At 40.4% G+C, this 118955-nt stretch overlaps 1 protein-coding gene across 4 annotated transcripts; it reads right to left on the bottom strand.

Annotated features, from left to right (window-relative positions):
- Positions 1–1247: 1247 nt before the first annotated feature.
- On the bottom strand, positions 1248–106573 carry CDC42SE2 (CDC42 small effector 2). Of its 4 annotated transcripts, XM_081092610.1 has the most exons (7): positions 106384–106573; positions 105335–105466; positions 52666–52832; positions 36380–36693; positions 8268–8369; positions 4872–4982; positions 1248–3762 (listed from the first exon to the last, which is right to left on the bottom strand). In XM_081092610.1, the coding sequence occupies exons 4-6, from the start codon at positions 36431–36433 to the stop codon at positions 4884–4886; spliced, it is 255 nt and encodes an 84-aa protein (XP_080948736.1). In that variant the 5' UTR covers positions 36434–36693; positions 52666–52832; positions 105335–105466; positions 106384–106573; the 3' UTR covers positions 1248–3762; positions 4872–4883. The 4 variants fall into 4 exon arrangements, with proteins under 4 accessions (XP_080948736.1, XP_080948737.1, XP_080948735.1 ...); XM_081092611.1 differs by lacking the exons at positions 105335–105466; positions 106384–106573 and adding an exon at positions 78672–78789 and having other exon boundaries at positions 52749–52832; XM_081092609.1 differs by lacking the exons at positions 105335–105466; positions 106384–106573 and adding an exon at positions 78672–78775.
- Positions 106574–118955: the final 12382 nt, after the last annotated feature.

The raw sequence follows: 118955 nt of genomic DNA, 5'->3' as shown, positions 1-118955 counted from the left end.
TTTCCTTTGAGTCTTTGGCCACTTTTTGAAATACTTTTTTCTAATATTTTTCTCACCAGTTTTTCTATTTTAGAATATTGTGTGGCAATTCTCATAACAGAGTCAGACCTACTGAGCTGGTCTCAGTATCTGACCAACTAACCAGGATGTATGTGGTGAGCATACAGATCTTTGCTCTAGACCCAGGGTTTCTCGGCTGTGGCTGCCATGGCATTTGGGGCTGGATAGATCCTTGTTGTGGGGCTGTCCTGTGCGCCATGGGTACTGAGCAACCTCCCTGGTTTCTACCCCCACCAGGCAGCAGCATCCCTTCAGGTTGTGACGACCAAAAACATTCCAGACACTGCCCAACGCTCCCTGGGGACAAAACTGCTCAAAATGGTATCTGATAGTATGGCTAAGAAAGAAAATTCTTAACTTATTTAAATCCTGCATAAACTGTGAGGACAAAAATGCTTCAGCATGGGAAACTGAATAGGCATTTGACTCCTTTTTTTAAATTTTTTTTTCTATTGACAGAAACATCAATGATGAGAGAAACATCATTGACCAGCTCCCTCCTGAATGGTCCCTACTGGGGATCGAGCCCACAACTTGGGCATGTGCCCTTGACTGGAATTGAACCTGGGACCCTTTAGTCTGCAGACCAACGCTCTATCCACTGAGCCAAACCAGCCAGGGCTTGACTCCTTTGTTAAAAGCCATTTGTGATGTTCCCCGGCAATGAAAATTTGGAGAAAAGAGATATTTCAACAGAAAGTCCTAAGTCCAGCCCTGGCTGGTTTGGCTCAGTGGATAGAGCACCGGCCTGCGGACTGAAGGGTCCCAGGTTCGATTCCAGTCAAGGGCACATGCCTGGGTTGCGGGCTCAATCCCCAGTGGGGGGTGTGCAGGAGGCAGCCGATCAATGATTCTCTCTCATCATTGATGTTTCTATCTCTCCCTCTCCCTCCCTCTCTGAAATCAATAAAAATATATTTTTTAAAAAGTCCTATTTCCAAACATTTACGATCATTTTGATTAGGTGTTTGTTAAATTATAAGGTGAAGTTAAAGAGAATGATAAATTATTTCTGTATGAGGATAGTTTTAACTGAAAATATAAGAATGCTACAAAGGAGCTCTCTAAGTCAGCGGTCACCAACCTTTCGGACCTCATGGACCACTGGTTGGCGATCGCTGTTCTAAGTGAATGCTGGTAAATGATTCCTTGAAAGAAAAATACTACACTGAAAGGAAAATCCAAGCCAGGATTGAAAGAAAACATTTATTGAATCAATACTTTCTTTTTAATATCTACAAGCCAACACTGAACTCACTTTATTCAAGAATGAACACAATGTACAAGAAAAAGTGTGCTTATATTATAAAAATATGTCAATTTTATCTTTTGGGTGCTGAGCAGAAGTCATTTAAACAAAATCAAGGCAAACTTGTTCTCTATAATGAAACTGCTATAATTTAATAACAAAATGAAAGCTAGTATACGCTCAGTATTTCTAAAGGCCCAGGGATAATGCTGCATTGGAAATGCTGAATCCAACCACCAGAGCTAACATTTCCACTCTATGCTTATTGGCACCGTTTCATGCCTAGATCACGAGAAAGCACCTGATTTACAGAATGCAGGTCACTGATAACAGAATCCATGTCGTTAGTTAAACCTTCATTCATTTTCCCTTGCTTAACAGTTATTAGCATGTATTTCAACAAAGTCCTAACAGTCTATCCTATTTAATTAGCTTCAATTTCAAAATGAGATACGTTGCTATGGGGACCAAATGACCTCCAAAATTGACCACCCCACCGATGAATGTGGGGACGCTGCTTCCTCCACACGCTCAAATATCTCCAAGCCTTCCTACAAGATGTGTTCAAAGTTCCTAGCTTAGAATTTCTGGTAATTTTCTTCTTGATTCACTGGCACCTTCCTTAGCATGTGCCCTTGCACACAGTGCGGCCACTGTGATGCCCATGGCCTGCACAGTGCAGCCTGTGGTCCACCATGCAGACATGTTCCAGTGCACATGGAGTATTTTGGTCCTTGGAGAAGCAGAAAAAAATAGTAACTGGAAAAGCAAAGCAAATCATGAGTAAGGGAAGAGGGACCGTGGCTCCCTGTACTATTGTTCCAGGCGTTCTATGACAAGTATAAAAATTGTACTGAAAATTTCTAAAGTCCAGGTAGAAGCAGACTAAATGGCACCAGTGGGGCAATGTCAGGAAAATCCAGTCTGTCTGCAAAAGTGGCACACAGCCATGTCGCTGGCAGGACACAGAGGCTCTGGCATTTTGCAGAACACAATATCCACCATGAATTAGTGAAACCAGATGAATTCTAGTTTAGAAGTTATTGAACAAACTGCAAAATACGTGTTTTTGTTACTAAGCACAAATGCTTTTCCTTGACAGAGCCTCCCTGCTGGAGACTGGCACTGTGAAGGCTGGAAGCCGCAGGAGCACAAGGACTGAGCGTCTGGCGCCCCCTGTGGTGCAAAAGCTGAATTCCAGAGAGTGCGGAGAAATGCGTTCATGTTTTGCCTCACAAACCTAATATTTACTCAGTTACCTTTTCACAAGGAGTTGGGACTAAGGGGAAGGAAAGAGGATAAAAAAAGACGGAAGAGAAGATGATCACTTTCAATTCCCTAATTCCTTAGGGCTAAGTTTTCAATGAACCCCCATTTGCCGCGTGAAATGTTAATCTGACCACTTGTAGTTAGAGCTGAACCAGACACAGGATTTACATTTTAACAAAGACACAAACCACCAACTGGCTAAATGCTATGCCCTTGTGGGGAAGGAGAAGCATTTACAGATTCATCTGAAATACAGTTTGTGGAAGAATAAACATATTTTGCAACCAAAGCAAAGGTTTTCTCACCAATTCCATAAAGTCACCAGACAGGGTGTTTTCAGTGGCAACTTCCACTGCCCCGGACATGTGGCGCGTGGATAGGCCACTGGCTCTGGAGTCTGCAGTTAGGAGAGGCCAGGGGTTCAACACACTCTACTGGACACCATAACATTAGACATGAATTAAAACAAGGACCAACAGAATGAGTGCAGAGAAACGAGTGGCTGCTGCTCAGAGCCCAGTGGAGGCGTCACCACAACACTCGGTGCACAGCCATCTGCTCACTCCAGGTCCTCGCTCCCAAATAAATAGTGAACATTTACAACAGGATGAAGGCCTTACAAATGCAAACTTGCCTTGTACTACAATTCTCTCTAAATAGACCAAAAAGTCATATTTCTAATAAACTACAAGTTACCGATTCTGTGACACGGGTGTGACGTGGCACAGCTAACCTCTGTAACAGCAGCAGCATCGCCAGCCCCGGGCTCCTACACGCAGCAGCTTCACCGAGCATGCAGATACCATTCTGCTGAAGTTTCAAGTGACTAAAAATGATCATTGTGCTTGTGGGTCTCATACCTTCCAAAATATACATAAATGGTGACAAGTTAACAAATAATAGCAGGTCCTTACTAATAAAATCATAAGGCAGGTGGAAAGAGAAATGTTAAAATGGGAAAAATGCAAAACAGTGCTAGCATTCACAGAAAAGATCATGCCAAGGTCAGATCCATGTTGATAAAAAATAAAATTTAAGCCACAATCTAAGAAACTCTGTCCAGGAGTCGAAGGCATGCGGCCAGCTGAAGGAAATGCAGGATTCGTCCGACAGTAGCTTCTTCGGCGGAACAGTACATCTCACTGGAGGGTCACAACAGGATGGACAAGACACCATCACACTTCCTTTTGTAATTGAAAAGAAAAGCAATCACACACAAAAATTAAAGAATAGTAGAAGGAGAAAACACAGAAATTCACAATGACCTACAACACCAAAAGGAACATCCAAATTATTTTTACACTTTTGGGATGCACCCTTTTAAAAAGTTGATAATGAAAGATTTATCAACAGCACAGTTGATAAATTTTAAATATAAAATCACTTCACTACACATGGGTTCTAGGCAGTATCAATGCTCAAAACAATAACTTCACTCTTGTTTAAAGGACCCCTGAGCTTCATCTTGCTACCAGAATCTTCAAGCCTCCCCAACCAGATGTCTTAATGCACTTAAAGTTCTTCACTAGGAAAAGAGGAACCTAAAATTAATATCCAAACGGCAGCAATGCCTATGACCATCATTCAACACACTGAGGACCAGTAGTTTTATTGCTAGCTTTACCCAGTGGCCAGGTAAGTTCCTATTGAACAAGTACAAAACAACGTTTTACATAAATGTTAAAGGCACATTTTAAAATTAAATACCCATTGCATTTGAAGTTATTTTTACATGTTTTTACAAGCTAATATCTTATTAAAGTATGATACTTTGTAAAACACTGTGTAATATGAAGAGAGAATTCTCGTGATCCGTCTGCAATGTGTTAACATTTAGCCAAGTAAAATATTTTTGCCTTTTATTCACATTTTTTTAAAAAAGAGCTGTATTTTTTAAAAAATACAGCTGACCCTTGAACGTAGGGATGGGGGCACTGCCCCCACTCATCCCCCAGCACCGCTGAAAATCTGTGTATAACTTTGACTTCCCCCAAAACTTAAATACTAATAATAGCCTACTATTATAGCCTACAATTATAATTGACCAGAAGCCTTACCAATAAGTTGGCTGACAGTTTGTATATGTATTCTTATATAGTGTATTCTTACAATAAAGTTAGCTAGAGAAAATACATTTACAGTATTTATTGGAAAAAAAAATCCATGTACAAGTGGAACTGTGCAGTTCAAACCCATGTTGTTCAAGGGTCAACTGTATGTATCTCTTAACCCCAACATAATGAAGGCTATGTCGCCAGCTGGGGTCGGCCACATCTGAGCCTGGAGTACTCACGGGAAGGGCGGGCTATCCTGCCTTCGTGTCCACAAGCTGCATCTGCACCCCGGCAGACATGCCACCCCCGTAGCCTCCCTTGGACTGCATTTGGTTCTGAATGGAGCTAACCTACAACAAGACAAACAGGAAACACGTCAGGAACTAAGGAAGCACAACTAAGTGATTCTTGTCTCAACATTTTGGTTACTTTTTTTTAGAAGGGTACTTTTTTATAGTAAAAAAGCTGTAATCGATTTTTAAAGACATAAAATCTATATATATGAAAGCCTAAGAGACCCTTACAACTGGACAACCGGCAGGTAGCTATGACAAGAGCTGCCTCCTGGTGGTCAGTGCACTCCCACAGCCAACCTCCCTCGGTCCCTCCCTCTGACTGGCCGGCCAGATCTAGACTGGGCATGATGGCCTGGATCGCCCTGGACGGTGGCCAGGCCGAGGGACCCCACCGGGCCTCTAGTTTTAGAATAAAAGAATTTTTAAAGACTTAACATTTTTCTGATTATGGATGGGGGCAGATAGTGAGGCTAGTAACTAAAACATTTTTTTGCTGCAACTCCCTCTCCCCCTACCTTCTCTACTTCCCTAATACAAAAAAATCACTTTGTAATTCATAAGGCACTTGGTAACATTCCAAAAGGATAGAAACCAACCCTGGCCCGTGTGGCTCAGTTGGTTGAGCACAAATCCATGTTTTGGGTTCATTCCCCAGTTGGGGTGCATATGGGAGGCAGCCAATTGATGCTTCCCTCTTTCCCTCTCCCTTTCTTTTTAAAATAAAAAAATAATTTTAAGTATACAAATCAGCCCAGCCAGTGTAGCTAGGAAGTCACGGTTCCATTCCCGGTCAGCACACATGCCCAAGTTGTGGGCTCAGTCCCCAGTAGGGGGGGTGCAGAAGGCAGCCTACCAATGATTCGCTCTCATCACTGATGTTTCTCTATTTCTCTCTCTCTTCCTCTCTGAAATCAATAAAAAAAATACATATTTTAAAAGTATACAAATCAGCTTTCATTTCCTCCATCTTAAATATCTTAATTTACACGCATCTCATATATAAGATTATCTCAATTACTTATACTAGAATCTAAAACAAAAATAAAATAGAAATTGGACCAACCCAAGATAAATTGTAGAAGTCCATGTGGTAAAATTTACATATCTGATGCAGTCTTTAAGTCTGATAAACTAAAAGGTCTAAGAATCCAAAGATTTGGACATGAGTCCAGATTTATTTATTCCTATTGTAACTGGTGAACTGTATCTTCTCAGAATATCAGGCTTCTTACCGGTAAAAGTTAACATGATCATCTCTCCTAACTACTTTATTGGGCTACTTCCCGATAGACTGAGATATATAAATACTGGGATATTTTCTTTCTTTGCTGAAAAAAAGGCAGTTATCTGCACATTGTGAAGTACTCTTAGTGTGTCATTATTATTCCAATTTCACATCAATTAGAAGCAGTTTGGAAGCAAAGAATAAGAGAATCCGGCCAGACTGCTAGAAAATGGAGCAACAAGGAGGTGATGACGGAACAGTGAAGAGCCAGTACACCTGCTCAAGTGAGCTTTATATTTTTACATGATCCCATGTAGGTTCTTTTTCCTCCGAAAGTGAATTCTTCAATTTCAAACTGAAGGATGTGGACTGGATAAGTTAGGGTGACTGTGGACATACAGTGTTTTAACACAACAGAGCTACAGTATAAAAAGGGTCACAGAACCCTTTTCTAGCAAGAAGTTAGTATGAAAGGAAGTCTTGGAAGAAGAGTGTGTTTAGGGGAAAAAATAAACTACAAGTCACTGACCGTCCAATAATCAGGTGTGGCTGCTCCACGTACACCAAGCCCAGGTCCCAATTCCAGCGGCTCAGGTTTTGGGATGGACAAATGTGAGAAAACATTTCCTTGGATAACAGCATGTCTGCAGTTTTGCCTTATTTGCACTATTATTGCACAGGAGACTGAATTTTCTCAGGGACTCAGGCTTCTACAAGTTAGAACTATTGCTGACAATTCAGGAAACGGTTTCACAATACCCAACGGCAGTGAGAACGGAGCCGGGTAGGGGGGTGCTGGGTTGCAGTGGAGGCGGCCTATGTCTTTAGAGACGGCAGCAAGCTAGTATAAGCAATGGCTACAAAAGGCTTATTTAGTTCTAAAGAGCTAAAATACTTCATAAAAATTCCACCTCAGTAAGCAGAGAAGGCTGCCCGGGGACTGCAGGGCAGAGCCTCCCTGAGGGCCCGCTGACCCTGCGCCTCAGCTGCAGAGGCGGGCGGGAAGCTCGCACACAGTCCCCAGCTCTGCCTGCGATGGCGAGCGAAAGGGCGGTAGGGACAGGCTCTTCATGGAGACAAAATGCAGACGGGAATCCTAAAGGAAATCCTGAACTGTGCATAAACAAGACTTTAAAAGTAAACACCCCTAACTAAACATTTAATTTGTCTTACATAGAGTTAAAAACCTGAAGTGGGGAAGACATGTGTTGATAAGAAATTAAAATTCATCACATGTAACACGTTTCAAACCAGGCGCTCTATTAACAAGTCATAGGTTCCCATTTGGTATCTTCGCACACGGTGACCTGAAACAAAGCCGCTGAGGACCCCTGGGCAGCAGCTGACACTTCACTGCCCAAGCAGCCGGGTGAGCGCACTTTTCCTACCCACCTGCAACGGACAAGCTGTTTCCTTTCACAGAAGATACAAATCACCCCTTTGCTTACCTAGTAACTGAACCGCCAGACTTGTTTGCTGTATCCAGGATACTCCTCTACCTATTTTAAAACTCTGTTCTCTTGTTAAGCCTTTTGTTAACGCTGTCCAGTGAATGAGTATATACAACAGATCATAATTCTGTTCATAAATGCCGACTGACTTTCCGGGTCTAAACACTTAAAGATCATGTAGACATGTTTACTGTAGGCACCGGGAAAGAGGCCCTCGATAGTGGCTTGCCTCAGAGCAAAAGTGAGGCAGACCCTGATTTAAAAACTCCCTCATCTGGTGGCGCATCTATTATCCTGGACTGTTTTTCTCGCAGATAAAATTAAGGAATAAGAGAGTTCAGCTGATTAAATCGAAAGTCTATTCTGAAATTCACTGAAATCTCTAGAAAAGATAGCCAAAAGATCTTTTATTTTTACTTCTGATTCTTCCTCGCTTGTTGCCAAATCCTTTAAAGTATGTATTCAGTTATGAAGAGTTTAGTACTGGAAACAGAATGAAGTACTTGGCAAATTAGGTGAGGTTGATTTTTATTGGTCACTTTATTGTCTTCTCTGCTGACATTATGTATTCATATTCGATGTCTACAAAGGCATCTAGTGTAACATTAAAAACAGACACCCGTGTCTCAAGGCCTCATCTGCACATTCCACCAATGTACTTACTGAATTCATTCCACTGAACAGGTCTCCTGATCCTACATGAGCTGTGTGTACAAAGTTTGTTGGTTCTCCAATCATACTTCGGTCAATCCGACGACGCCTTTTCTAAAATATGAGAACAAAGAAAATGATCTTATTACCAAAAAACTTATTCTGATGGATATACATACTATTGATGAATGACTGTTTAATAATATAATAAATTTGCCCAGGAGCCCTGGCTGGTGTGGCTCAGTTGGTTGGAGCATCACCTTATACTGGAAAGGTTGTGGCTTCAATTCCTGGTCGAGGTACGTAAGGGAAGCAACTGATCAATGTTTCTCACATCAATGTTTCTCTCTTTCCTTCCCTCCCTGTCCCTTCCTCTCTCTCTAAAATCAATTTAAAAAATGTCCTCGGGTAAGGATTAAAAAAAAAAAATTGCCTAGGACACAAAAATACCTGAATCTTGGAATACCCCAACTACTTCAAATAGGTAAAGCAAAAAAATAGGTTATTATTTTAGAACTTTAAAAAGATGATTTGGTCTAGCTCGGCCATCGCCACATTAATATAATAAACATTTAAGTTTTATTCTATTTTTTAAAAAGTGAGACACCTATAAAATTATCACTAACCACTGTTAGCAAATACATTGCGATTTGAGTACAACATTCTGTATTGTACTCATTCTGAGTACAACTTTTCAGTGATGTTGAAACAGTCCAAGTTTTCCAGCTCGATTCATCTCTTTCAACAGTATCCTCCTGAAATTGCAGTTTGCCTCAAAACTAAGGCAAGTTATGCATGAACTTGTTGGATTGGGTTGCCTTTGAACATATTTTATGTCTGTATCCCCTAAAATGCTGGTAGGATCTGACAAATCCTAAATACGTATCACAACAGACCCAGGTGACAGCTTCTCAGGATTCGCACGTGAGTTTCACAGAACCACAAAAGCAGAAAGTTCACGCCTTAATTTTAGAAGCCAGTATGCACCGTTTACTGTCCTCTCGCTTTTGTTGCTGCAGATCAGATTCCCAAGATGGTGTCTGCTGACTGCACTTTTCCCAAAGCCTTCCTGATGTGCGCGGGCCACCTGGCTCAGCCCGAGGCCCTTCTCAAAGAACAAGACCTACTCCAGCCACTGGGTTCTGACCATCCCGTGCTCTGTGAACACACACCAGCAGCGTTTCCTCCGGAAGGGTGTCTGGAGCTTAGCCCACATCTCCATGTTCAGGGGTTTTTCTAAACGTTGAGTCACTGCAGGAAGATGCTGGGAGAGAAGTCACCCTGTTGCGCTCGGGCCACCACCCATCTCACCCTAAAATGTTTCTTGAAAGAATTAATGAGTGGATATGATTGTGAACTGACACGCCTGTGAAAGAACAGTATTAAAATAGCATTCTCTATTGGGTCACAGGCAAAGTCTCTCCAAATTCAAGAAGATTGAAATCATATCAGGCATCTTCTCAGACCAGAATGGCATAATATTAGAAATAAACTACAATAAAAACAATAAAAAAATGCAAACACTTGAAAGCTGAATAGCATGCTATTAAACAATGATTGGGTGACCGAAGAGATCAAAGAAGAAATTAAAATAACATTCTCAATCCTGAGGATGTTCAAAAGCAGATGACTAAACACTGATTCAAGAGACTACTCTCACACTGAAAGGCAAAGGACAGAAGACTTCAACTTGCACCATAATGATTGCGGTAGGAAATTAATTTATAAACCTGAAGTAGTATTTTTAAACTTGACCTTTACTGAGTTGAGAGAGACCTTTCCTTTAGTGTGTTGGAAGGTTGTTCATGCCCTCTAATCACACCCTGACTTTAAGGTATAAAGTGGGAGCTTCCAGTCCTTCCTTCCCAAAGGCTAGAGCAGGGGTGGGCAAACTTCTTGACTCGAGGGCCACAATGGGTTCTTAAACTGGACCGGAGGGCCGGAACAAAAGCATGGATGGAGTGTTTGTGTGAACTAATATAAATTCAAAGTAAACATCATTACATAAAAGAGTACGGTCTTTTTTTTTTTTTTTTTTAGTTTTATTCATTTCAAACGGGCCGGCCCGCGGGCCGTAGTTTGCCCACGGCTGGGCTAGAGGATCAAATTGGTTTTAAAAGGCTCACCCAGCCAGTGTGGCTCAGTTGGCTGAGAGTCATCCCATATACCAGGAGGTGCCTCGTTTGATTCCTGGTCAGGGCACATGCCCAGGTTTGGGCTCGATCCATAACAGGAGGCAGCCAATTGATGCTCTCTCGTCAATGTGTCTATCTCTCCCTCTTCCTTCCTTCCTCTCTCGGGAATCAGTAAAAACATATTTCTTTTATAAAAGGCTGCTCCATGACAGTTACAGGTGGGCAGCAGGTTGGAGGGGCCAAAAGAAGTTATAACGTTGGTGAAAAAAATTAGATTCAACTCATAGCAGAGATGAAAGAGGTGGACAGAGCCAGGAGGTGTTCAGTGGATAAGATCGACAGCACTTGGCTGTTGCTGGACCTGGGACCGGAAGGAAGGGTAGGGCAGGAGCCGCAGTCTCAGATCTGAAGAGCACGTGCAGCCGGTTAGGTCATCCTGGGAGAGGACCAGGCTCTAAGAAGATGAAAGGCTCAGTCCCAGACACAATGAATTTCAGGGGCCAGTGAGGCACCCGGAGGGCCAGTGGATACATGGAAACAATTCTGCAAAAGGCTAACGTGGAGGGGAGGATCCAAGAGTCACAGCGTGATAAAGCTGCCAGTGAGTGACTGCCTAGGCTGCGCACAGAGGTGCCCATGCAAGGCTGGGCAGAGGAAAATAAGCCATCACAGAAGCCAAAAGAAACGTCCTGAAGCGAGAAGGAAAATCAGGTGCGTCTTCTGGAAAGTGTCACAGGGGAGGAGGAGAAAGCAACCTCAGTGCGTGTGGTGTCAGTGGAGAAATACTTGATTATGCTTAATTTCTGATGAGGTTGATCCAGCAAAAGAGAAGAGATTAAAGGTAAAGAAAACGAAAGAGTGAGCAGCATTGTAAGGTGACAGAGAAGGCTGAAAGGATGGGACCCGGACAGGCTGAGGTATTCGCTAGAACATTCCCAATGAATCAAAAGTCTAGGTATTTTACATAAAGCATTTTAAAATACAAATACTATTTTCCAGGCACATGAGACACTTAGAGAATGGCACACTTTCCTCGGTGTGGTGTGTTAAGAAGACAAGAGACAAGATTTAAATCATGGGCAAAGGAGGGGAATTCCAGAGTCGGCCTACGCAGAGAAAAACAGGAAGTGGCGCGCTCCGCTGTCATCTGTGCTAACTGCTGGCAGGAGCAGCACGCCCAACTTTCCTGGAAACACACTTTATTCTTTATAGGGAACTTTATTAAGAATGTCAACTGTCTAATTCTTGCCATCCTTAAAATGTTAACTCTTATTCTGCATAAGGTCAAGAACTAGAGCGACACAAAAATGAACAGTTGTGTTAGGGTGGAGGGGGTTAGGGAAAATGTCCCTTCCTGTGACATTTCTACATAAGTACTTGCCATCACAGTGAAATCATTACTAAAGATAATGAATTAATAATTTGGAGTAGATGCAAGGAGAGGGATTAAAAAGATAAGTGCCCCTATGTGAACAGACCAACTACAGAAGCACACTTCTGGGACAATGGAAATTAAAAAACTGACTGGATATTAGATGACAATAAGGAACTATTTTTTTGAAATATATTTTTATTGATTTCAGAGAGGGAGGAAAAGGGAGACAGAAACATCAATGATGAGAATCACTGATTGGTTGCCTCCTGCATGTCCCCCGCACCGAGGATCAAGCCCACAACCCAGGCATGTGCCCTTGACCAAAACTGAACCCGGGACCCTTCAGTCTGCAGGCCGACGCTCTATCCACTGAGCCACACCAGTCCTTTAATATAAGGACTATATTAAATTTACTTTGGGGTATGGTAATAATACCATAGTTATCTTCAGCAATAAAAATAAATGCCTACTGATATATATACTACAGCATGAATGAATCTCAAAATAATTACGCTGAATCAAATTGCACAAAGGTACATTTAAAGAAAATGTAAACTAGTATATGTTGACAGAAAGCACATCAGTGGCTGCGTGGGGAAGTGCACAGGAGACAGGAAGAGACGGATTACAAAGATACCTGAAAACTTGGAGGTGGATGGCTATGCCCACTATCTCGATTGTGGTGGTGGCTTCAAGGACACACCTGCCAACTTACCAAACTGTACACTTTAAATATGTGCCATTTATTATATGTCAGTCATGCCTCATTAAAGCTGTTTAAATCTTAGAGACACACACACTGAAATGTGTTTAACGTGTCTATTTTAAATTCCCTAATTGGGGGGGGAGGGCAGTAATGGATGAAACAAGATGGCCCCATCGATTACTGTTGGGCTACACACATTTGGGTGGGAGAGGGGGTGATTCTTATCCCTCTGTGTTTGGGTGTATTTGCTAATTTTCCTAAAAGAAGTTTCTTCACAGACCTGTTAACTCATTTAGTTTCCTGCTCTTACAATTTCATGTCCTAGTTCCATCAGAACTTAATCATTTTCTCCTCATTCTTTCTAATGCCTGACAATTCTAAAATCATTCCCTACCCACTTCCTGTTCTCCTCCCAAAACTATTAGAAGGTATACTTTAAGTTTTAAAAAATATACTGCAGAGCAACCAATAATCATACAGCTAGCTACAATATCAATTTGGTTTATGTATTCATTCAGGCACTCACATTACAAGTTCCTTCTTTGAAAATGAAACAACCCGCCCCATACACATACACACAAAAATGTCTTAAACAATACAGTCCAGTGACAAGGGGTTCAGTGCCTGCAGAGGTCCCACTCCATTTCTCCCTCAGCTCTGCCCTTGCCCTCCTCATGTGAACTTCGGTCTTGGGCTGGTAGCAGCATTGCTGCCGCAAGTATAGGCCTTACACCTTTGTGCAATGAATGACACACAGAGGGATGGCTCTTTATCGAAAACAAGGCAAATTTCCCCTGCGGTCTCCATAGAACTTCCTCTGGCATCCGAGTCCTATGCCCAGTCTTTAACCAGCTCCTCTCACCCACAGGATGTCTTACTTGGGCCAAGCTCTTGAACCCAATCACTGGACAAGGAGAGGAGACTCCCATGGCTGACACAGAGCCTAATCAGGGATCACCATGAGCACAGGGGTCCTCTGCTCAAACCTTGTGGCTCCTATGCAATGGGAAGGGGGCGGGGGTAGCGCAGAATGGATGCTGTGGTTACAATAATCAAGGCAACTATGTTATTTAAAACTTACTAGGCAAATATTTTTAAAACTTGGAATGTAAAATTCAGAGAAAGGATTATTCTGTGGCTATTCTTCTAAAAGCTCCTTCTCTGGTTCCCTATTAATTTATCTGCCTTTTTTTTTTTTTTATCTTGCCCTAGAGGCCTGGTGCACAAAATTTGTACATGGGGGCTGGAGGGTGGGGTGGTGGTGGTGTCCCTCAGCCCAGCCTGCACCCTCTCACAATCCAGGACCCCTTGGGAGACATCCCTCTCACAATCCGGGATTGTTGGCTCCTAAACCGCTTGCCTGCCTGCCTGCCTGCCTGCCTGATCGTCCCTAACCGCTCGCCTACCTGCCTGATCACCCCTAACTGTTTGCCTGCCTGATTGCCTCAAATCCCTCTGTCTGCCGGATCACCCCTAACTGCCTCTGCCTGCCTAATCACCCCTAACTGCTCGCTTGCCTGCCTGATCGCCCCTAACCGCCTCTGCCTCGGCCCCCGCGGCTTCATCCAGAAGGTCGTTCGGCTGTCTGGGCTAATTAGCATATTATGCTTTTATTATTATAGATTCTCCAGCATTTCCTAGGTCCCTTTTCTTCCCTCTTCCATGTGTTCATTTTATCAACTCTATGCTGATGATTAGTAAATCTCTTTCCTGGGTTTAGGCTACATACATATTCAACTGCTTACCATACACCACCATGTGACTAGAAGATACTCAAATTTCCTATGTCCAAAACTGCACGCAGAATCTTACTTCTGTATAACCCTCTACCTCCTCTTCATTTCCTATTTTGGTAAACACTTCTCCCAGTACTTCAAGCCATGTTTGAGGGCTATCCGTCTACCTCCTGCCTCAGACTAGCACATCAAATCAGCATCTGTTGATGCTAACCTTTACCGCCCCATCGTTGCCACAGCCTTTGTCAAGTCCCTATCACCTTGCATCTTGGTCACTGCAGTTGTCTCCTAACTTAACTGCTTTCACCTTTACAACCTTCTGCCTCCTCCCAATATTCTTCACCGTTACCTAAATGTACCTTTCTAAAGTACAAAACTGATCGTATGTCACTCACCCATTTAAAAACACTCAGTGGCTTTCAAAAACTTTGAGGATAAATTCAAAACGCCACACAGCCTATGAAGTCCTGTTAATCACGCCTACCTCACCTTTTACTACTTCCTTCCCTGCACTCTGGGCATTCACCTGCTACTTGCAGTTCCCTAAATATGCTCTCACTTCTCTGCCCTCTGCCTGGAGGATTCTTTCCTGCTCCTTAACCTGACGCAGGCCTTCCTTCTCTACACCCTCTAGTCTGGGCTTAGGTGTTCCTTCTCTGTGCTCCCAGAGCACCTGTAGTCACCTCTACCAAAGTAAAAGTTGCACCTTTCACCAAATTCAAACGGTCCACTGGATGGAAGGTATGCTCCTATACAGACATACAAGATGTGAACCCACCGGGGCCAGCACCATACGTGGCCACAGCAATTCATCAACATACTTTTTTTGAGTAAGTCAACTATGAATGTATAAACATTATATTCACATCGTTTTTAGGGCTTAATTTTTCAAACACTTTTTTGGTAGCAATATAAATAGTCCACTTCCCTCACATTTGTAGACTAATGATCAAGTACAGCTTCTAGAAAAACAGTGATTGCCTAATCACTTACAAGTTAAAACTTCCTCTAAAGTTATTCTCTGGGCAGCTTAGTGTGCAAACACATGCCACTGAAGAGCAAATGAAGGCCAGGAGCGCAGGGTAACGGGATAGTACATCCTGAAGTAGTCCTAGAAACTGATAGAGTGAATGAAGAAAGTGCCTGCCACCTAGGGGAGGGACAAAAAGCTGGAACTTTCAGGCCGCAAGACTTCAGAAGATAATGAACTTTTCCAGGATACCCACTCATACTGTATCTTCCGCTCCGAGAACAGTAACGATCATTCTCCTCTGGCTTCCAGAGCCCTGTGCACTCACTGGGATGCCAGCAGAGTCCTCATGTAAAGGGTTTCTAGAAGGAGCCATTTCTATAAAAGATGAGAGCCACCTTAGATCACCACAGAGCAATCAAAACACCCAACTAGAGTTACAAGCAGTTAATTATCTAAGTCAAACTCCATAAAGACAAGATATTTCCTGCTGGAAATATTTAAAAATAGGTGGGTTGCTGATAACGCATTTAAAACTCAATTCTAAGTGCAGTGCTTTAGAATTTAGTAGGTTAACTAACCTCTCCCCAGGTAGTATAAATTTTGAATCTGGTGACAGATGAGAAGTTTGCAGGAGGCCCCCAAATTTGTTTTTAAAAGAAATAGCTGAGCAAGATATAGTGATCTTTTCAAGGGCAAAATTGCTAAAAGCAAAACAGAAGGAACTAGCTGTTCTCATCTTGGTGAGAAACCTAAAGCAACACAGGGAGTTCTTTTTCTCCTTCTATTTCAAGTTAGCATCTGGTTTAAGTCACGTATTACAAGTATGAAAACTGAAGTACAAAATAAGTTTTAAAAAACTCATCTGAAATAGCTTTTTAAAGAACTAATGATACAGATTTCAACGCTTTTGAGTGTTAAAGGCTCTATGACCTGGGAAATTTCTGCCACCACAGGTCCACCTGGTGTTGTTTCTGTGCATGGCACGTGTATTCATGCTACAACAGCTAGCTTGTAAGGGGCTGGTGAAACACCTTGCAGACTGCACAAGGAAAGCCTCATGGAATACGATGCCCTACATTTATTTTAGTACCGGGAGACCTATACTGGACTCCGACCTGCACTACAAGATGATAAATTTGTGTTGTTTTAAAGCCACTAAGCTTGTGATAATCTGTTTAAGCAGCACCAGAAAACCAATGTACCTAAAAAGATCACACTACGTGCCAAGGTCCCACAATGACTATAACAGGTCTGAGTATTTCTTGTCCACTATTCGTTCCTTCACACCACTGCACTGACAAGTTACTCTAAAATAAACATCTTTGTATATCAAAAAAGGTCATACAATTCCCCCAAAACATTTACTATGTAAAATAAAGAAAAATAAAATTGTTCCTAATTAAGCCAAGCAGTGTTTTATAATTTCCTTTCTTGTACCGTTTTGTGTTGAATTGCTTCTTTTTGTTTGCTTAACTTAATATGAAACATTAATTGCTCCAACAATGTCCGCAAACACGTTGCAGTACAACTGGTTAAATAGCTGATTAGTTCAAAGAGTCTGAATTTTCACTAATGTTCTGGGTCAATTTTTTTAAAAAATATATATATTTTATTGATTTTACAGAGAGGGAGAGAGTTAGTTAGAAACATCAATGAGAGAGAAACACTGATCAGCTGCCTCCTGCACGCCCCGCACTGGGGATGTGCCGACAATCAAGGTACATGCCCTTGACCGGAATCTAACCTGGGACCCTTCAGTCCGCAGACTCTATCCACTGAGCCAAACCAGTCAGGGCTGGGTAAATTTTTTTTTCATTCAACAGAGGCCTTTAACCAAGAAACTCTTGTGTTGTCCCTGTATTGTTACTTTGGTAATTTATTCTCCTCAAATGTCTCTGTTCTCTCCTCTGTGGAATTCTAATTGGGCAGATTTTGAACTCCTGGATCGATCACCTAATTTTTTTTTTTAACTTTTCCCTTGTACTTTCTATATCTCAATTTGTTTCACTTTCTGGAAGATTTCTTTACTTTCCAGCCCTTCTACTGGACTTCTTCATTTCAGCTATTCTATCATTTCTGAACACTGTCCTCCTGATTTGTTCCTTCTCTTTCCTTTACATTCACATTGTTTTTGTTCAATGAGTCCAATATCTTAGTCATCTGAGGAATATTCATGTTGTTCTTAGTTCCTTTCCAGCCCGTTAGCATGTATTTCCTCCACGTTCTTTTACTCAGTTCATTTATTTGAGCTGCCTTGAGACCTGGCGGTAACAGGGAAATGCGCAGTCTCTCTGGCTCCGTCTTGTTCCAGCCTGTGTGGGTCCCATGGCCTTCAGGCTAACAGCGCCTACTTTGTCTGGCATGTAGACATGTTAACCATTAGAGGAATTTCAAAAACAGCCCCTCCCATTTCCCCTTCCCTTGACATAAAAGAAGCCTGAACTCGTCTTAAGATGAATCTGAGGTACCACTAGGCTCCCCTCTTCTCAGCTGGGATCTCATCGGTCAATAAACTTTCCTTACTTCAAACTCTGACATTTGAGTTTTGGACTTTTGAAGCATCTGGCACACAGACTTAGGACTGGTAACATGGTGATCATGAACTGTCCAATGAGGCTTCCATGTGTGCATCCAGCATGCTCAATGGTGGGTTCAATGAAAGGCAATAAGGTGGCAAGCTGACTTTTTCCTCAGGGAGCCCACAACTGCAGATATGACCTGGTCTTCTACGTAGAATCTAGAGAAGGAATTGGCTGAAGGCCAATCTGAGGGAATCGACCCTGGCTGAAAGCACTCTAAGAGTAAGGTGGTTTAAAAATGCTGGCTTGCTTTTTGTCAGTATCCCCTCTTCAGGCAATTAGGTTGTTGATGCATTCAGTAAATGTTCTATCATCCATTTTAAAAAGTATCTCTCATCCAGGGTTATCTCCTCTCTCCATTCTCTTTTCCTTTGTGGGCTTTATCTTTCTTTTTTAAATTAAATCTTTATTGTTCAGATTATTACATTAGTTACTCTCTTTTCCCACCATAACTCGCCTCCACCCAGTTCCCACCCCACCCTCCGCCCTCACTCCCCACCCAGTCCTCATCATAGGAGCATGATTATTGTCCAATCTCTTCCCTCACCCCCACACCCCTTCCCCCTCCCCCCAGAATAGTCAGTCCATTCCCTTTCTATGTCCCTGATTCAATTACAATCACCAGTTCATACTGTTCATCAGATTATTTATTCACTTGATTTTTAGATTCACTTGTTGATGGATGTGTATTTGTTGTTCATAATTTGTATCTTTACCTTTTTCTTCTTCTTCCTCTTCTTAAAGGATACCTTTCAGCATTTCATATAATACTGGTTTGGTGGTGATGAACTCCTTTAGCTTTTCCTTATCTGTGAAGCTCTTTATCTGACCTTCAGTTCTGAATGATAGCTTTGCTGGATAAAGTAATCTTGGTTGTAGGTTCTTGGTATTCATCACTTTGAATATTTCTTGCCACTCCCTTCTGGCCTGCAAAGTTTCTGTTGAGAAATCAGCTGACAGTCGTATGGGTATTCCCTTGTAGGTAACTGAGTTTCTTTCTCTTGCTGCTTTTAGGATTCTCTCTTTGTCTTTTGCTCTTGGCATTTTAATTATGACGTGTCTTGGTGTGGTCCTCTTTGGATTCCTTTTGTTTGGGGTTCTCTGTGCTTCCTGGACTTGGAAGTCTATTTCTTTCACCAGGTAGGGGAAGTTTTCTGTCATTATTTCTTCAAATAGGTTTTCAATATCTTGCTCTCTCTCATCTTCTGGCACCCCTATAATTCGGATGTTGGTATGCTTGAAGCTGTCCCAGAGGCTCCTTATACTATCTTCGTATTTTTGGATTCTTTTTTCATTTTGCTTTTCCGGTTGGGTGTTTTTGCTTCTTCGTATTTCAAATCTTTGACTTGATTCTTGCGCTCCTCTGGTCTGCTGTTGGGAGTCTGTATAATATTCGTTATTTCAGTCAGTGTATGCTTAATTTCTAGTTGGTTCTTTATCACAACATCGAGGGTCTCATTAGATTTCTTGAGGATCTCACCACATTTATCGGCGGTCTCACCAGTCTTTTTGAGGGCCTTATTAAATTTATCGGCGGCTTCTAGACAGTTCCTTAAAGACCTTAAAAGTGTGGTTTTGAACTCTATATCCAACAGTTTGCTTTCCTCCAATTCTGTTGTTTATGTCCTGTTTCTTTGTCTCGGCATTTTTTATGCTTTGCTGTGTTGACAGAGTGCCTTTCTGTGCTAAGTGTCCCAATTACCTGAGGTAGACACGCTTGGTGCACCACTTTGTGGGCTTTGTGCACAGTCTTGTTGTAGTTAAGCCTTGATTGTTGTAGTTATCACTGTGAGGAATTGACCTCCAGGCTAATTGGCTGTGAGAATCAGTTGTGTCTGCAGTGGGAGAACTTCTGTGCTGGAGACACCCCTCTGGGGCAAGACTTGCTTCAATGGGACTTTGGAGCTCACTGAGTCTGCCCCCTGAGTGTGTCTTTTATGGTTCCACGGAGCTGCAAACTGGATGGTCCCGCTCTGACCTCTGGGCTTCCTGGCTCCTGGATCTCTAGGGAGGTGCTAATCTAGCCTTTGCCTGAGGCTATCCAGCAAAAGTCTCCCTGCAGGGCTTGGGCGGGGCTGGTCCCAGGGGATCAACAGGGTGGGGTTAGCAATTATGGCTGCTCTCAGTCTTGCCCTCAGAGGCTCTGCTTCTCAGTGTCCCAGTAATTGCTGCAAGCCCCACGGAGAGAAAGCTGCCCTAGGGTTCTGAGCTATGCCAGACAGTCCCGCTTCTCCCGTATGAGTCTGGGTCCCTAGAGACTCGCCTGGAACTGGAACTCAGAGTCTGAGACTCCCTCCCATTTGAAAACGACAACCGCGCCCTCAGCTGCCAGCCCGCTTCGCATGCACTCCGCACCTTAGTATTTTACTTCAGCACTGCACCTCCTCTGAGTTTCGGTATGTTTTTCTCTTTCCTCCTAGTTGTAGAACTTTTACTCAGCCAGCCTTCCTGTGGTTCTGGATGATGTCCGTTCCGTCTTTTAGTTGTATTTTTGAAGTGGTTGTTCGAGGCAGCAAATTCCGGTGTTTACCTATGCCGCCATCTTGGTTTCCCCTGTCTTGAGCCGTATTTTTTCGGGCTTTATCTTTTTATACATTTTATTGTTTACAAGTTTTACTCTTTTATTTTACATGCAATAAACCTTAATATTTCAAAAAAATGACCTTAAATGTGTTACATGCAATAAACATTAATATATCAAGAAAAACAATTTTAAATGTTACAGCAATAGACACCAATTATTCAAGAAAAATCATCTTATATATAATACTACATACAATAAACATTAATACTTCAAGAATAAAAGAATTTTAAGTATGAAAATATTACTAAAACTGTACTAACAAAGTAAGATATCACAAAAGCTGTAGGAAATATTAAAAATCTGCAAAAAACAGTATTACTTCTATTATATTCTAGTATATATTTTACCCCCTCTGGCTCTATTTCTCCTAATCAGTTTATGTTGTTCATTATACTCCACAAATGAGTAAGATCATATATTTATTTTTCTCCAACTGGGTTCAGTTAGCATGATGCTTTTAAATTTTAAAGTCTATTTTGTCGGATGTGAGTATTGCAACTCCAGCTTTTTTAAAAATATATATATTTTATTGATTTTTTTACAGAGAGGAAGGGAGAGTGATAGAGAGCTAGAAACATCGATCAGCTGCCTCCTGCACACTCCCCACTGGGGATGTGCCTGCAACCAAGGTACATGCCCTTGACTGGACTCAAACCTGGGACCCTTGAGTCCGCAGGCTGATGCTCCATCCACTGAGCCAAACCAGTTAGGGCGCAACTCCAGCTTTTTTTTGTTTTCTATTTGCATGGAAATTTTTTTTCCATCCCTTCACTTTCATCCTGTGTCTTTTGTTTTGAGATAGGTCTCTTGTAACCAGCATATAGTTGGGTCAAGTTTTTGTATCCATTCAGCTACCCTACACCTTTTGATTGGAGCATTTAATCCATTTACATTTAGGGTTATTGAGAGATACTTATTTATAGCCATTTTAATTCGGTATGGCTAGGTTTCTCTCTCTGTTTCTTCTTCTCAGCAATCCCTTACAGCAATCCTTTAAGCATTTCTTGTAATGCTGGCTTGGTGGTGATGAACTTCTTTAGCCTTTTTTTGTCTAGGAAGCTCGTTATTTGACTGTCTATTTTGAATGATAGCCTTGCTGGATATATTAATCTTGGTCTCAGATCCTTGCTTTCCATTACCTTGAGTACTTCATGCCATTCCCTGCCGGGGTCCAACCCCAGCGGGTCCAGGGTTTCCCAAAGGCGTAGACGGAGTCGGCGAAGAAGGAAGGACACGGAGACAGTGTTCAGTTGATCAGCAGCCTAGCCAGGATCTCCAGCCAGGATCTCCAGCCAAGTTCTGGTCTGGATCTCCAGAGAGGTTCTGCTTAGGATCTCCAGCCAGGTTCTGTCCAGGTTCTCCAGCCAGGTTCAGTCACCAGGTTCTAGTCAGGTTCTCTTGCCATGTTCTATAGTCAGGTTCAGTCCAGGATCTTTTGCCATGCATGTTCTCTCGCTAGGTTTTGTCTCTAGGTTCTGTTGCCAGTTTCTGTCCAGGATCTTTTGCCATGTTCTCTCCAGTGAAGTTCTTCTGTCTCTAGGTTCTGTGTAGGTTCTGTCTTCTAAGTTCTGTGCCTCTTGGTTCTGTTTTCTAAGTTCTGTCTCTCGCTGTCTTGTTACATCTGTATTTATACCAGTTGATTCAATCCTATCAATCTCTATTACAAAGGTTAGGGCGTTTCTTATCTCCATTCCAGGGAGTAAAGATTATGTAGCTTAAGCATGATTGTTCATAGTTAAAGTGATTAATTACCCACCTGGCACTTAGTTAAGGGGTTTTATTCCCTCCCTAACTTCAGGGGAAAATCCCTACCTAGGGAAACAACCTTTCTCAGAGAGGAGACCTTGGTTAAAACACATAGTGCCAAGAAGGTGAGCAAACATATTAAGAACAGTATGCCATATATGCCGGGTCCCTTGAAACAGCAAGGATGGACCGGCTCCCGGCAATTCCCTTCTGGACTCGAGAGTTTCTGATGAGAAATCAGGTGTCAGCCTTATGGGAACTCCTTTGTAGGAACCCGTTTTCTTTTCTCTTGCTGCCTTTAAGATTCTCTCTTTGTCTTTATTTTTTGGCATTTTAATTATGATGTGTCTGGTCATGGATCTGTTTGGGTTCTTCTTGTTTGGGGTTCTCTGTGCCTCCTGAACTTGTGTGACTTTTTCCTTTACTAGGTAAGGGAAGTTTTCTACCATTATTTCTCCAAACACCTTCTCTATTCCTTTCTCCCTTTCTGCCTCTTCTGGCACACCTACTATTCTAATATTGTTACGTTTCACATTGTCCCACAGCTCCTTTAAGCTGTTCTCCTGACTTTTGTTTTTTTTTCTTTTTGGTTCTCTAATTGAGTGATGTTTTCAACTCTGTCTTCTAATTCACTGATTCAATCCTCAGCTTCCCCTAATCTATTGTGTATTCCTTCCAATGTGTTTTTTACTTGTGTTATGTCATCCTTTATCTCAGACTGTTCTTTTTTCATAGTTATTATATCTTTTTTCATACTGTTGAGCATTTTTAACATCATTACTCTGAACTCTGTTTCAGATAAATTTCTTATCTCTGCTTCATTTATTTCTTCTTCTGGAGAATTCACTAGTTCTTTCATTTGGGGGTTGTTTCCTTTTTTGGGGGGGTTGTTTGTTTCCTCATTTTGTTTGTCGGTTTGGTTTGTGACTATGTTTTAGATAGATCCTCTATACTTCTCAATCTCTAGTGCAGGACAGTGTTAAAGGCTGTTTCTGACTAATTGGATCAGGCAAAGACTCAAAGCCTCCAGAGACTGGCTCTGCCTACAGACTGACAGGATTCTGACTTGAATTGTCCTTCTCCCCCACTTTATCCCCCCCCCCCCCCATCAAAGACTCAAAGCCTCCAGAGACCACCTCTGTCTACAGCAGTGGCTCTCAACCTTCCTAATGCTGTGACCCTTTAATACCAGCGGTTCTCAACCTGTGGGCGCGACCTCTTTGGCAGTCGAACAACCCTTTCACAGGGTTGTCTGCCTTCTTAGCTCTATCCCCTGAGTCCCCAGTCTTGAGTTCTGCTCCCAGAGCTCCAGTCCACTTCACCCTCCCTCTGCCAGAGCACAAGGTGGGTGGCTCCAAAGGGAATTTTTGTGCATTGACCCTTTAAGTGAGTGCCTGAACTTTCAGCTGCCACTCCCTGGCAGACAGCACTCTACTACTTTTCACAGCCAGATGCTATATGGGTACCCTCCTCAGTTTGGTGCTTTCTGCTGGGAAGCCCAGCTTTGGGATTATATCCCAGAGTTCTCAGTGGCACACTCCACCCTGTCCGCCCTCCCTCCGCCCTCCCCCCTCCCCTACACACACAGCTGAGACATCTCTCCGGGACTTCAGTTGCTGTCTTTGGCTGCCCAGCCAGCTCTTTGGCACCTCCGCCCCTCCTACCAGTCTCTATGCTGTCTCCACCTTCAGTCCTTGGGTATCAGGGTTCTCTCCTGTGAGTTTTCCATTGATTATTCAGGAAGCCTTTCCTTATTTCAGTTGTAATTCCAGCTTGTTTCTGGGAGCATTCTGTGCCTTTTGTTTTTTCATTCAGCGGAGGCCTTTTTTTTTTAAAGCAAATTCTTTTTTTTAATGTTTTGTTAAAATTGATTTTAGATAGAGGAAGAGAAACATTGATCTGTTGCCTCTCATATGAACTCTGACCAGGGACCAAACCCGAAACTTGGGTATGTGCCCTGAATCGGAATCTAACCACCGACCTTTCAGTGTGTGGGATGACATTCATCCACTGAGCCACACCTGCCAGAGCTACATTTTGTTTTTAAATTCCTTTAATGTCATGTAAAGTGGGGTTTTGGAGAGAGAGCTTGTGTGTGTGTGTGTGCTCAGTCCAACATCCTCTCTTATATTAGACAATTGGATCTCTCTTCCTGGTAACTAAAAACAAAACAAAACCACCCCTGTTCATTTCAAATAAAATGTACTTGTAACTAATTGAGATAAAAACAAAATAAAGCCAAAACCTACATTATTTAAAAAAAAAGAGGAAACAATTTATCAACTCAACATCCATAATAGAAGCACTTACTATATGCCAGGTACTAGCTGAGCACTTTACATAAATTATCTTATTTAAAACACTTAATTTATTATCTACTTTAATACACTGAATCCTATGAAACAAAATCATTACTTCTATTTTTCTTATCATTATTCCTATTTGCAAAGCTTTAATTAATCTACTCAAGGTCAAACAGTAAATAAGTACTGGCAATAAAATTCAAACCCATATCTGAATAACTCTAATGCCCATAAAAAACCAGATCTCATGAAGAGGAGAAAAAAGAGGGAAAAACTTATTTAGTTTCTCATAACTACCCTTAACTTTAAATCTCCTAAAAATGAGATGAATTTCCTAGAGCTAAACACTACTGAAATCACATTTCTCTTATGTTTCTTACTAATTTTACCTGTTGTTAGATAGGCAAGAAAATGGCATCTAGTAATTGCTTTTCTTAGAGGAGGTTCTGTTTATTCTATGAGCCAGACTCACAGACAGCTAACACTGTTTCTAGTATCTTAATGAATTGTTAGTATATGCATATACATAATAGAGACATGCAAAAGAAGTATTTGTGTATGTAAAGATACCAGGTAGATACAGCAAGAACAAATAAAATAAAACCAAAATCCAAACCATACAAAACAGAGAAATAGGGAGGGGGGGGTGAATTAAGATGATAGTTATGCATATAATTAAGTTAATGTATATGAAAATATTTGGACCAAGAAGTTCTATAAATGTCAGATAAGCCTGGCCGACATGGCTCTGGCGTGGCTCAGTGGTTGAGAATCGACCTATGAACCAGATCATGGTTTGATTCTGTCAGGGCACATGCCCAGGTCGCAGGCTAAATCCCCAATGGGGGGGACGTGCAGGAGGCAGCTGATCAATTCTCTCTCATCATTGATGTTTCTTATATCTCTCTCCCCCTCTCCCTTCCTCTCTAAAATAAGTAAAAAAAAAATTTTAAGTCAGATTAACAATTAACATTTGGTGGCAAGGAGAGTCTTTTAAAATGTTTAAACTAAAAAAAAACTAAAATAAAATGAAATAAAATGTTAAAACTGCTGGTCCCATCTCATCAAAACTAGTGTTGTATATTGGCATAGTCTTAGAATTCAATTTCATATCCAATAGGTGTATTCCTTTTCATTTGGATAAAATTTACCAAAACATAAAGTAGGGAAAAAAAAACTAGTCTTTAACTAGTTTTGATTCATTAGTCTTAATTTAAGTTACTAGCTAACTTTCTAATATAGTTTCCAAATCTGCATGTGTATGTATATGCATTTGACTACACAGATGTTTGCTTAGATGCCTTTAAGAGCTAAAATTTTATGATTGTATGAAAAATTTGAGTTCACAATGAAAACAGAAAACAAATCACAAATGAAAACAAAATAAATAATGTCCCAACTACTAAAATGGAGAAATATAAGAAACTGCTTTTCAAGGAAATAAAAGTTCAATCTACAAAAATAAATGGAACATAAGCAAACAAAATAGCTTATCTGAAAAAATTAGAAGAATGTTTATTATATACAAAAATGATAAGAAACCAGGAAAATCTTTAGAGTACGTGGTACTTAAGGAGACATAGCTGAGATCAGACTTTGTCTTGCATATGAGAGGGCCACTAATAAAATTGATCTGTAATATTGTTTACCCATTCTACAAGTTTAAGGCAGATAAATAGGAAAACAGAATTTATTTTACCATATATTTACATCACCAATGAAAAGATTCTTAAAAAGTGTTTCTGAAAATGTTCAATATATCATAGACATCATAAAATCAGGCCCAGATAATTAAAATACCACTATACTATCAGTCCCCAGAAATTATTTAAATTCTAATTTCTCTTCAGTAACAGATTATATAAAAATTGCATAATCATTTTATTTTCCTACAACGACTAGTTTATTACCTAAACTTTACCTGCCTAGTATTGATTTTTTAATTCTGATTTCAAAAATAATAGTTTGAGTTCCTTAAGAGTATTACTTTCTTTCCTATTTGTATATACTACACCATGTGAGATAAGAACCCAATCCACACTAACTCTAGATAAATAAAGGCTTACTCCCCTTCATTCTTGCTGTTTCTAAGCTTATAAAACCCAATAGCAAAACAAAGCTTAATGCTATTGGTGTATTAGAGAAGCAACTTTATTTTAGGCATTTTAAGAATTCACAGTCTTATTAAAAGATGCAGACTTTCATATCATTTACAGGAATGACAGAACTTGTCATTGAAGACTGTTTTCTAAACATAACAATCTCCCAGATAGGGTCAGATGACTTGCAAACAATAGACCTTTTAAGAAATGTTTCAACATTCATAGAAATGGCCAGTTGATAGGAGCACACACTGACTACTTAACGTGACCTCCCAGATGAGGAAAACTGTCTTTATAAACATGAGGACAGAGAGTATTTTCTAAAGATCATATAGGGAAAAAATTTCATTGGGGCTTATTGGCCACATATGTGTATTTTTTAGTTACTTGACCACAATGGGTTTTCTTCCAGTTTAAAAAAAAAAAAAAATCCCCCTGGGTTTCTTTTATTTTCCTTTTAGTGGTAATTATTTGTATCACAATTAAAAATCATATTATTTTTGGACTCCAGAGCTCCGTGCTCTAACTTGTTCTGTATTCAATGGTCTGTCATGTGAGATATGCTCTCCCAAGAGGTCCTGGGATGTGAAAGGAAAATACTAGAACTTCTGTTTTTATTTTTCATCTTTCTTTTTTCAATTAAGCTCTACTATATTTATAGCTCTAAATATACTATATTTAGTATATAGGTGACATAAATACCTGGTGGCTACTGACTGCATTTATTTCCTCAGTAGTTCCTAGAAACAGTAAATAGTAGATAAATGCTTAAGCATACTTAAAACTAACTACAAAAATGAAAGCTGTTACAGTATAATGTCCTAACTTAATCTGTTTCAATTTATCTAAGTGTGTGTTTTTTTTGTACTCCGAAAGAAATGACCTCATGCTAGTATATAAATGGAAATGCTGATGAACAAAAGTGTAGCAGAGGTGAATTGGGGAATTTTATTTCAAGAAATCTCTGATTTATTGAGACAACCTAATAGTCCAAGAAGTCAGGTTACTTTTCACTCTCATTGTATTAAAATGCAAGGTCAAACATCAAAGAGATGCCATACTTTTCTCCCAGGCTGATAAAAATCTAAAAGTCTGAAAACACCATGTGTTGATGAGGATATGGAACAATGGTTGGGACACTCAAAGTGCTGGTGTAAATGTAAATTAGTAACAGCAAATTTAAAACAATGTGCTCTCCCACAGTAAAAGTGAATGTCCTTAGACTTTAAAGCCAGTATTTCATCCTAGGTATATACCCTAGAACAACACATATACACAAGGCATAAAAGAGCGTTGCTCATAATATCTAGGACCACACTGTTAACCCAGATTTTCCTTTAACTATTTTTACTGCTGACATTATTATAGATATCCCTATTTTCATCTTCTTTGCCCACCTCCATCCAGCCCTCACAACCCCTTTCCCTCTGGGCATCACCACACTGCTGTCTGTGTCTATGGATTAAGTATGTGTTATTTGGCTAATTTCTTCACCTTCTTCCATCCAGTCCTCCCTGCTTCCAACGCTCCGCTCTGACAACTGTCAGTCTGTTCCATGTATCCATGCCTCTGGTTCTATTTTGTTTGTATTGGAGCAAGGGTGTAATGGGAAAGCACACTAGGAGGCTTCTGATGTGTTGGCAACCCCCGATTCTTAATTTGAGTAATATTTGCTTCATGCTTATTATACCTTACATGTAAAGCAAACTTATAACTTATTAATATTTTTGGTATAATGGTATTGTGGTTATGTTATATAAGAGTCATCTTTCAGGGATAAATATTGACATGTATTTATGGATAAAATTATGTAATTCTTGGGATTTGGCTTCAAAATAATGCAGGAAAGGGAAAAAGGAATGGAATGAGACAAATAATTATCAGATAAAATAAAATGATTGAGCTGAGAAATGAGTACAAGAGATTCATCATAATATCATCTACTTTTGAATTATTATTTTTGCTGATGTCACATTTTAAGTAACTAAAAAGGGCAGCAACCTGGCTTGCTAAGAAATGGCCTGCTTCATCTATAGGTATATAATAATATGATAATATGCCGATTAATGATTCTCTCTTATCATTGATGTTTCTCTCTCTCTCTCTCCCTCCCTCCCTCCCTCTCCCTTCCTCTCTGAAACCAATAAAAATACATATTTTTTAAAAAATCACTTCATCAGAAAGGACTGTGCGGTATACCATTAATACCACCATTTTTCCTTCTCTATATTATGTTCCTGCTTTCTTTTTCCATAGAGCAGTTATCATCACCTGATATCATATACACTTATTTATTTACTACATATTTCTGCCATTGCAGTGAAAGCCATAATGGCAGAGACAATGTCTGTTTTGTTCACTGTTATTTCGTTAGTACCTGGCCCATTATAGAAATAGCAGTATTATTATATGCACTAATAATGGTGACTGTACATGTCTAATTAAAATAACACATTTCAGAGACAAATAGCAATTATCAATACCATATGGCAAAAACATCAAATGGGGAAGGCATGTAACATGAATAGATGAATAGAAGGGGGGGTGTAAATCAATATTCATTGTTTTTTGAGGATACCTTAGAAGTGTATGTCTTTGATTGTGGTGGTCATAACAGGACTGTGTGCATATATTTATGCCCAAACTCACCAGATTGTATACATTAATTATGTGCAGGTTTTTTGTTTTTTTTTAAATATATTTTTATTGATTTCAGAGAGGAAGGGAGAGGGAGAGGGAGTTAGAAACATCAATGATAAGAGAGAATCATTGATTGGCTCCCTCCTGCACGCCCCCTACTGGGGATCGAGCCTGCAACCTGGGCATGTGCCCTTGACTGGAATCGAACCTGGGACCCTTCAGTCCGCAGGCTGACACTCTATCCACTGAGCCAAACCAGCTAGGGCTATTATGTGCAGTTTTTTGTATACCAATTATACCTCAATAAGCTAGGGGGAAAAGAAGCCCACCTGTACTCCAATGCACAACAATAAATAGGTCAAGAATTCACTACAGTCCTGTAAATAGCTTATGAACCTTTCCATTTTTAACACATTAAGCGCCCAGGCTGTTTTGTCTTCTGGACGGAAAGTACAGTGTCAGTCACTGGTGAATGACATGGGGCTTAACATGCTGTAAGGCACCATCCAATTTTAAATTTACAGCCTTCGCTGTATCTAGCAACAGCAACTACAGCATTTATACTACCATCAATTAAAGAGGTCTGGGCCGAAACCGGTTTGGCTCAGTGGATAGAGCGTCGGCCTGCGGACTGAAGGATCCCAGGTTTGATTCCGGTCAAGGGCATGTACCTGGGTTGCGGGCATATCCCCAGTGGGAGATGTGCAGGAGGCAGCTGATCGATGTTTCTCTCTCATCGATGTTTCTAACTCTCTATCTCTCTCCCTTCCTCTCTGTAAAAAATCAATGAAATATATTAAAAAAAAAAAAGAGGTCTGGATTACTACCGCTAAAAAAAAAAATGGGACTGCATTATACTGTCCTAAAATGAAGGAGTCAGAAGAAAAAGTATGATTTGTATGCTACTACACAGAAAAATGAAGTCTATGTTCTTCCCAGTGTTGGGTTATTCCTTTTTCACACATGGAATGTGCAAGAGCAGGGGGTGGTAAGGAATGAGTGGGAGAGATGGCATGCGGCACTTAATTTCAGTAAATACTTTAGAAAACTAAAGTATTTAGAGATGACTAAGCAGCTTTCAAATAAGGCACTCTTGATACTGCCTAATGGAATGGAAAGGATATGTTTTTGTAGACTATAAACATACATATAATTGTCAGTGACGTCATTAAGTGCCAACAAACAAGCTATTCTTCCACTGCAGTAACCACAATGCCCTGTTCAGTTTTGTGTCATATTTCTCAGCAAGTCCAAAAGACTAAGAAATCAGATGCCCATGGAATTCCTGTGGAATATTTCATACAAATATGTATTATTAAACAATAACACAATACTGACATGTTATATGTGTGCAAAAAACTCATGCTGCATATCCTTTGTACAGCAAAAAATGTATTTCCAATGTCTCATATTTATAATTCCAAGGCTGTATGCTCCTGACATTTAAATTTCTAATCTATGTCTTGTTATTTTAGCTATATATGAGTATACCTAGATCACATGCTGGAACAGGATTCACTTTGTTATATGCATTATGAATACCAGCAATAAAGTAATCAATCTTAAAAAAATATGGCAATACAATTTCTGGTTTGTGGTCTGGAATGTAAGAATTTGGAAAGTGTCATTCCCGTCCACACAACAGGAAAAAGTTAACAAAGTGAAAACCAACAATTCTTACAGCCATTCGAGAACTGGGATCACAGAGAGAACCACTGTCCCCAAAATTGGAGAGAGAGGCAGATATAAAAATCACAAGTTACCATGAGGTGAAACCTCCAAGGGTATCCAGGACCAGTGTAGGAAAACCTAACCTGTAACTGATGAGCTGCTGGAGGATTAGCGTAGACAAGTCTGACAGTAAAAAACCCCACGGGTCTAGTCTTAGGGGGACCCCACACTTCTGTGAGTTTTGCCTCCAGGAACTCTACCATGTTCTTCAAGTGCACATCAGAGAAAGGTCTCCCGTGTTTTTCAGCAAAGAGTGAGGAATGGGAGCCATTTTTAAGTAAGCCAGAGCATTCTGTTCTTAACAAAGCCTATCCTGAAGAGAAACTACTTTATCAGAGCCCAATCGACGGGTTTTACTAGAAACTAACCAGCTCTGGGGAAGAGAATTTTCCAACTCTAGCCCACACTAGCCTTCCACATAGGGAAAAAGAAATACCCAACTCCAGTCCCCTCTAGCCTTTTTGTATGAACTAAGTAAAAACCAAAACAAAACTGAGAAGTACTTGTGTTCATCACAGCCCAGCAGACTCACTAAGACTGAAATCTAAGCACAGCGGTACATAAAGTTTCCCCTTCCCCACCACCATCTGTAACATGGCTCCTATATAATAGGGGAATATTTAAGAAGTCTCTAGGGAAACTCAAAACACATACAAGGATACGGAAGGAAATTTTACCCTCACCTACAGCTACAGCAAACAGTATGGCCTAACCCCTATCCAGATATATATAAAACCTCATAATAAAGGCCTATTTACCTCACTTCCTTTTACCCAGAATTATCAAGTCTAATTTCCAACAAAAAATTACAAGGAATATTAAAAACAAAATGGCAACAGGATTCAAGTATTCCATAATCTTTAAAGATGTTAAAAATGTAATCTTTGGAAATATCAGAGGTAAATTGTATACAATAACTTAAACGTGTAGGTAAACATACAATCACTAAAATACACATTCATTTTATGTTTAAGTACATTACAACCGATCCCTTTAAAGCAGTGATTCTCAACCTCTGGCCCTTTAAATACCGTTCCTCATGTTGTGACCCAACCATAAAATTATTTTCGTTGCTACTTCATAACTGTAATGTTGCTACTGTTATGAATCATAATGTAAATATCTGATATGCAGGATGGTCTTAGGCGACCCCTGGGAAAGGGTCGTTCGACTGCCAAAGGGTCGTGACCCACAGGCTGAGAACCGCTGCTTTAAAGTCAGGAGAAGCAAGGATGCTCAGCCCTTAATGATACTACTCAACACCATAATACTGGAGATCTCAGTCAATGCTGTAAGATATCAACAACACAACAGGTTTATGTATCAGAAAAAGGTTTTAAAATGTCACTATATCGACATCTTTAGAAAATAAAAAGTGTTCAGTAAGGTGTCTGCATAACATTATTAGTTTCCTATACATTAGTACAATCCAATTAGGAAATACCAGCGACGAACAGAATTTCAAGAAGAATAGTAATATAAAATCCATAAACTATCTAAAACAAAGTTAATAAGAAATGTGCAAAAATTACATGAAAAGGTCTATACAAATTAAGACACATGCCATGTTTCTCAATGAGATTACTCAATTTTAAAGATGTCAATTCTCACCCCTTATTCTAAATTTAATGCAATCCTAAAGTAAACACCTATAAAAATATGCATTATGAAATATCTCATACAAATAAAAACATGAAGAAAATAATAAGGGCTCAAATAATAATAATAATAATAAGGGCTTAAAAAATAAGACATTACCAATACAGTTTAAAAAGATCTATGAAAGAGATCTCTTCTATGAAGCAGCAAAATACACTAACACCAGCAATTAAAACAATATGGTAGTCCCAGTATATGTGTAAACACATGTACCAAAAGAAATGTATTTCAGAAATGGACTCTTACATATATGAAAGCATAGTATATAATAAAGATGACATTTCAAATCACTAATAAAAATATTGGCTATTTAGTGAACTGCCTTTAGATAGCTGATTAGCATGAAAGAATAGTTAAACCCCCACCTCACACCACACAAATCAACCAATCTTCCACATTTCACAGATCAAAGCGCTAAATATAAAAACCAAAATTATAAAAGTAGTAAACAGAAAGATGGTGGACATGGAGCACCAGGAATCTGCATCGCCACCCAACAACCACAGGGGCAGAATCAGCCTGATGTAACTATCTTCGAACTCGAGTCTGTTCAAGGATTACAACTACCAGCGGAAGGCTTGAAAGGTAAACCACAGTAATTTCATGCAATGTCAGCCCTTAGCACAGTAGCATTACCCATCAGCCAGCTCTTGCTGTGTTCCTAGAGCAGCTCACACTCAGCTATGGTAGCCAGAGAAGGCAAAAAGGACCAGGTCCTCCAAATATCTCCACTTCTGATCACAGAGAAGAAAGAGATAGGCAGCCAGTGTTGGACCGCCTCCCCACACTGTTTGTTGCAAGCCACTCCTTGTCTGGCTGCAGTGACTTCCAGGGGATTTAAAAAGCTAGCACCTGCCCGGCTGGTGTGGCTCAGTGCTTGAGCATCAACCCATGAACCAGGGAACCAGGAGGTCAGGGTTTGATTCCCGGTGGGGCACATGTCCGGGTTGCAGGCTTGATCCCCAGTAGGGGGCGTGCAGGAGGCAGTTGATCAATGATTCTCTCTCATCACTAATGTTTCTCTCTCTCCCTTCCTCACTCTAAAATCAATTAAAAAAAATTTGTTTTAAAAAGCCAACAACCCATTCTCCTCCTCCCTCCACCCTTCATCTTTCATATTTTACCCTTTGGGGAGCTAGACATAACAGACTAAGACATTAAAAAACAAATGCATATATGAGGAAAATTAGAAATTAACTGTGCATACCCAGGGAAAGGCTTAGAAAAGATTAGATCTCATCTGTCCTTTTATGCTATCACAAACAATAAAACATAAACTCACTTATTCAGCCAGCCAGCCAGCATGTAATAGATTCTCCAAGGTATTAGATTTGATCCTTTAGATACAAAGTAAATATGGTCAGGGCCCCTATAGAATTAAAAATGTGGTGGGAGAGACTAGAGAACAATTATTACTATGTAAGAAGTTCCATGCCATAATAGAAAAATGAATTAAAGAGCTGGTAGGAATGCAGATAAATATTTACTAAGGAGATAGTTGGGGAAGATTTTGTAGAGGTGACTTTTGATCTAGATCAGTGGTTCTCAACCTTCCTAATGCCGTGACCCTTTAATACAGTTCCTCATGTTGCGGTGACCCCCAATTTCATTGTAACAAATTGAACATAATTAAACCATAGTGATTAATCATAAAAACAATATGTAATTATATGTAACTAGAGGCCTGGTGCACAAAAATTTCTGTACTCGGGGGGAAGGGGGGGTCCCTCAGCCTGGCCTGTGCCCTCTCGCAGTCTGGGACCCCTCGGGAGATAACGACCTGCTGGCTTAGGCCTGCTCCCGGGTGGCAGAGGGCAGGCCCAATCCCTAGGTGCTGCCCCTGGTCGGGCTCAGAGCAGGGCCGATTGGGGAGTTGGGGCGCTGCCCCCTGTCATGCACAGAGCAGGGCGGATAGGGAGGTTGCGATGCCACCCTCAGTCACGCTCAGGGTAGGGCCGATTGGGGGGTTGGGGCACCGCCCCCCGTCACGCACAGAGCAGGGCCCATCAGGGAGGTTGGGGCTCCTCACCCTGTCACGCACAGAGCAGGGTCAATCAGGGGGTTGGGGAGCTCCCCCCTGTCACTCACAGAGTAGGGCCAATAGGGGAGTTGGGGCATCGCCCCGTCACACACAGAGCAGGGTGGATCAGGGGGTTGGGGCGCCGCCCTCTATCACCACAGGGTAGGGCCAATCAGGGGGTTGGGATGCTGCCACTGTCACCCTCAGGGCAGGGCCGATGGGGAGGTTATGGCTCTACCCTGTCACACACAGAGCAGGGCCCGTGTGTGTGTGTGTGGGGGGGGGGGGGGGGGGTTGGGGCGCCGCACCCTGTCACACACAGAGCAGGGCCGATCAGGGGGTTGGGGCACCGCAGTCTGTCACACACAGAGCCGCAGGGCGATCAGGGGGTTGGGGAGCTCCCCCTATCAGGCACAGGGCAGGGCTGATCAGGAGGTTGGGGCGCCTTCCCCTGTCACGAACAGAGCAGGGCGGATAGGGAGGTTGTGGCCCTGCCCCCTGTCACACACAGAGCCGCAGGACGATCAGGGGGTTTGGGCACTGCCCCCTGTCACGCTGATCCCGGTGCCGGGAGGCATATTACCCTTTTACTATATAGGATAGAGGCCTGGTGCATGGGTGGGGCTGGCTGGTTTGCCCTGAAGGGTGTCCTGGATCAGGGTGGGGGTCCCCACTGGGGTGCCTGGCCAGTCTGGGTGAGGGGCTGAGGGCTGAAGCTCCCAACTGTTCCTTTTTTTCTTTTTTTTATTTATTCTGGGCCAGCTTTAGCTCTGGCTCCAGCTCTGAGGCCTCCGCTGCTGAAAGGAGGTATCTGTTTTTTGGGGGGTTCTATAATCAAAACAATGTATAACTCCAGCTCTGAGATCCTGGCGGGCTGAAAGCAGGTTTCTGGGGTTTTGTTTAGCTTCTATATTTGTTACAATGTTTGAAACTGCAGGCTCAGAGGCCGGCAAGGCAGGCAGGGAACATTGGTTTCCTCCGTCACTGAAGCAAGCAAGCCTCATGTTAGCTTCCAGCTGCCTGGCTGCTGGCCGCCATCTTGGCTGGCAGTTAATTTGCATATCTCCCTGATTAGCCAATGGGAAGGGTAGCGGTCGTACGCCAATTACCATGTTTCTCTTTTATTAGATAGGATTATATATATGTGTTTTCTGATGGTCTTAGGTGACCCCTGTGAAAGGGTTGTTCGACCCCCAAAGGGGTTGCGATCCACAGGTTGAGAACCGCTGCTCTAGATGAACAGAAAATTGGAGGTTGAAGGGCAGGATTTTGGAAGAGGTAACAATATGTGCATAGTTTAGAAGGCACAAAAAAGTGGGGCATGTGCCAAAAAGAAGTCAGCCAAGACCACTTACTACCTAATATGACTTTGGGCAAAAACACTGGATCTATTTCAACTGGAAAATAAGGATAATGGTATCTTCCTCCAAGGGTTTCTGTTAGGAAAATGAGATGGTAAATTGAAAAAAATGTGAGTGCAATCTGGTCTGGCTGTCACATCTTGCACCCCAGATCTCCAAGGCTGACTGAGCTATATTAGCTCCTTCTCTCACTTTTCCTTCAGAAGTCATCTACTTGGTGAAAGAGCACAGCCTTCCCAGTCATGTACAATGGTCTAGCACAGTTTATGACACCATTTACTCAAAAAAACATTATTTTCCTCCGCCCACCCCCCCGTTTTTAACCAGATTTTCAGAGATCCATTGAACTACTCTCTGTGACACTCCTTAGAACTGCCCTGCAATTACTGCTAGGGTCCTGATTCTCAACTTGAGCACCAGCAGTATGTCTCATAAGCACCCACCCAATCTGTGCGTATATTAATTCATACTTACAGGTTGAGGCTGTTCTGCAATACAGCAGTTGAAACACAACCAGAATTCACTCATGCTTATAGTCCAAAGTATAAATGAGCACCAAGGAAGTTTCCAAATCTCTACTCAGGAAGCTTCACAAAGCACACTCCTCAGTATGATGGATGTCCAATGATGTTCAAATAATAATTTTAATACTTCCTTGTGTTTTAGTTCCTGGAAGTATCTTATGTAGTCAAATTAATTAAGAAAAAGACAGAATGTTCCTTTCTTTGCTTGTGGTTCTACAGAGACTTGTTTCTGAACCACCAGGAAGTTGTCTTGGCTCAGGTACTCTAGAAAAAAAAAGAAAAAGTAAAGAAAACAAGTTACTTTACTTATCTGTAGAAGCTTTTCTTTCATTTTTTTATTGTGGGCAGTATTACAGATGTCTCCCATCCCCCCCCCCCCCTGTTTAATCCTGTCTGTCCAGCCCCTACCACCCCTCAGATCCTTACCACGCTATTGTCCACATCCCATGGGTTATGAATGTAAGTATACTAGAGGCCGAAATTCATGCATGGGGCGGGGGATGGGGGTGGGGTCCCCTCAGCCCAGCCTGCACCCTCTCCAATCCGGGATCCCCAGGATCGGGCCTAAACCGGCAGTCGGACATCCCTCTCACAATCCTGGACCACTGGCTCCTAATTGCTCACCTGCCTGCCTGCCTGGTCACCCCTTACTATCCCCCACCTGCCAGCCTGGTCGCCCCTCAAGGCCCCCCTACCCCACGCAGCCTGCTGTTCAGTTGTTTGGTCATCCCTCACTAACCCCCCTGATGGCCTGGTTGCCCCACGCAGCCTGCTGTTCAGTTGTTTGGTCGTCCCTCACTAACCCCCTGCCGGCCTGGTCATAGGTAGCCATCTTGTGAGGGCATGGGGTTTAATTTGCATATTACCTCTTTATTATATAGGATAAGTTCTTTAGTCTCTCTCTCCTTGTCCCCCCACCACCACTTTTATTTCTTAAATCTGTGATAAAATTAATAAAATTTCCCCAAAAAGTAAACACTGAAAAAAATTCAAGATTTTAATAAACTGATATTTATTCAACAAATCTTTTCAAGCTTTTTTTCAGTATCCAGTTATTAGGGATATAGCAGTGAAAGAAGACAGAAATTCTTGCCTTCCCAGAGCATTCTATTTTATGACTATAAAAGTATAAGCTGTTCTAATAAGTTTTTTAAAATTCACTAATTCAAACACCATATAATAGTTCCTAATTCCAAAAAGAAATACTGATCATTTTCCTATAGGTTTCTTCAATTGAGTCCTTTGTTCTCAAAGATAAGCCAGACTGTAAGTAGAATAGCAATCAACTTTTTTAGATATTCAAGCAGCAATAACTCATCAATAATTATAAAAAAAATTATCACCTTCTCCATTGTTATTAGAATTGTACATGAGAGATGATTAAGGGTTAGGTTAGACTGCATTTTGAATCAAGACATTAGGTCCCTGTTCCCACCATCATCAGAATGAGTGTCAGTCAAACCAGTTTACTAGGTGTACCAGTTAATAAAGAGGATTTTTTTTAATAGATGGAGTTACACATATGTTGACATATATGCAATTTGAAATGTATGCTATTTTGTTGTATTGACAGCAAGCTTCAAAACTTCCTATGTCAAATTTGCTGAAGGTGTTAACATCATAGATATTTTTATGCTTAAAAATGTCAAATTTCATGCCCCAAAAAAGAGCATTTGCAGGAAGTTTTAATTCATTACTTTATTTTGAAGAAAAAGTTATCATATACTTCGGGAAGCTTATGGTGAACATGCTCCATCTCAAGATACTTGTGAACACTGGTTTAAACGCTGTGAAAGTGATGATTTCCATGTGAAAGACAAAGATCGTCCAGGTCAACCGAAAAAGTTTGAAGACCAACAATTACAAACATTATTGGATGAAGATCCGTGTCAAACTCAAAAACAACTTGCAGAAAGATTAAACATTGCTCAGCAAACATTTTCTGATTGTTTACAAGCAATGGGAAAGATTTTAAAGGAAGGAAAATGGGTGCCACATCAACTGAACAAAAGACAAATGGAAAACCGAAAAGTCATCAGTAAAATGTTGCTTCAACAGCACGAAAGCAAGTCTTTTTTTTTGCATCGAATTGTGACTGGCGATGAAAAGTGGATTTATTTTGAGAATCCCAAATGCACAAAATCATGGGTTGATCCAGGTCAACCATCAACATCGACTGCAAGGTCAAATCGCTTCGGAAAGACTGCTCTGCGTTTGGTGGGATCAGGAAGGTGTGGTGTATTATGAGCTTCTAAAACCAGGTGAAACCATTAATACTGATCGCTACCGACCACAAATAATCAATTTGAACCACGCTTTGATTGTAAAACGACCAGAATGTGCCAGAAGTAATTTTGCTTCATGATAACGCACCATCACATACTTCAAAACCTGTTAAAGACACGTTAAAAGATCTTGCCTGGGAAGTATTAACCCACCCGCTGTATTCACCAGACCTTGCTCCTTCAGATTACCACTTGTTTCCATCGATGGCACACGCATTTTCTGAGCAGCACTTCAAAACGAAGAAGTGAAAAATTGGGTCTCTGAATGGTCTGCCTCAAAACAAGAAAAGTTCTATTGTGACGGTATCCACAAATTACCTGAAAGATGGGGGAAATGTGTACCTAGCAATGGACATTACTTTGAATAAAGCACTTATGATGTTTCTCTTGAAATTATCGTGTTTTCTTTGATTACAAAATCCGCCATTATTAACCGGTACACCTAGTACATCCTGAGGTAGCCAACCAAGCTGCATCAATCAGAATCCATGTCCAGCTGTCTTCTGTCTGGAGTTGGACGGAGCAAGCCTATCTTTTCTTCGTGACTGACAATCTGTAGCCTTGAAGGTTGACCTTAGCCAACCATGTTCCAAATGTCATACAGAAGATGGTTCTGAGATTATAATGCAGCAACAAAAGAAAGGAGGAAGTCTATATCCAGTCATTTCTAAGACCAGTTTGACCTGTACACCTGATGCTTGATGTTGTAGCCGTGGTTCTCAACCTCTGGGTCGCGACCCCTTTGGTGGTCGAACGATCCTTTCATGGGGTCGCCTAAGACCATGCTGCATATCAGATATTTACATGACGATTCATAACAGTAGCAACATTACAGTTATGAAGTAGCAACAAAAATAATTTTATGGTTGGGTCACAACATGAGGAACTATATTTAAAGGGCCAGAAGATTGAGAACCACTATGTAAAGCAACAGTTTTCCCTCTAAAGCCTGAAGCGGGTTTACATCACCTGCAGGCTACTACAACCAGCAAGTGAAGATGTCCAGTACACAGCTGGACATACAGCTCTGCAGCCATAAAGCAGCTTTGGAATCATCAGCAGATTATAACTGAAGCAACGAATGCCAAATTCTAGGGAAAGCACTATCATGAGAAGCCAAGAGACTCTAAGGCAGTGGTTCTCAACCTTCCTAATGCCGCGACCCTTTAATACAGTTCCTCATGTTGTGGTGACCCCCAACCATAAAATTATTTTCGTTGCTACTTCATAACTGTAATTTTGCTACTGTTATGAATCGTAATGTAAATATCTGATTTGCAGGATGTATTTTCATTGTTACAAATTGAACATAATTAAAGCACAGTGATTAATCACAAAAACAGTATGTAATTATATATGTGTTTTCCGATGGTCTTAGGCGAACCCTGTGAAAGGGCCGTTTGACCCCCCAAAGGGGTCGCGACCCACAGGTTGAGAACCGCTGCTCTAAGGAATAGCAGCATTTAAAGGGTGATTAGAGAAAGAGAAGTTTACAAAGGAGGATTGGGTGTTATCAGAAAGAAAGAGGATGAAAACTAGCTAATGTAGTGTCACTGGGGCATGTTCAAGCAGGGACTGCGGCCTGACCAGTGTTACTAAGTGGTTAGAGCAACGACCCTCACACCAAAGGGTTGCGGGTTTGCTCCCCCACCCCCGGTCAGGGCAGGGCACGTACAGGAGGTAACCAGTTGATGTGTCTCTCACATCAATGTTTGTTTCTGTCTCTTTCCCTCCCTTCCACTTTCTCTGAAAAGCAATGGAAAAATTATCCTCTGGTAAGGCTTAGCAAAAAACCAACCAGCCAAACAAACAAAAGGAAGTGGGTACCAGTATTAACTGCCTCAGTGACAACAAACACTCAGAAATGTGCTACAGACACTTGGTGGCCTGGCTATAGCAGTTTTAGTGAAGTAGTATGGGCAGAAATCAAATTAGAGTGGTTTGAGGAGTGAAGAAAGAGAAGCAGAGTTCAAGTGCAGAAAATGTTTGCAAGAATTCTGGATCTTAACTTTTAAAATATAGGGTACGAGGTAGAGGAAGAAAAAAAAATCCTTGAAATGAAAAGATCAAAGATGTATTAATTTGATTATTCAAAGTAAACATTTTTGCCCCAAGTGGTAAACTATCAATCACATATTTATAAATGTTTGAAAGAGCTGTCATTCATTTATAAGCCATTCCAACTATAAATCAGTGATAGATATATTACAGGATCACAAACCCTGAGCATTAAGTGAAATGAAATTTATGTTCACACAAAAATGATATGTTAAGTTTTAAGCATATGTTCAAGGAGGAAAATCAGAAGGAAGAAAATTTATATTCTTGCCATAGTTAAAATTTATTTTCAAGCAGGGATGAACATTCCTCATCTCACCTAAACTCTAAACTAGGAAGTAGCAGTCTTGAAATTGGCTTTGTCTACTGAATTGGGAAAATACTGTGAAAGTTTATAAGCTTAAACAAACAGTATGTTTCATATATTTCCTTCCTAGCAAGAATGTAAGAGCAAAAGGCTAAATTCACAACATCACAAACATTATTTCAGTGTTGCTATTTGACAAGTTTAATTCCAACCTGAATCAAAGACCTTGGCCATTAAGAATTCACTGTGAAATAAAATCTCCTTTAACCAATTCTATGAGAACAAACATGCCTGTGTTTGAAACTGAAAAATCTTTAGACGCATCATTGTTGTAGCACAGACAGATATGGAGCTACTCTGAGGTGTCCAAATCTACTGTATTTAAAATCTGATGTTTTAGACAGATATGGAGCTAATCTGATGTACTGTTTGATTTATTCCATCATCATATTTTCTCATCTACATATAAAGCTAGACAATTTCCTTTTTACATATAAATTATCTTTGCCAGAAACCACCTTCAAAAATTAATTTTACCATTGGAAGGTGTATTTTCTTTTAAAAAATATATTTCTTCTGTTTAACACTTAACATAAATGGCTTCCTAATTTATAATCCATAGATAATACTTTATCACCCCACATTTTCCCAAATTCAAATTTCCTTCCCAATTAGAGTGAAGCTGTCCCTCATTTTGAGAATTTTAAATAAAACAAGGTTTTTCCCTACTCTATGTACTATGAAAATGACATTCGCAGTATTTTCTCTTTCTTAATGGTTAATGTAAGAATGACTGTTTAAAGTACAATAATTTGTGCTTCTATTTTCTTAGATGAAACAGAAAGGATATACAGCTTTAGTGAAGTATTTCCACCTAGAAAATAGATCTGTTGAAATGTATATTCAAACACCAAGGAGATGTTTGTAACTCCACTGGTTTTTATTAAGGAAATATATAAACCTTAAGATGTTTCAGACATGCCTCAGACTGTCAAACCAATACATTTTCCAACTTCTTGCTTTTCTAACAAACTTCCTTTACAGAATTTTTTTTCACAAGTGTAAATACTTAAAAACATTTATATATAAACACCTTTAGAGAAGTACTGAATTCAGCACAAAGAATTTCAACACTGCCACTAATATACTAATAATTACTTTCACTTCTTAGACTGAAAGTTGCTGAAAATATATCCATATTGAAAACTTGATACTTTTTTAAATCTTAAGATAACAAAAGCAGTGTTTCTTTGCAACATCAACATCTGAACTTGGCTTTAACACAGCTCAGCACATTCCACACATAAATAAGGACTCAGACTGGTCTACTGCACCAGAGAGAATTTCACAAACGCAAAGATTTTAGACGTAAGATTTGAGCAAAGCTTGAAGAGAGTTATCAAGCTACTTAATGACTGGCAGAGCTTCCTTGACAGGCATGAGTGAAAGAGTGTAGTAGTAGTAGTAGTACCTTGTGTCAAAAATAAAATACTCGCCACCATCAGCTTCCTTCCCTCCTCACCTTCTGCACCTAAATCAAATGCTGCAGGTATCCGTACCTATATGAACAGTTGTGTTACTAACAATTTAAAGAATTTATGTTCCAACATCCTACCCACAATTTAATAAAATTGTTTTTTAGGCCAATGTCTAAAGAAACAATAATAAAGCCTTGATTTGAAAAGCAGGACAATGATGCATACCTTTAGCCAGTCTGAGTCCTTATTTATGTGCAGAATGTGACACTAACAGTGTAGCATTATCTATATATAAAAAACCCTAATATGTAAATAGACCAAACAGCGGAACAACCAAACTACTGGATGCTATGACATGTGCTGACCACCAGGGGGTGCGCGTGAAACATGGTGGGCGTCGGCCGCGGCAGGATGGTGGAGGTGAGCAGGGGCACCAGACCAAGGTGGGGCACTGGTCACTATCATCGGGGCGAGCCTCTGGCGGCTACTAAAAATTCTTTGCTCACACCCGCTGCCAGCGCCCTGATCACTCGGCACCGCCAGTGGGTGCCAGTAGTGGCTGCCAGTCCCGATCACCCCTCAGGGCTTCTCCACCTCCCCCTGCTCCTGAGGCCTGGCGGGGGCACGGAGTTCGGGCTGAGAACTGCCCCCGTACCCACCACAGCCTTGCGGCCCACAGTTCCTTTCAAGGTGCAAGAATTCGTGCACTGGGCCCTTAGTATTTTATAACTGGTGAGAGAGCTTGCCACTTGCCCAAGCTAAATTTCTAAAAATTAAAGAAGTACTAATAACTGCCACAGAACTTTTATTTTAAAGGGTACTAGTAAATTCTAAACTTTTGATTCTGTTTCACACAAATTAAGCATGCTTAATACCTCAACTGAGTTGATGTATTTCAGATTTTAAAAATATATATTTGGCTATACTGCCACTAAGAGCAGTTTGTATTTGCGAGTACTCAGATAATAGCAAGGTAAAGTTCACAAATTCAAGTATAAGTTTTAATTTAATTCCTTGTCTTAGATTCTCATACCACATGGATAGTACTCATTTATATTACACAATGGCATGTAGGTACAAGCTTGCAAAGATGCTATGGTTTAGAATATAGACTGAACTAGTCAGCCTAAGTTTGGATTCTTGTTTCCTCCACTCACTAGCTATATGACCTTGAGCAAATTACTCAACCTCTGTGTGTCTCACTTTGCTGTTCTATAAAATGGAGTTTATAATTATATCTACTTCAAAAGTTTATGTGAGGATTAAGTGAGCAAACTTAAATTGCTTAGAATAGTGCTTGGCACACAAGTTTAAAGAAATGTTAATACTTTGTTACTATGATCATCATCATTCTTATCATATTTTTGTGCTTCACACAGAGAACTGAGCAGAGACAAGCTTCCTTGATGCTTACCTGAGCAAATGGACAAAAATTTTTATGGTCAATTTACCTTTCTTAGATGGAGTAGCACACAAAAATACATAAGTCTATTTATTATAATTTAGGTAAAAGGGAAAGTGAAATAAGTATTAAGGTATAGTCAAAAAAATAAAACTTACTTAAGCCAACTAATCCCTTTGACAGCAATGGCATATTTTCCTCAAAAGCAAATTTAAATGTATGTATACTTTGTATGTTAATGCGTACAATAAAATTAGCAATATAATGATTTTCAGTGGGTAGCTGAATAAATTATTCTAACTTAGTTTAGCTACTAGTTATTAATTATAAAAAAAATTCATATCTTCATATCATACATTGTTTTAGTCAGGTTTTCTCTTCTTAGTCTAGAAGGCCTTGGACATCAAAGGATTAAATTTTCAGAAGGGAATGTTAGCTCAATACCTAATTACTGCCTGAACTGGCTGCCAAGTGTGTTTTGCAACATAAAGGATGAGGAGAGGTAATTAAAAGGCCTAAAGAATGAGAAGTATGTGTAATTTGTGCTTCTTGGTCAGGACTGGAATCCCCTATCAATCTCTAGGGGATGTGAAAGTCAACTGAATACAAACTACAGTCACTTATCTGGATGTGGAGCCAGGTAAAGTGGATAGCAGTCTTTGATACTGTGTTTCAGATGCATCCCCAGAGAGGGAAAGTATCATTGTGATTTACACTTGATTCCTAGCTGCTTTGTGACAACTGCTTTAGAACTTTTTGTTAACTTGATATTTGCTCCAAATAAATTAGGTATTTTCAGCTACCACTGATTTTTTTGACTGGGAGAAACTTTTACAAAATTAATTTGCTGACAACAGAACTATGTCAATATTATTTAAAAAGCTCTTCACCCCAACATGGCCACAAAAATTCTACCACCAAAGTGCCTAATATCATAACTGGCAGAAGTTTAGAGATAACTTACATTATTAGGTTATCAAGTTTTCTCTCTCTAATTTTAAAATGGTTCAAAGATCTTCTTGCGAAAGAAACTAATATCTAGAGAAAAAAACCTTTAGCTCTAAGAATTACATATATAAAGAGTGTCTTTTAAGTTCCAGGCACAAATGATGAGCACAAACAAAAAAGCTTACATTTTACTTACATATTTCATTAGTAAGTTAAAGATAAACAATGACAAAATCTGTGCCAAATGCATGCCTACTGCTAAAGATTAACCAGACTGTATAATTTATGTAAGCTTTGGAGCTCTCAGTTAAACATATAAATTGTTTTGTCAACTGTTGCTTAGGTCTTCATATGGCTGACTCTAAAGCTACATACGTGTTCCTATTCTTAGGGTGTACAGTGAAAAGAGAAAAAAACAAATGTAGAAAAAAGTAAGCCTAATATAGCTATACTAGAGGCCCAGTGCATGGATTCATACACCAGTGGGGTCCCTTGGCCTGGCCTGTGCCCTGCCCTCTCACAATCTGGGACCCCTCAGGGGATGTCAGACTGCTGGTTTCGGCCCAATCCCCGCAGGCCAGGCTGAGGGCCTCTAGTATGCATATAAGATCTTTGGTTAATCTCTTCTTGCCCTCCCCCCTCCCACCTTCCCTCTGAGATTCAGCAGTCTGTTCCGTGTCTCCATGCCTGTGAGCTGAGCATCTGCCCCCTGGTGGTCAGTATGCATCATAGCTACTGGTTGAACAGTCAGCCGGTCGCTTAGGTTTTTATATACATAGATGGGGATAGAGTGGGATGGGGGGAAAATCTTTCTGAAAGATTTCAACAAATACAGTACTATGAGCTTTATTACAAATAAAAACAATAAAAATGTTTACAAATAAAAACCACTAGAACTCTCATAAAATAAATAATGTGTAATTGGACTTCTGATAAAAGATAAAATTTACATTGTAAGCTTTGGACAAAAAAGAGCTAATTTTTCTTACCCAAAAAGCTTGTGTGTTCTCTACAAATGTACAGAACTGTTTCTGGCTTTTTAAAAAGTCTGGAAAATATCATATTGAAACCCTGTGGAAATTTTACAGAGGAAATAAGGAGGGACAAAATTAAATCAATGTCATTAATTGAAAATTGGTACATGATATCTTATATTGACCTGTGTTCTTAGGAACACATAGAAGCAATATGCTGCCTTTAGTCAGAATGAGTTTGCAGAATGAGTTTAGAAGAATCACTAAACTCTTTAGTAAAACATACTACAGGTAAATTAAACTCATAGGCTCTCTTAAAGCTCAATGTCTCTGTATACTAAGGTGAAACAAAAATTCAAGCCATCAAAGGGCAAAACTTACTGTTACCTTTATCTTCTAAAAAAGTTTATCAACACTGTAAAGGCATTTATATAATTATTTTTAATATTTTCCAAAGAAGGTATATGTTAATTTTTTCTTATTGTTGACAGTATTACAGATGTCCCCCACTTCTCCCCTCCTTTGCCCCCCCTTTACCCAGCCCTCACCGCACCCCAGCCCTTCCCCACACTGTATCCATTGTTTATGGATATATGCATATATGTTATTTGATTACTCTTTTCCCACCATGCATCTATTCCATGCATCCATGCCTCTGGACCTATTTTGTTCATCAGTTTATTTTTTTCATTAGACTCCACATATAAGTTACATCACGTGATATTTATCTTTAACTGGCTTATTTCATTTAACATAATACCTCAACATAATAAAGGCTATATATGAGAATCCCTTAGCCAACATTATACTCAATGGGGAAAAACTGAAAGTGTTAATCTTAAGATCAAGAACAAGACAGTAATGTCTGCTTTCACCACTCTTATTTAAAACTAGTGGCCCAGTGCACGAATTTGTGCACACTGAAAAGAAATTAATTAGAAGAAATATTTTAATATCGTTATTCACCCTTTCTTTAAATAGAAGTATCAACCAAATTCACGATCGATAATAACAGATCAAAACCCAAACATGCAATTGGCGCCAGCGAGAGCTTTATATATATCTCACATGCATGAGTCAACTTAGCCTTTTGTAGATATAGAATAAACTTGCTTAATTAGACCTGCTTTCTGATTTAGCTAAACTTTTTCCAGCCCAGTGAAACACCCCAACTTCTCTTTCAGGTAATTGTCAGCAACACAGCAGTAAATATCAACACAAAGCACATTATTATTGTAAATCATGCAGGGAGAACAAAGGGTAAAATATTTAACTATAGCAGTGTTTGACTATATTCTGCACAGTGAGAAAACCTCAAGTCATTTTCAAGGTCCACCACTTCTTACTTCTTTTCAGTTGGGTCAAGTTTCTAAGCTTTCTAAATCTCCGTTTTCCAGCTGATGAAAATAAAATAGGATTCCACCAAGTCTCCTATCTACCTACTCCAGGACTTCTGTGAGAATCAAATGAGATGAAGCATGGGAAAACGCTTCACAGGCATTTGGTTACAGTGTAAAGTGTTTGCACCTGGCTATAAAGCAAGCCATGTTCCTGGGCTGCAGAAATTGCAAGGAGGCTAGTTGCTAAGGAGAGGAAGCCAGGCACTGCTATATGACGTCATTACCTGGAGGGACACTTAGCATATTAGCCTTCTATATATATAGATGGCCTGTCACTAGGGAAAGGAAGCTGGGTGATGCTACATGACATCATTACCTGGCACCCACAGCCACCGTTTCTGGGCTGGGCTGTGGATACAGTTTGCGCCACGGGGTCTTGGCAGTGTTGGCTGCGATTTGGTGGGCTGTTGCTCCAGGGTGGTGGCAGAGCCTGTGTCCCACTTGGGGGAAGCCGAGTGTTGCTTTGTCAGCACCAGGTCCGCAGTGCCATTTCTTTGTGTGTATCACAGCAGCTCCTGCATTGAGTATCTGCCCCCTGGTGGTCAGTGCATGTCATAGCGACCGGTCGGAAGGTGGGAAGGATACTTAGCATGTTAGCCTTTTATATAGATAAATAGTACTAGAAGTCCTAGCATAGCAATCAGACAAGAAAAAATAAAAGGCATACGAATTGCAAAGGAGAAAGTAAAACTGTCATTATTCGCAGATGATATACTATACATAGAAAGCCCTCAAGACTCCACTAAAAAACTGCTAGATTTAACAAATGTAGCAGGATATAGCATCCAAAAATTGATGGCCTTTATACACCAATAATGAACGCTCAGAAAGAGAAACTAAAAAACAATCTCATTGCCCTGGCTGGTGTGCTCAGTGGTTAGAGCGTTGAATGGTTGGTAATAGGGACGTATCTGTTAGGATGTTTTCATATACACGTGAGATAAAATCCAAAGCCAGCTGGATTAAATAAGGAATTGGGGGAAGATTTGATCTAGCAGCCCACTTTCCTCTGCACTACTCCTCCTGTGTTGGCTTCTTATTCAATCGACTTTTCTTTTATAGTCAAAAGATAGCTTCCAGGAATTTAGTAACTGTACATTTTCAGGCTGAAATTCAGAGTAAGAAAATACATGCCTTTATCCCAGCATTTCTAGCAAAAGCCCCAAGATCTCATTCTGATTGATCTATCTTAGATCACATGCTTGCCATGATGGCCTTGGTTAAGACACATGTTCCATTCGTATAATCTCTTCATAACATTCATTAAAGAAAACACATTAAAGCTGATCTTAGTGATTTAAACCTTTGATATTACTAAATAACGGCATTACCAAATTAAAATTGATGGGTCAAGCACATCATACAACTTTCTCCATCTTCTTAAAGTTATTCCCCCAGATTTTAAGCATAACCCATCAAGACAAAAAAAAAAAGTAAATCCTTCCCTGAATGTGAATCACTTTTTGAAGGATTCAGAAAGTGCTACCAGCTTACAGTGCAGTTTTATAATTCTTAACAGAACTGAAAGCAACACCACCATAGATTTTTCAGGAAGAAAAAGGCTCTTATACCACTTTTCCAAGATTATAATAACAGAATTTAAAGAAAACAGAAGAGAATATAGATGTCTTGAGTTAGGCAAAATAAATAAATAAATAAATAAATGTATGTTTTGTTTCAAAGAGCTTTGAAATACAAGCAACTAAATAATCCATCCTGTACCTCAAGACTCCTCTCACCATTCAGCCGTGGACAAACTACGGCCCGCCGCGGGCCAGATCCGGCCCGTTTGAAATGAATAAAACTAAAAAATAAAAAGACCGTACCCTTTTATGTAATGATGTTTACTTTGAATTTATATATTAGTTCACACAAACACTCTATCCATGCTTTTGTTCCGGCCCTCCGGTCCAGTTTAAGAACCCATTGTGGCCCTCGAGTCAAAAAGTTTGCCCACCCCTGTAACTAGATCATCACCAAATCTCCCCTGTCCCCAAGTCTCCCACTTCCTCTCATCCTGCCTACACACACACACACACACACACACACACACACACACTCCCAATTAGGTCCTAAGAACAAAGCAGAGATGCACACTTTAGGGAGTTTTTTTGCAAATGCACATTCCAAAGCCAAACAAACAAATTAATCCTGATCATACTTCTTATAAGCCATGTCCTTCATTCCTATAATTAGCACAGAAAATAGAAGGCAAATTATTGTTTTTACAACAGAAAAGAATGCAAAAACTTATTAGACTGAAAGCCAATACTCAAATATAGAGGACAGAAGCTGATTTTCATGGTAAAATTGAACAAATACAAAAGGCTAAATTCAAGCAACATTTTTAGAGTAATCACTTGAAAATGTGTTACACACCAGTCATCTTAAATCAAAAGCCAAACTTTACTCATAATCCTATAAGAAAGCAGTGTGGTTAAAGATAAGACTGTGATTTAGGAGGAAATCTCTATAATACTTCAATTCTGTGGATTGGTTTTTCAAATACTATTCAAATAATTCAATTCAGTAAATATGCATTGGTGGCTTTATTAAGAAGAACACATCTTTATATGGTCATTACCAAGGCTTTTAGAATGTAGTTTCTCATTTGCTGTGGACATGACCACAAAACATTTCCCCAATAGGTTTTTTTCTGCTATGTTGGTACCATAGCATTCAGCCTACTGGGAACATTTAAAAAAAAAAAAAAAAAAGAAGAACACACTAGAGTCAGACACAGTAAGGATACAAACATAGCCCTTGACTTCACAAAGTGTATAATGTGCTACAAAGGCAATATACACAAGCATAAACTACCAGAAAGTACAGGACATAATCAAGTAGAAATGTATGAGGCACAAAAAGACAGTAGGTAATCAAAACAGGGAGAAATCAAATAAATCAGGATTTCCACAGCAAGTAACAGAGCATCAAAGGGCAAAATTACTTAAACAATAAGGAAATTTGTTGTCTCACATAACAAGGAACCCACAGTTAGGGAGGTTCTATTAAATAGGTTTCAGTTCTAGTCTATGCAATTGTCTTGACTCTGTCCTCCTTTACAGAAGGGTATCACCTTCAGGCTAGTAGCCAAGATGAATACAGCAGTTACAGATGTTACAACCAGATAAAACAAGCTGTAGGGAGAAGAGGGACCATCTCTTTCTCTCACTTCCTTCTCAAAAGTAAAAAAAAAAAAAAAAAATCCTTCACAGAAGTCTCTTGCAGACTTCCCTTTTATTTTAGATTGGCCAAAATTTGGTCTCATGCCCATTCCTAAAACAATCACTTCCAAAGGCAATGAGACCTACCATAACCAAGATCAGAATGGATGCTCATAACTATCATGACCATCACTTCATTTTCTGTTGTTGATGTTGTCTATAGTGCGCAATGGCAGTAATAAATAAGGGTAAGTCCTCCAAGCATAAAGAGTTTGTTCAGAGTATTTTGCTGCAGAACACAGTTGCTGGCCTAGTGCATCTGTTATGTGAACCATTCTTTCTAGATTTTGTAGAAATCTTCCTTGGTATTCTGAGGTAATACAGCAGAGGCAGCTACAGAAGGAGAAGGCCTAGTTTCATCTGTTACCACACTTGGGTAGAAGGCACACTTCAGGGGGTTCCTTGTATATATGCATTGATCGTAAGTACATACAAGAAACATCTCTCTGGATTTTGTCAACCTTGGTCCCTAGTAGTGTCATCTTGGCATCAAGAAGCTTCAACTGATTGCCCATAATTGCATGTAGATCATTCATCTTCCTCCCTAATCGCTCTACTATCGAGATAGATTTGTTGTGGATGGCATATTCCCCATCACTTGATGGGCTGTCAGGTGGTTCATTACTTCTTTTCCTCATTGTTCATGCAACACGTAGAGTCATTTCTTCTGTGGTAACTTCTTTAACTATTGGTTCTCAAAAGTCTAAGGACGGAGTCTGGTCATCAGTCTAGTATTCTTCCTCCGTGATCAATACAAGATGTGCATGGTACGATAGACCTGTTGGTGGGTTAGCAGATGACAGGGATAGTTGTTGGGGACCTGGGGACCATTACATGGGACTGTTTTTTGCTTTTTTGTGGGCTCAGCCATTCTGCATCTTTAAAGATGATTCAGGGTTTTTTTAGTCATCTGCTATTTACCAAGTTGGTGACCTGCTGCATGGTCTTTTGTGTGCCTTCAATGATGCAGCTACTATATCCAGTGTAATGCCACATGAGTTAAGAATTGAGGAAATTCAGAGTTGAGAAATGAGGAATTAAAAGTAGCTCCAATAAATAAAGCAGAACTTTCTAAGATAGAACTGTTGGTGGATTGATTGACACCAATTTTTTTAAAGAGGATGCAAAGGAATATTTATCGGAAACATTCTTGTTTCAATCCTCAGATTGATCAAGCAAGGTAAAGGGAAAATGTAGTGCTATAAGTCATCTGCAAACCATGCAGTAAAAAGACAGCAGGGGTGCCCTGGCTGGTTTGGTACATTGGTTAGAGCAGTGGTTCTCAACCTTCTGGCCCTTTAAATACCGTTCCTCATGTTGTGACCCAACCATAAAATTATTTTCGTTGCTACTTCGTAACTGTAATGTTGCTACTGTTATGAATCATAATGTAAATATCCAATACGCAGGATGGTCTTAGGAGACCCCTGTGAAAGGGTTGTTCGACCACCAAAGGGGTCACGACTCACAAGTTGAGAACTGCTGGGTTAGAGCATTGGTCCGTGGACCGAGGAGGCATGGGTTCGATTCCTGGTCAAGGGCACGTGGCTTGGTTGCAGGTTCCATCCCCAGCCCCAGTCAGGGCTGGTGCAGGAGGCAACCAATCCATGTGTCTCTCTCATGTCGATGTTTCTTTCTTTCTCTTTCTCTCTCTCTCTCTCTCTCTCTCTCTCTCTCCTGCCTCCCTCCCTCCCACTCTCTCTAAAGATCAATGGAAAAAAATATCCTCGAGTGAGGATTAAAAAATATATATATATATATATATATATATATATATATATATATATATATATATGGCAGGGGCTTGGCCTATTTAACCCATTTCACTAAACAGAGAAGCCTTAAATGGGACCAACACCCAACATATTATTTCAAGGAGGACAGGCCTTTGGAAGATGGCATCATTTGGACTGGTGGAAGAAATAAAAAAGAAAAACACGGAGGCAAAGGAAGAGATGAACCTAATTGAATAAGAAAGTGAAACTGTGATCATAAACACGCTGTTAGAAGCAAAGAATTCTCTTAAACTGGACTGTTGTCATTCTCATACAAAAGTTAACTTACTATTTAACAGTAGGTAAATGGTAAGAATGTAGGATGAGGAATTCTCTTTTTAAGGAGAGGATTTAAGTTATCAGCAGGGATATTCAGACTCACCACTCCTTGTCAACAGTCATCCACTTAGCTCTCTCTGGGTCGAAAACATTCCATATTATGTATAGAGATGACTGCAGACTCACTGTCAGTAGTTGCTCCTTGAAGGTTTCTTCTCACTTGGGTTGAGGTTTCACTCAAATATGCACACACTCACAACAGGACCTTATCTGCAATTGAAAGCGAACAATTAGGAGGCAAAATGTTGCAGGGATGCCCAGCCAGCGTGGCTCAGTAGTTGAGTGTGGACCTATGAACCAGGAGGTCCTGGTTAGATACCCGGTCAGGGCTCATACTGGTCAGGGCTCATGCCGGGTGCAGAAGGCAGCCAATTGGTGGGTCTCTTCTCATCACTGATGTTTCTATCTCTCTCCTCCTCTCCCTTCCTCTCTGAAATCAATAAAAATATATATATATTTTAAAAAATGTTGCAGAGAGCAATTCTCCCCTCCCCTACCTATGAATAACTGATTCATATGAAAATTGAAGTTAAACACCAGATTCACTAAGCAACATGTTCAAACTAAGCAACCTTTATTTCAAAGGTTGTAATGTGCTTATTACAGTTACCACCCTTTCCCATCATATAAACTGATCATAATATCCAGAGTATACCAGGTGCTTTTTTTAAAATATATTTTTATTGATTTTAGAGAGGAAGAGAGAGAAACATTGATGTGAAAGAAAAACAGTGATTGGTTGCCTCCCACACTCACCCCAACTGGACATGTGTTTTGACCTGAAATTGTACCAGCAACTTTTTGGTGCACTGGACAATGCTCGACCAGCTGAGCCACATCAACCAGGGCCAGGTGCTGCTCTTACCAAAGGTTCCCCACTGGACAGAACCCAACACACGTTTGTTTAGTGGACCCACAAGGCTGGCCTACACAGTGTGAAAAAAGCTGCCTACATTTGTGTATCAAAAGACAACATAAAAATCATGATTTCTGAAGTCTCTTAAAAACAAAAAAAACAGCAGTTTGGACAATATGAGGCCCACATTTGCACATGGTAACAATATGTTGATGATTAACAGCTAATCCTTCAGATAGGACATGGTTTTGCAGAGCTCCACAGGTGTCATCTCTCTCACATACCCAGCTCAGTTATCTATGTGGCCCTGTTGAACTTGCAAACACTGATACTTATTTATAATAACTCACAGGCGATATTTATTACTATCAAAGCCAAGCATGTATTTTGCCTTGAGGATTCAACCTAGAACAGTGGTTCTCAACCTGTGGGTCGCGACCCCTTTGGGGGTCGAACCACCCTTTCACAGGGGTCGCCTAAGACCATCGGAAAACACATATATAATTACATATTGTTTTTGTGATTAATCACTATGCTTTAATTATGTTCAATTTGTAACAATGAAATTGGGGGTCACCACAACATGAGGAACTGTATTAAAGGGTCACGGCATTAGGAAGGTTGAGAAACACTGACCTAGAACAAGGATAACCACATTGGCTTTGGTGTCAGAGGACCCTAGGTTTGAGCTCTATTTCTACATACAATTAGCTGTGTGACCTCAGGCCAGTTTTTAATCTCTCGAAAATATATTTCTTCATTTACAAGCCTCCAAATAAACATATAACCACTTAACACAATCAACAAACAGGCCTAAAATCTAGTATGTCCAAGCTGAATTGATAATCCCAACTATTTAAATAATGGTAGCTTGAAATTTCAAGGTTCCATATTATGAGGAATATTAGTATTTCATTAAAAGAAAAATGAAGACAAAATGGTGGGGATGCTTCACATCACTCCTGGCAAGGCTGTTGCCTTCTTGATCAATAAGCCTCACTCCAAATTCAGATGTTTCAAAAGTCAGGCACAAAAACTTTGGACTGGTAATAGAAACCCAAACAAACTCACTAATAAGAGCAATGAAAACATGTCCACACAAAGAAAATTGGCTAGAGGCAGTACATGATAGCAATTAGGAAAAGAGGCTCAGGAGCCAAGCTGTCAAAGTTTAAATTCTGGTTCTGCCACTTACTAGATGTGTTGACTGTAGTCATTACTCACCATGCCTCACTTTCCTAAACTGTAAAATGGAAATAATTCATAAGGCTATTGTAAGGTTTAAAATAGGTTAATACATGTAAAAGGCCTACAACATGGTCTGGCACAAAACAAGCCTGTAGAAGTCTGGCTATGGCACCTTGGATGGTGTGGTTCAGTGGTTGGAGCATCAGCCCGCTCACCAAGGAGTCTTAGGGTCCATTACTTGTCAAGGGCACATAAATGTGTTGCAGGTTTGGTCCCTGCCCCAGTGCGGGCATATGCAGGAGGGTCAATCAATCTATGTGCCCATCTCACATCAATGTTTCTCTCTCTCCCTACCCACCGTCCACTCTCTCTAAAAATTAATGGGGGGAAAATATCCTCAGGTGAGGATTAACAAAACAAAAGTAGTATGGCTGTCTAAAGAGGAATTGGGTTTAACATATGATGCAACATTATAATAATCTACACTAATAAAAGAGAAAAATGGTAATTGGCGTACGGCGATACCTTTTTCATTGGCTAATCAGGGCTATATGCAAATTAACTGCCAACTAAGATTGGCAGTTAACTGCCAACAAGATGGCGGCTAATTTGCATATGTAGGCACAATGCAGGGAGGTGAAAGGGAAAGCAGGAAGAAGCCCCCTGCCACTGACAGTGATCGGAAACCCAGGGGGGAGCTAAGAGCTGGGGGGCAGGGCAAAGGCCTGATCGGAGAATCAGGCGCCTTTCCGCCCTGGCCAGTGATAGCAGGAAGTAGGGGTGGAGCCAGTGATGGGAGCTGGGCACGGTCGAAGCTGGCAGTCCCAGGAGCTAGGGGTCCCTTGCCTGGGCCTAAAGCGAAGCCCACGATCGTGGCGCCCCCCGCTGCCACTGCAGGTCCCCGCTGCCTGGGCCGGACGCCTAGGCCAGAGGTGTCAGGCCTGGGCAGGGGCGGAGCCTGCAACCGCGGGGAGCTGGGGGTCCCCTGCCCAGGCCTGACACCTCTGCCAGAGGCCTCAGGCCTGGTCAAGGGGCCGATCCGGTGATTGGTGATCGGAGGGTGATGAGGGTCAACTCCTCTGGCCGAGGCATCAGGCCTGGGTGGGGGGCGGAGCCAGGGATTGGGGGGATATGATGGTCCCCTTGCCCAGGCCTGAAGCCTGGGTCAGAGGCGTCAGGCTTGGGCGGGGGGTGGAGCAAGCGATCAGAGGGAGATGGGGGTCCCCTGCCCAGGCATGATTCCTGGGCCAGAGGCCTCAGGCCTGGGCGGGGGCCAGAGCCAGTGATCGGGAGGAGATGGGGGTCCCCTGTCCAAGCCTGACACCTCTGGCGGAGGCGTCAGGCCTGGGCAAGGGGCCAATCAGGCGATCGGAGGGTGATGGGGGTCAACGCCTGAGGGCTCCCAGTATGTGAGAGGGGGCAGGCTGGGCTGAGGGACACTCTCCCCGCCCACACACACCCAGTGCACGAATTTCGTGCACCGGGCCCCTAGTTTTCTTAATAATATTCAGAGAACATTTTTAAATACATACACTCACCCACAGCAACCGCAGTACAATGTAGTGTTTAATAGTTGGATTTTGTTTATAGTCAATTTTAGACTATTTCATTCTTTCTGATTCTGAGTGCCATAGAGAATTGCAGGCAAGACATTTTACCTTCCTGAGATTTGGATTCTTTCAACAAAGATAAATGAAGACAATGCTACTTATCTCACAGGATTATTGTGAGAATGTAATAAGATGTATGAAGTGTTTACTTAGTACAATGCTTGGCACATGGTAACTAAAAACGAATACTATATTATTACACTACTAGTGAAACAAGTACATTATAACTAGAGTGACCATTGGTCCTTATTTGCTTGTGACAGTCCCAGTTTATGCAGGTTTTCACAATGTAATTACTAATCACAGCCATTTCCCTTTCTATGTCAATATGTCCCAATTTAGATGATAAATTATATGGTCACCCTAATTTATAACTGAAATACTTTTAAGATTTTCCCTTTAGTTAGCTCTTCATCCTCTTAAATGGTCTCTTATTCCCATTTTAGTGACTTACCTCTTTGCTCTCCCAACTCACCATCCCCATTTTACACACACACACACACACACACACACACACGCACACACCTCTCCTTATCTCCTTATCTAAGTGCTTAGTGACCTGGATGCTTCAATTTCAAGTTCCTCTGTGGTCCCATACTCCTCAGCAATGTCAGGTTTCCCAAATATATTCTTTCTCAAATTCCTATCTGTGCCACTAATCCAGTGATGGTGAACCTATGACACGCGTGTCAGAGGTGACACGTGAACTCATTTTTTTTGGTTGATTTTTCTTTGTTAAATGGCATTTAAATATATAAAATAAATATAAAAATATAAGTCTTAGTTTTACTATGGTTGCAAATATCAAAAAATTTCTATATGTGACACGGCACCAGAGTTAAGTTAGGGTTTTTCAAAATGCTGACATGCCGAACTCAAAAGGTTCACCATCACTGTTCTAATCTATATTCCAGAATAAAACCTAGTGACCTAAAAATACCAGCACCACCACCAACAATAGATAAAAAATTTAGTTCTCTTTAGGGATATCTATATTTTAACAGGTAACCCCTAGAAAGACAATGCCTTAACTCAAAGTAGAGAGTCCCTAATAACATGATTGTCAAACACAGTGACAGCTGATTAGGAAAGATCACTCCTCAAATCAAACAATTTAGGTTAGTTCCTACTAAACGAATATATCAGAACAGCCTTGACTCCTTCCTTTTTATTGGTTCCCAATAATCCAGTCAAAACAAAACACAGATTTTTATCTCTTTAGCTTGCTGAACCCCTAGTACCTAAGTGCCTGACACATAGCTAATGCTCAGTACTTATTGAATGGAATGTTTTTATTTAATCCTACAAAAGAAAACATGTGATGACTAAGAGATACAACATATCTTCCCTTTGAGGCAAAATAAATCACAGTTCCCAAACTGACCAGTAATCTGTCCTCTTTGTCTTGTATTAATGTTCTATATTGTATCAAATAAGACTGTTGCATTTTGTTATTTTTAAAATATATTTTTATTAATTTCAGAGAGGAGCCCTGACCAGGAATTGAACTGTGACCTCCCGGCTCATATGTCGATGCTCAATCACTGAGCCACTTCGGTCAGGCAAGATTGTTCCACTTTAGTTTGGTTCAGATTTGATACAGTCTGTGATATACCCAGTAGTAGCTAATTTAATCCAGCCTATATGAAAAAGATAATGTTTCATGGTCTTTGGAATATTAACCCAAATAGTGGGTACTTAACTGAGTCTCTGAACCCTTGTATGTAGTGGCCCTCTTGAACTGACAATATCATTAACATGCAATTTCTTCTTCCAGCTGTGCATTTTCATTCAACACAAGAGTGATTCAGTGTGGTATTATTTCTGGTTAAAAAAAAAATCATGGAAAAAATATCCTCAAATGAGGATTAAAAACACACACTACAACACCAGGGCACCAAATTGATAACTAGGAGAGATGAGGAACTCTCCTGGGAGCAAAGCAAGAAATACTAAATAAATTTCTGGCAAGACTCCTTGCATAATCAGTCAATCAATTAATCTATCTTAGATTTAAAATTTGTAAGTGAAATTGTGCAGTGGGTTGTGCAGTACAGGTGTTGCCATGTTTATTAGAATTAAAAAAGTCAGACCATTTCTGACAAGAAAACATACCCAATTAGGCTAGTGTGACAATGAGGACTAAAATGTTTTATAGCAATATTTTCCATTAAGGTGAATAAGCAGAACACACAGCGTCAAGAGTTTTGGCAACATATTCTTTAAAAGTATACACAACAGCCCTAGCCGGCTTGGCTCAGTGGATAGAGCATCAGCCTACGGACTGAAGGGTCCCAGGTTTGATTCTGGCCAAGGGCACATGCCTGCGTTACGGGCTCAATCCCCAGTAGGGGGTGTGCAGGAGGCAGCCAATCAATAATTCTCTCTCATCATTGATGTTTCTATCTCTCTCTCCTTCTCCCTTCCGCTCTGAAATCAATAAAGAAATATATATATTTTAAAAAATGTATACACAACATATAATACTACAGAAATTACATTTTATGCAACTTTTTAAAACTAAGATGAAAAATTTTAGGTGTCAGTTCTAAAATACCTAAGGAAGTACAAAGTTCCTCAAAAATATTTTAGATGCACAAAAATGTTTAAAGATTACATTAACTTGCTGACACAAAATAGCAGTGCTCTAGAACTAATTAGAATAGCAACAAAGTATCATCAACTCTTTAAAAAGAATCAATTTGGAGTAGCTGGAGGAAAAAAATAGAGACCAACCTTTCAATTTCAGTGCAAAAAAAAAATGCTTGTATCAACACCTAATTCCTTGCTCCAAGTATCAACAGGAATCTCTAAAGCAGAGTTAAATTTCCAGGTCAACCTAACACTGTCCTGCAAACAGCAGTTGCCAACTGAATCTAGAGATCCCCAACTTACTCTCAAAAACATTCTAGTGAAGAATCCAAGTTACAGTATTTGAAAGCTTTTTAGCATAAGACTGTTTTTTGTTTTTTTAATACTCACTTGAGGATATATTTTCATTGATTTTTAGAGAGAGGAGGGGAAGGGGAAGAGAGAGAGAGAAATTTCGTTTGGCTGACTCCCATACACAACCTGAATGGGGATCAAACCCGTAACCTCGGTATGCGCCCTGACTGGGAATTGAACCTGCAATCTTTTGGTGTAGGGGAGGACACTCCAGCCAGCTGAGCCACCCAGCCAGGGCAGCATAAGGCTTTTTGATAAGATGCTTACCATACTGAAGCTACGCAACAGTCTGACATGAAATATGGGAGGTGTAAATATTTTCTGATAGAAAAGCACACTAACTTGCAGTAGTCTCAAAATTTTATGAGGAAATAAAATTTTTAGAAAACTTAATATCAAAAAAGCATACATCTTTTCATTCTACATTGTAAGGAGAAAGCTATAATTACTAGCTCATACATTCTTTTTAAAGATTACTTCAGTTTCTCCTATGTTGACAAAATAACAAACTGAGGTAGCATATTTGAATTAAATAAGAATAATTTAATTAATTAAATTATTAATTAATTCAATTCTATAAAAACCCAGCAATTAGGGGAAATAGTAAGATGATTTTACAATTATAGTGAAACCTCTTTTCTCGAACTAAATTCGCTCTGGAAGGCTGTTGGAAAACCAAATCTTTTTTTCCATTAGAAATGTTAATTGATGATTTCCTGTTTTAATATTTTTACATATAGTACATATCTACTATACTATCTAATCTATAAACACTAGGACATGAAATGAAATGAAAATTTAACAAAAAGGAAAGGAAATATAATGAAGTGAAAATTTAACAATAATTATAAGCAGCAACAAAAGCAAAAAGAAAACAACCCCACAAAAATATTCACAGCACAATATCCTGAGATTTTAACAGTGGTAAACTGACTCATATTCATGCATCCTCTCCTTTGTTTGTCATTTGAGAGATGTGTGACAGGTAGCAGCAGCATGAAAGGGATGTAGGGTTGAGAAGCAAATTGTTTGAGATGAGAGAGGTTTGAGAAACAAGGTTCCACTGTACATCCTTTGGCAATATTTCACCTATTCAACCCAAAGCGAAACACTCTGTTAAAGAAGTTTCTACAAACGTTAGTTTGTATTTAGTTCCAATTGAAACTATTAGAACTGACATGCTGCTTTATGAAAATAACAGAAGAGTAACAGAATATAACAGAATTGTAAAACAGCAGAAAATATTAGAACTGGCATGCTGCTTTGTGATAATGACAGAAAAGTAATTGCTCACATTAAAAGAAAATAAAAATTTCTGAACAAATCAAATCTAACTTGGGTTTTAATCTTACCACCTTCAAAATATACTGCATATAAAGCTAATAAACAGAAGGCTTCTGGTGAATGTTAGAGATGTTAGATTAGTCAAGAGGCATTTGGCATTCATTCTTTCCCACCACTCCCTATACATGCCTTCCTGTACTTCAGGGGCAGGAAAGCTAAAACAAAACAAAAAAAAAATTTTTTTTAATATATTTTATTGATTTTTTACAGAGAGGAAGGGAGAGAGATAGAGAGTTAGAAACATCGATCAGCTGCCTCCTGCACACCTCCCACTGGGGACGCGCCCACAACCCAGGCACATGCCCTTGACCGGAACCGAACCTGGGACCCCCCAGTCCGCAGGCCGACGCTCTATCCACTGAGCCAAACCGGTTTCGGCCAAAACAAAAATTTTTTAAGAAACTACATTTCCCCGATTTTTCCTTATAGTTAACATTTGGAATGTAAAGCAGGTTCTGCCAGTAAAAAGGCCTCCTATGAGATCTGGAAAGCACAAGCTGGAAGCTCCCTCAGCCCAGCCTATGCCCTCTCGCAATCCGGGACCCCTCGGGTAGGGTCCCTAGGCCTGACCAGCAATCAGGGCCTATCGGGGCTCTCCCCGGGCCCCCCCCCCCCCCCCGGCTGCCGGCATCTGGCCCTGCCCCCACTGCTGCCACTGCTTGTCATCTGTGCAGCACTGCCCCTCTCCCCCACCACCAGTTGCCTCCTCTGCAGGCGATAGGCATGGGGTGTGATCACTTGGTTGGCCTGGGCCTCCCTCTGTGGGGCAATCGCTGGCCGGCCCCACACACCCGCCACAGTGTCCCTGGCCGGTGGTCTGGGCGATTGATCATGGGGTCCCCAGATAGATCGCCGTGCAGAGGAAGCCGCCAGCCGGGTAGCCTGGGCCTCCCTCTTTGGGGCATCGATCGCGGAGCCCTCCCCATCAATTGCCCTGCAGAGGATAGTCTGGGCCTCCCTCTGCAAGGCAATTGTGGGGCAATGGCGCACCCCCCCCCCTACCCAATCACATTGCACCCGCCTTGGCTGGCCTGACGCCAGTGCATATCATAGCGGTCATCCAGATGGCCATTCTGCTGTTTGGCTGTTCAGCCGATTTGCATGTTATGTCTTTATTATTATAGATTATTAGATCAACATAAACTAGTACTATTCCTAACACTGAATTACCTTGCTCTTTTTGGCTTAATAAATTTATGTCAGTAATATACAAAACTATGGCTATGGTCATTTAAAAAATTATTTTTAACTCTGATTATAAAAGAAATGCTTGTGAAAATTCGATACTCACCATCCCCCATTACTCCATACACTGAATAACGACTGTGTACATACTACTTTGTACCCTACTTTAACACTCCAACAATCTTTTCCCTGGAAACATTCCATAACAAATTACTAATGGGTGGTACATAATGAAGCACCTAATTTAACCATTACTCTTCACTAAAAAATTAAGTAATTTTCTATTGTTCTTTAATACAAACAATCCTCACTGAATGTTTTTTGGTTAGAAAACTTTTTAAGAACAAAACATGGTGTATTCACACAAATATTTAGTTATAAAAAGGCATAAGAGTACTAATACGTACCATGACCCTGAAAAACATGCTAAGTGAAAAAGGCTAGTTATATAAGGCCACTTCTTTCCTTACTGCTGATGGCAATGTAAAATGGTACAGGAGCCACTATGAAAGGCAGTATAGCAGTTCTACTGATAGGTATACTAGAGGCCCAGTGCACGAAATTTGTGCACTGGGGGGGGGGGGGGTAGGGGTTTGGTCCCTCAGCCCAGCCTGCACCCTCTCCAGTCTGGGACATCTCTCTCACAATCCAGGACTGCTGGCTCCCAACCGCTCGCCTGCCTTCCTGCCTGATTGCCCCTAACTGCTCCTGCCTGCCAGCCTGATCACCCCCTAACCACACCCCTGCCGGCCTGATCGACGCCTAACTGCTCCCCTGCCAGCCTGGTCGCCCCCAACTGCCCTACTCTGCTGGCCTGGTTGCCTTTAACTGACCTCCCCTGCTGGCCTGGTTGCCCCCAACTGCCCTACCCTGCTGGCCTGACTGACCTTCCCTGCTGGCCTGATCGCCCACAACTGCCTTCCCCTGCCGGCCATCTTGTGGCTCTGGGCATCGCCATCTTTGAGGGCGTGACAGTCAATTAGCATATCCCCTCCTTATTGGCTGTGGGCACCGCCATCTTTGCAACTTGCTGCTCAGTCATTTGGTCGTCCCTCACTAACCTCCCCTTGCCAGCCTGGTCACCCCCTGCAGCCTGTTCGGTCGTCCGTTTGGTTGTGATGGTTGTTTAGGCTGATAGATAGATAGATAGATAATATCAATTAACTGATGAATGGGCAAAAATGTGGTATATTCATACAATTGAATAACATTTAGCCACAACAGAGAATGAAGTGCTAATACATGCTACAGCAAAGATGAACCTAGAAACATTATGCTAAGTGAAAAATGCCACTCACAAAAGGCCACATATTATATGACCCCATTTATATAAAATGTCCAAAAGAGGTCAACTCAGACAGAAAATAGACTAGTGGTTGCAAGAGGCTAGGGGTGGAGGATGTGGAATGACTGCAAATTTATTTTGGGGGTGATGAAAATATTCTAAAATTAGATAATGGCAATTGTTGCACAACTGACTTATATACAGTAGAACCTGTTTTCGAACTTAATTTGTCCAGAAGGCTGTTCAAGAAGCAAGCCGTTTGAAAACCAAGTCATTTCCCCCCATTAGAAACAATGCAAATTTAATTCATTCCAGACCCCCAAATGATTCCATTTTAACCTTTCTTATATGCAATACATGTCTAATGTACTGTTTAATAAACAAACAGTTCTTTTCTTAAATTTATCGAACTACCCCCTAATAGCCTTAAACCACTTTCAGCACTAGTTCCAGGGGTGTCTTTCAGGAAGTCAGTATGCAGCATTTTCCGCTTTTCCACATATCCTGAGATAAACTGACTAGCATCCTCTCCTTTGTTTGTGGCCTGGGAGACGTTCAAGAAGCAAGGTTCCATTGTACTTTAAAAAGGTGAATTATGACATGTGAATTCCAATTTTGACACCAATTCCAATGTGTGGGACACACCAAGCCATTCTCTGACACCTGCTGGGTGTCCTACAATTCATCTCAATTCTACCCACTTAAAGACCCCACAGGTTAAGGGCTCAGTCCTACAAGTCTACCTCACTTTCCCCTTCAGAAGTCAATCACAAATGCAGGTTGTCACCTGTGCTTCTGGAGTTCCCATTAGCCCCTCTTCTCAGATTGCATTACTTTGCTAGAGCAGGTAAGAAAACTCTAAGAAACATTTTACTTACCAGATTACCAGTTTATTACAAAATGATATAACTCAGGGACAGCTAAATAGAAGAAATGCATAGGACAAGAAATGGGGAAAGAGACATGGAGCTTCCATACTTTCCCAGCATTTCCATGAATTCACCACCCCAGAAGCTCTCCAACCCTGTCCTTTTGGGTTTTTGCAGAGGCTTAATTACAAAGACATGGTTGATTAAAGCAGCGGTTGCCAACCAGTGGTCCGTGAGGTCCGAAAGGTTGGCGACCGCTAGATTAAAGCACTGATCACTGGCAAGTCAATTCCAGCCCTTCTCCCCTTTAAAGGTCAGAGGGGTGAGAATCAAAGTAGCAATCCTCTTTAATCTAAACAGGTTGGTTCCAGGGCAACCAACCCCCATCCACAGGTGCTTCCCAAATATTGCCTCATTAACTTAACAAAAACATAAAATTTACAAATACTCTCTCATCACTCAGGAAATTCCAATGGTTTTAAGGACCACTGTGCCAGAAACAGGGATGAAGACCAAATAGTATTTCTTATTATAAGTCACAATATCACATGAATTACCTCAATAAAGCTGTCATTACAAAAGAAAATAACCTCCTCCCTCAAAAAAAGCGGGAAGGAAATTCATTATTTCCTCAGGGTACAGGTATTCTTCTCAAGGCAAAAACACTACTCACTACTCTTCAAACTGTTTTTCAAAAGGGTTCTACAGATTTATACTCCCTCCAGCAATTTATTTAGTACCATGGTACTCAGGTGAATTAGCAGTACTCAGGTGAATTAGCACCATTTATTAAATCTTAAATCTGATAAGAGAAACTTATTATTATTAAATTGAACACTCCCCCCCCCATATTTTAGTCATATTTTTCTTTTGCAAAGCCTTTAAAACAGACACCTTTATACATACAATTGTTATACTTCATACAAGTGCTCAATTTCTTAGGAAACACAGAAATTATTTGCTACCATTCTGGTCAGCAATAATTAACTTATCCTAACTCAGTTCTACTTCAGCTTTTAAACTTTCCTTGAAGTCAAATACTTTATTAAACAGTCACAGGAACCACTCTCCTCAGACAAGCAGAGTGAAGGACACTATAAATATGAGTACAACTGGGTTACATACATTTCCAGTTTCCCGACTGCAAATCACTTTCAAGTGAAATGTCCACGTGAGTCCTGAGCGACTTTAAGACAACATGGAGTAGAAAGAAAATGAGACATTTATTAACACTTTCTACAAACCAAGTGGTTAGTGTGCACCTCACTTATTCCTAACAAGCCTGCTACCCTCACTTAATGGAAAAAGAAAAAAAAATCACCAAGAATAAGAGCTTGCCATGCAGCAAATATGTGGCCAACTGAGGTATGCCTGATTCCAAAGTCCATATTCTTTCTGCCCCTTCCCAAGCTCACTGACCCTAAAAAAATCAAAATACTCTGAATACTAGTTCTTCCACTTACTGTGTAACTAACTAGTTTCTAAGTTACTTTAGTGTGTATGTACCATTTACAAAAACAAGACCATTACTCACAAAGTAAATAAAAATGGGAAGCTAAATATTCACTGCGAAATAAAATTTTTTAAATAGCAATTTTTAAAACAGCAAAATGTATAAATAATTCTAAATACTTTTCTTGAATTTATATCAAAATTCACTTTACCTTCCAACAAGCAGAGGCATGTGCATATCCTTTTACAAACACATGAGAAATCACTAGGTGAGAAACATTTTTTTAGGGACTGTCAGTCTCCATTTTAGACAACAACAGTATCATTTCTCAGGCCACATCAACTACACTAGTGGCCTGGTGCACAAATTAGTGCACATTGAAAGGCAATTAATTAGCAGAAATATTTTAATATCTCTAGTCACCCTTTCTTTATAATAGAAGTGTCAACCAAATTCACGATTGACAATGACAGATCAAAACACATGCAACTGGAGCCAAAGAGAGCATTATATGTATCGCACATGCGCAAGTCAACTTAGCCTTTTATAGATATAGAATAAATTTGCTTAATTAGACCTGCTTTCTGATTTAGCTAAACTTTTTCCAGCCCAGTAAAGCACCCCAACTTCTCTTTCAGGTAATTGTCAGCAACACAGCAGTAAATATCAACACGAAGCACATTGTTATTGTAGATCACGCAGGGAGAACGAAGGGTGAAATATTTAACTGTAACAGTGTTTAACTATATTTTGCACAGTGAGAAAACCTCAAGTCATTTTCAAGATCTGCCATTTCTTACTTCTTTTCAGTCGGGTCAAGTTTCTAAGCTTCCTAAATCTCCATTTTCCAGCTAACGAAAATAAAATAGGATTCCACCAAGTCTCCTACCTACCTACTCCAGGGCTTCTGAGAGGATCAAATGAGATGAGGCACGGGAAAACGCTTCACAAAGCAAGCCGTGTTCCTGGACTGAAGAAACTGCTAGGAGGCTAGTCGCCAGGGAGAGGAAGCCAGGCGTTGTTACGTGACATCATTACCCAGACGGACATTTAGCATATTAGCCTTTTATATATATAAGAAGATTGCTTTTTATTCTTCTTTACCACATAAGAAATGTCTTCAGCTATATATGCACCAGCTGGGAAGTAGCAATGAGGGGTAAGAGAAATGGCTACTTTAGCTACTTAAGAGATAAAGACTTGAGAGGCTTGTAAGCAAACAGTCATACAACACAGCAAAACACAAGGTCAAGAACAATAAAAACAAAGCAAGAAATCAGCAGTCTACTCTACTCGAGGTATTGGATACCACTGTGGTAAAAGAAGTTATTTAAATTACACAACCCTTGCCCTAGCCCAGTGGTCAGCAAACTGCGGCTCAGCAAACCACAGCTCGCGAGCCTCATGCAGCTCTTTGGCCCCTTGAGTGTGGCTCTTCCACAAAACACCGGCTCTTCCACAAAATACAGACTTCTGCACATGGGCCACGAAGTTTCAATCGCACTGTGCGTGCACGCCCGCACGTGGTATTTTGTGGAAGAGCCACACTCAAGGGGCCAAAGAGCCACATGTGGCTTGAGAGCCGCGGTTTGCTGACCACGGCCCTAGCCGGATTGGCTCAGTGGATAGAGCATCAGCCCACGAACTAAAAGATGCCAGGTTCAATTCAAGTCAAGTGCAGGTACCTTAGTTGCAGGTTAGATCCCTTGCCCAGGGTGGGGCACCAAAGGCAATCTCTCACAGCAATGGTTCTCTCTCTCGGTCTCTCCCAGTCCCTTCCACTCTCTCCAAGAATCAATGGGAAAATATCCTCAGGTGAGGATTAACAAAAAATAAAATTAAGTAAACTAACTCATTAATTACACAACCCTTAAAGGACCCTTGATTAGCTTTAAAAACTGCTACTTTAATACCCAAACAACTACTTGACAAGATTGGGACTGATTTCCAAAAAATGCCTATACATATATTTGTAATTCTTCCCCAAGAATTTTCACATTCATGAAACAAATATCAACTCTAACATTAATACAAGAATTCTTACGCTAAAATTTTCTTTTTCTAAGAACACCCTCACTCCTCATTCTGACATATAAAAAGGGTAGCAGTATCTAATAAAAGTGTCATAATTTGAGATGAAGGCCTTCAATAAAACACATTTTTCTTTTAAAATTATTTTAATATTAAGGCATCAGTAGGACCTGGGGCAGACCAAAAAAATGCAAACTTATCTACAGCCCCATATTTTACCCTGGAGCTATTATTAAGATTATTCTACTATACATAGAACCATGCACTGTTTTCCTTAGCTGGTATACTACAATCAGGCTATTGTGCAATGGTAAGAAGGCTCTTAAGAAAAAATTACTGCTGAAGTAATTCTTGTGTCGAGGTGACTTACCACATTCTACTCTCCATAAACACCACTGTTTTTAATCACAACTTTACTTACAGCTTTACCCTCAGTCAAAAAATATTTTCACTTTTCAATAAGATCCTTTCAAACTGAAGTGATAAAAAGTAATGCCCTTATGATCACGATATTTGCTAAAGGAGAAATTAATAGAGCAGTATGTGTATTAAGATCTTACTTTTGTGAAAAAACATTTATTCATTGATTTGTCTGGAAGGACATTCATCAAAACATTACCAGTGGTTATCTTAGTGTGGTGGGATTATGGATTCTTTTTCTTTGGCATATATGTATTATCTGATTTTCTGCATTAAACACAAGCTAAGAGATAGAACAATTTGAGTTATCCACTTACTCAGAGTTAACAAATGCAAATGTTGCTCAAAAAATGTTAGTAAAATCGCCTGAGCCAACAAAGTTCAATTTTTAAACAATGTCCTCAGATAAAGTTGAGAAACAAGACAAAATCATTTTACTTAGAGACATCGACTAATAGAAGATATCACAGAGTAGCAGAAAGTAAATATCAGAGAGCGTATGTAAACACTTTAGAGCATAATGATAGGAAAAAGAAAAGAAAAAAAACCCCACACCCCCAAAAACTGACTTCAGGTGTATTTATGGAAAACATTCTGAAAATAATATTTAAGAAATTGTCTATTAGTATATGACTCAAATTGAACCAGCTCTGCTTTCTTCACTAGAAAAGGAACATCTTTCAATGGGTTTAGCACTCAATAGCAAAATCAAGAACACCTATTCCTGGTCAGGGCACATACCTAGGTTGAGGGTTCGATCCCCATTTGGGGTGCATATGGGAGGCAATAGATTTCACTCTCAAATCAATAAAAACATATCCTCAGAAGAGGATTTAAAAAAAAGAACACCCTTAGAGTCATCTCAAGGTCTTCTGTGCCTGCTGTGGAATGAACAAGTTAAACAATTAAGTATACAGGTAAGCAATTAATATACAAACACATAAACAGCCAATTTTTACACATTAAATATATCTAGAAGTAATCATGAGATGTGAAGTGAATGCAACTTTGAAAAAAACGAACAAGGTAAGGAGATCACTGAGGTACTTTCACCGACTTCCATGAGGAAATTATCATTAAACCAAAATAAGTAACTCAACTAGGTTAAACCATGAGAAATTGCCAATATTTCAAGACTTTTTTGCCCATAAAAACAGTAATTACATATGGTCCCAGGGATATGCTAATCAATATTTAACAGCCACCTCTCTGGAATAAAGGCCCTCATTTGTAGCTTTTGCTGATTCCCCTGCTGTAAATAGTCCCACCATAGCCAGATGCAAGAAACAAGATAAAGGAGCTTCCAGATCTCATAAAGCTTATAATCTATTTGGGGACACAAAAAAATTTTTAAATACACAATTTCAAGGACTGACAAATGCTACGAGGGTGATGGGGGGGGGCAGCTATCATAAACTGAGTGGTTAAGAAATTAGGTAATATTTAAGCTGAGATCTTAAAGATAAGAAGCCAACCTTTCCAAGATCTGGGGGAACGGAAACAACTTGAGTAAAAGCCCTAGTGCAAGAACAAGCATGGCGTGTTTGAGAAACTGAACAGCTAATGTGCTTAGCAGTGGTAGCAAAGGTGTGATATTCCTAGAAGCTTGTATTTTCTGGATGACTATCGTTTGTATTTTATTCTGAGTGGACTAGGAAGAGTAGCTTGATAAATGTGTTGAATGAACACATACTTTTTTAAAAATCCTCACCCAAAAATGTTTATTGATTTGAGAGTGAGGGGGAGAGAGAGGGAGGGAGAGAGGGACAGAAAAGGAAAGAGGGAGAGAGGAGCAGAGACGGGGCGGGGGGGGGGGGGGGGGCGGTGAAGATATCAACCAATTGCAGTTGCCTCCTATTTGCACCCTGACTGGGGATCAAATCTGCAAGCTAGGTATACTAGGTATGCCCTGACCAGGAATCGAACCTGAAACCTTTTGGTGTACAGGACGATGCCCCAATCAACTGAGCCACCTGGCCAGGGCTGAATGTGTACTTTAATGCATTATTTTAAAGACCTCTTATGAGACTTAGGTCACAGCTATGAACTGAATTCACTTTTCTCAATATGATCATTTTGGTTGCCTCACAATCTATCTAGAACATTATGAAGTTAAAGCAGCCTAATATGGTAGACCTCACACAATGGCTATAGCTAAAATAAACTTAGTGGTAGGACTGCACATCAGCTCAGAAATAGGGTTTTATTAGTCCAAGATGGGTGTTTCAAATGTGAAATGCTAATATGAATTCAGGTAGTTCAATGACAAATTCCAATGAAGAAAAAAAATTTCCAATGAAGATGATCCAATTAGTCTACAAAATAGATTAATTCAAAATCATAGGCAAACACTTGTAGTGTTGTCATCCAAAATAACTTTACATGGTATGTAAACGTTTTAAAAATTATCATTGTGTTTTAATATGAAAATTTTATATTTTAATTTCATATTTTAAAGTGAAAAATACAATACTAAATCTGATTTATAAATATTATTGCTTAAGAGTGAAAATAAAATAGCAAGCATATGCAACTTTAAGTTATTTTTGCATACCAAAAAACTGTAAAGCTATATATAAACACATATATGTCCACACCTCTAACGGCCATGAAAATTAAGTCCACATTATGGTCACATGAAAGTCCTTCAGACAAGTCAACCAAGACATAAATTACTACATGTTGCACAAAAATAGGGAAATGTTTAAACTGGTTCATGGAGAATAATTTATGCTTACACATAAACAATTATCTATTCATTCAGAAACTTCTACTAAGCCACCTATTTCAACAATTTATTTAAAAGATTCTTTTAATTAACCAACAAGAAATGAGACCTATAGCTCAGAAAAAAAGTTTTAAAAAATCTTGTCTCAGCAGAATGAAATACTGAAAGTTTGCATATCATTAATTTGCCTAACACTCTGATTTCCCACCTAAAACCCACTTACATTGCAGTTTTTAAAAGCACTTAAATATACTCAAGCATTTTTCACTTAAGAACACAATGTTTATATGCATAGAAATATTATTCTCCATAGACTTGTGTACATTAATGTAGCTAGCTGCTAGCTTACCACAGAAATACAATAAATGCCACCCATTGTGTAAGGGGGCAGTAAATAAACAGCATCTCTTTGGATCCCATAACCCTGATAAAAGAAAAGTATAATATAGTCCAACTTGAGTGTCTAAGTCCATGTAAATCATCGACACTCAGAATGCAAGAAACATAGCCTAAAAGAAATCCGAGCAAGTCAAAAATAGTTTCTGTGTGTTTTTTAAATGTTGTCACCCTACTTACAAACCAGGCTTTTTTCTCCTCTGTTCCATTTACCTTACTTGCCCCTGTGTTCCTTTCCTACAACCCTTACCATTTTCCTGTGTATTTTCACTTCCCATGTGCAAAAATTGATTTGAAACTTACCTTATCCTCTAAATTTGTTTTTACTTAATTCTTATGGGACTATATGGTTTTACTTTTAGTTACAGAAACATACATATAAGCTGTTACCAAAGACATGAATAACAAGATAAGCAGCCATTCATTTACCAGATGTGAGTGCCCACCATGTGCCTGTCACTCTTATGAATCCTGGGGATTCCACAGTGAATAAAACAAAGTTCTTACCCTGAGGACATGAACACAAGACTGTTTCGTAGGTTCAAGAAACTTCAAGGAGACCTATGTGCCTGGTGTAGAGTAAGCCAAGGAGGAATCAGTAGGACATGTGACAGAGGCAGGAGACACACAGATCACGGAGGGCCTGTATGCACTGTTGTATTCTAGCTTTTACTCTAAATGATATGGAAAGTCACTGAAGGGTTTTGAACATAAAAAATAATCATGCCAGCGTGGCTCTGTGGTTGAGCATCTACCTATGAACCAGGAGGTCACGGTTGGATTCCCGGTGAGGGCACATGCCCAGGGTGTGAGCCCCAGTGTGGGGCATGCAGCGGGCAGCTGATCAATCATTCTCTTATCACTGGTATTTCTTTCTCTCCTTCTCCTTTCCTCTCTGAATCAATAAAAATATATTTTTTAAAAATAAATAATTAAGCTTTCATTTCAAAAGGATGGTCCTAGTTGCTGTGTGGAGAACAGAAAAGAGCGAAGCAACAGGGAGACCAGAAAGGAGACTACAAAAATAGCACAGGCAATAGAGGACAGTTGCTCAGAGAGGGGGCAGCAGTTGGATAGCAAGTTGTGGTACATTTATTCTCAAGGTAGACTTTAAGATAGATACAGGACATACTTTCATGCTACATTATTTTGAATTAGATAACAGAGTATGAAAGAGAGGAGTTAAGAATATCTATGAGGCCCGGCCGGCGTGGCTCAGTGATTGAGCGTCGACCTATGAACCAGGAGGTTACGGTTGGATTCCCGGTCAGAGCACGTGCCCGGGTTGCGGGCTCGATCCCCAGTGTGAGGCGTGCAGAAGGCAGCCGATCCATGATTCTCTCTCATCATTAGTTTCTATCTCTCTCTTCCTCTCCCTTCCTTGTTGAAATCAATAAAACTATATTAAAAAAGAAAAAGAGTATCTATGAGGTTTCAGCCAGAGAAAGTGAAAGATGCAGCTGACATTTAATAAGATGAGGACGAGTGGAAAGGGAACATCACTGGGATGAGGGAGGGTAGTTCAGTTTTGACAGGTTACATTTGGGATGTCTAATTGGAAATTTGATTAGGTAGTTGGGTATACAAGTCTGGAAGTAGGAAAGAGATCTAGACTAAAAATAACATTTTTAGTTTGAAATAGGATAATTCCAGCTAGAAAATAGATGAGTTCCCAAGAGACTACATATAAGTAGAGAAGAGCTCTAAACATGGAGCTCTGGAACACAGCCTCTTGTTTTAGAAGTTGGGGCAACAAAAAGGAACCAGCAAAACAAACTGAAAATAAGCATAGTATGTCAGAAGCAAAATAAAGAAAGGTTTCAAAGGAAATAAATTATCAACCACGTCAAAGGCTGCTGTTGCTAATTCCAGTGAGATAAGGATTGAGAACTGACTAGGGAATTTATCACCAAGGAGGTCACTAGTAATCTCAACAAGAGCAGTTATAGTAGAGTAGAAAAGAAAAGCCTGGCTGTAGGAGACCCAAAGAGATAGGGAGTACTCATGACGACAAATAACTCCTTTGGAGAGCAGTAGCTGAAGAAAGATGGGGTGTTGGGGAGGTTTTTGTCATTGTTTTTAAAGATGGGCAATATTTCAGCATAAGTATATGCTGATAGGAATAACCCAGTAGAAATGGTAAACACTGATGATTCAGTGCATTGGCAGGCAGGCAAATGGGATTCATACTGAAGCAATGCAAAGACCTTGACAAGAGAAGGGGTAAAAGCAGACTGCGGCAATGGTCACAGCAAAACAGGAAATGCAGAGCATGGGCACAGATGCAAGGAGATGTGCACAGGTTTTCTTTTGATTGCTTTCATTTTTAATACACAGGAAACAAGGTCATCAGTTGAAAATGAAAAGAGATGTGCAGGAGGCTTGAGGAGGTGTAAAGCAGTCACTCCGGGGAGCAGGAGAGTGACTGTGGGAAGCAGGAAGTTCCCGCTGAAGCCAGTGAATTTAAGAGGACCAGGTCAGCATGGGTGTGTTTTTCTCAAGACACACTCCACTGCCTGGTACAGGCCAGACTAGATGGTGAACTCTAGTTGCTAGGTGAGTACAATAAAAGGAGAAGTGCTACCAGGGAACTGAGGGTGTGTAAATGGGAGAAGTCATAAAAGTGGACCATGGAACAGTAAAAAGGTGGTAGCAGCAATGGAGTGCACGTAGGTCCCCGACATGAAAGTACCATTCAGTGGGGTACTTTACAGAATGAGCTGGAAAATTGGATGAGGAGGTCCTGGTGAAATGTTGAAACTGCATTGTATGAAATAACCTTAATAAAGTACAGGCAGGTCTGGTGAAAATGCTATAGAGCTAGCCTGGCTGGCATGGCCCAGTGGTTTGAGCGTCGACCTATGAACCAGGAGATCATGGTTCGATCCCCAGTGTGGGGTGTACAGGAGGGAGCCAATCAATGACTGATGTTTCTCTCATCATTGATGTTTCTATTTCTATCTCTCTCTCCCTCTCCCTCCCTCTCTGAAACCAATAAAAATATGTATATTTTAACAATGCTATAGAGCTACAAGACTAAAGCAAAACCTCTTCCTGAGCAAAGTGAGCCTGAAGAGAAGGGAAACCAGAAGGCTAAAGGACTCGAGCAGAATGATATCATAGGAATTGCAGCTGGAGGTTTCTAGACATAGAGTCCCCATGAAAACCATCTCCAGCACTCCTGGAGAAAGAGTAGGCTTTGAACAACCTGACCACCTGAAGGCCCAATACCAGATCATGATAGCATGAGCCACATCCCCAACCTCCTTTCCCCATGAGCTGAACCCTGGACAGGTGAGGATGGCATACTGAAGAGGAGCTGGCGAACTAAAAAGAGGTATGATGAAAATAAGACTACTAATGACTAAAATAAGACTACTAAAGGCAAATGAGCAGAACACTTTTTATTACCTAAAAATAACTAGAAAAGCTATTTAATTTTCCTAAGAGCTTGAGAGACAGGCAAAGACTTTAATCTACAGGGAGGGTTCCAAGGTATGGTGAGAGAAAGTCAGACATTTTCTGCTTAAACTTGTATCAAGTTCCACCCATTGAACATACCAGTTCCACAAATACCCACGGGTTCCCACCACATGTCAGCTGTAAAATATACACAATGCTGAATATACGAAAAATGCATTTTTGCTTTGAAAAACAAAAACTGAAAATAGAGTACTAAGTCAAATGAAACAAAATGATTTTGTTTTAGTAGAAGATGCTTACAAAAATTCAATCATAAAGATTTAATAAGAAACCTTAGCATGAATTTCTAAGTGGGTAAGGTACAACATAGAAATATCAGTGCTCATCATTTAGTCATGTTCAAAGACACCTAAATTTAACATGGAGTTATCTAATGCTTTCTAGGAAAAAGAGGGAGTTTTTTTTTTACCATAACCCATTTTGACTAAAATACACTTACAAGTATTTCAAAGTGTCAGGATAAAAACAATTTATTACTACATCTTTGGCTTTCAGTTCAGAAACTCCCTTTGGATAGGGCCCCACAGCAGTTTCAGCTAAACCCTGCTCTGTTCATTATTTGCTAGTATTACCGAAAGGTTCAGGTATACTTAAGCTTTGAACTGAGGAAGCAGGATAAAGTTAATTATTAGTAAGCTAAATTCCAAGTTTTCTCAGGTAGCATAAAAAAAACAAATCAGAATAAATGCTCTCACCTCACCAGTAAGTATTAAGGATAAGCACATTTCACTCAGTTCCTCTCAAGAATGCAGAGGAAACCCATACTGTCCCACTCTGAGAGAGATCTGGCATTTAACATTCAATATAATATTGAGATATTTCTTTCATGAGAACTGAGATTAAGAACATTGTAACAGATCAAAATCAATACTCATTTGCAATTGTGAGAAAAATCTTATGAAGCCTTAACAAAGTATCTCAGACTCATTCTAAAGCAAATGAGAAACCTAAAGACTTTCATGATAAAAAAACAACACACACACACACACACACACACACACACAAGATAAAAAGACAAGTGGGACCTAAAAACACAATAGCAACCTATCCTGTAGAATAAATGTGATAAACCAGTTTTAAAGCACTTTGGAACTGTTTTATACCAATGTTAATTGATGTTCTCTCACAATCTATACAACCAAATTGGACGCAGCTGCAACGTACCGTATCAGCATCATTCGTAATCACTTTATTAATTATACCTTAAATAAATAAATAAATAAATAAATAAATAAATAAATACTAATTAAATATTTTCTAAGTTATTCTAAAGGGTCTTACCAAACCAAACACACACAAAAAACAAAAACCTCTCCCCCAAATACTCACACATACCCTGATGAAGAAAGAACCAACATTTCAGATATTCAAACAATTATAAAATAGGAGGATCCTGGAATTTATTTAGCCTCAGAACATTATAAAATATTCCAAGGTAGAATACTTTAAAAGACACTTTTAGTACTTTTTAAGGTACAAAAAATTAGTCACTATGGGTTCTAATTTCTTGGAAATGATATTCTAATATGTGCCAATGCTGTTGATTGTCAAGAATTCTGATCAAGTTCTTATCCAAATAAAACATGCCAAGCATTTTTTATTCAACGTATCACAGCTTGCTTACATTGTTCTTCACCATCATTCTTCTCATTTACTGTTAGATTTCTCAACACCAGACTATCAGGAGTATACTGTCTATTAAAAACATGTACATTTTAAGAAAAACTATTACTAACATTTGAGGGATTACGTCCTCTGCTATTAGTCCTAGAAACAACCATACAAAGCTAACAGCCAGTAAATCTAAAGATCTGACCGTTATATTTGCATGTACACATTACCTTATGAACATTGTTAAGTCAAAAGGGTTCACTCTAAATTCAAAAGCTATCTGTAAGAAATTATTAAGCTACCTTATTTTATCATGATCACGATTAACTTTAGAGCACATTAATTTGACTTATGAAGAGGCCAAATAAAATAGTTTTTTAATCATATATGTTCAGAATTAATAAATACTATAATCCCATTCTCTTTTTATCTCATTTGTAGTACTAGAGAGAAAAGTCCAAATATGAAACCACAAATTATTATTAAGTTCTTCCCTTTTCAGCATTATCAAGTCAATACTATATTGTTTGTACATAGTGAATAAAAGGTCAAAATAAAATTTCTGAAAAGGTGCTTTATTTTAAATTGTTTATTTAAAAACATTTCTGCTTAGTTCGTGTGGCTCAGTGGCTGAGCGTTAACCTATGAACCAGGAGGTCACTGTTCGATTCCCAGTCAGGGCACATGCCAGGGTTGCAGGCTCCATCCCAGTGTGGGGGGTACAGGAGGCATCTGATCAATGATTCTCTCTCATCATTGATGTTTCTATCTCTCGCTCCCTCTCCCTTCCTCTCTGAAATCAATAAAAAACAAGACAAAACAAAAACAAATTTCTTATAGAAAAGGAATCCACTGTTCCTCCTTGAAGATTTTTAAAAATAGAAAACGTTCCATAGCAAAGATTATTTACAGAAAACAGAACCAGAAGTGCATTACTCTTTCAATAAATACACCGTACCAAAATCATCTAATATGGGAGAGAGACAGAATAAAAATACTAGTTTGCTAAAACTCTTCCAACCTTCATTTTAAATCGTAGAGAGATTTACATTATTAAACCAATAACGTGAAAATTAACCAAATAATCTTAGCCCTATAAAGTTACCTTCCAATAGACTGTTATGCATCTACACTTCCATGGAGTTTCACCTGTCATCTTTCCCAACTTTAAGTAGGAACTAGGGGTAAGACAGTCCCCACCTGCAGCATCGATAATGAGGAAAGAACTTCACACTCAAGTTTTAAAAAAGAATAACTGTGGGTTTTGTTTGCCCCTAGAAACCCAGCATCCAACACAGGTGTCAGTACATAATAGGCGCTTAATGAGTATCTGTTGAGTAAACAGATTTAATTTTATTAGTGCAACATTAGTATTTTTTTTTTCATCCCTTAAGTTTAGAGTTCTCCCTTGCTCAAAAAGCAACTCTAGATTATACCAAAGTCCTTTAAAAGCACATGAACTTCTTTATTCATAATGAAATTGAAAGCTGCGTCTCAAAAGAATAACAAAAAAATCCAAGCACCTACATTCTTTAAAAAAAAGAAAGCAGGCTTATTTTTAAGAAACAGAAAATGTCTACCAACTTTCCTCAAGATGAAAAATTCTACATTTCAAACATCTTCCACGCCTGCAATATTGGTAATAATAACTGATCGCTCACTCAGCAGTATGTATATGTTGGGTTAAAAACAAAAAAACAAGCATGTAAAAACAAACTACATGTTGTTTGCGAATGTTTTTTTCCTTAGTCACGAGGGCATGTGCCTAAATTTTACTAGATGTGAGGTCACCTTTGTCTGATGTTTCAAGATTCATTCATTCATTTACATATTTTACTGAGCATCTACTATATCCTAGGCCCTTTAAACAAAACGCGTAAATGCTGTACACTGACCATCACCAAATCCCCCTACAAAAGCTTATCATTTAAAATAATTGCAGCTAAAGAGGAAAGCCAACGCTGTTTCTTGCAAGCAAGAAGTCAGCTCACTGGGGCTTATCAGCTCTGAATGCGGCATCCAGCTGGCGAGCCGCTACCTACCACACACGTTACCAAAAATCGCAACCCCAGCAGCCGGCGCTGGTACAACAACCTGTAAGAGTAGCACCAGCTCCTCCGGGGAGGAGGTCGGGTTGTCTCCGGAGCCAACACCCAGCCGCGGCGAGACCCGCGGGCGGAACACGCCGGACGCCCCCGGCGAGCATCCCGGATCCGGGGCCGGGGGTCCGCGCCCCTCCCCAGCCCTCACCTGCAGCACCCGGCCCTCTCCGCCCTCCCCGGGCTCCACCCTCCCGACTCCCAGACCCGCAAAGTTGGGGGGAGGGGTCTTCATGTCCATTTCACACCGGCTGGCGGGGGGCTCCCTCGGCCGCCCGCCGGCCGCGATTCTGAACTGAGCAAGTGACCGCTTCTCAGAGGGGAAGGAGGAAACCCCCAAGGCGGGTCTGCATGAGGACCTCACCCAGACCTGAAAATGGAGCCGCGGGCTCAGCCCTCAGCCCGCAGCGCGCGGCGGGCAGGACCGGGCCGCGCTCGCCCCCGAGCCCTCGGCGGCAGGGCTTCGGGGTTTCGGACCCCCGCCCCGCAGGCGGCCACCGCGAGGCGTGGGGGCCGGTGCCCCGCCGGGGCCGCGCGGCACTCACCGTCGTCTTTGTCTCGGCCGCCCGCTCCGGCCGCAGCCGCTCTCAGCGCCGGCTCCGCGGCTGCTACCACCCCCACGCCCGCAGCTGCGCTCCCCGGCGCACTCGCCGCTTCCTGGCCCCGCCTCCCCGCCCGGGCTCCCGCGAAGGCAGGGCGAGGGGCGGGGAGAGGGGCGGTCGCGCTCTTAGAGCCGCCGGAGGGCCGCGCCGCCGCGCAGCTGCCACAGCGCCGGCCCCGCCCCCACAGCGCAGGCCCCGCCCCCTGCCGCCGGCCACGGGGCGTGGCCTTTGCCCGGACCCGGCGCCTCGCCGCGAGCACCGCGGGCTAGGAATCCCCTCCGAGGCGAGGCGAGCCGAGGCCGAAGCTGGGCTGGAGCTCGCGCGGGAAGGGACGCGCCAGAAGATGGCGGCCGGGGCTGGTGGGAGCGCGCGGGAGCCCTCCCCACCCGCGGCGGCGGCTCGCGCCCCCTCCCAGAACCGCGCGGAGGGGTAGTGCCTGCGCTCCAAGCGGAGCCGTGGACTCCCCCCGGCGAGCGAGGCTGGTGGTGACCAGCGAGTCTTGGGACTAGTTGTCTGTCAGTTGGTGGCAGTTGAGAGATGCCCTGATATCATCGCACCACTGCCTTCCTCCTCCCCCTTTTTTAAAAAGCGAATAGCAGAGTCGTTGAATCCGCCCATAACTGGCTTAGGGCCGAGACCATGCACCTGGCATTTGAAATGTATGAAATTGGTTGTCCACTGGATCGCGGAGACGCCTTCAGTTGTACATTTTACACATCCCCAAAGTCAGAAACACACCCGTGCCCCCTCCAGTAGCCAACACGTTGCTAAAATGCCTACAAGCTTCAAGCCTACGATACTTGGCATGTCCCTGGCCGTCATGTGCACCTTCCCCATCTCCCCCGCCTGTGTCGGCGCCACGCTGGTTTTCTCTAAGCTCAGGGTCCTCCCCTGCTCGGAAAGCACCTCAAAACTGCAGTCATCCTGGCTCCTCTCATCCTCTCATCTTCACTCCAGGTTGTTAGGCAAGCCTGTTGGTGGCTGCAACTCCGAAATAGGTCAGAATCAGACCACTTGTTACCCGCATGACTTCCATCTTCGCTGGCCTTCACTAGCCTGTGGTCTCCCTGCCTACCATGAACTCAGTCTATTGTCGAAACAACGAGCATATCCTCCTACAAGAAGTCAACTCCCATCTCATCCTGTCAAAATCCCCCAATGGCTCCGGATTCATCCCTTGCTAAAGGCAGGGTCTTGACAGGGTCCTGCAAAGCCCTCGGGTTTGCCTTTCCCTGTAAGTCTCTGACTCCAGCTCCAACAGCTCATTGTCGGTGAGATATTCCAGACTAACACCTCCGGCCTCTGCCAGAGCCATTCCCTGTGCCGGGAACATTCTTCCCCAATGTCCGCCTTCCCTTCTTTTACCTCCTTGCACATATCTCACCTTAATAACAATGCTTAGCCTGACCATGCTACCTAAAATTGCAAGTGTCCAGCCCTAACCGGTTTGGCTCAGTGGATAAAGCATTGGCCTGCGGACTGAAGGGTCCCAGGTTCGATTCTGGTCAAGAGCATGTACCTTGGGTGCGGGCACATCCCCAGTAGGGAGTGTGCAGGAGGCAGCTGATCGATGTTTCTAACTCTCTATCCCTCTCCCTTCCTCTCTGTAAAAAATCAATAAAATGTAGTAAAAAATAAATAACTAAGATTGCAAGTGTCCAAACCCCAACTCTTAATCCTTGCCTTTTCTTTTCTTTCCATGACTCTTCGAACCTTATAACAATCTTTTCTTTATTTATTTTGTTTACTTTTTAGTGTCTGTCTTCCCAAATAGAAAATGGATTTTTTTGTGTTTTGTTCAACTGATGTATCCCAAGTGGCTACAGTAAATGGAAAAAATTTTAAGTCCCTGGAGATAATAAAAAGTTCAAAACAAGTAAACAAAAAACAATTTTTTATTTTAAACTGCCTCTTGGTTCCAATTTCTATGTTTACCATAAGAGCCTTATCTATATCATAACATAAGCATTTGATTTCCTAGTTGTCCTGGGTACAGTGATAACTTGACATTTAATGAAATTTTTCTAACCAATGATATCCTAGTATTCTATTTCACTGAGTGGGAATAATGTGATAAATTAGAGGAAATTTGGTGTGAAACTCAAAGGTATATTAATTCTAGAAATTTCCTAGGACATACAAAACAGAAAATTCTGAATGTGATATATGTATTTGTAATCCTTCCTTTGAATTACAAATATAGTCATCATGTGTGACTGCTTTAAGTTCCTATCATTTATTCATAAAAGTTAATATTTATTAAGTAAACATTTATTTTCATATTTTTAATATTTTGTGTATAACATATGTGATTGAATACCTTGATAATATCTCATTTCAGTTGCTATTCAAACACCCCTCCTGTCAGTAGAAAATAAGAAAAATCAAACTTAAAAGTGCATGACCTGTCACTTTATAAAAATAGCAGAAATGATTACTAAATGTTTTCTTTACTTTCTGGTAGTAAAAACATAAAATAACCCTGTTTTAACTACTATGTACAGAGCTTGTATCATATGTACCTTGGACTTTTGTAAATAAATGTTTGTGCACTCTCAAACAAAAAAAAAAGAAAAGAAAAATCAATTCAGAAGCCAATTTCATTTAATGGAAGGATACTTTTTATATAAAAGTCTGTATTATAATTATTTGCTCAGGATTATATTTATAGCCTAGTCACTTTACATATTTAATTTATCCTTTATGATTTAAAACAATTTAAGGCTACAGATTATCCCTTACAATTTGGATTATTTTTTATAAAATTAAATAGACTTTTGTGTTAAAAAAAATTGACAATGTGTTTCATCAATGTCAAAATATGAATTAAAATAATATAATAATTTTTCAGAGTCAAAATATGTATCTGAGCTGACCTTAAAATTGTTACCAAATAAAATCTTATTACAAAAGGACAGGTAGAAAACAGACACTATTCACAAAGTATACATTGAAAATGCTACTAAAAGTACATGGCAGCCCTAACTGGTTTGGCTCAGTGGAAAGAGCATCAGCCTGCGGACTGAAGGGTACCAGGTTTGATTCTGGTCAAGGGCATGTACCTTTGTTGCAGGCACATCTTCAGTAGGGGGTGTGCAGGTAGGCAGCTGATCAATGTTTCTAAATCTCTATCCCTCTCCCTTCTCTCTGTAAAAAAAAAATCAATAAAATATATTTAAAAAACAAAATGAATTAAAAAAATAAAAATAAAAAAAGCACATGGCAACTGTTATAGTACAAAAGAAACTGTTTTGCACACTTACTAGTTCATAAATAAGAAAATGACCTCAACAAAGATAACATGATACATCTGTATTGTAACAAATAATGGGAACATTAACATTGAGGACAATAGCAAGCAATGTGTTGATCTAACCAACTGCTATCACTACTCATGAGTTGATGTAGTTGCCACCCTGGCCTGATTTTCTCATCTTTTACTTAAATTTTCCTTCAAAACTTTTAAACAAATGTATTTTTTCTTAAATGTATGCTATTAATATTTTATTAAAACATCTTTCTAGCCCTAGCTGGTTTGGCTCAGTGGATAGAGCGTCAGCCTGTGGACTGAAGGGTCCCGGGTTCAATTCCGGTCAAGGGCACATACCTGGGTTTCAGCTCGACCCCCAGTAGGGACATGCAGGAGGCAGCCAATCAATGACCCTCTCTCTCATCATTGATGTTTCCATCTCTCTCTCCCTCTCCCTTCCTCTCTGAAATCAATAAAAATATATTTAAAAAAAATCTTTCTAAAATTTGATACCAGTTACTTTTTACAGGAGAGATGGTAAATGGAATCAGAGGCTGGAGTTCAAACGCTACTGGATAATTAGCTGGGTGACCCTGAGAAAGGTTCTTAATGTTTCTAAACCTATCTTTTCTTCTCATTTAATGAGTCCATAATAATACTTACTTCCAAGAATTGTTGGAAGAAATCAGTGAGACAACTCGAGCAAAGTTCTTAGTCCTGGGGCTGGCACACATTAAGTGCTGGTAAATACTAGTATTATCATTTCACAAGCATGTAATTAAGCTCATTGCCCTATATTTGCAATACTGAGAAAATAGCTCATAATAGGCCACAAATGGGATGGTTTGAGTTCTACACCAAGATAGTATAATATGCAATTAACTGAATATTTTTGAAGTGGCACTAACATTTTTTCTACTGCCACTAGGTGCCAGGCACAATTCTAGGCAGCAAAGGAAGCTAAGAGAAATAGGCCCAGACCAGGGATAGCTTTACAGTTGAATGACAAGAGACATATAGTTAGTAAATAATTATTTTTAAAGTAGTATGACCATACTTCCTGGTTTGTCAGGGACGCCTCTTGTCCTGGCTTAATGGTTATTTGTGCCCCGCTTTATTCTCAATGTGTCCAGGTTTAGGTGACAAATTATGTGGTCACCTCTAAATAGAAGTATGTGTACATTGCTTGAGGTACAGAGAAATAACTATCAGTTCTGTGTAATGCTGTTGAGACTTAAATTGCTCCTTGAAAGGAACATTTACATTTGCCAAGTGCTACTCTACCAAGACCGGGAGCCCTGATCGGTTTGGCTCAGTGGATAGAGCGTTGGCCTGAGGACTGAGAGGTCCCAGGTTCGATTCCGGTCAAGGGCATGTACCTGGGTTGCGGGCACATCCCCAGTAGGAGGTGTGCACGAGGCGGCTGATTGATGTTTCTCTCTCATCGATGTTTCTAACTCTCTATCCCTCTCCCTTCCTCTCTGTAAAAAATCAATAAAATATATTTTAAAAAAGAAAGACCAGGAGACATAGCAGCTCTACCTAATACACAGAAACAAACACAGCGGGGGCAGCCAAAATGAAGAGACAAACATGTAACAAATGAAAGAACATAATAAAACTCCAGAAAAAGAACTAAACAAAATGGAGACAAGCAATCTACCAATGCAGAGTTCAAAACACTGATTTTAAGGATGCTCAACGAACTTAGTGGAAGAGTAGATGAACTTAGTGAGAACTTTAACAAATAAATAGGAAGCACAAAAATAGAGATAGAAAACATAATAAAGGATGGTCAAAAATGAAAATACAATAATTTAAATAAAGAATACCTTAGAGGGAATCAATAGTAGATTATATGAAGCAGAGGACAGAATGGACAATTTGGAAGACAAGGTAGCAGAAACACCCAGTCAGAACAGCAAAAAGAAAAAAATAATTTTAAAAAATGAGAATAGAGTTAAAGGACCTTTGGGATAATATCAAGAGCACCAACATTTGCATCAGAGGGGTACCAGAAGTAGAAGAGAGAGAGCAAGGAATTGAGAAACTATTTGAAGAAATAATGATGGAAAACTTCCCTAACCTGATGAAGGAAATAGACCTACAAGTCCAGGAAGTGCAGAGTCCCAAACAAGATGAACCCAAAGAGGCCCACACCAAGATACATCATAAGTAAAATGCCAAATGTTAAAGACAAAGAATATCTTAAAAGAAGCAAGAGAAAAGTAGTTAGTTACCTACAATGGAGTTTCCATAAGGCTGTCTGCTAATTTCTCAACAGAAATTTTGCAGGCCAGAAGGAATTGGTATGAAATATTAAAAGTGATTAAAAACAAGGACCTACAACCAAGATTACTCTATCCAGCAAGACTATGATTTAGAATCAAAGGACAGATAAAGAGCTTCCAGGACAGGAAAAAGCTAAAGGAGTTCATCACCAGCAAACCAGTATTACCAGAAATGTTAAAGGGACAAGAAGAAGAAAGAGGAAGAAGAGACCTGAAATATGAATAATAAAATGACAATAATTATATACCTTAAAATAATTACTTTACATTTAAACAGATTAAATTCTCCAATCAAAAGACAGAGACAGACTGAGTGGATAAGAAATGGACAAGACCCATGCATATGCTGCTTATAAAAGACCGAAAGACTCACACAGACTGAAAGTAAAAGTATGGAAAAAGATACTTCATGCAAATGGAAATGGAAAAAAAGCAAAAAGCTGAGGTAGTAATACTTATACTAGACAAAATAGACTTTAAAACACAATTATTCAAAATAGACCAAAAAATCACTAGGACCCAAAATTCTGCTTCTGGGTATTTATCTGATGAAATCCAAAACACTAATTTGAAAACACATGTGCATCCCTATATTCATTGCAGCATTATTTCTAATAGCCAAGATATTGAAGCAACCTAAGTGTCCATCAATAGATGATTGGATAAGGAAGGTATGGTACAATGGAATATTATTCAGCTGTAAGAAGAGTGAAATCTTGTCGTCTGGACAACATGACAACCTAAAGGTATTATGCTAAGTGAAATAAGTCAGAAAGAGGAATAGGTGGGGGTCTTAAATCCAAATTAATAAACAAAATAAACTCATAGACACAGAGAACAAACTGATGGTTGCCAGATTAGAGGGGGTTGAGGGATGGGTAAAAAAGGGGAAGGAATCAATATGTGCAAATTGCCAGTTATAAAAATAGTCACCGGAATATAAAGTACAGCATAGTGAATGTAGTTAATTATTGAAATAGCTATGTATGGTGTCAGAAGGGTACTAGTCTTATCGGGGTGATCATTTAGCAAGTTATATAAATGTCCAATCACTATGCTATACATCTGAAACTAATATAATATCACATGTCAACTGTAATTGAAAAATTAAGAATAATATTTTAAAATACAAATAAATAAATAAATTGGCCAAGCAGACCAAAAGAAAGAAGAAAGGCAGACTATTTCATTTTTATTATTCTGAATGAAAACCAAAGCTTTTCTATACTTAACAAACTAAGTAAAACTCCTTGATCAATGTTATATAAATAGTTTAGGGATTTCATATTTTTTCCTGATGATGTAATAGGGGCACTCCAAGACACAAATAATACAGCATGTATTCATTCATTTATATAGAAATATCTATTGAACATCTATTATGTATACATGGTCTGTTTTCAGTGTGACAGAATATACAAAAAAAATTTATAAGACACAGTGAAGCTCCGTAAAATCCAGTGGCAAACACCAAGTATCTTAGCTAATTATTCAACCAGATAATGAGACACATAGCACTTAAAGTATGATTTGGACAAGTGGTTGACCAACTCAGAGAACTGTAGTCCATGGCCCTTTCTGTGACTGAAGCAGCCAAAGGTAGGAGAGGGAACCTAAGTCAAACTTGATACTTTTACCCAGAGCTGACCCTTGCTGCTCATCAAACCACAAATATTCATTGAATGTCCGCTGTTTGCCAGGTAGCATACCAAGTGCTGTGGGAAAACTTCACATAAAACACGGCCTTTGTCCTTAATGAAATGTCACACAGCAACACTTGAATAATTAGACACAGTAGCCTTGCGAATGCAATTGAGGGGGTCTGTACTGGTCAGAAAAGTGTCTTGGAGAGGAATTGGAAGTGGGTATCTGGGAAGAAGGGAGTCAGATCAGTGTTTCCTAAACTATGGATTTGCACACCTCTTGTAGTGAGAGAGATGATTTTAGGTAATAGGTAATGCTACACTGAAGAGGAGCTGAGGTGGGGTAAGGATGGAGAGAGGTAGTTTGGGGTACATGCAGCTTGCCTAGCTTCAACACATTGCCTGCGATACAATTGCATTGTAGCCCCTCAGCTAAAAAACAAACAAAACAAAGCAGAAAAAGAGTTAGGATTTGTAATAATAATAAAAAAAATGCCTCTGGGACAACCAGGAGCCTTTTTGAGGATCATTCTGCTATGTCAGGTTACGGACCACCAGTGATTAAGAATTTCATTTTTCTAAACAGTTATGTGGCAGGTAATTCATAAAGTTAAAAATATGAGTCAGCTAAAACAAACCTCTCAAGTAAACAATAGTGGCAATAAAGAGAGAAGGGATGTGGCCCCTGAGGGAACACGAAGCTTGGGGAGTAAAGCTTCTGTAACTGGCACATTAAAGGTGAGTTCCCAGGGAGAGCAAGGGCCACAATGGATGTTGAGCTGAGTATTGGCCGATGGCTTAGAGAAGGGAAAGAAACGAGTCCAAAAGGCAGGTAACCAGGAGGAGAGGAGTCGGCACTGGGCTGCAGGCAAGGGGAGGGGGCTCCACCCTGCATCTTGAGGAAGCTCCTTGGCCTAGAGAGGAACCAGCAGAAAAGGCCCCAGTGCCCTGTTAAGAAGCCATTTAGCAGGACTTCCATCTCCATGATTTATAAGGGCTCCAGCAAGAGAAAACATGGAGGCTCCAACGTACCTCCAGGTGCCCAGACATTGAGCCCTTAAAACAGGCAGGACAGCCCAGTCGGTGTGGCTCAGTGGCTCAGCATCGACCTATGAACCAGGAGGTCACAGTTCGATTCCCTGTCAGGGCATACGCTCGGTTTGCCAGCTCCATCTCCCGTGTGGGGCGTGCAGGAGGCAGCCAATCAATTATTCTCTCTCATTGATATTTCTCTCTCTCTCTCCCTTCCCCTCTGAAAGTAAAATATATATAAACAGGCAGGACAGAAATTTCACACTTCCTCCTAGTATAGAGATCTATGTGTTGTTTTTACAGAGAACGCATATGATGAGTAAAATTTGGAGGGAAAGTTAGAAGAGAGGGAAGATGGCAAACCAGGGTTCTTCCCATCTTCCATTCCTCCACTTCGTTGGTGTTTTAGTGCCTGATGGTGACTCAGCTGGTGCTTTTGTCTCCACAACTAGCAACGCTAAGCAGCTGGAGGGTTCTGATACTTTGCCCCTACCACTGCCACTGTGGTGGTACCTGCCCTATATTATCCGTAGGACTGTAGTGGGTAGATTGCTGAAATGCACCACCCACTCCCTCCAATATCCCATGCCCTCACCCCTGGAACCTGCGAAAAGGATGACATAGCATCCCCATGGTTATGTTACCTTATATGTCATAGTTGACCTTAAAATAAGCTATCTGGGGGTGGGTCTGATCTCATTACATGGGCCCTTAAAAGGACAGTTTTAAGACAACCTATTGATAGTCTACTGTGCTGCAGGCTGTTGGCAGAAGCAGCAGTCAGAGAAATTCAAAGCATGAAAAGGATTTGATGTGCCATTGCTGGCTTGTAGATGGGGCATGGGGCACATGACTAGGACCACAGCTGGCCTCTGAAAGCAGAGAGTGGCCCCTGGCAGACAGCCAGCAAGGAAACAGGGGCCTAAGTCCTGTACCCACAAGGAACTGAATTCTGCTAACAACAAACTGCACTTGGAAGCAGATTTTTCTCCCAGTTTCCAGATGAGAACTCAGACTTCCAGGCACCTAGATGTCAGCCATGTGATACTGTGAGCATTGAATTCAGCAACACCATGCTGGACTTCTGACCTAGAGATAATATAAGCTAATAAATGGGTGTTGTTTTAAGTCACTAATGGTCATTTGTTGCACGGCAATAGGAAACTTACACAAACACTGTCACTGAATTAACCCTTCTCTAGATAGGCTGTGAGGTGGCCCTACAGCCTCGAGTGTAGCTGAGTATCCACTCTTCTCAGTCCACAGAGACAAATGGATCAATTCTCAAGCATTAGTAAAAAGGCCTCGGTCGTGTGTGATTATGTGGGGAGGGGAACCATGAGAAAAGATTGGAATTTCTGATATGTGAGGGACTTATATTTTCTTTTTCATAAAAAAGGAAATAAGCCCTAACTGGTTTGGCTCAGTGGATAGAGCATCGGCCTGCTGACTGAAGGATTCTAGGTTTGATTCTGGTCAAGGGCATGTACATTTGTTGCAGGCACATCCCCAGTGGGGGGTATGCAGGAGGCAGCTGATCGATGTTTCTCTCTCATTGATGTTTCTAAATCTCTATCCCTCTCCCTTCCTCTCTGTGAAAAATCAATAAAATATATTTTTTTAAAAAAAGGAAATAAGACATTAGTTTGAAGTAACAGATTGGTGAGACCTCACAATTGTGGGTGGGAGAATTTCTGGTAGCATATGGTGCCAGTCTCTGAAAAGGAAAGGCGGTGTTCTCTAGTGAAAAGAGGACGATCTCTAGGATAAGGTGGATATGAGTAGTATGCTTTGCAGATTGCTGGCTGTCTAATCATGGGCTTGTAGGAAATTTCTTTTTATTTGTTTGTTAATCCTCACCCAAGGATATTTTTCCATTGATTTTTTTTTCTTTTTTTTTTAGAGAGAGAGAGTGGAAGAAAGAGGGAGAGACAGAGAGATAGAAACATCAATGTGGCCAGGACCGGTTTGGCTCAGTGGATAGAGTGTTGGCCTGCGGACTGAAAGGTCCCAGGTTCGATTCTGGTCAAGGGCATGTACCCTGGTTGCAGGCACATCCCCAGTGGGGGGTGTGCAGGAGGCAGCTGATCGATGTTTCTAACTCTCTATCTCTCTCCTTTCCTCTCTGTAAAAAATCAATAATTATATTTAAAAAAAAAAAAGATGGTGAAAACTATCACTTTAAAAAAGAAACATCAATGTGATAGAGACACATCAATTGGTTGCCTCCTGCACGTGCCCCAACCAGGGCAAGGGATTGAGCCTGTAATTGAGGTATGTGCCCTTGACGGAAATCAAACCCAGAACTGTTCAGTCCTCGGGCCGATGCTCTGTCCACTGAACTAAACTGGATAGGGCTGTGGGAAATTTCTTAACCTCCTTTGCGCCCCAGACTACTTATTTTAAAATAGCGCAGAATTGTTTTCACAGCTCCCTTGCAATGTTTTTAAAGCAAAAGTAACTAAATTATAGCATATACTGGACCAGAGCTATCCTATAGCAATATAATGCATGCCGCACATGTAATTAAAAATCTTCTAGGAGCCATATAAAAAAGTAAAAATAAACACATGAAACAAATTGTAATAATACATTTTACATGACCCAATATATCAAAATATTGTCATCTCAACATGCAATCAATATCAAATAATATTGATATATTTTGCTTTTTATAACTAAGCCTTCAAAATTGTTTTTTTTTTTATTCTTATAGCACATCTCAATTCAATATAGTCATGTTTCAAGAGCTCAAGAGCAACTAGTAGTTAGTGGCTATGGCATTGGACAGCCATGCCTAGTACATCTAAATAAATATTTCAATACATTCTCCTTTACTCTTTGCTAATTATAAAACAAATATAATTGGGTGATAAATAGATAATTATGGATATATGAGAACACACATTCAAACACACCACTCTCTGGCACATACCAAGCCCAAATAGTTTTCTTTTGTTTTGTTTTGTTTACCATCATTTAGTTATGGTGAGTCACACTTCAGTCAGGGGGTCAGGGTATAAGTGGTACATGGGTTTCCAATTTCAAATTCCACAACATACCACAAATCAGAGCTACACAGCCAAAGTAAAGTAATACTAGGAACCATGATAGCTAGGTTAAACAAAAACCTATCTTGCACAAAAGAATACACATTAGTTTTTAAAGTAACTTTAGTAGAGGATTATATATTTATTTCCTTTGCTTTTCCTTTGAAGACATTGCACTAGATTTTTGGACTCTACATAAGCTTGTTTTTCCTTTCTAAGACAACATCTCCATTATGTGAGAATTAGGACTAAAGCAAACCAGGACTTGTGGGAAATAGGAGCAATGTACAGCAGCCACATAAAGACTCACACAAAATCTGTGATACTTCTACTGGGATCTTCAAAGATGGCTCAGGCAGTGATCTTGGCCTAAGGGTGAATACGCTCAGGTAGAAAAAAATAGGACACATCCAAAAATGTCTAACACAAGGTGGAATAGTGAAAGAGATGCCAAAATGTATACAACAACTATCTGTATGAACAGAATCCTTTCAGTGGGGATGAGGAAAGGTTTCCTAGAAAAGTGTACTTTGTGAGAGGTTCTAAAGAATGGTCTTTAAATGTATAACACATGGTTCATAGGGCTCAATTCAACTCAACAGATATATGCTGCTTACCTACTGAGTGGCAGAGCCTAACACAGGCAGGGGGGATTTACAGCCTCGGCACCTAAGCTGTTGGGATGGGGATGGAGAATGGTAAAAGACAAGTAAACCAGCAAGACAAGGCTGTAGGATTTCAGCAGCGCTGTGCACCTCTGACATCCCTCTGCCTCTGAAGTCTTCCCAGGTCCTCCCTCTTGTACCCACGTCTTGCTTCTTCTCTGTTTCTGACCCCCATTTAGAATACAAATCTTGGTCTTACCTTGTTCTCAGGCCAGCCTGGCCTTGAGATGCATGTTTCATTCTCTGGCCTCTACCGTGCAGCCACCAGCCCCTGCTCTAGCTCTGGGGCTAGTCAGGAAGCTGCTGAATCAAGATGCTGCCACCACAGCTTCCGGCCCGAGCATTACTCTAGTGTGAAGAGGAAGTTGGGCACAGTTTGCTGAGTATTATCATAGAGACAGTTCTAGGGCAGGGTATTTAACTCGGCCTGTGAGGATCCAGAAAGGATTCCTAAAAGAGCAGGTGTTTGAGAGGAATTATCCAAAAATAAAAGGAAGGATGAGATTCTTTGGCATTAAAGAAGAACATGTAAGAAATCAGGGAGAGATGAGAGCGTGATGCCCTCAAGGGAACTGGAGGATGAGTAAAAGGGTTGGAGGAGGGTACACGTGGGCATGGAGAGGAAATGATGCTGGACCTGCAGAAAGAGACCAGGTCATGCTAAGGAGTGTGGCTTTATGTAGAAGATGACAATAAGTAGGCAGAAAGACGAAATGTACTAATGATGTTGATTTAATAATAAAGCTTATATGGACATATCATTAATGCATCATATATAACCTTTGAACTTAAAAATATTCTTGCTTCGATTACTTCCTTGAGAAGTTCCAGGTGGCATTCATTCATAAAGGGCAGTGTGTGAAAAATTAAAATGGAATATAGTACCTACATGATTATTTCATGTTCCTCTCTTTACTTTTAAGAAATCATCAGTATTGTAGAGGTTAATTTCTTCCTAGTTAATTTTTCATGGATCTGAGCAGTTTTTTATTAACTAGGATTATCTTTTTATAAACAATAATGGCACACACAAAAGATTCAATGGGCTAACCGGTTTGGCTCGGTGGATAGAGCATTGGCCTGTGGACTGGAGGGTCCCAGGTTCGATTCCAGTCAAGGGCATGTACCTTGGTTGTGGGCACATCCCCAGTAGAGGGCAGCTGATCAATGTTTCTCTCCCATCGATGTTTCTAACTCTCTATCCCTCTCCCTTCCTTTCTGTAAAAAATCAGTAAAATATATTTTTTTAAAAAGATTAAATGGGCAATGTCAATTCCATGACTTATTCTGCTATTCATTTATTGTTTCCTAGACATTTTTCCCCCCTCTTTTCTCTTGTTCTCAGACATAGAACTGCATATTCTACTCTAGGTTAAATCTAAAGAGAAAAATTGTGAGAAATTCTTAGAAGAGGCAGATGTCTTAAGAGAGAAAGAAAATTAACTTATTTGGGGGAGGGGGAGATTAACACTTTGATCATTTGACAAGTTAATGGGAATTTCTTAAATGCGGAAAAGTTGAATGTTTGTTTTGTTGTGTGTGTTTTTTAAATAATTACCTTTAGTATAAGGAATGAGCTCTCCAGCGACATATTGGTTTAGAAAGGTGAAAAGGAGTAAAGGGGCTAATTACAGTTTCTTGCTCCAGCAAGACCTTCCCAACATATTCTTTTGCCCACCAAGAAATAATTTCAATTCTAATTTTGTATTACATTAACTGATAAATTGTGAATCAATAATACAGATATACAAAATATTAAAATAAGTCATGCATTTGTTAAGAATTCTGATAAATAGCTATAGTGTTATTCCCTGTTCGTATGGAATATAATACAATAATTAATAAATAATAATACAAGAACAAACTCTGTGTTTCACATATTCACAACTATAAACCTACTTTCACCCATCCCTGTATCTTCACTTATTTTTACATAGTTTTATTACATCTATATGCATTTTTTTTAAAGTAAATTATTCTTCTTTTTTTTAAATATATTTTATTGATTTTTTACAGAGAGGAAGGGAGAGAGATAGAGAGTCAGAAACATCAATGAGAGAGAAACATCGATCAGCCGCCTCCCGCACATCCCCCACCAGGGATGTGCCCGCAACCCAGGCACATGCCCTTGACCGGAATCGAACCTGGGACCCCTCAGTCCGCAGGCCGACGCTCTATCCACTGAGCCAAACCGGTTTCGGCTATATGCATTTTTAAAATACATTTTTTAAATTAATGGACTCTTTTAAGTAGTTTTAGGTTCACAAAAAATTGGGTGGGATATACAGAGAGTTACCATATAGCCCTCATCCCTCACCCCAAAGTTCCCCTATTATTAACATCTCACATTAGTGTGGTATATTTGTTATAATTCATATTTTTAATAAAGTTTCAAACTTTCTTTTAAAGAAGTCTTTAATACCTTCTGTTAGATTATTCCTAGAGGCTTGATAGTCTCTAATATTACTGTAAATAGTTTCTTCTGTTTAATTATGTTTTCTAGCTGTTTAGTGTTGGTATAGGAATGCAACTGACTTTGTCTTACATTGGATATTTTGTTACTTGGTAGATTACTTTGGGTTTTCTTTGTAAACAATATCTACCAAGAATAATGACCATTTTATTTCTTTCTCACCAAACCTTATGCCTATACACTGGTTAAGACCTCTAATGTAAGATTTAGTAGAAAAGATGATAGAGGAATCTTTGTCTCATTCCTGTTTTTAATGGGAATACTTCTAATATTTTCCCCCCTTAAAATGATTTTTGCTGGCTCTGTCCAGGTAGCTCAGTTGATTATAGCATCATTCCGATATGCCACGGCTGTGGGTTCGATCCCTGGTCAGGGCACATACATACACGAATCAACCAATATATGCATAAATATGTGGAACAACAAATCAATGTTTCTCTCTCTCCATTCATCTCTCTAAAGTCAAAAAAATTTTTTAAAATGATGTTTGTTTTAGGTTATCTACAGATAACTCTTAATCACATTAAGGAAGATGAGAAAGTAGATCCAAAATATAAATAAATAGTGTCCTCAAAGATATGAACCCTTCCCCCAGAAAGGATCAACTTATGTATTTAAAGACACAAATCAAGAAAACCTTTTCTCCATATAAAAAGTAACTTGACTCTACTATGAACTAAACAACATGAAACATATCCTAGCAAGAAACTTATTGAGCATCAAAGATAAAGAAAACTCTAGTTTGCCAGGCAAAAGATTGTCAAAGTTTATGTTTCATATTTCTTCATAGCCCTGATTAGAAGTCAGTAGAATAATGTCCTCAAAAAACTCTAAGTCCTCAAGGATAGAATGTATGACTCAAGAATTTTATACTCAGTAAATTGATTCTCAGTTATAAGAGCAATATAAGTACAATTCTGAATATGGAAGAATTCAGGGAATATAATTCCCATGAGTTCTTCACTTTCAGTCAACTGAGAGGTAAATGAGGAAACTATAGCAAAAGGACAAAGTATGCAATATTAAATTCTTTTAACCCGGAGAATAGAACAAAATTAAATCAGGTTTGTGGTTAAAACATAAATGTCGTAAGTTCTGCTGTTAAAGAAATTTTACTGTTAACAAAAGCTGGTGCAGGAAGACAAAAGGTAAAGTCTCAGATAATATATATAAGAAAATTCATTTGGTATTGGAAGTTTAAAAAAATCCCTCCAGGTGATTCCAATATACGCAAAATTTAGGAACCACTGCAGTATGAGACTAATGACAGTGACTCTCCTGTTTAAGCCTCAGTCGTCCATAGTAAGCATACCAAACACTGCTGACTTCTACCAATGTCAGGACTGTTGAACAAGGAAACAACCGTGGACAAGAATCTACATATTAAATCTTGTATGAGAAAACCAAGTGTTTTTCTTCTTCTTGGTATAACACCTTGTTGCAACGTTCAGTCTTGGGAAAAACAGGTTGTTCATGACCATCAATCTGGATAATGGTTACAAACGTCACCCACGAGGGTACAATGAATAAACGCAATCAGCATGCCCCGTTCCTGGAACATCCATATCAATCATGGAGACTGACGGAAGAACTGTAAGCTCAGTACAGACCAAAAAGCAAATACATTCGAAAATAAACATATTAAAAAAACCCAAATAGAAATAACTACTGTAAGCTCTGGCATCCAGCAAATTTGAGAATGCTTGGGGTGTCTTCCTTGGGAGAAGAGGAGTTGGGAACGGACATAAACCTTGTCCTTTCTTTCCTATTCCCATAATTTTCATATTCCATTCTGGGTTTTCCCCATCAGCCTATTTGCTTGTCTGTAGTTTGTGCTCCACAGAAGCAGCGAGATACATTCCAGGCTTTCGTATCAGCCTATCGGGCTGGTTGCAATTCTGAGCCATTGGTAACCAATACCTTGGCTTTTCTTTGACATTTTCTCTGTACACTATAGGAACAGCTCCTGCTGTCCCTTACTATGGTCCCTGCCCACCCCACCCCACCCACCTCATAATTTTGAGTCCCTAGCTTTAGCCATAAAGAATACACATTCACTTTGATTGTTTTTCTGGTGGGAAAACTACCTGGAGTTTCCTTTTTCCAATGAACCCACTGTTCTGCAGAGGGATCTGCTTATTTTAGGTTTTGAGGACCAGTAGATCTTGCGGCTGTGACCTAACCTCTCCAGGCTGGGAGCAGATTCCTCAGGAGCTTCTCTTGATCTTGGGAGCATGGAACCCTGTGGCCACCCTACTTACTTCTGGGTTTAGCAGACACCTTGGCCTTACCCCTCCGGGGCTTTAGACACCTTTTCAATTTTTAAAATTGTTCTTTGTGTGCTTGAAATGAGTGTGTTTTCTGCAGGGGTGAATACAGTTTTCACCATATGTACTTTAAGTCAAGCTGCTTGCTAATCACATTGTTTAGATCTTCTTTACCTTTTTCATTTTTTTAAGTCTGTTTATTATATCAATATTGAAAGAGGTGTCTTCTTATCACCCACTATGGTTATAATTTTGTCTAATTCTACTTGTACTTATGTCAATTTTTGCATTTTGTTTATTTATTTTTTAAGTATGTTTTTTTAATTGACTTTAGAAAGAAAGAGGAAGGGAGGGGGAGTTAGAAACATTGATGAAAGAAAATCATTGATTGGCTGCCTCCTGCATGTCCCTTACTGGGGATTGACCCTGCAACCTAGGCATGTGCCCTGCCTGGAAATCAACCAGGGACCGCTTGGTACATAGGATGACTCTCAACCAACTGAGCCACACAGGCCAAGGCGTCAATTTTTGCCTTTTAAATGTGGGGACCATGTTAAGTCCATCGAAATTTGAAATTTATATCTCCGTGGTGAATTGGAATGGGACCTTCTATCATTATGAAATGTTTCTCTATCTCTAGTAGTATTAGAGTCTGATATTATTAAAATACATCAGCTTCCTTTTTGCATTTGTATGATACAACTTTTTCCATTCTTTTGCTTTCAATTTCAAGATATCCACTCAAAACAATGAGAGTTTGTTGAATTCTAATGTGAAAGCCATTTTAGTCGGCACATTGAATAACTCCATTGTTTCCTGGCTTCTATTGTTGTTGCTGGATGTGTGGCCCCTTTAAAGAAAGGTATACACTGCAGATATGAGCCTGGGCAGCAGGAACTCCAGCTCAGACAGTTTAGAACAAACTGTTCCTAGATCAAAGTCCTCTTTCTCGGGGACTGAGATTATGAGCCTCCTGGGCTAACCTGAAACACAAACTTAATTTCTGAGGAGCTTTAACCTTTTATTGACATCAGAACCTCTTCATTCCACCAAGAATCTTTGCTTTAGAAATGATCAAGTTCTAAGATCAGGATTAATCACATAATTTGTGCTGCCCTGTGCAAATTGAAAATGTGGAGCTTCTTGTTTTAAAAAAAAATTAAGAATATCAAGACAACAATAGCTGAACAATAAGCCAAGTTCAGGGTCCTTCTGAGTGTTGGACCTTGCACAACGACAGAGGTTGCTCACCCATGAAACTGGCCCTGCATGAGGTAGACTCTGCTTGCTGACCTGACCTATTATTTTTCTGCATACTAGGTCCATTTGTTCCATTAGTACTTCAGTGAAACTCAAAGAAGAAGAAAGCTAAGAAATGAGTCATAAAACTTTAGAAATTGATAAGCTTCTTGTAAACATATACAGACTCAAGAAAGAATATATGAACAATGAATTTACAATTCTCAGCTATTAATTTCAGAAAAGACAACTTACCCTAGTTATATAATAAGCAAGAAGAAGTGTAAAGAGACTCATTTTGGCTTATGTACCACAACTATTACCACTTAGAAGAAGGTAGTATTGAGACAGAAGGAAAAAATCCAGACTTCAATTCTATTTTCTTTTTGTTTTGTTTTTTTGTTTTTTAAATCCTCACCTGAGGATATTTTTCCATTGATTTTTAGAGAGAGAAGGAAAGAAAGAGAAAAATATCGATGTGAGAGAAACGCATTGATTGGTTGCCTCCTGCACACACCCTGATCAGGGCCTGGGCCGGGGCAGAGCCTGCAACTGAAGTACATGTCCTTGACAAGAGTCAAATCTGGGACCCTTCAGTCTGCAGGCCGACGCTCTATCCACTGAGCCAAACCGGCTAGGGCCAATTCTGTTTACTGAACATTTTTTCATAGCCACGACCCACCTTTTAGATTTCACTATGGAAACAATAATTTAAATGAAATAAATGCATGCCAGGAAGTAAAAAATACTTGTGTGATGTATAAATGGGAGGGTTTCAAGCTAAATCAAACTTTGATATCTAATAAGATATTATGCTTGGATTACATTGGAAAAATGAAAAGCAATAATGTTATTCATTCAACAAATGTTTATTGAGTGCCTACTACATGTCAAGTAGAGAAATAGTAAAAAAAAAAACATGATTATATATCTATCCATATATATCAAAGATTAATGCTAAAGAGAAAAAAAGCAATGGGAATAAAAAGCAGAGAGGGGTCAACATTTTAAAGGGGTGGTGATCAAGGTGGATTTTACTGAGAAGATGACATTTGAGGAAATTCTTGAAGAAGATTCAGGTATTGTGAGAGCTTTTAGTGTGTTTGTGGATATCAAAAGATTGAAGATAAAGAAGATATAAATGATGAGATGGTCTGGGAGGTGATAAGAGGGTAGGTACATCAAGGGACATGGGCAAAGGGAACCTGTAAAAGGAAAAGACAATATGCTTTATGAGATCAGAGGAAATGAATTCTGAGTACCCTAACCTGTTTGGCTCTGTGGATAGAGCGTCAGTCAGCCCATGGACTGAAGGGACCTGGATTCAATTCTGGTCAAGGCATGTACCACATCTCTGGCCAGAGCTGTGTGTGGGAGGCAACCAATTGATGTGTCTATCACATTGATATTTCTCTCTCTCTGTCTTTCCCCCTCCCTTCCACTCTCTTTAAAAATCAATGGAAAAATATCCTTGGGGGAGGAATAACAAAACCAAACCAAAAAAATGAATTCAGAATAAAAGGGCACTGCAAATTGTTGACTTTTCTGCAAAGTGAAAGTGATATTAGCAATCTTAGATCATGTGTGGCATATGATAAAACCTAAAGAAATAGTTGTGATTAGTAGAGAAAAGAAAGTGCATAGTATAGAAAACCAAGTATATATAAATTGAAAGCTGAAGTATGAAATATGGAAAAACAAACTTATTAAGGATAATATATAGGAAGACAATGCTTAATGAATTATTAATATCACAGCTTATAAACAAAGTGCCATGCAAAATTATATTATAATTTTATAATCTTGAAAAAATATAAAATAAATGAAGGAAATTCGCAGGGGGGGGGGGCATGTAGAAATTATCTAGCATGCACCAGAAATTTTTTATTGCCAATAAACACTGGTTTAGATTTTATGTTCCTTGGCAATAAAGGCAAAAATGAATTATATTATGGCATATATTGTTCATTTCTGACATAAGAATGCATACAAAGTCATTGATATGGGCATCGACTTTTCCAGAACTAGCTTTAGGACAAATTTACCATAAGTCCTTTGATGTTTAAGAGAAATCAGATAACATAATGGATAATATTTTTACCATGATTTTCTTAAAACAGGAATTGCTGCTATTCAAAATTTTATAAACCAGAGGGCATAACATGAGATCACAGGTAAACAAAGGTATGATCTCACAATAAAGGGATGTTTATCTTAAAGAATCTCTTTGCGGAAACCGGTTTGGCTCGGTGGATAGAGCATCGGCCTGCGGACTGAAGGGTCCCAGGTTCGGTTCCGGTCAGGAGCATGTGCCTGGGTTGCGGGCATATCCCCAGTGGGAGATGTGCAGGGGGCAGCTGATCGATGTTTCTCTCTCATCGATGTTTCTAGCTCTCTATCTCTCTCCCTTCCTCTCTGTAAAAAATCAATAAAATATATTTTTTAAAAAAAAAGAATCTCATTTAAGTTCTGAGTAAGATTTGCCTAGAATTAAGAGTTATCTGCAGAAGGTTAAGAGTTATACTTTCCTGATAGCTTTTACAAAGTCCTAAATAAATGGTCGGTAAAAATTAGATTTACAGTTTGAGAAGTAACCAGGAAAAATAAACATACAAAGGAACTTTAGGAGTAGAGAAACCGGATACTGCTATGTTTATGAATAAAAGAATTGAATGGAAAAGTAATTTAGGTTCTGAGCTAGGAAAAAACATAATAAAAATTCATAACATTAAGTTTGAAATTCAGAAAAATGTTGCATAAAACATAAAGAAATATATGAAATCTGCAATGAAGCTATAAGAAAGAGAGAAAAATTCCCCAGGTGTCAGAAATGAAAGGTAAGTCCATTCTAAAGTGGGGATTGTAAACAAGAATCTAGGTTACTTGTTTTGTGATTTCAACTGATACGAAGGCAGATTACTGAATACAAATGCTGAGACTAGGGTTTAATAATCATAGGAGAACATAACCTACAGTCTTGAACCTTTCAAAGCAGCGATATGGAACTGATACTAGTACTTCCCATAAAAAGCAGCGACCTGTGAAAGGGTTTCTCCCTTGAGTAGAAAAGCTCTGTCAAATCACAGAGAAGTTGAGGAAGTTTGTGCTGAGCAGGACTCTGGCATGGAGATCCCCACTCCCCCACTGAGTAACAAAACCTAAAGTGAAGCCTCTCTCAGATGTGGAATCTGAATTTATTCTGCCCCCACGGTGAGGGAATGCCCAGCTGAGACATTAATATTAAATGGTGCTGGACCCCAATGAGAAACACCAGGGTGCCTGGCAGTAGCTAATCCAACACTGCTCTATAGGGATGCTACTTCAACAATGGTCACAAAATTCCACACTCAAGGTTCACACACAAAAAATGACACTCACTCAAGATACACAATAAACATGACAAAATGTAGGAGATTAGATTACAGTCCACAAAAACCCAGTAAAGAGGAGGATAAGCAACCTCAAAAAGTTAGCTATAAAAAAATATTTCTGCAACTAATTATTTTAAAAATTAAAGAAAATTAATTTTAAAAGAATAATAATAATAATAGCCTGACCAGTGTGGCTCAGTTGGTTGGGTGAGCGTTGTCCCACGCACCAGGAGGTTGCGGGTTCTATTCCCAGTCAGGGCACATGCCCGGATTGCAGGCTTGGTCCCCAATAGGGGGCATGCAGGAGGCAGAGGATTAATGTTTCTTTCTCATTGAATTGGCTCAAGTCTGGGAATTGTTCCAAGGGTCAAGACTCTCCCTATTGTGATTCAAGTCATACTTCTGCTCCTCTGAACTAGAGTTTCAGGCTTATTCAAATCATACTAAATGTAAATGACACTAAGTTACTACACTAAATAAGCAAGACTTTGGTAGACTGCCTATCCAATTCAGACCTAGGGACACCATGCGCAATTAGTCAACACCGAAGATCTCCATGGATCGACTTGCTCTGAGTTATTACTTTGGCTCTGCTGTCCATGACCTTCACCGCACCCACCTTGTCTTTGGCAATTAAGTGCTGTCACGGTCCTGGCCACCTCTGGAACTTCTGGTCCTACGTGTCAGTGAACAACCAAGTAAACTGGTAAAACCGCTCTCAGTTTCTTGGCCTAACATAAGGAATCCAGAATTTCTGCTCCGTGCCCCCAAGTCAATAAATTTGACCTGATCCTTTCTACTCTTTCCAACCTGCTCCAACACTCTTAGGATCCCAAACATCCCACATGTTTTTTTTTTATCACTTGAAATTGGAAAAATCTTGCCATTCTTTTAGTGCATTTGGTTCCTTCTCATAAGTCATTTGATAACTGACCTCCTGAGGCCTGGCAGGATTTAAGTCTGGCTATAGGTCAAGAAACAATGAGAGGCGTGAGGAAAGGTCCTGAGGAGGCTCTCTCTCCTTTCAGGTTCTTAGGCAAGGGGGGCCTGACTTCTTAAACAGGGAAAAAGGGCTGTTTCTGTGGCAAAGAAGGCTTGGTAGAATTTACAGGTCAAGGACCAAGCTTCATTTCATTCTGCCCCTGGAGTCCTCATACCAATGTTCAAAGTTGCTCTTCTTCCCGATCAATGCCATAACTTGAACAAAAGAGATCCTGTGGAGCTTCAATCCAATTTGCCTTGTAAGTCAATCACCTACAGAATTAGCTTTTTGCTTGTTCCTCAGAAATGTTTCAGAAACTTTGCTTCTGCATGAGAATTTCTTCTAGGACAGACAGACAGAAGTTTGCAATTCTGAATGTTCCTGGAACTCCCTGGCTTGGGGGTTACAAAAAAAAGTCACCTTAATATTGAGGACCAAATCCCATTACTTTGAAAGCTCTCACACATGGAACTAAAACCTTGGACCTCTTTTGAGGTTCTCTCTTACAGACGTAGCTCTGGGGTTTTGGAGGTTGTCACGTCACCTCACAAACCATGCGAGGCTGCTGTGGGTGGCTGTTTTCACTGTGATCTGGGCTCTGCCTGGCTCTGAGCCACGCCTCTGCTGCCCAACCTGGCATCACACCTATGCCACTGTTCCGCCGGGCTGCTGCTTCACGCTCCGTCCCCCCGCACCGCTCACAGCTGCTTCGCCTGGGCCCCCGTCGCTCTCCCTCAGGCCACTGCTTCCGCTGGTGCTGCTGCCACAGATGCTATTTCTGTGTGCCCTGCTGCTTTGCCTGATCCACTGCAGTCTTTCTGCTCCGGCTCCTGCTCCTGCTCCGGTCACCCCGGCCTCTCCCGCCCGTCAGCACGCTTCTGTCACCGCCGCTCTGCCCCAGACTGCTAGGGCCTCTGTCTTCTAAAGTGGGCAGAGAAATTGCCTCCTCCTCCTTGTGTTCTGTCCTCTTGTAGAATCCCACGTCGCGGCTCTTGGGGCCCGAGTGTTACATAGTTTAAGGCGTTTCTGAGTATTATCCCCATACTTTCCTGTCCTGACACACTCATGCTGGTGACAGAGCTCATGGGGAGGCTGAGGCAGAGGCTGTGCACTCTACCCCAATCCCCTGGAAATCGCAGGCCTTATTACTGAGTTTAGTTTATTGTGTCATGTGTCTTTCCTTGAGGTGCCACCTTCTTCCACTTCTCTTTGAACCAGCTTCTCACTCGGTTTGAATTCTTATCATGAACATAGTTCAAATACTTGTCTTCGAAGATGCCTTAACTTGCGGCTCAGTCAGTGACTGCAAACAGATGCAGAGGTGGGTGTGGGCCCCATTCCACACAGAATGTGAAGGACAGTCACGCCTCCGCAGGATTTAGAAACGCCTATTTGGCTTTATCAGAGGGAAATCACACACACACACACACACACACACACACACACACACACACCTGTAAACAAAACAAAGCTCTTTGCCTTCAGGAGCTTACATTCTAGTGGGACACAGACAACAAATAACATAATAAATAAAATACATATTATCAGGTGGTGACTGCAGAACAAAGGGAACCGCAGAGCAGGGTAAGGACAATCAGACGTGCCCGCGGTGTGTGTATGCACATGCGCGCACGCATGCATGGGCACAGCTGCAGTAGTAAGCTGGTGGCTAGGTGAAGTCTCATGGAGAAGGTTCCCTGCTAAAGGAAGACCTGGAGGAAGAGAGGAAGTTAGTGAAGGAAAAGAACATTTCAGGCAGAGAGCACAGCCAGAGCAAAGCCCTTACCCCAGAGTGTGCCTGGGGTAACAGAGTAACGGCAAGGCCAGTGAGCGAAGACGAGGGAAGAGATCAAGGTCAGAGATAGTGGGATGCCAAGCTAAGTAGGATCAAGCTAAGTAAGCCTACTGTGAGAGTTTTGACTTTTACTCTGAGTAAAATGAGAAATTACTGGAGGATTTTGAATAGACAATGACATGATCACTCTGGCTACTAACTATGGGGTTTAGGTTAGGCAGTGGTTCTCAACTTTCTGGCCCTTTAAATACAGTTCCTCATGTTGTGACCCAACCATAACATTATTTTCGTTGCTACTTCATAACTGTAATATTGCTACTGTTATGAATCGTAATGTAAATATCTGATATGCAGGATGGTCTTAGGCGACCCCTGTGAAAGGGTGGTTTGACCGCCAAAGGGGTCGTGACCCACAGGTTGAGAACTGCTGGTTAGAGGAAGAAAGATTGTGATGAGGTTTATTGGGTTAGTCCAGAGAGAGGATGGTAGCTCAGACCAAGGTAGTAACTGAGGAAGGAGTGAGTAATTAGATTCTGGCAATAGTTGAAGGGAGAGCCAAATAAGATTTCCTAATAAACTGGATGTGAGAGAGCAGAGTCAAAGCTAACACAAAGATTTTGACCCGCAGATAGAAGATGGCGTTGTCATGAAATTCCAAGATGCCACAATAGGGAAGGCCACAGGTTAAAGAGTAAGATCTGAAGCTCTGTTTAGATCTGTAGATTTTGAGATTCCTATTAGATATTCAAGTGGAGATATTGATAGGCAATTGGATATGTATCAGGAATTCAAAAGGGAGATCTGAGCTGGAGAGATGCCTTTGAGTGTTCTCAAATTGGAAATTACATTTATAGCCTGGAGCATAGATGAGATCATCAAGGTAGTAAGTGTGGATAGAAAATAAGAGAGGGCCCAGGACTGAGCCTGGGGTACTTCAACATAGGAGGCTGGAGAGAGGAGACCAAGTCAGCCAGAGGCAGGGAGGTGGAAGGAAAATCAAAAGAGTACAGTATACTGGAAGCCAAGTGAAGAAAGCACACCAAGAAGGAGAGAGTGGTCAATACCATAAAATGTTGCTGGTCAGGTAAGAGGAGGTCTAAAAACTAACCATTGTAATGATCAACATGAGGTCACTTGATGGTCTTGACAAGCACTATTGTGGTGGAATGGTGTGGGCAAAAGCCTTATTGGAGTAGGTTCTGGAGAGAGTGGGAAGGGAAAAATTGGAGACAGAATTTACGATGGCTATTAAGGAGTAAAGATATTGTGCAGTCGACAATGAGGTACCATCTCACACCTGTCAGAATGGCTATCATCAACAAATCAACAAATGACAAGTGCTGGAGAGGATGTGGAGAAAAAGGAGCCCTTGTGCACTGCTGGTGAGAATGCAGACTGGTGCAGCCACTGTGGAGAACAGTATGGAGCTTCCTCAAAAAACTAAAAATGGAACTCCCATTTGACCCAGTGATCCCACTTTTAGGAATATATCCCAAGAAACTAGAAATACCAATCAGAAAGGATATCTGCATCCCTATGTTCATAGCAGCATAATTTACCATAGCTAAGATTTGGAAACAGCCTAAATGCCCATCAGCAGATGAGTGGATTAAAAAACGGTGGTACATCTACACAATGGAATATTAAGCTGCTGTAAAAAAGAAGGAATTCTTACCATTTGCAACAGCATGGATGGAACTTGAGAGCATTATGCTATTCAAAAAAAGCCAATCAGAGAAAGATAAATATCACATGATCTCACTCATTTGTGGAATACAATGAACAACATAAACTGATGAACAAAAACAGATCCAGAGACAGAGAAGCATCATACCTCATGTTGAGACTGTCATACCTCAGAGGGCAGGTAGGGAAGGGTGGGGGTAAGGGGGAGAGATCAACCAAAGGACTTGTATGCATGCATATAAGCCTAACCAATGGACACAGACAACAGGGGGGTGAGGGCATGAGTGGGTGATTGCGGGGGGGGGGGGCGGGGAATGGGGGGATAAGCACACATATGTAATACCTTAATTAATAAAGAAAAAAATTAAAAATATTGTGCAGTAGATGGAGGAGAGAGCATGTCAAAAGGAGGTTTTTGTTCATTTTTATTAAAGACAGTAGGAATAATAGCATGCTTGTAGGCTGATGGAGAGTGAAAAATTAATACCATGGGCTAGAGAGCAGGAACAATTGGAGCAACTTACTGTCTAATGATTCAAACGCTAATCTCTTCTGGTGATGCCCTCCCTCACAGCCACACTCAGGAGAAATGTTTAACTAGCTATCTGGGCATCCTTTAGCCAGTCAAGTTGACATATATAAATTCACCATCACAGGCAAGTCAATATGCATTTACATTTTCCACTATGCAAAGCACAGCACTACAAATGCAAAATACAAAAGAAATGAGAAATGGGACCGCACTGTGTAATATTCTCTTGTGTGAGCACACTAGCAGGATAGAGAAACTTCATGCCTAACAGAATATCCTCTGACTTTTACAAACAATTTCTAAAATAGAGAGGAAAATGTTTCTACTTACTTATAAAACTGAGTTCTTCTTTCTTCATTTTCTCTATTTTCAGCCCTCTTTATATACTATTTCCCATCAGTTGGTGCGGGGGGAATGGAAACAGGCTAGTTAGCTCAGTTGGTTGGAGCGTCATCTGATGCACTGAGGTTGCAGGTTTGATCCAGGTTGGAGCACATACAAGAATCAATCAGGAAATGCATGGATAAGTGGAACAACAGATTGATGTTTCTCTCTCTCTTCCTCTTACTGCCCCCCATCACTAAAATCAATAAATTAAAAAGGAGGAATGTAGGTGAATTGTGTGAATTTAATATGTTATTGTTAAGTATTACTATTGAAAAGAACATGGCAAGTCACCCTTGACTTGAATGTATACACAAAGTCAGAAATCACTTAAATAACCAAACTCTCCCTGAAGAATATTTACAATAAACATTGTGTAAGGTTATAACTTTAGTGATAAGACACTTAGCAATATTAGCAGTGTATCACTCCCAAACCTTTCAAACAGCTGACTCATCATTACATAATGCTCACATGTATGACTTCTCCCAGAAATTGTTTGAATTCATAAGAAAGAGTAGCTAAGTTTTTCTATTTAGTGTATCTGTGTAGACAAGAAATTCTCTATTAATCAAATTTCAGTATTGGTATAGAATCTTATAATGCAAAAATAAAACAAATGTTTCACACACACACACACACACACACACACAATCAGGAGTTCAGTTCTTAGCAACCCAAAAGTCCCTAGTCCTGGGATAGAGGAGTCTGGAGTAGGTGACAACACAGGCTGTTGCCTCTATAAGCCTAGGTTGTATGCAGGGTCAGGTTATCTAGCCTCTCTGGGCTTCCATTTCCTCATCTGTAAAGGAACAATAATTGTCCCTACTTGAAACTGACACATTTTAACTATTTAACAACAGTGTCTGCACATTATAAGTTATTAATATGTTAGTTATTATTTGCATTATTTGATAATGACCTGAATTAAAGAAACCAGAGATATTGATAAATGAAATTTAAAACCAACAAAATGAATGGAGCTGAGGACTCACATATCACTGCACTTGCCTTTACATTTCTGGTGCGTGTCTATTGCAGATGAGGACCCCACAATCCTGTTTTGGCCTCAGATGACACACTATCTTGTCCTTGTCCAGTTGTTTTATCTCAGCAGATTTCAGTGTGACATGTGCACTGGCAGGGACACAGAACCCTGTCTTCTCAATACCACGTCCAGCGATCCCCTCAGAAAGGCAGATACAGATGACGACATCATTTTTTACCTTCATCCCACCCCTTATCCAGTTTTAGTTTCTTTGCTTGCTGCCAAGCTTCCAGATTTGTCCTAGATTCAAGTCTTCAGACCTCTTCTCCTAAAAGGTATAATAAGCACTGACTCGTTTCTTCACTAACGGAATTAAATAATTATTACCCCACCCATTTTTAAAAAATAGTAGATTAATTTCTCTCCTTCCATAGCATCATTTCTTAGCTAATCTAATTGACTCATCATTACCCTGTCCATTTACTTATAATAGGAAATTGTTTCTTTCTTCTTCCTTTCTAATTCTAAATGGAACCCAATTGACAGTAACATATGATTCTTTCTTTCCTCTGGTCCTCATCTAATTTGGAGCATCTTCAATTGAATGTCAACAACCATCAGAAAAATTGCTCCCTTCTTTGTCTTCCCTAAATATACCGGGGGCATGGACCTCCCCTCTTGGGACTGGGCATGTGTCTGCAGGATGAGTAGTGGGGGAGGATTTCTGGGGGGGGGGGGGGGGCGGACACAGATGCCAACTTGGAAAGCTGACTTTTCATTGATCTGACAAACACTCTGCTTTCTTATCAATATTATAAATCAAATAAAAATGCAATTTTCTATATAAAACAAAACTCCCCCAAAATGGGCTATTATCATAGATGATTATTTGTGTTCATCTATCTCCCTTACCAATGGGCATCATCTAATCCACTGAGGGCCTGAACGCAACAAAAAGGTGGAAGAAGGTCAATTTGCCTTTGGTTTGAGTTGGGACATCCATTTTTGTCCTCAGACATTGGCGCTTTTAGTCCTGGGGCTGTCAGACAGAGAGCAGGACTGACACCACCAAGCTCCCCAACCCACACTCTCACTCGCAGGCCTTCAGACTGGAGCTGAATACACCACAGGCTTTCCTGGTTCTCCAGCTTGGATATGGCAGATTGTGGAACTTCTTGGCCTCCATAAACAGCATGAGCCAATTCCTATAATAAATATAAATATTCTATTTGTTCTGTTTCTCTGGAGAACCCTAACACACTGAATGACAGAATGGACAAGCAGAAAATTTAGTCTCAGATGAGATACTCCTGAAAACATTCTGGCCTTGGAAACACACAAACAAGTGTGTGCAGCTTGGGAGATTAGAGTCAAATACACACAGGCCCTGGTCATGTAGAACTGTGCCCCACAGAAGCACAGAGGAAAGTGCTAAGGCCACCACAATCCTTTCATGAAAATACCACTTCGTGAATGGCTCATCCGGAGTACAATTCCAGTAATAGTTCTACCTTGATTTGTTTTGTGATCTTAAATAATTTATTATCTTCTGTCATTCTACTTCATTTTCTACATCTATAATAGGATATTCTATCAAGGTGCCATACAATCACTTTAGCTAAATATGCTGTTGCTGATGAAAATAAGTGTTAATGTGCTGCTTGCTTGGAAATATATTTTCTGAGAAAAAACTCAAAAGTATTTTTTAAAATAGGATTATTCCTAAAACAAATGACAATTAAATGCAAGTGCATGAGCAGAGCATAAAGTGCTGACAGCTTACATTTATAGAAATTCAATACTTCTAAGTAATTCCTGTATCAACCATTACTCAGCCATACTGATATAAAATTTAGAGGAATTAGAGTGATCAAAAGCAGAAATAATCAAAACCTTATTCCAATAGGTACCTACATTACAGTTGCTATGGCAACCCACAACTTTTCTTTTCTGCATTGTGTGTGTATAAAAGCCACAAAGTGATGTTTTTGCAGATGACGTTATAGCAGCCTCAGTTCTGAGTACAATAGTTAATAACCCATCTCATTGAATTGTATTTTCGGTCTTATGTGTTCACTATTGTGAAGGGAAATAAAGCACTACAGTTCCTGGAAAAAACGGCCAGACTTTATTTTTAGTATAAAGAATCAGAATTTTGCCATGGCTGGTGTTGCTTAGTGGTTAGAGTGTCGGCCTGTGTACCAGAAGGTCTCGGGTTCGTTTCCTGGTCAAGGGCACATGCCTGGGTTGCAGGTTCAATCCCTGCCTCAGTTGGGGTACATGAGGGAGGTAACCAATCTCTCTCTCTCTTTCTCTCCCTCTCTCTTTCCCCTTTTCCTCTCCCCTTCCACTGTCTCTAAAAAATCAATGGAAAAAATATCCTCACTCCTTGGGTGAGGATTAAAAAAAAGAATCAGAATTTCATTCTCTTAGAAAAGATACTGAAGTACATTCAAAATAAGCAACAAATGTGGATTTAAATAAAAACTGTTATCAAGAAGCTTCCTAGTACCAAACTTAATTAAATGATAATTAATGATTTTTAAATATTAAAATACTAGAGGCCCGGTGCATGAATTTGTGCACCAGTGGGGTCCCTTGGGCTGGCCTGCGGGATCAGGCCGAAACCAGCTCTCCAACATCCCCCGAGGGGTCCCAGATTGTGAAAGGGTGCAGGCCAGGCTGAGGGACCCCACTGGTGCACGACTGGGACTGGGGAGGGACGTGGGAGGTTGGCAAGCCAGGGAGGGACCACTCCAAAGTATGTCCGGCCCACCCAGGGTGTGTCCTGATCGGCTGGACCCCAGCAGCAAGCTAAACTACCGGTCGGAGCATCAACCCCCTGGTGGTCAGCGCACGTCATAGCAACTGGTCAACCGGTCAACTGTCTTCCCCCTGGTGGTCAGTGCATGTCATAGCAAGCAGTTGAGCAGCCTTAGTATATCATTAGCAAATTATGTTTTGATTGGTTGAACGGCTGACTGGACGACCAGACACTTAGCATATTAGGCTTTTATTATATAGGATAACAATATTGTGGGCTTACTACTTACTGATGTAATGTTTTGTTCAAGTTACTATGCCAAGATCACAGCAGCTAACAATGGAATAGAAATTGTATTTTTTTTAAATAAATTTTTTTATTGTAGCTCAATCTATAGTAATAAAAGTGTAATATGCTTATTAGACCAGACAGCTGAACAACCTTACAGACATCCTTCTGGATGACCTTCTGGATGAAGCCATGGCTGTAAGGGCTGAGCCCCTTGCATGAATTTCATGCATTGGGCCTCTAGTGTACATATAAAGAGAAAGGCATACAAATCACAAGTATGTAAGCTCAATATAGTTTTATAAAGTTAACACTGTGTAATCCCCCTTGGATCAAAATAGAAAACATTACTAATACCTTAGTAGCTTGTTTTGAGTTTGGGCTAATACAGATAGTAATGCTGTCACTGTAATGCTGTCACTGTTTTGTACATGTCTTTTGGTAAACATAGTTCCATACCTTCAGTGTAAAAATGCTGGATGATAGGATATGCAAATATCCAGCTTTGGTAGAGACTATCAAACAGGTTCCCAAAATTGTACCAATTTGCATTCCTGATGATCCATATCCTTGTCAACTCTTGGTATTGTCTGTCATTCACATTTTAGCCATTCTAGTGGGCATCATATTGCCTTGCACTTTTATTAGTATTTCCCATTTTCATGATGAATAATATAGTTGAACACCTTTTTCACAGGTCTATTGGATAATTAGATATTCCCCTTTGGAGATGTCTAATCAAGTCTTATCCCCATTTTTCTAATGTAAGTCTTTCTGTATTGATTTGGAGGAATTTTTTACATATTCTGGATATAAATCAGATACATGTGTTGCAAATATCTTCTTCCATTTTGTAGTTTCTGATCATTTTCTTTTTTTAAAAAAAATATATTTTTATTGATTTCAGAGAGGAAGGGAGAGGGAGAGAGAGATAGAAACATCAACGATGACAGAGAATCATTGATCAGTTGCCTCCTGCATGCCTCACACTGGGGATCGAGCCTGCAACCCAGGCATGTGCCCTGACTAGGAATCCAACTGGGACCTCCTGGTTCAGAGGTCAACGCTCAACCACTGAGCCATGCTAACCAGGCTCCCTTTCTCTGAGTATCTTCATGAATTCAAGGGGTTATTTTATTTTTTATTTAATATGTTAGCTCAGGGGTCCTCAAACTTTTTAAACAGGGGGCCAGTTCACTGTCCCTCAGACTGTTGGAGGGCCGGACTATAGTTTAAAAAAATCTATGAACAAATTCCTATGCACACAGCGGCGGCAAAAACACCCGGCGGGCTGGATAAATGTTTTCGGCGGGCTGCATGTGGCCCGCGGGCCGTAGTTTGAGGACCCCTGTCTCATTATAGTTATCATTTTTGATGCATAGGTTGTCACAAATTTGACCAGTAAGAGCCCCCTCAATCTGGCTCCTATGTCCTTATTACCCCAATAATATTTCAGCACTTCTTTGCATTCTGGCTTATACTACATGGCTGAGCTCACAAGAAAAGAAAGCAAATTCCCAGATGCCAGAATGAAAAGAGATCTGAAAGCCAAAGCAAAATGTAACCGTGGGCTGACACTGAGATAGTTGTGGAGGCTGTAAGGAACCTGAAAATAGACTGTTGATAGCTAGGGACTTAGAATTTAACTCTCACATATCAACAGATGATGAGTCCTGGACTTGGGTGTAGCAGAAAGTAGAACTGATATCTGTTCTTTTACTACAAGTTCAGGTGTTTTTTTTAAAATTTTGTTTTATTGCTTAAAGCAGTGGTCGGCAAACTGCGGCTCAGCAAACTGCGGCTCGCGAGCCACATGCAGCTCTTTGGCCCCTTGAGTGTGGCTCTTCCACAAAATACCGACTTCTGTGCATGGGCCACAAAGTTTCAATCGCACTGTACATGCGCGCCCGCACGTGGTATTTTGTGGAAGAGCCACACTCAAGGGGCCAAAGAGCCACATGTGGCTTGCGAGCCGCAGTTTGTTGACCACGGGTTAAAGTATTACAAATGTCTCCTTTTTTTTCCCCCTTGACCTTCCCCGGCCTCCCCTCCCCTCCAGTCTCTTGTGTCCATTGGTCATGCTTATATGCATGCATACAAGTCCTTCGCTTGATCTCTTACCTCCCCCCCAATACTCCCCAGCCTTCCCACTGTAATTTGACAGTCTCTTCAATGCTTCTCTGCCTCCGTATCTTTTTGTTCATCAGTTTATAACGGTCTTTATTATCCAAGTTCAGGTTTTTTGTTTTCTTTTTAGATTCCACATATGAGATCATCCAGTACTTGTCTCTGTCTTACTTATTTCACTTAGAATAATGCCCTTAAGTTCCACCCATGTTGTTGCAAATGGCAAAATTTTCTTTTTTATGGCTGAATAATATTCCACTGTGTGTGTGTGTGTGTGTGTGTGTGTGTGTAATCACATTTTATATATCTATTCATCTACTGATGGACACTTAGGTTGCTTCCATATCTTGGCTATTGTAAACAACACTGCAGTGAACACAGGGGATACATATATCTTTTCCAATTAGTGTTTTCATTACCTTCAGATAAATACCCAGAAGTGGAATCACTGGGTCATAAGGTACTTTTATTTTCAATTTTTTTTGAGGAATCTCCACACTGTTTTCCATGGTGGCTGAACCAATTTACATTACCACTAATAGTGCACAGGGTTCCCTTTTTTCCATATCTTCTCTAACACTTGTCATTATCTTTTTGATAACAGACATACTAACAGGTGAGAGGTGATATCTCATTGTGGTTTTGATTTGCATTTCCATGATGATTACTGATGTTGAGCATCTTTGCATGTCTGTTGGCCATCTGTATGTCTTCTCTGGAAAATGTCTATTCAGATTCTCTGCCCATTTTAAAAGTAGATTGCTTGGAGAGAAACCAAGATGGCGGCATAGGTAAACACCTGACATTGCTGCCTCGCACAACCACTTCAAAACTACAACTAAAGACAAAACAGACATCACCCAGAACCACAGGAAGGCTGGCTGAGTGGAAATTCTACAACTAGAAGGAAAGAGAAAAGCACACTGAGACTCAGGAGGTGCGGAAGTAAAGTGCAGAGGTACAGAGGTGCATGCGCTCGCAGAAAGGGCTGGCATCGGAGGACGCCGGTGTCTTTTTCAATCGGGAGGGAGTCTCCTGCTCCCAACGGCCCTGACTCCAGTTCCGGGTGAGTCTCTGGGGACCCAGACTCACACGGGAGAAAGTGGACTGTCTGGCAGCGGGCGAAACTCGAGGGCAGCTTTCTCAGAGGTGCTTGCAACAATTACCGCAGGACACTGAGACCCGGGGCCTCTTAGGGCAGGACTGAGGACCAGCTATAGCTGTTTGCTCCGCCTTGTTGATTCCCTGAGACCCCGCCTCACCCAAGCTGCGAGCAGAGGCTTTTGCATATGAATGAGCTGGCCCTTTGAGGTCTAAAATTACCTAACAAATTGCAGCTGGGTCAAAAGACCCAGAACATCCAAGAGAAGGCTCAAGACCCCACAGCAGCTTGCATTGCTTCACAGCTGGGCCTCATCTGAGCACCTCCAAACCCCAAACAAGGAAGAGGAAACTGCAGATCTCTCTGTAGCTCCTACTTGGTAGCCTCAGGCAGAGGCTAAATTAGCACCTCCTTAGAGATCCAAGAGCCCTTGTACTAGTGGTCAGAATGGGACCATCCAGATTACATTTCCTCAGATCCATAAGTGACACACTCGGGGGCAGACTCAGTGAGCACCAAAGCCCCATTGAAGCAAGTCTTGCCCCATAAGGGTGTCTTCAGCACAGAAGTTCTCCCACTGTAGACACAGCTGATTCTCACAGACAATTGGCCTGGAGGTCAATTCCTCCCAACAACAATCAAGGCTTAACTACAAGACTGTGAACACAGCCCACAAAGGGGTGCACCAAGAGTGTCCACCTCAGGTAATTGGGGAGGCTGAGCCACTGGGCCCTATAGGACACCTAGCACAGAAAGCCACTCTATCAACACAGGGAAGCAGCCAAAATGCAGAGACAAAGAAAAAGGACACAAATGACAGAAATGGAGGAAAGCAAACTACTGGATATAGAGTTTAAAACCACGGTTATAAGGTTTTTCAAGAATTTTCTAGAAACTGCCGATAAATTTAGTGAGACCCTCGAGGATATGAAAAAGGACCAACTAGAAATTAAGCATACACTGACTGAAATAAAAAATAATATGCAGAGATCCAACAGCAGACAAGAGGATCCCAAGAATCAAGTCAAAGATTTGAAATATGAAGAAGCAAAAAATACTCATCTGGAAAAGCAAAAAAAAGAAAGAATCCAAAAATATGAAGATAGTGTAAGGAGCCTCTGGGACAACTTCAAGAGTACCAACATCTGAATTATAGGGGTGCCAGAACAAGAGAGAGAGCAAGATATTGAAAATCTATTTGAAGAAATAATGACAGAAAACTTCCCCTACCTGGTGAAAGAAATAGACTTACAAGTCCAGAAAGTGCAGAGAACCCCCCAAAAAAGAAGTCCAAAGAGGACCACACCAAGACACATCATAATTAAAATGCCAAGGGCAAAAGACAAAGAGAGAATCTTAAAAGCAGCAAGAGGAAAAAAAAGTCAGTTACCTATAAGGGAGTACCCATACGACTGTCAGCTGATTTCTCAACAGAAACTTTGCAGGCCAGAAGAGAGTGGCAAGAAATATTCAAAGTGATGAATAGCAAGAACCTACAACCAAGATTACTTTATCCAGCAAAGCTATCATTCAGAACTGAAGGTCAGAAAAAGAGCTTCACAGATAAGAAAAAGCTAACGGAGTTCATCACCACCAAACCAGTATTATAGGAAATGCTGAAAGGTATTCTTTAAGAAGAGGAAGAAGAAGAAAAAAGGTAAAGATAAAAATTATGAACAACAATTACGTATCTATCAACAAGTGAATCTAAAAATGAAGTGAATAAAGAATCTGATGAACAGAGTAAACTGGTGAATATAATAGAATCAGGGGCATAGAAAGGGAGTGGACTGACAATTCTCGGAGGGAAAGGGGTTTGGGGGGTGGGGGAAGAGACTGGACAAAAATCGTACACCTATGGATGAGGACAGTGGGGGTGGGTAAGGGCAGAGGGTGGGGTGGGAAGTGGGTGGAGGGGAGTTATGGGGGGAAAAAAGAAGAACAACTGTAATAATCTGAACAATAAAGATTTAATTAAAAATTAAAATAAAAGTAGATTGCTTGTTGTTGCTTTTTGCCATTGAGTCACATGAATGCTTTATGCGGTTTTGGTTATTAACCCTTATCAGATACATAATTCGCAAATATTTCCCCCCAGTTTATAGGTTGCCTTTTCATTTTGGTGATAGTTTCTTTTGCTGTGCAATATAAATAAGTCTTGTATGGATAAATGCTTTCATTTCTCTTTGGTAAATATCTAAGAGTGGAAAGTCTGGTATACATGGAGTATATGTTTAACTTTTTAAGATACTGCTGAACCATTTTCCAAAGTTGTTCTGCCATTTTACATTCTTGACAACACTTGGTATAGTCAGTCACTCTAATTTTAGGTATACAGTAGCATCTCATACCTTTTAATTTCCAGTGACTAATGAGTGTTTTATTTCCATTTGTATATCTCTTTTAATAAAGTGTTCAAATATTTATCTACTTAAAAAATTGGGTTATTTGTCTTATTATTAAAAGTTCTTTATATAATCTAGATAAAAGTTCTTTTGCAGTTTGTGATTTGTAAATACTCTCTCCAAGTCTATAGCTTGTCTTTTCATTATTTTTCACAGAGCAAGGGTTCTTCATTTTGATAAAGCCTAGTTTATTAATTTTTTTAATGTATTGTATTTTTCTTTCCTTATCTAAGAGATCTTTGCCTAAACCAAAGTCACAAAGATTTTCTCCTGTTACTTCAAGAAGTTTTATAGTTTCAGGTTTTACATTTAGGTCTATGATCAATATTGAGTTAATTTTTGTATATGGTGTGAGATATGAGTCAAAGTTCCATTTTTTAAAATTAAACAATCAATTTTACTCTTTTGTGATCGATGATACAGCTAATTATGGACTTTATCATCCTCACACATTTGAGTGAGTTATATTAGTTCTGAAAAAAATCCTACTACAATTTTAACTGTAATTACAATGAATTTAGAGATCAGTTTGGGGAGAATCAACATGAGCATATGTTTCTTCAATTATTTCACTGAAATCCTTTCTTAAAAAAAATATCTTTATTGATTGCAGAGAGGAAGGGAGAGGGAGAGAAAGATAGAAATATCAATGATGAGAGAGAACCATTGATCAGCTGCCTCCTACATGCCCCGCACTGGGGATTGAGCCTGCAACCTAGGCATGTGCCCTGACTGGACTCAAACCTGGGACTCTTCAGTCCACACCCGACGCTCTATCCACCGAACCAAACCAGCTCACTGAAACTCTTCACAAAACCTCCGTTTTTCTAAGCCCACTGGAATTTCAACCGCAATTGCAATACAATCACTGCGTCTTAAATGGAACACTTTTTTTGACTTGGCTTCCAGGACTCTGCCTACCAGGGGTCACAGACTTTTTCTGTAAGAGAGCCAGAGAGCAATTTTAGGCTTTGTGGGATAGTTTCTGATGTAATTACTCAACTATGCCATGATAGTGTGAAAGCAGCCATAGACAATGTATAAATGAGTTAAGTGTGATAATGTTCCTATAAAAATTTATTTATAGAAAAAGGCAATGGGCCCTAGCTGGTTTGGCTCAGTGGATAGAGTCTTGGCCTGTGGACCGAAGGTTCCAGGTTTGGGTTCGATTTGGGTCAAGGGCAGGGCTTGTGCAGGAGGCGACCAATCTATGTGTTTCTCTCAAATCGATATTTCTCTCTGTCTTTCCTTCTCTCTTCCACTCTCTCTAAAAATAAATGGAAAGTAATCCTTGGGTGAGGCGTAAAAAAAAAGGAAAAAGGAAAAGAAAAAGGCAATGGGTCAGATTTGACCAGTGTGAGCCATAGTTTACCAATGTCTGCTCTACATTATCCTTATTTTCATCCTACCTTAGTGAAAACTTCTATCTCTTGTTCTTGTTGTTTGTTATCTCCTTAATCGCTTAACACTGGTGTGTCCCAGAATGCAAATCATTTTTCTTCTTCATATATAACCAGCTTCTTGGTGATTTCATCCAATGTCATGATATTATATACCTTACGTCTATTGTTTGAAAAAAATTTTTTTTAATTATTAGTTGTAGGACTTCCATTCAGCAGCTTTCAGGTGTTTCTGAATAATGGTCGTTTTATATTTTAGCTGTAATTTTGATGTGGTTGTGAGAGGTGGCAAGTACCAGCATTTATCTATGCCACCATCTTGATTCCCTAATTTGCTTTAAATTATGTTTATTGTTTGTCTCTCACTTGTAGAAAGTAAGTTCCCACAGGGCAGTGAATTAGTGAGAGTCCCAACAGGAAATACATGATACATTTAAAGTATGATAGTTTGAGAAATATCCTATATAATAAAGAGCTAATATGCTAATTAGACCAAACAGCTGAATGACCTTCTGGACGTCCTTCCGGATGAAGCCAGGGCTGCCATGGCTGGCCGAGGCTGTGAGGGGCAGCTGAGGCAACCGGGGTTGCGAGGGCCAAGCCCCTTGCATGAATTTTGTGCATCGGGCCTCTAGTGTATTTATAAAGGGATTCCATTTACAAAACTGTGGGTATAGGGCAGTGGTCGGCAAACTGCGGCTTGCGAACCACATGCGGCTCTTTGGCCCCTTGAGTGTGGCTCTTCCACAAAATGCCACATGCGGGTGTGCATGTACAGTGCGACTGAAACTTTGTGGCCCATGCGCAGAAGTTGGTATTTTGTGGAAGAGCCACACTGAAGGGGCCAAAGAGCCGCATGTGGCTCGCGAGCCACAGTTTGCTGACCGCTGGTATAGGGGAATCCACATGGCTAGTAACAAATGAGTTGTTGCTACCCCAGACCTAAGGAGGGGAGGGCAGCTCCTTCACAAAGTGGAAATAAAGAACTGTGCAGCCGAAACCGGTTTGGCTCAGTGGATAGAGCGTTGGCCTGCGGACTGAAAGGTCCCGGGTTCGATTCCGGTCAAGGGCATGTACCTGGGTTGTGGGCACTTCCCCAGTGGGGGATGTGCAGGAGGCAGCTGATCGATGTTTCTCTCTCATCGATGTTTCTAACTCTCTATCTCTCTCTTCCTCTCTGTAAAAAATCAATTAAAAAAAAAAAAAAAAAGAACTGTGCAGAGGTCGTCATGAGACAAACTTTGAGGGACACTGCCAGCTTGAGGCAACCTTTCAGGATAGAGCCAGTAAAAGAAATACCCTTCACTTTCCTCCTCCCTTTTTTTTCTAAGCTTTTAATGTTTATTTATAACCATTTTTCTTAATCTTTTAAGAAATTCTCTTATTCTTAAAAAATTACCTGAAGATCACCATTATTTCAGGTTTATTTTTCTGTTATTGTCAAGGAAAAGATCTCACTAAGGTTTAAAAAAAGCTTAGAGAGATTAGAGGTTTTTATTGGTTTTACCTACGTATATTAATTTTAGGACAAAGTGGATTCACTTCCTGCTCTGAAAGATGAGCTTTGTCTTCCACTTCCTGCTTTTACCTTTGATTTTCATTGATTTTAGTGTGTGTGCATTTTAAGGTTATAATCTTGGTGACTATTACATAATTTCCCTGGTTGTATCATCTTTTTGTTATGGCATTTCTTTAAGTGAGGTTTCACACTCCATTTTCTCAGAGAGGATGCTACAGTCCAAGAAATTTCATGCTAGAGAATATCTTTTTGTTTCCTTTATCTTTGAAATGACAGCTTGGCAGGTTATAATATTCTCAACACATATTTTTCTCCAAAAATCCTCTAGACCCGTGGTCGGCAAACTGCGGCTCGTGAGCCACATGAAGCTCTTTGGCCCCTTGAGTGTGGCTCTTCCTAAGCCTTAGGAGTACCCTAATTAAGTTAATAACAATGTACCTACCTATATAGTTTAAGTTTAAAAAATTTGGCTCTCACCCTAACTGGTTTGGCTCGGTGGATGGAGCGTCGGCCTGCGGACTGAAGGGTCCCAGGTTCGATTCCAGTCAAGGGCATGTACCTTGGTTGCGGGCACATCCCTAGTGGGAGGTGTGCAGGAGGCAGCTGATCAAAGTTTCTCTCTCATCGATGTTTCTAAATTTCTATCTCTCTCCCTTCCTCTCTGTAAAAAATCAATAAAATATATTTTTTAAAAAAATTGGCTCTCAAAAGAAATTTCAGTTGTTGTACTATTGATATTTGGCTCTGTTGACTAATGAGTTTGCCGACCACTGCTCTAGACTTACTTTTTTCTGGCATTTATATATATTATATATATGGCTAATATGCAAAGTGTCCCCATGGGAGTTTGATTGGGAGACCGGGAGTTCTATCGCTTGCTGTGTGCTGACCACCAGGGGAAGGCATGGAACAAAGGAGGGCCCCGGCCAGCAGCTGGAAGCTGGGGAAGGGAGGCCTGCAGCCAGAAGGCTCTG

Source organism: Myotis nattereri, assembly GCF_964212035.1.
Source record: "Myotis nattereri genome assembly, chromosome: 5".
NCBI lineage: Eukaryota > Metazoa > Chordata > Mammalia > Chiroptera > Vespertilionidae > Myotis > Myotis nattereri.
The sequence above is the reverse complement of the archived record's forward strand: the minus strand, read 5'-3'. Positions and strand labels throughout refer to the sequence as shown.

Bases quoted from the DNA above. Each gene is read 5' to 3' on its own strand.
- CDC42SE2 (XM_081092610.1), bottom strand. From the start codon at position 36,433: ATGAGTGAATTCTGGTTGTGTTTCAACTGCTGTATTGCAGAACAGCCT. The intron at 8,370-36,379 runs GTAAGTATGAAT...CTCATATTTTAG, and splicing joins TTGCAGAACAGCCTCAACCT to AAAAGGCGTCGTCGGATTGA. The intron at 4,983-8,267 runs GTAAGTACATTG...GTCTTGTTGTAG, and splicing joins TGTTCAGTGGAATGAATTCA to GTTAGCTCCATTCAGAACCA.